Below are 144,179 nucleotides of genomic sequence, written 5' to 3'. Positions count from 1 at the left end.
AATTTAATACTTCGGATTTAGAAGTCTCCATTTTTTTCACATTGTATCCTTTATCAGTATATCTTTGTTGTACAATCTTAGACTGTTCTAGGAACATATGGTTGTCTGTACAGTTCCTTCTGAGCCGGGTAAATTGGCTCTTAGGAATGTTTGAGAGCCAAGGAGGATAATGAGTACTGGAGTACTCGATAGCTGTATTACAGTCTGTGGGCTTAAAATACGTCTTAGTTTTTAGTTTGTTTTGTTCTACATATATAGTTAGATCCAAGAAATTAATAGTGGAATCACTGGATGTGGAAGTAAATTTTAAATTATAATCGTTCTCGTTAACTTGACCCAAAAATAAATCAAGGTCTTCTATAGAACCATCCCAGATGATTAGGACATCATCGATGAAGCGCCGCCACAGGACCAAACCACACCCACCCCGCTCCGCCAACTCGATGTGCCGCCGCTCCCAATGGGACACATACAAGTTGGCGAAACTGGGGGCGAACTTAGTTCCCATGGCGACGCCGCACCGCTGGAGAAAAAACTGACCATTGAACCAGAAGAAGTTTTTGGCGAGTACAAATTGGATACAACTTATCAGAAACTCGATCTGGGCATCCTCTAAAACTTGTGGTGATCTATTCCTCTATTCAGAAAAAATTCACATGGCAATGTCAATCCCACACAATATAAAAAATACCCCACACGAACAACAGGTAGCCATTCTCCCAATCATTCTAGATATTCTAAAAACAATCAGGAAGTTTTTTTAGGCAAGGAGCCAAACCAAAAACCATACACAAACCAATTTTCCATACACACTCAAAACAGATTTCAACACTTAAAATCTCCCACAAAGAAAAGACCACACTTGGAGGTGGAGGAGGAGGACCCTCCACTCCACCTCGCATACAGACAGAATTAGACCAGTTCGAAGGCATTTTTAATCTTTCTGACATATCCCTTTCACCACAAGAACTGTCATTATTAAAGAAAGTACAAATACAAAAAGAGAAGTCCTGCGCTAAAGCAGCAAGGACTACAACACACATCAGCCCCAATATATAGTAAAAACCAAAGAAAAGAAAATGTTACTTGCGCTTTTTCCTTAATCCCTATGTATATTTAGACAAATGGAGGTCATTTAGTTGCTCCAATGGCCATTGGAGGGATGCCCGCCTGCCAACGTCAAGGCAGACCCCCCCTAAGCGGGTCCTAACACTGACCCTTCAGCCTGCTTCCTTGAGCTTCTGGCAAAGATATCTCTAATGAGACAGAAAGGGGTATTTTTTATATACACCCCTTTACTTATTAACCCTTAATAGGGAACACATGGGATGGGTAGCAGCATTGTAACCAGGCTGTGTGATACAAAGTAAATACAAATACAAAAAGAGAAGTCCTGCGCTAAAGCAGCAAGGACTACAACACACATCAGCCCCAATATATAGTAAAAACCAAAGAAAAGAAAATGTTACTTGCGCTTTTTCCTTAATCCCTATGTATATTTAGACAAATGGAGGTCATTTAGTTGCTCCAATGGCCATTGGAGGGATGCCCGCCTGCCAACGTCAAGGCAGACCCCCCCTAAGCGGGTCCTAACACTGACCCTTCAGCCTGCTTCCTTGAGCTTCTGGCAAAGATATCTCTAATGAGACAGAAAGGGGTATTTTTTATATACACCCCTTTACTTATTAACCCTTAATAGGGAACACATGGGATGGGTAGCAGCATTGTAACCAGGCTGTGTGATACAAAGTAAATACAAATACAAAAAGAGAAGTCCTGCGCTAAAGCAGCAAGGACTACAACACACATCAGCCCCAATATATAGTAAAAACCAAAGAAAAGAAAATGTTACTTGCGCTTTTTCCTTAATCCCTATGTATATTTAGACAAATGGAGGTCATTTAGTTGCTCCAATGGCCATTGGAGGGATGCCCGCCTGCCAACGTCAAGGCAGACCCCCCCTAAGCGGGTCCTAACACTGACCCTTCAGCCTGCTTCCTTGAGCTTCTGGCAAAGATATCTCTAATGAGACAGAAAGGGGTATTTTTTATATACACCCCTTTACTTATTAACCCTTAATAGGGAACACATGGGATGGGTAGCAGCATTGTAACCAGGCTGTGTGATACAAAGTAAATACAAATACAAAAAGAGAAGTCCTGCGCTAAAGCAGCAAGGACTACAACACACATCAGCCCCAATATATAGTAAAAACCAAAGAAAAGAAAATGTTACTTGCGCTTTTTCCTTAATCCCTATGTATATTTAGACAAATGGAGGTCATTTAGTTGCTCCAATGGCCATTGGAGGGATGCCCGCCTGCCAACGTCAAGGCAGACCCCCCCTAAGCGGGTCCTAACACTGACCCTTCAGCCTGCTTCCTTGAGCTTCTGGCAAAGATATCTCTAATGAGACAGAAAGGGGTATTTTTTATATACACCCCTTTACTTATTAACCCTTAATAGGGAACACATGGGATGGGTAGCAGCATTGTAACCAGGCTGTGTGATACAAAGTAAATACAAATACAAAAAGAGAAGTCCTGCGCTAAAGCAGCAAGGACTACAACACACATCAGCCCCAATATATAGTAAAAACCAAAGAAAAGAAAATGTTACTTGCGCTTTTTCCTTAATCCCTATGTATATTTAGACAAATGGAGGTCATTTAGTTGCTCCAATGGCCATTGGAGGGATGCCCGCCTGCCAACGTCAAGGCAGACCCCCCCTAAGCGGGTCCTAACACTGACCCTTCAGCCTGCTTCCTTGAGCTTCTGGCAAAGATATCTCTAATGAGACAGAAAGGGGTATTTTTTATATACACCCCTTTACTTATTAACCCTTAATAGGGAACACATGGGATGGGTAGCAGCATTGTAACCAGGCTGTGTGATACAAAGTAAATACAAATACAAAAAGAGAAGTCCTGCGCTAAAGCAGCAAGGACTACAACACACATCAGCCCCAATATATAGTAAAAACCAAAGAAAAGAAAATGTTACTTGCGCTTTTTCCTTAATCCCTATGTATATTTAGACAAATGGAGGTCATTTAGTTGCTCCAATGGCCATTGGAGGGATGCCCGCCTGCCAACGTCAAGGCAGACCCCCCCTAAGCGGGTCCTAACACTGACCCTTCAGCCTGCTTCCTTGAGCTTCTGGCAAAGATATCTCTAATGAGACAGAAAGGGGTATTTTTTATATACACCCCTTTACTTATTAACCCTTAATAGGGAACACATGGGATGGGTAGCAGCATTGTAACCAGGCTGTGTGATACAAAGTAAATACAAATACAAAAAGAGAAGTCCTGCGCTAAAGCAGCAAGGACTACAACACACATCAGCCCCAATATATAGTAAAAACCAAAGAAAAGAAAATGTTACTTGCGCTTTTTCCTTAATCCCTATGTATATTTAGACAAATGGAGGTCATTTAGTTGCTCCAATGGCCATTGGAGGGATGCCCGCCTGCCAACGTCAAGGCAGACCCCCCCTAAGCGGGTCCTAACACTGACCCTTCAGCCTGCTTCCTTGAGCTTCTGGCAAAGATATCTCTAATGAGACAGAAAGGGGTATTTTTTATATACACCCCTTTACTTATTAACCCTTAATAGGGAACACATGGGATGGGTAGCAGCATTGTAACCAGGCTGTGTGATACAAAGTAAATACAAATACAAAAAGAGAAGTCCTGCGCTAAAGCAGCAAGGACTACAACACACATCAGCCCCAATATATAGTAAAAACCAAAGAAAAGAAAATGTTACTTGCGCTTTTTCCTTAATCCCTATGTATATTTAGACAAATGGAGGTCATTTAGTTGCTCCAATGGCCATTGGAGGGATGCCCGCCTGCCAACGTCAAGGCAGACCCCCCCTAAGCGGGTCCTAACACTGACCCTTCAGCCTGCTTCCTTGAGCTTCTGGCAAAGATATCTCTAATGAGACAGAAAGGGGTATTTTTTATATACACCCCTTTACTTATTAACCCTTAATAGGGAACACATGGGATGGGTAGCAGCATTGTAACCAGGCTGTGTGATACAAAGTAAATACAAATACAAAAAGAGAAGTCCTGCGCTAAAGCAGCAAGGACTACAACACACATCAGCCCCAATATATAGTAAAAACCAAAGAAAAGAAAATGTTACTTGCGCTTTTTCCTTAATCCCTATGTATATTTAGACAAATGGAGGTCATTTAGTTGCTCCAATGGCCATTGGAGGGATGCCCGCCTGCCAACGTCAAGGCAGACCCCCCCTAAGCGGGTCCTAACACTGACCCTTCAGCCTGCTTCCTTGAGCTTCTGGCAAAGATATCTCTAATGAGACAGAAAGGGGTATTTTTTATATACACCCCTTTACTTATTAACCCTTAATAGGGAACACATGGGATGGGTAGCAGCATTGTAACCAGGCTGTGTGATACAAAGTAAATACAAATACAAAAAGAGAAGTCCTGCGCTAAAGCAGCAAGGACTACAACACACATCAGCCCCAATATATAGTAAAAACCAAAGAAAAGAAAATGTTACTTGCGCTTTTTCCTTAATCCCTATGTATATTTAGACAAATGGAGGTCATTTAGTTGCTCCAATGGCCATTGGAGGGATGCCCGCCTGCCAACGTCAAGGCAGACCCCGCCTAAGCGGGTCCTAACACTGACCCTTCAGCCTGCTTCCTTGAGCTTCTGGCAAAGATATCTCTAATGAGACAGAAAGGGGTATTTTTTATATACACCCCTTTACTTATTAACCCTTAATAGGGAACACATGGGATGGGTAGCAGCATTGTAACCAGGCTGTGTGATACAAAGTAAATACAAATACAAAAAGAGAAGTCCTGCGCTAAAGCAGCAAGGACTACAACACACATCAGCCCCAATATATAGTAAAAACCAAAGAAAAGAAAATGTTACTTGCGCTTTTTCCTTAATCCCTATGTATATTTAGACAAATGGAGGTCATTTAGTTGCTCCAATGGCCATTGGAGGGATGCCCGCCTGCCAACGTCAAGGCAGACCCCCCCTAAGCGGGTCCTAACACTGACCCTTCAGCCTGCTTCCTTGAGCTTCTGGCAAAGATATCTCTAATGAGACAGAAAGGGGTATTTTTTATATACACCCCTTTACTTATTAACCCTTAATAGGGAACACATGGGATGGGTAGCAGCATTGTAACCAGGCTGTGTGATACAAAGTAAATACAAATACAAAAAGAGAAGTCCTGCGCTAAAGCAGCAAGGACTACAACACACATCAGCCCCAATATATAGTAAAAACCAAAGAAAAGAAAATGTTACTTGCGCTTTTTCCTTAATCCCTATGTATATTTAGACAAATGGAGGTCATTTAGTTGCTCCAATGGCCATTGGAGGGATGCCCGCCTGCCAACGTCAAGGCAGACCCCCCCTAAGCGGGTCCTAACACTGACCCTTCAGCCTGCTTCCTTGAGCTTCTGGCAAAGATATCTCTAATGAGACAGAAAGGGGTATTTTTTATATACACCCCTTTACTTATTAACCCTTAATAGGGAACACATGGGATGGGTAGCAGCATTGTAACCAGGCTGTGTGATACAAAGTAAATACAAATACAAAAAGAGAAGTCCTGCGCTAAAGCAGCAAGGACTACAACACACATCAGCCCCAATATATAGTAAAAACCAAAGAAAAGAAAATGTTACTTGCGCTTTTTCCTTAATCCCTATGTATATTTAGACAAATGGAGGTCATTTAGTTGCTCCAATGGCCATTGGAGGGATGCCCGCCTGCCAACGTCAAGGCAGACCCCCCCTAAGCGGGTCCTAACACTGACCCTTCAGCCTGCTTCCTTGAGCTTCTGGCAAAGATATCTCTAATGAGACAGAAAGGGGTATTTTTTATATACACCCCTTTACTTATTAACCCTTAATAGGGAACACATGGGATGGGTAGCAGCATTGTAACCAGGCTGTGTGATACAAAGTAAATACAAATACAAAAAGAGAAGTCCTGCGCTAAAGCAGCAAGGACTACAACACACATCAGCCCCAATATATAGTAAAAACCAAAGAAAAGAAAATGTTACTTGCGCTTTTTCCTTAATCCCTATGTATATTTAGACAAATGGAGGTCATTTAGTTGCTCCAATGGCCATTGGAGGGATGCCCGCCTGCCAACGTCAAGGCAGACCCCCCCTAAGCGGGTCCTAACACTGACCCTTCAGCCTGCTTCCTTGAGCTTCTGGCAAAGATATCTCTAATGAGACAGAAAGGGGTATTTTTTATATACACCCCTTTACTTATTAACCCTTAATAGGGAACACATGGGATGGGTAGCAGCATTGTAACCAGGCTGTGTGATACAAAGTAAATACAAATACAAAAAGAGAAGTCCTGCGCTAAAGCAGCAAGGACTACAACACACATCAGCCCCAATATATAGTAAAAACCAAAGAAAAGAAAATGTTACTTGCGCTTTTTCCTTAATCCCTATGTATATTTAGACAAATGGAGGTTATTATTAAAGAAAGGCTTGAATTTTGCTCCGTCTTCCAACTGTAATCCTTTTAACCTGTATTTAGATAACCAGAAATTTCTAAGAAAATTAACATTAAAAAGATTCTTCAGAAGTAAGGAAATGAATTTGATAAATTCAGAACCTGGTCCAAGTAATACTCCTTTAGACCCGAATATAGAGAACAGGGCACTCGATATAGAATCAAAAATTTTTCATACCTCTTTAAAACCCAAATCCAATTTTTTCCCATGGGCAGCTAAGGGAAAATTCCTGGAGGTATTCAATGACCTGGTACAGGAAGATTTAAACAAAATGGTGGACAGAAAATTTAAACCTAATCTCACCAAAAAAGAAAAACTAGCTCTTACTACACTTACAGAAAATCACAATTTGGTTATAAAAGAAGCTGACAAGGGAGGAGGGATTGTTATTATGAATAAAACCTATTATTTACAGGAAGCTTATAATATTTTACATGACGTTACCACATACCAAATTTTGGATAAAAATCCTTCTTCTGAATTTTTGGCAGAACTACACACACTACTGTCCACTGGTTTAAATAACAATATCATAAACCAGGATGAGTTTAAATACATTTTTAACCCAAATTGCAAAGTGGCAGTTTTTTATTTTTTGCCAAAAATTCACAAGAACACACAAAAACCACCAGGACGTCCCATCATCAGTGGAATTAATTCCCTGTCATGCAAATTATCAGAATATGTGGATTTATTTTTACAGCCGTATGTTCCATTACATCATACTTTCATTAAAGACACTAGGCATATTTTGCAAGATTTACAATCCATAGAGTGGAAATCTTCATATATCCTAGCAACAGCAGACATAACAGCCCTATATTCCAACATACCCCATGCGAAAGGTATTGCCTGTATCCAAGATACCCTTAGATCACCACAAGTTTTAGAGGATGCCCAGATCGAGTTTCTGATAAGTTGTATCCAATTTGTACTCGCCAAAAACTTCTTCTGGTTCAATGGTCAGTTTTTTCTCCAGCGGTGCGGCGTCGCCATGGGAACTAAGTTCGCCCCCAGTTTCGCCAACTTGTATGTGTCCCATTGGGAGCGGCGGCACATCGAGTTGGCGGAGCGGGGTGGGTGTGGTTTGGTCCTGTGGCGGCGCTTCATCGATGATGTCCTAATCATCTGGGATGGTTCTATAGAAGACCTTGATTTATTTTTGGGTCAAGTTAACGAGAACGATTATAATTTAAAATTTACTTCCACATCCAGTGATTCCACTATTAATTTCTTGGATCTAACTATATATGTAGAACAAAACAAACTAAAAACTAAGACGTATTTTAAGCCCACAGACTGTAATACAGCTATCGAGTACTCCAGTACTCATTATCCTCCTTGGCTCTCAAACATTCCTAAGAGCCAATTTACCCGGCTCAGAAGGAACTGTACAGACAACCATATGTTCCTAGAACAGTCTAAGATTGTACAACAAAGATATACTGATAAAGGATACAATGTGAAAAAAATGGAGACTTCTAAATCCGAAGTATTAAATTCTGATAGATCACTACTATTGACTAACAAAAATGAAGAGGGTCTGGAACTATTAACAGCTGAGCAAAATATAAAAAATAGGTTCAAATGGAAAAACAGAAATAAGGAGATAAGTGACAGTACAGATATAAGAAAAAGTAAAAGTAACAAATATGATACTAAAAGCAAATTTGAATTTGCGTTCATTACACAATACAACTCTCAAGCCAGACAGGTAGAACAAATCCTTAAGAAGCATTGGTACATCTTAAAGAGAGATGAGATCCTAAAAGATATATTACCAAATTTACCCACAGTAATCTACAAAAAATCTAGCAACCTAAAGAACAAATTGGCACCCAGCCTATTACCCACCACTCCTCCCTGTAACCCCTTTCTTAAGACCCAAGTACAAGGGTTTTACAGCTGTGGCCATTGTTCTACCTGTACACATCTCAAAAGAAAAATCCAAGATTTTACTGGCACATACACGAAAAAAACATACAAAATAAAAAATTATATTCATTGTTCCTCCATTTTTGTAATCTATTTACTGCAATGCAGTTGTGGTGCTCAATATGTCGGACGTACTTCCAGGAAGTTACACATCAGAATATTGGAACACTATAACAACATACGCAAAAATAAAACTGACCACAGTGTGCCAAGACACTGCAATTCCTGCCCCTTATTCTCTTGGAATACTCTACAAGTCTATGGAATAGACTCGGTTCAATCAGGATGGAGAGGGGGAGATAAATTACAGGAACTAATCAGGAAGGAAGCCTGGTGGATTTTTAATCTAAAAACCTTGAATATGGGTCTTAACCAAGAAATAGATTTACAGGGTCTCATCTAATCATTTCCTTAAGGGTTCTCTTTGTTGTCCAAATATCTATTACCAGATGTCATCAATTTTCTCTATTTTCGTTATTGATATGTCTATATGTATATATTAGCCTATATGTAAATATATAAAATATACTTTTATATTCTTTAAGTATATTTATTCCTCACTATGAATGAAATAATAACACATTCCTTAATTCACGTATAAAGAAGCTCTTAAACTAATTCAAGCTTCAATCAATTTAATCTATATTTTTTCTTTATATATCAACAATATATGATGGGTATACATGGCCCTTTAATTGAGTTTTACTCTCTATTTTTCACATAATAATTCTATAATAATAATCACATCCAGTATGGTGTATACTAATTAATTCATTATGGGGTTATATGTCCCCCCAAGTAATTTTATATCAATTGGATTTGAATTCAATTTCATGTATTAATTTATATTAATTTATATTTGCATATGGCTGTATACATATATATGTACAATCCATATTATATAATTTATTCTGTGTCTACATGTACATTTGTATACATATACTTTGTTAGGAGAGATATATTCAATATATATAATTAATCTGTATGTTGTAATAATTTCGGTAAACACCTTCACTTCATTAGAAGTTGTAACAATAAGGGTTCGGTTTGGTTCTCAGGCGTTTTTCGCCTTTCTATGCTTTTTGTCCCTCACAGGCAGTGGTCCTTTCAATAGACGCATGCGCGGACATTACGCGCATGCGCACTACTACCCGGAACTGTTGGAGAAGCCTCCTGTATTCGCGCCGGATTTCTGCGTTTCACAGTGAACCGCATGTCCGTAAACAGCTGTACCGGATGAAAACAATGATGTTGAAGGGTACATAAACCCTCAGAAGTGGTTCTATTTTTATCCCTGAAGAAGTCCGTTATTGAATAGGACGAAACGCGTTGGACATCACTACACTTCTCATTTACTTATGTACTATTGTTTTTATTTATTTTATTTGTATGCTGTATCTTCTTCCTGACTCTGGACTGTGGATACTCGATTATCATCACCAGGAGTTCCATATGTTTATGGAGAGATGCCTTTTTTATGCTGAAAATTTGTAAGTGCAATAAATAAATGTGAATTTATATATTTCCAAACATTCTTCACTATTATTGCATTTTTTATATCCACATATACCGTGTTGGAGGACCTTCTGTGCTCATCTTATTACCCCTGAGAGGGTGAAAGGCCTGAATAATCGTTTGTTTGTGAGTGCATTTCTAATCTCACTTTTAACACCATTTATATTTACTTTTTTACGCTATGAAAGTGTTTTTCATTTTCACACAGATCCCATTCTAGGGAATTGGACCCTTATCAGGTTGTCCCTTTGTATTTCATTTATTATACGTATTCTGGGTGGTCTCCACTTTTGTCTTTTTGTAACATATTTCCACAGGTGGTTGTGAAGTTCACCTGGAACTATCTCAGTATACGTGTTTTCTCTTAGTGTATATACTTTATTTTTTCGTTTCATTATTTGGATTATATAGCCTGGTAAAATACTCTAAAATGGGACATGGGCACAGCGTAAAAATTTAAAGTTTGAAAAAAATGGAATGGCTGTGTCCCAAATGTGCCCCTCCGATGTCCACATATACCTGGCAAAGGTACATACGGGGGTATTTTTGTACTCAGCCGACATAGCTGAGCAACATATAAAGTATTATAGAGTGGTGGTACACAAAATGTTTGCAAAATATACTGTGCAAACTCACTTTGTGTGTCAAAAAGGCAGAAAAAACGCTTATTACCACTACACCTGGTACAAGCTAGCGGAAAAATTATCCCACACTAATTTTCAAAATATGCCTTTTGAAATACCCTGGGATGTCTTCTTTAAGAAATGGTATGGCTTTATGGAGTATTTGGATTATATAGCCTGGTAAAATACTCTAAAATGGGACATGGGCACAGCGTAAAAATGTAGTTTGAAAAAAAATGGAATGGCTGTGTCCCAAATGTGCCCCTCCGATGTCCACATATACCTGGCAAAGGTACATACGGGGGTATTTTTGTACTCAGCCGACATAGCTGAGCAACATATAAAGTATTATAGAGTGGTGGTACACATAAGGTTTGCAAAATATACTGTGCAAACTCACTTTGTGTGTCAAAAAGGCAGAAAAAACGCTTATTACCACTACACCTGGTACAAGCTAGCGGAAAAATTATCCCACGCTAAGGTTCAAAATATGCCTTTTGAAATACCCTGGGGTGTCTACTTTAAGAAATGGTAGGCCTTTGTGGGGTAGTTTGAATTTAAAACTTACGAAGATGCTTGGAAATTGCACATAGGTCCAGCGTCAAAATTCAAAGTTCTGTAAAAACTGATATGGCTTGGTCTCCAATATGCCACTGTAGCTTCACAAAATAGTGCCAAAGACATTCATTGGGGATGTCTTTTTACTCAGAAGACTTAGCTGAGCATAATTTGAAGGTTTTGAACTTAGTGGCACATATGAAATATACAAAATGCCCAGCAAAAATGCAATCCGTATGTCAAAAAATGCACAAAATTATTTTTTACCACATACTTTGGCATATATTGGTGAATAAATGGGGGCATGCTAAGGCACAATATGCACCTTATGATATACCCTGGAGTGTCTACTTTTACAAATGGTAGGCCTTTGTGTTTTTTTTTTTGAACAGTCAAACTGTTATAATACCCCAAATGGAAGCATAGGCTCATTAAATCCGTCTCTCAAAATTCTACTGTGAATACTGAAAAGGACAGGTCTCCTGTATGGCACTGTAGCTTCACGAAATAGTGCCATAGACATACAATGGGGGTGTCCTTTTACTCAGAAGACTTAGCTGAGCATAATTTGGGGGTTTGAACTTAGTGGCACATATGAAATATACAAAATGCCCAGCAAAAATGCAATCCGTATGTAAAAAATGCACACAATTATTTTTTACCCCATACTTTGGCATGTAATGGTAAAAAAATGGGGGCATGTTAAGGCACAATATGCACCTTATGAGATACCCTGGAGTGTCTACTTTTACAAATGGTAGGCCTTTGTGGGGGTTTTTGAACAGTCAAACTGTTATAATACCCCAAATGGAAGCATAGGCTCATTAAATCCGTCTCTCAAAATTCTACTGTGAATACTGAAAAGGACAGGTCTCCTGTATGGCACTGTAGCTTCACGAAATAGTGCCATAGACATACAATGGGGGTGTCCTTTTACTCAGAAGACTTAGCTGAGCATAATTTGGGGGGTTTGAACTTAGTGGCACATATGAAATATACAAAATGCCCAGCAAAAATGCAATCCGTATGTAAAAAATGCACACAATTATTTTTTACCACATACTTTGGCATGTAATGGTAAAAAAATGGGGGCATGTTAAGGCACAATATGCACCTTATGAGATACCCTGGAGTGTCTACTTTTACAAATGGTAGGCCTTTGTGGGGGTTTTTGAACAGTCAAACTGTTATAATACCCCAAATGGAAGCATAGGCTCATTATATCCGTCTCTCAAAATTCTACTGTGAATACTGAAAAGGACAGGTCTCCTATATGGCACTGTAGCTTCACAAAATAGTGCCAAAGACATACAATGGGGGTACCGTTGTACTCAGCAGAAGTAACTGAACACATAATAAAACTTTGTACAGGAATAGCACACAACAACTTTACAAAATACACATGAGAAGTTCTTTGTTATACGTTTGTGTGCGAAAACCCCCCAAAAACACAATTTTACTCCAATATTTAGCAGAGGTTGGCGGTAAAATGGCTACGTAGAAAGTGTCAAAACAACCTTAGGTAAATAGCCTGTGATGTCTACTTTATATAAATATATACTTTTGTGTGGCAATTTTGTTTTATTTTATGGCTATTAGGCTTACAAGACAAACATACCAAATTCTAAAATCGCTCCATATTAAAATTTTATTTTACTCCTTGTGCTTTGTGACCTGTAACTACCAAAAAAAACTTAAAATCCCAGACACATTATATATTCTGTAAATCAGAACAAATAAATGAATGTATTTTTAATTACTTTCCTTAACCTGCACTAATTATGCACACATTATGATTGCAAAAACTGTAAAAAAAACCAATATTTTTCATTTTTTTTGCATTTTTCTGTATTTTTTTTATAATAAGTAAGCATTTTTATATATATATGTTATATCAAATTAAAGCCCTTTCTGTCCTTTAAAAAACAGTATATAAAATGTGTCGGTGCAATAAATGAGAGAGATGCAAATTGCAGTTGAACGCAAACAGCAAGAAAATGCAAAAATTGCTTGTGTCATTAAGCGTAAGTCAAGCTTCTGAAGCTCTGTCCTTAAGGGTTAAGACCGCAGCCAAATGTACAAGTTGTGAACAGAACAAAACGTAAACAAAACCTGGCATTTGCGCTATATGTCTGTCCAACCGTAATTCACCTCTTTCATATTAAATGCATCCCCCCTTATTATATATAATTTTATTCAGGGGAAACAGGGCTTTCATTTAACATCAAATATTTAGGTATGGAACATAATTTAATATAAAAAAATATAAAAAAAATGGGAGAAAAAAAGAATTTTTTAATAATTTTTAGTTCTATGTGACATTTTAACTGTGGATGTCAAAATACTGTTTGCTTTTACTGCAATACAATACACATATTTGTATTCAGCGATGTCTCACGTGTAAAACAGTACCCCCTATGTACAGGTTTTATGGTGTTTTGGGAAGTTACAGGGTCAAATATAGCGTGTTACATTTGAAATTGAAATTCGCCAGATTGGTTACGTTGCCTTTGAGACTGTATAGTAGCCCAGGAATTAAATTTACACCCATAATGGCATACCATTTGCAATAGTAGACAACCCAAGGTATTGCAAATGGGGTATGTCCAGTCTTTTTTAGTAGCCATTTGGTCACAAACACTGGCCAAAGTTAGCGTTAGTATTTGTTTGTGTGTGAAAAATGCAAAAAACGCCAATTTTGGCCAGTGTTTGTGACTAAGTGGCTACTAAAAAAGTCTGGACATACCCCATTTGCAATACCTTGGGTTGTCTACTATTGCAAATGGTATGCCATCATAGGGGTAATTTTCATTCTTGGGCTACCATAGGGTCACAAAGGCAACGTACGCAATCTGCCGAATTTTGATGTGAAAAAAATGAAACACAAGCCTTATATTTGACGCTGTAACTTTTGAAAACCCCATAAAACCTGTACATGTGGGGTACTGTTGTACTCGGGAGACTTCGCTCAACACAAATATTTGTATTTCAAAACCGTAAAAAGTATTGCAGCAATAATATCGTCCGTGTAAGTGCTGTTTGTGCGTGAAAAATGCAGAAAACTTCACTTTTACTGGCGATATCATCGTTGTAATACATTTTACTGTTTTGAAACACTAATATCTGTGTTCAGCGAAGTCTCCCGAGTAAAACAGTACCCCCCATGTACAGGTTATATGGTGTCTTGGAAAGTTATAGGGTTAAATATAGTGCTAGCAAATTAAATTCCCTATACTTTCGGCATGGGTTGTCGGCAGGTCCCGCTAATTGTAATTAATTAGGATACCTAATTATGTAAAATTATTACATAAATATATGTGTAGAATTAATATATGTATATATATATACATATGTGTATATATACGTATATATATATAATTTTAAAAAATATTTTTATTTATATATAGGTATATATATAGTGATATATACGTATATATTTATGTATATAGATATATATATTATTTAGTTCTACGTGTATTTTGATATAAATATATATATATAGTAATATCACAATACAGTTAGAACGAAATAACACACATCTATATATTTTTTAATTACCGTATATACTCGAGTATAAGCCGACCCGAATATAAGCCGAGGCCCCTAATTTTACCCCAAAAAACTGGGAAAACTTATTGACTCGAGTATAAGACTATGGTGGGAAATGCAGCAGCTACTGGTAAATTTCTAAATAAAATTAGATCCTTAAAAAATTATATTAATTGAATATTTATTTACAGTGTGTGTATATAATGAATGCAGTGTGTGTATGAGAATGCAGTGTGTGTGTATGAGAATGCAGTGTGTGTGTATGAGAATGCAGAGTGTGTGTATGAGAATGCAGTGTGTATGAGTGCAGTGTGTATATGAGTGCAGTGTGTATATGAATGCAGTGTGTGTGTATGAGAATGCTGTGTGTATGAGTGCAGTGTGTGTGTATGAATGCAGTGTGTGTGTAGAATGCAGTGTGTGTGTGTGTGTATGAGTGCAGTGTGTGTGTATGAATGCAGTGTGTGTGTATGAATGCTGTGTGTGTATGAATGTTGTGTGTATGAGTGCAGTGTGTGTGTATGAGAATGCTGTGTGTATGAGAATGCTGTGTGTGTGTATGAATACAGTGTGTGTGTATGAATGCAGTGTGTGTTCATAAATGCAGTGTGTGTGCATGAATGCAGTGTGTGTGTATGAATGATGTGTGTATGAGTGCAGTGTGTGTGTATGAGAATGCTGTGTGTATGAGTGCAGTGTGTGTGTGTATGAATGCAGTGTGTGTGTGTATGAGTGCAGTGTGTGTGTATGAATGCAGTGTGTGTGTATGAATGCTGTGTGTGTGTATGAATGCTGTGTATGAGTGCAGTGTGTGTGTATGAGAATGCTGTGTGTATGAGTGCTGTGTGTGTGTATGAATGCAGTGTGTGTGCATGAATGCAGTGTGTGTGTGTATGAGTGCAGTGTGTGTGTGTGAATGCAGTGTGTGTTTGTGTGTGTGTAATGCAGAGTGTGATGCAGAGCCTTGGTGGGGGGTGGGCATTTGTATTTTTTAATTATTATTTTAATATTTTTTTTGTTTCATTACATTTTTTTTATTATTGTTATTTTTTTATTTTATTATTATTATTTATTTAATTATTATTTTTTTTTTTATTATTATTATTTTTAATATATATATGCATTTTTTCCGTCCCCCCTCCCTGCTTGCTAGCTGGCCAGGGAGGGGGGCTCTCCTTCCCTGGTGGTCCAGTGGATGGGCACTGTGTAGGAGGGGGCTGTGGGGGCTGCAGAGAGATGTTACTTACCTTTCCTGCAGCTCCTGTCAGCTCTCTCCTCCTCCGCCGGTCCGTTCAGCACCTCGGTCAGCTCCCAGTGTAAATCTCGCGAGAGCCGCGGCAAATGCAAATTGCAAATTGCCATAATACAGACTCTGACTCGAGTATAAGCCGAGTTGGGGTTTTTCAGCACAAAAAATGTGCTGAAAAACTCGGCTTATACTCGAGTATATACGGTATTTATTTTTAAATATTTTTTAAATTTTATTTTTTACGTATTTACATATATATTTTTTTATATTATATATAAATATATATAACAATAATTATATATATATATTTAATCAGTATCAGTCTACGTGTAATTTGATATTAATATATATATATATATATTAATATTTAAATACACTTCGTGTATGTGTAAATGTGTGTGTGTATGTGTATATATATATATATATATATATATATATATATACTTAGATCATATATATATAATATATATGATCTAAGTATATTTTATTTGTAACTGTAATTTTTTTTATTTATTTTTTTAACTAATATTTTATTTTTTTCACAGGACAGGGGGCAGAGACAGTGTCAGCCAGTGATTTCACATCACTGGCTGACACACAGGATCAGTGATCACAGTGACAGCCTGTCACTGTGATCACCTCCTGCAGATTGGGCAATTGACCACAGGGGGGAGTGCCTGGGTGGTACAAGCACTCCCCCCTTCCAATCTGCAGGGGGATCATTGTGCCAGTTACATGTGTCAGCCAATAGGCTGACACATGTAACACTGATCGCAGTGACAGGCTGTCACTGCGATCAGAGCGCTCTGAGATCGCAGTGACAGCCTGTCACTGCGATCTCAGACTTAGCAGATCGCGGTCACTGACCCCAGGGGGACTGCCTGGGGGGCCAGGAAGGTCCCCCAACCGCGATCTGCAGAAGGGGAAAGCCGCCGGCCACATGTGTCAGCCGATTTGAAATCGGCTGACACATGCTGAATACTGATCGCAGTGACAGCCTGTCACTGCGATCAGAGACTGCAGATCGCGGTCACCGGCCACAGGGGGGGTTGCCTGGGGGGCCAGGCATCCCCCCGACCGCGATCTGCAGCGGGCGATTAGCGCCGGCCACGTGGGCGGCCATTATGGCGAGGACGTACTATTACGCCCGCCGGCGTTTAGAGCCGGCTCCTGCAGGGCGTAATAGTACGTCCTCCGGATTTAAAGGGTTAAACATAGTCTGACTCAAGGTGTATGTATATGGCTGAAGGATGCTATCATATACTAAAGGTATACTAAATACTTAATTTGACAAATAATCTATTTCCTTTTAAAACGATGAAAATATCATAATTTTTTTTAAAATAATGTTGAGGGGACACTTCTCCTTTAAGGCATTTTTTAAAAGAAATCTGGCCTTCTTCCCAGCTCCCATTTTCACTATCTCCTTGACGATAGTTTGCTGGCTTCATTGACATCTGTCACTCTATTCTTATATTCCTTTGGCAAAGTGCAGGATATTTACTAATTACATTTTCTGATATTGATTTCTTATCTGAACCTGTGTGTACATTTTAAATGACTACATTAAAATTTCCACCCCACAATTATTTCTAGCACTGAAGAAGTCCGTGCTGAATGTCACATTCGAGACTACCACTGAATCATGGTTCAATTGCAAAGTTGCCTTTGTGCATCTGAGTAGTGCCGAACAGCATTCATATGTGAACAATGATGTCTTGATGCCACCTAGTGTCAGAAAATGAAAATTACTTATCCATGCTACATCATTATTAAAGGAACAAAGCTGTATTCCTAACACTAAAGTGTTCCTCTGCCATTCCTTCCACAACCAGCCCTTGAATTCTTTCACTTTATTCAAGTGCAAAGAGGGTACCTAATGCACATGTACAGCACATCAGGTGACACAACTTCGAATCTGGGGGATTTGAAAATGCTGGAAGTCCTTATGCAAAGCGTGAGGACGTCCAGAGTAATTTCATGGAGTCAAATTCTGTGAAAAAGCAGGAAGCGCCTCTAGTGGCGGTCTGGTAGACTGCTACTAGAGGCAGTCTTAACCCTGCAATGCAAACATTGCAGTCTCTCTAAAACTAGAATGTTCTACATTGCAGGGTTAAGAGGGAAGGAGACAGTGACACTGCACCCAGACCACCTCAATAAGACAATAAAATGAAGTGGTCTGGGTGCCTAAAATGTCCCTTTAAGAATTGCATTAACATGTTTGAAGGTACCATTAAATAAAAACAGTACAAATTGTGACACAATTTTTTTCAATGTTGTGCAAAATTATAGAGCAGAATCTATTGTAGCCTAATAGTGAATGTTTTCTTACATTCTTCTGGGGGTTATATCGTCAATGCTAGCTGCTATGGAAATCGCAAACTCTGTATACACAGCTTAACCCTAATGACGAACATCAGGTCAAGTATGTGGAATTTGCTTTACCCCATACCCTTAAATGGTTAAATCGTAAATTCCTTCTATAATTTGATTATACGTGTCCCATAGCTATTAAATAAACAATTTTTCTGGAAAACAATAACAATTAATTGTTATCATCTGGATCATCTTATCAATCTTATCTCTAGAGGCCTACCTGGCCAATGTGACATGTTTACTTACAGAGCAGCTGTCCGCTATTGTAGGTATTGTTTGTTTGTAGAGATTCAAAAGACTGCCTTCCTCTTTCTTAAAGATTTTGCCTTCTAGCTAAAAAAAAGCAAGATTATTTTTTTAAAATACAACTCTGTCTATGCTTGCCTAAAATTACCAGTTGAGCTTACACTTCAATAGCAATTGCAATGTTGCCAAAACACCCTCTGTACTTTTAATGGACATAGTGTTTTAGATAGAGTTCAGGTCATTTTTCATTTTATCAAGCTAAAATTGTATTAACTATAAAAGACAGAAAAGTAAGTAAAATTAATTTTAAAAAAGTAATACACTGTGTATGACAAATTGTACACTAATCTACTTGTTGCCTTTAACACATGCAAGTGCTACCACATATCCCCTAAGCATTGGCATCCTAAAAAAGTGGAAGGCAAGTGAGAGGTGGATAACGGGGGCAGGCCTGTGATGTGATAGCATTAGTGGGTCCGCTTGAAATGGCCTGCCTTACGTATGTGAGAGCTGTGCAGCCGCACAGGGCGCCATGGCAGCAGGTGTGTCATGCAGCCGACATGTGACAGGCGTGAGGCGGGTTCCCAGATTACCACTGTCCTAAAGGTCGTGCTAAATAGCATGGCTGCTTTGTTGAGGATTTCATTATCATCCATGCAGGTCTAGCTGTGTCGCAGAGCTCATCGGGTAGCAGGGGCGGAGCTAAATGTGCCTTGAACCTGCTGCCTGGTTATTGCTGCTCACTGAGGGGGAGGCAGGAAGGATATTTGCTTCTAAAACAACTAGACACCAGGGACTGCAGTGCCCCTGCTCCCCCTCCAGTGTCCACAGTGGAAAGAGGTAACTGTCTGCCTGTAACTGTGTTTGTGACTGTCTGCCTGTGACAGTGTGTGCCTGTAACTATGCATGACTATCTGCGTATAACTGTGTGTGTGTGACTGTGTCTATATACACGTGGCTGTATTTGTATGTGTATAACTGGATACATCTGACTGTGGGACTGTGTGCATATGACTGTGCAGAAAATACACACCTGCATACACACATGGGCCTACATGAATATATTTTTTTTGTATGTTTTTGCTATTTTATAGAATTTTATAATCTCTTAGGGTACAATACAAGTTTTTGATTCATTCGTACCATTTTACATTTTCATCACATCATATTACTCATAGATGAAAATAATCTCGTTCATGTGTAAAATCCATAATATCCCCAGAGAAATAACAATAAGATATGACCAAAAAGTAAATAAAAGAAAAAAGTAAATAATTAACTAAATGTTGTATTCTAAACTGTATATTAATATCTTGATCATTTCATTCTTCAATTAATCTGATTCTTACTCCTTAACTAACTCGATAGTCAATAATCCTAGTTCATAAATCCCAATGAAATTATAATTATAAATTTTGAGTTCTCCAAACCTTAGTAGGTACACCCACTTCCCTTTCCCCTACTTCCCTTTCCCCGAGTTCCAATAAGTAATTCAAGATTTTCCTAGTCTGAAAATATAGATTTTATTAAAGACAGGAGGTTAGTATTATGCATTAACTTTCTTTACTAAACTCCAGCAGCAAAGAATATTTCAATAAAGTTTAGTGAAACAATATAAGAAAAAACAGTCAAGTCCATTAGCTCCAGACAGCCTCTCAGGGGTGGACCGGGATAACCCCCACCGGTCCGAGGGGGGGGTAACGGAGCTCCTGCCGGGAAGTAGCTGCTCCTGGGCATCCCAGGATCGGGAGATCGGCCGCCTCTCCCGCCCGGTGAGCACCAGGCCACACTTGCAACGCGGAGGTAAGTAAGACTCTGTCGAGTTGCTGACCGCAATGGAATATTCAATAGCCAATCAGCATCCAGCGTAGTTTATATATAGGGAATGACCCCAACCCCCTTCCTCTTTCAAGCTGTGGCTTTAGAGATGTAATCCAATTGAATAAATTCCTAGAACAGGTAAATACTGGAAAAAACTCCAAACTGGTTCAGGCTGAAATACAAATACGAGGGTGGGTTAATGGGAGGGATTATCCTCCTGTCTTTAATAAAATCTATATTTTCTGACGTTAAGACTAGGAAAATCTTGAATTTTATAACAAGACAGGAGGCTCGTATTAGGCATGTTAAAAGCTAAATAATAATAATAACATATAATTTATATCTAAACAAATTACAGAATTACTTTTGAAACATGCATGTTAGGTCTAAAGTAAAACTTTTTAAATGTAGATTCCAAAGACCAATTTGCAGCTTTTTTTAATAAATCTAATAAAGAGCCTCCTGCTTGTAAAACTTTAGCAGACATAGCTCATCTGGAGGAGTGAACTCCAAATATAGAAATATCAATACCTGCCATGGACATGGTTTGTCTTTCCCATCTGGTTAAAGATGTAGAAGTGACAGGGAGAAAAGGTTTTCGAAAAGAGATTAGCAATTGAGATAAATTAGAATGTATTAAGGAAGAGGTTTTAAGTAGAGATGTCCCGAACGGTTCGCTGGCGAATAGTTCCTGGCGAACATAGCTTGTTCGCGTTCGCCACGGATGGCGAACATATGCGATGTTCGGTCCGCCCCCTATTCGTCATCATTGAGTAAACTTTGACCCTGTACCCCACAGTCAGCAGACACATTCCAGCCAATCAGCAGCAGACCCTCCCTCCCAGACCCTCCCACCTCCTGGACAGCATCCATTTTAGATTCATTCGGAAGCTGCATTCTTTTTTTTTTTTTTTTTTTTAGACAGAAGTGTGTTATATTTGAGCATGCTAGGCTGAACGTGCGTATATCATGGCTAGTTGCACTGAGGGTATGAGTATATAGCAGTACATTGTTGTGAAAGATGGCTGTCATGTTTAGGGTTTTGCTTGCACGTTATCAACTGTGTATTTATATCAGCAGCTCCACCACTAGTTATAAATCAAGTGTGAGTCGCCCCATGAGATGAGACTAGTGAATAACATAATACATGAACGGTTAAGGTAAAGGCATGTAAGGAACTACGACAATAAACTCGTTAGGAGGTGAAATAATGACATGTTTAAACGCTTGCTACTTTATGATTAGTTAATGTGCAGAGAGCAGTTCATGTGATCAAAGGCATGGTGTGGAGGATCGGCTATAGTGGGACATGCTTGGCAGGCTGCTGTTTACTGCTTGTGCTCATCCGATCCCTTCTGGCCGCCACGTGCAGACCCTGGGGTCCCTGATACCTGGAACAACAAAGGCAAGTCTCTGGCTAAGTGCCGGGTTCGGCTTGAGGTGGTGGAAGCTGGTTTTGTCGGGTGGTCGGATCTGTCCCGGTGGTGCTTCACGTCTGGTGTGGGATTGTGGTGGCTTAAGGTGGAGGTGAGTGCTTGACATGGGGCAGGCTCTGCATTTCTGTTTGTGCCTCCGGTCCCGTCTTTGACGCCTTTTGCGTTGGTGGATTTTAATGGGGACTGCTTCGCTTAGCTGTGGTGGAGATTGTTGGGGCTGTGGTGGAGCTTGTTGGGGCTTCCTGCTTGTTATTTGCTTCCAAAATTGATTAAAGAGTCTGTCCAGCTTAGACTCAATATCCTGCCATGCTTTGCTGGTACCAGGAGGACACGTGGCTGCCACCATATTGGGAGAGTCGCAGATGAGTATGTCAGCCTGGGCGGCTGTGCTCTGTGCGTCCATTAGCTCCAGACAGCCTCTCAGGGGTGGACCGGGATAACCCCCACCGGTCCGAGGGGAGGTAACGGAGCTCCTGCCGGGAAGTAGCTGCTCCTGGGCATCCCAGGATCGGGAGATCGGCCGCCTCTCCCACCCGGTGAGCACCAGGCCACACTTGCGACGCGGAGGTAAGTAAGACTCTGTTGAGTTGCTGACCGCTATTAAGCATGTCGGGTCGGTCAGGTAGGAGCAACATTGCTGGGTCATCTCCTTCTGGGGTGAAATTCGCTTGTTGATAGCTGCTTAAAGTGAGATATTGAGGGAGCTCACACAAAGTGCGTCTTTCCTCCATGACAGCTAGGCCCCGCCCCCCGGAAGCTGCATTCTTAGTGAGAGGAGGGACAGTGTAGCTGCTGCTGATTTAATAGGGAAATCGATAGGTAGGCTAGTGTATTCAGTGTCCACTACAGTCCTGAAGGACTCATCTGATCTCTGCTGTAAGGACAGCACCCCAAAAAGCCCTTTTTAGGGCTAGAACATCAGTCTACTGTTTTTTTTTTCCTGTGTAATCTAATTGCAGTTGCCTGCCTGCCAGCGTGTGTGTCAGGCTCACAGCGTATACTGTGCCCACTTCCCCAGTGCCACCACTCATATCTGGTGTCACAATAGCTTGCATTTAAAAAAAAAAAAACTTTTTTGACTGCAATATAATATCAGTCAGTTTCCTTCACACGTGTGCGTTTCAGGGCCTGCCAGGGCACAGTGTCACACCAGTGCAACTCATATCTGGTGTAACAGTAGTGTATATTTAAAAAAAAACTCGAAATTTGACTGTGAAATAATAGCAGTCAGTTTCCTTCACACGTGTGCGTTTCAGGGCCTGCCAGGGCACAGTGTCACACCAGTGCCACTCATATCTGGTGTAACAGTAGTGTACATTTAAAAAAAAAAATACAGGGGGCTTGTTGTCACCTTTCGGGGACCCTTGGTGTTGTACGTGGCTGGGTGGAGGAAGAGACCTTCAATGACATCAGTGAGGACAAGGAACGGGACATGGCTAGCTTGGTATCCAACCTTGTGCAAATGGGGAGTTTGCGGTTGTGCAAATGGACTGTTTGCGGTTGTTTGCGGTGCGTTAAACGGGGAGTTTGGTCTGTCACTGTGAAGCGGGCGTAACCTTTACACTACCTGATCGATACAACATCATACCTGATGTTTTAAAGCACGTTATTCCAAACAATTTAGGCGATTTATGCCCTTTATGGATTAAAACCAGACTCTGCATCAACTATGTAATTTTCCATGGGAGTTTTGCCATGGATCCCCCTCCGGCATGCCACAGTCCAGGTGTTAGTCCCCTTGAAACAACTTTTCCATCACTATTGTGGCCAGAAAGAGTCCCTGTGGGTTTTAAAATGTGCCTGCCTATTGAAGTCTATGGCGGTTCGCCCGGTTTGCCCGTTCGCGAACATTTGCGGAAGTACGCGTTCGCCGTTCGCGAACGGAAAATTTTATGTTCGCGACATCTCTAGTAGGCGGTAATGGGTGGGTAAAAAGGGTCAGGAAAGGGATAGCTGACAACCAACTAGCTGTGAAAAAAGCCTGGGAAATGACGTCAGATTAAATCTGAGGTAAATTGAATGTATAAAACAACCGAACAGTAAAACCAGTTTGTGCCACAAATGAGAGGAAAAAAATGCTGAATTGAAACAAACTAAATAAATAGGTTTGAATCGCGAAAAGGGAGTTTGCGAAAAGTAATAGAAGCGCGAATAGCGTTCGCGTTAGAAACGCATGAAAGAAACAAAAAATAACCAAACTGTTTGCAAACAAAAATAATAAGAGTGTAATAGTAATATCATTTACGAGTTTTGCCGTGAATGGCCTCGCAAATTAACTTTGGCCAATAGGAATAACTGAAAAAATATTTACCCCAGAAAATTAGAAAATATAGTTAGAAAAATATCTGAAAATAAATATTTGTGTTTACAATAATGGTATAAATAAAAACAATACAAATTATATGCCAAAACATAGAAAAGAAAGAGGGAGAGGATTGGGGTCATTCCCTATATATAGACTATGCTGGATGCTGATTGGCTATTGTATATTCCATTGCAGTTACTTGACTGTTTTTTGTGGTTTCTTGGTTTCTAGTTACGCCTCTTGTGCAGGGAATATGGACATTAGCATTGAAGGAGAGTTCATCCAATGTCCTAGAATTTATGGCAGTTTTCAAAGCCCTGCAAGCACAAGTCCAAGATCACTTCATATGGACACCTTAGTAGTCGTTTATGTCAACATCAAGGGTAAACTTGCAGTGTAATTGGGCCCAGATATATCTGTCAGCAATTCACCTTTTAGGTCCCTCCAACGTCCAAGTAGATTTCCTCACAAGACACCAAATACAAACAGGAAAATTGTAAGTGGCCAAATGGGCGTTTTTGAAGATGTGGAGTTCCAAACGTAGACATCATCGTCCTTCAAGAACAGATAGGTAGACAGCTTTCTCTCCAGGACTCCTCTCACTCAAGCAGAGGGATAGGATGTTCTTACCTGCTTTTTAATTTTTAAAAGTGGATATGTTTTTCCTCTGATCCCTTTGGTCTTCAGACTGCTCATGAGAATACAGAGGGAACAAGTGGAAGTCTGGCCGAGGAGGCTTTGAGTCTTGCTTTCTCTCGATAGATAGACATCCCATTGCCTCTTCCAGCAAAGGCCTCCTTTTGCATCCAGCTCTCAGGACACTCCAGTTGAAGGCCTGGAGATTGAGAGGTGACAATTGAGGGAGAAAGGATTCTTGAATATGGTCATTACTACCCTGTTACAGGCCAGAAGGGTTGAAATACCTCTGCAGGAGTAGTGCTGCCATTGACCATTACCGTGGAAAGAAAATATTGGCAAGCATGACTACATTTTCCCTTTTTTTTTTTTTTTTTTTTTTTATTAAAGATGTATAGGTTTGTTACAAACAGTAAAAGCCAATGAGAAAAGTCAATTTAACTAAAAACATGTTACAGAAACAGGTATAGCAAGAATAGGCAATTTATACACTTGTATCAACCTAGAACAACTTGAGGTAGGTGGGTTGCCGACTCCTTAAAGTCCGTTAGGTCAGTGTGCCCCTCCTGAAAGGCATGGGTGCTACAGTGGTATGTGTATAGTATTGGTTGAGGATCAGGTGTGCACACCGACACCTCCGACAAGGAGCCTACCGCTGGGCATCAGAAGTGGGCTATGGCATATCAGGGAGCCATGGGTGGAGAGGTGTTGGTCTACAACCCCCATGGGCAGGTCAGTGAGGGCAGCAATGGGAGCCTCTCAGGCAGTAGATTGCAGGAAGTGTAACCAGGGTTCCCAGGTGAGGGTGTAAAGACCGTATGTATGTGATAGGGAATATGTAATTTCATCCATGAGTCTCATAGATTCTACTTTTTGAATCCATTCCCTGAATGAAGGGGCTGTGGACTGCTTCCAACAAAGTGGTATAAGTAAGTTAGCTGTGGTGAGGAGGTGATTGAGTAGGATACGAGGCATAGCAAGAGGCGTAGGATATAAGAGGAATAGCATAGATTTGGGTGTTTTTGGGATGTGTAGGCCTGTGATGGTGTGGATGAGTGATCTGATTCTATCCCAGAACCCCTGCATCATGGAGCAAAGCCATCAGATATGGCCTGTTGTGCCCCTAGAGTAGAAGAATCTCCAGCATGTGCCAGACATTCCAGGGAAGAACCGGTGTAGTTGCGTAGGAGTGTAATGCCATCTCGAGAGTCTTTTGTAGTTTCCTTCATGGGTGCTATTGATTTGAAGAGATTGGAGAAGATTTGCTTTCAATCCATCTCAGTTATGGAGAGGTTGAGTTCTTCCTCCCACAGTAGTGTAATGTTGCTTTGCTTTGTTATAATTATGCTTTATTTGGGTATTTAGTAACAGTTGCATAGTGGATCTCTTGTCCACAAGTTGTTTGTAGATATCAAGATTAGCATTGTGCTCTTGGGCCCTAAGTTCTTGTGTAAGGTAGGTTATCTGCACTTCCCTGAGTTTTTTGTGTTGAGATGATAATGCAATGAGATGTCCCCTGATTACTGCCTTATGCGCTTTCCAGGTTATTGTTGGAGAAGTAAGCGTAATTGAGTTCTCGGTGAAATAATGGCTTAAAGAACTGGACACCTGAGAGATGATCTCTGGTTAGTTGAGTAATAGATCATTAATCTTTCATTGGAAGACCTTGGGTAAGATGGTGGGAATTTGAATGGCAAGAGACAGGGTGCATGGCCGGACCAGGTGATGGATCCATATTCACAAGACTGGATTAGGTGGAGGAACCTGTGCGAGATGAAAAGCATGTCTAATCAGGAGTATGTATTGGTGACTGCTAAAAAGAAGGAATAACCCCTGGAGTGGGGGTGGAGGATTCGCCAACTGTCAAAGAGTTGCAGTGTAGAAAAAAGCTAGGGTCGCACTCAGCCACAATATTTAAATCCAGGGTGCTAATTATACAATTTTGAGTTAAATGGTATATTGATTTGAAAGATCTGTGTATGTATAACTGTTGATGTGGTGCTTTGTAAAACCTGGACTGCTTGTATGTCTTCTGACTATTTTCTTCAGCCATTTACTGATTTATTTCCTACCATGTTTTTATATGTTTGGTATACCAATTTGATATATTGATTGGATTATTTTGAAAACATGCTTTGTAATGAAATGTTCAATCGTTTTATTGATTGTTAAACTGATTGGTTGTGTGTATATAAATGCATTTTCTTCACTGTGGTGTATGCTTGATAAAGACCGAGTTAGGTCGAAACGTTGCAAATAAATCTGCTTGGAAACTTTCACAGTGAATGCCTGAGGCTTTTCTTTTTATAAAGAGTTGCAGTGTGTCTGGGAGTTTGGTCACATGTTGTCTGGCCGATGATTGGTATCTGGTGGAATTGAACTTGGTGTCTAAGTCTGAGCCAAGAGACATATTAAGATCACCCCCCATAATGATGATTCCCTCTGTAAACCTCTCTATGGCCCAAATGGCATTTTCTAAGAGAGTGATGTTGTATTTTATTGGTAAGGTCCAAGTTGGCAAACAGGACAGCAGTTTGGCCAATGTGGCCCTTTACCATCAATAGTCTACCGTTGCCAGGGGCGGACTGAGAGCCTTTGGGGCCCCCGGGCAAAATTAGATCCCAGGCCCTTTGAAGGCCAAATACATGTGCATTAAATAAATGTTAAATATAACTCTCATAATACGGCATTCCTTTGGATGTGTATATTGTGAAGACCTGTGTATCAATGCATGTTTGTATTTGAGTCTGTGTTAGTGCACTTGTGCATGTCTGGATGACTACATGTGCTTTTTTCTATATAGTGTCAGTGTGAATGCATATGTGACAGGTGACAGAGTGTGTGAGGGAGAAGGTGACAGGTGGAAGAGTGTGGGAGGTTGTGACAGGTGGCAGAGTGAGGGGGTACCTGGTGGCAGAGTGAGGGAGGGAGGGGTTGAGTGAGGGGGAGACACAGTGAGGTGGGGGTGACTGGTGACAGAGTGAGGGAGTGGGTGACTAATGACAGAGGGAGGGAGAGGGTTGACTAGTGTCAGAGTGAGGGAATGGGTGACTAGTGACAGAGTGAGGGAGGGAAGAGATGACTAGTGGCAAAGGGAATGGGAGACTAGTGACAGAGTGGGGGTATGACTGGTGACAAAGTGAGGGGATGACTGGTGACAGAGTGAGGGGGTGACTAGTGACAGAGGGAGGGGGTGACTAGTGATAGAGGGAGGGAGGGGTGACATAGTGACAGAGGGAGGTAGTGACTAGTGACAGGGTGACTGTCACTAGTCACCCCATCCCTCTCTCTGTCACTAGTCACCCCCTCCCTCACTAGTCATCCCCTCCCTCTGTCACCTTGTCACCCCCTCCCTCACTCTGTCACTAGAGTGAGAGGGTGACTAGTGACAAAGTGAGGGGGTGACAGAGTGAGGGAAGGGGTGACTAGTGGCAGAGTGAGGGAAGAAAGGGGTGACTAGTGACAGAGTGAGGGGATGACTGGTGACAGAGTGAGGGGATGACTGGTGACAGAGTGAGGGAGGGAGTGGGTGACTAGTGACAGAGGGAGGGGGTGACACAGTGACAGAGCAAGGGGGATGGTGACTAGTGACAGAGTGAGGGAGGCGGTGACTGTCACTAGTCACGCCCTCCCTCCCTCTGTCACTAGTCACCACCTCCCTCCCTTTGTCCCTAGTCACCCCCTTCCTCACTCTGTCACTAGTCACCCCTTCCCTCCCTAACTCTGTCACTAGTCACCCCCTCCCTCACTCTGTCACTAGTCACACCCTCTCTCACTCTGTCACTAGAGTGAGGGGGTGATCTCTGATCTCTCCAGCTGGAGCATGGTTGTGCGGCCGGGCCCCTGACTGTCTCGGGCCCTCGGTCCATGACCGATATGCCCGAGTGGTCAGTCCGCCCCTGACCGTTGCTCTCTGTGTGATGTGATTGGCAGAGATGATGATGGCTACACCTCTCATCTTTGCTCTTTCATAGTTACTAAAGTAGGGTGGGGTATATGTTGCCCCTAAAATGAGTCTCCTTCCTGGAGAAAGGCCATGTCCGCTCGTAACTTGTGTAGCTCATTGAGTTTCAAGGAGCGGTTGGACGGGGAATTAAGGACCTGACATTGAAGGTAATTATCCAGAGGGAAGCCATATGTGTAGGTAAAGTGATACCGTGAGGTGACTTATCTAAATCCCTAGTTTGCCTAGGTGATACAAGGTGATGGTTCAGTCAATGTGTAGTCAGATAAAAAAATAAAAAAACTATTTTAATAACGTAACTATGTAAGAAGTAGCTGAGTGAGGTATTGGGCGATAGAATTACACTGCAGGGGAGGCTATGCTCAGATAAGGGTGGGGGAGAATTTCAAATTACAAAACTTCTTGAACGCAATGTTGTGGTTCAGGTGGCAATCTATATACCATTATATTCGTATATATGAAGGGCACAGGGTAGGGGTCTGCACCCTAGGATGAAAGGAGGAGGGTCCTGTTGTCTGAACATTAGTCCAAACAGTTGGGGACATTATAGAAATATAGCCAGACAGCTGACCCCAATGCTCCGGGGCGTCATGATATTAGAGAATAGGTGTCATCTCACTAAGTTACTTGTACATCTTATTGACATTGTAGTAGATTATTTTATGCTTGCGTCCCTTATGTTAAGGCATATGCATTTACTCATTTATCAGAAGAAGTTAGGGGGTGGAGAGGGAGGGGATGCCCCTTCTGATCCGGCACAGGGGGTAGGGACAACACAGGGATCGCAAACTTTGCAGCATTAAATCGGTGTCATGAAGGTATTGTCCAAGGTAACCTTGTATATAAATTAGTCTGCTTGGCCAGCTTCAACCACCCGCACCCGCACCCGCCCCCCAAAACCCCATTTCCCCCCCATCCTGCTCATCACCATATAGAGAGTGTGCAAGGAACGGTAGTATAGAGGGGGGAGCAGTAAGTAAGGGGAAGGCAAAGTGAGCACGGCAGTACAGAGAGGGCCCACCGGGGAGAGTGAAGGGGAAGGCTGAGTGCATACTGTATCCATCAAATATCGGATCCACCATCTCAGTCAACCCCACACATGTCCCACCCTATATACATGTTAGATCCCGTGATCACCCATAGTCTGGACAGCTGGAGGATTGAGAGAGATGTGGCCCTAAGGCCCTGTCCCTGGCTCATTATCTTCATAGGTATGTGTTAGTACCTTTCCACTGGGAGACAGGGTGCAACAGCCCAGTATTTGCTCCATTAGAGCCAACGTGGCAGTTTGGATCAGCAGCCCTGGCTGTGGAGAGCACCAGGGCATGGGAACAGCTGTCGCAGCTCGTGAAATGGTAGACTCCTCATCTAAGTCTTATGTGGGAGGTGCACTGCACATTAGGCCTGGGATGGTATAAAACTTGGATTTAGCGGTAGTAATCAGCTGGCTTATCCCCAGGTCAGTGATGTAAAGTGGGCTACCTGTCGTTGAGCGCTCTCCATTAGTCAGGTCCCTCTGGTCCTGGTGGCGTCTCTTGGATGGCGTTTGTTCACTTTGTCTCAGAGGTAGGTGGGGTTGTTGAAGGAGCAGCATGAGGCCATACCAAGCTGCCATGTGTATGTCAGGCAGGTCCAGCGCTTGTGTAAAGTCAGCCGCGTCAGCGACTGTAGATAGCGTGTGAGTGAAGCCGTTGTGTGGCTATCAGGGCGAAGGGAAAGTCCCACCTGTATTGGATTTTTCTCGTGCGGAGGAATTAGGTCCTGTAGAGTCATCCAGGACAGGTCGGGATAGATTTGGATCTGCGAGTTGCGGAACAGTAGTGGTTGTGAGGTCTGTCCCAGGGCACTCAGTATGCTCTCTTTAACTGTGAAATAGTGTAGCTGACACACAACATCTCGGGGTGGGTCTGTCGGTGTTCCTCGTGGGCACAGCGCTCTGTGAGCCCTATCAAAGTGTACTGGGTTGTCTACAGGTTTTTCTAGGATGACAATGAACAGTTTTTTGAGGATGGTAGGCAGGTCTTCCTGGTCTCTCACTCGGGGAAACCTTTAATCCTGAGGTTATTTATCCAAGTTGTCCATTGAGCGATGCATCGCTGGGAGGTTAGTTGTTTGGGCCTCTACCACGGATCGGAGTTGTTGTACTTGTGTGTGGATAACATCCCTGTTGTCTTCCAGGCTCATCATCCTGTCCCCAGTGTACTTGATGTCTGAGGCAATATTATCTAATTTAGTTTGGAATGAGACTTCAAGCATGTTTGCCAGGTCGCATTTGGATGGAAGATTTTTAATAGTTTCTCGCAAATCATTTTCGAGCATGAGTGCTGACCTGTCTGAGTCCGCTGGACTGGAGGGGGCCGAGCCGTCCGGCGGTGATTCCGGTGCCATATTGGGGCCTGTGGCCTCCGAAAGTTGATCAGAGTTATTTCGGAAGTACTTCATCAGGGACTCAATTTCCCAGTGGATTGTTTCCTGGCATGTTGCTGCGAGGATAGGGATAGTGTGTCCCATCGTGAAGTAGGTGTCCGATGTTCAAGGATTGCCGCCTGTGTTCTCGGAGCTCATTCAGAGTACATCCATGCAGGTCCGAGGTTGGCCTACATTTTCTCTTTTAAGGTGACAGTCCTTTACCTGGTTGGAATATGAATATGCTTTCAGCAGCTTTAACAGTCACATGTTGTTTCCAGTAGTTGCAGATTTTAGCAGTGGCAAGGACTTTTGGGGCAATCTTTGAAAATAGTGTATAATAAAATACACTGTGCAGTGCAGCGGTAGGAAGCACCTCTAGTTGCCATCTGAGGAATGGCTACTGGAGGTATCCCTAGGCTGTAATGTAAACTCTGCATTTTCTGTATTTTCTGCAGAAAAAAATGAAGGGAATGATTCTACTCACCAGAACAAATAGAATAAGCTGTAGTTGTTTTGATGACTATAGTGCCCCTTTAAATATAGGTAAGTCGGAATAGAAGGTAATAATTACGGATGTAAGGAGCATGAGGACAGGAAAGCTGAAAGGAAATAAAAATAGAATTATATGACAGTGTCATGTTTAGCATATTAATTGTATCAATTTCTCTTTCCCTTTGTATTGATCTTTTGTGTCTTTGAAAGCAGCAATTTGGTACCAAAACAGAAATGTTAAAGTGCAATCAAAGGAAAAATTAGGTGACTATCATTCTTGTCTGGAAACTATTTCTCACTGTCTGTATTTAAAAGTTTAAGAATCAGAGTTGGAAGAAGCAACAAATCTACTGCTATTTAGTTTGGAAGCAAGGAGTGCATTTTCCAACAATCATTGATATTTCCATGATTCATTCATGCATGGTTTAGCTGTATGTAATTAGATCATTGTATGAAAAGTAATAATATACTAATTGAAGTGAGTCAAACATGTTTTATAAAGGCAAATCAACTAAAATATTAGTATCTATCTTTATTGACACAGACATACAATTGTTCTAAGGCAGTGGTTCCCAATCTAGTCCTCAAGTACCTCCTAACAGTACAGAATTTAGGGATCACCCAATTGTGTCTAAGGTGGTTTTAGAAAAAGAAAAAAAACCACTTTAAAAACAACAGTGTAATCCCTAAATCCTGGACTGGTAAGGGGCACTTAAGGACTGGGTTGGGAACCCCTGCTCTAAGGCACATTAGCACATTCAAGGGTAATCTAATGTACCTCCAAACCAGGGGCGGGCTGGGCTGGGGGGCAGGGAGGCAATTGCCCCCCAGGCCGCCCTAAATCCAGGGCCGCCCACATCCAAAAAGAAAATAAATGAGTTCCCCCCAGTGGCTGAACTACCGGGCTCGGCTGCTCTGTAGACCTATGCTGGCAGGACTGGCTCACCTTGCAAAACTGCTATTTAGTAAATTGCTAATTCGGCAATATACTAAATAGCAATTATCCTACCTCACTGACTGGCGATTGGCCAGTAACCTCAGTAAGGGGCAGAGTGGGGTGCAGATGGAGGTCCTGCTGCATTCATTGTTTGTGTGTGCCGTGGAGGCACACCGGAACTCAATGCCTACCCTCACCTCTTCCTGGGTGGAGTTCTGGCAGAGCTGCCTCCATATCCTGCCTGCAGGCCCCTCCCTCTCTTCCCAGGATGCCAGCACTGGGACTGCACAGGGGAGCTCTGAGCAAGCCCAGCATAGCTAAGGCCCCCAGAAAGACCTGTCCCAGCTTGCAGCAGTGGCACACAGCATCAAGGTGAGTGAAATACTCTACCTCACCTCTCCCTGCACACATCCGAGGGTGTCTCTTCCTGGCTCTACTTCTTTCTGTGTGTCTCACTTTCTTTCTGTCTCTCTCTAGTTTTTTAACTGTCCCAGTCTCTCCTTTCCTTGTGTCACTCTCTGTCTCTCTATAGCTTTCTAGCTGTCTCTGGCTCTCCTTTCCTTGTGTCACTCTCTGTCTCTCTAGATTTCTAGCAGTCTCAGTCTCTCCTTTCCTTGTGTCACTATTTGTCTCTCTCTGGCTGTCTCTGGCTCTCCTTTCCTTGTGTCACTCTCTGCCTCTCCATATCTTTACATGTGTAGCTCTGTCTCCCTTTGGCTCTCTGTCTCTCCCTCCCTCTCTGTCTTCTCTGGCACTCTCTATCTCCCTCTCTGTTTCTTTGTCTCCCTCTTAAACAGCCACAAATACAATCACAATCAGCCAGCTCTCACACACCCACACAATCACACTCATCCAACTACACAGATGCATGCAACACTCACTCAGCAACAGTACAATCACACAAAGTAACCCCACACATTTCAACCATGTGTATTGCTTAGTGGGGAGTGACGAGGAGCGAGAATATGCACAAGGTAGAGTGACAAGGGGGCCCTACTTTAATTCTTGCACAGGGGCCCAGCGGTCCCCAGTTACGCCCCTGGTTCCCCCCCACGGGCCCGTGGTGCTGGTACTGTGGTTGCACTGGGGCCCACACATTAAGGGGGACCACCAGGTGGCCCATACACAGCAAGCAGAGCCAGACCCCAACTCCCGAGCACCCTAGCCAGCACACTGGACCTTAGGAAAGTGTTATGTATTGAGGTTTATGCAGTCCACCTTCCAGTAGATGGCAGCATAGTGAAGTTATGCACTTGTTCTGTTGTGTTTAGTCTCTTTGGTGTTATGTCATTATGTGTGTGTACTGAAGTAAAGAGAAGTTCTGTTTTACTACAATGTCTGAGAGCCATTTGTGAATATATAACATGCTAATACACTAAACTGGCGACGAGGATGGGATTTTCAATAAATGGACACTGCAGAATATATATAAAGGAAATGAAATCAGCCTGAGTGAGGAAGTAAAACTTTTTTTTGAATACTTTATTCTACAAATATTTCCAGCATGGCTTCTCTGGGACACATGGAGGAATTTGATCTGGCTAATCCAGCCTCATGGGACTCATATGCTGACAGGTTAGTGTTTTTCCTGGAAGCTAATAAGGTGGTGGATGCTATTCAGAAGAGAGCTGTGTTACTGAGTGTTATTGGATCCAAGACATTTGATATTGTCCGCTCACTGATATCTCCTGCTAAACCACAAGACTACTCATTTGAAGAAATACTGTCACTGTTAAAACATCATTTAGCACCCACCCCATCTGAAACAGTGAGGCGTTTCCATTTCAATAGAAGAAATCAGAAACCAGGTGAAAGCATTGCAGCATACATTGCAGAACTGCGCAGGCTGTCTGAAAATTGCAATTTTGGTGCCAGCTTAGAATCCTTGTTAAGGGACAGGCTTGTGTGTGGGGTGCAAGATGAAGCACTGCAGAGGAGACTGCTTGCAAGACAGAATTTAACTTTTATTATTGCACAAGAGGAAGCGCTCGCAAATGAGGCTGCATATGTCCATTCAAAAGAGATACAATCCTCCTCCAGCAAAGATAACTCACCTGAAATAAATCTAGTGAAGAAGACTGATGTTAAATCAATACACTGTTCACCACACACTGATGTCACAGCTCCATTTAAAGGAACTTGTTATAGTTGCGGTGGAAAACACAGGCGTAATACATGTCGTTTTCGAAATGCAGTTTGCCACACATGTAAACGTACAGGTCACATACAGACAGTTTGCCAAAGTCAAGCCAGTGGAATTCAGACCAAATATAAGAATGTGAATAAAATACAAACCACAGCGCACTCTTTTAATACTCCACAAACCGTTTCAGATAATGAAATGACTGCAGGTGTTTACTCAAATGACTATGTGAATAAAGTGGAAAATTCACCATCAGGACTGAAGGTTTACACTGAAATTGTGCTTCAAGATGTTCCGTGCAAAATGGAAGTAGATTCTGGGTGCGCATATTCTTTGATTTCAGAAGAGACATTTACATTGTTATGGCCTCATAATTCTCCTTCAATAGTACCTTGTGATATTCATCTCGTGGACTACAACAAACAGGCTGTGGATGTTAAAGGGGCTTGTTTTATACCAGTAAAATATGGTAAATTCAGAGGACATTTACGTTTAATAATTACTAAGGGACAAAGAGCAAGTTTGCTAGGTAGAGAGTGGTTTGAACCCTTAGGAATTTCATTAACTGGAGTTAATAATGTATCCACAGATATTCTACAGAATGTGATTGATAAATTTAGTGCAGTTTTTGAAGAAGGTCTTGGCATGTTTAAAGGCCCTCCTGTTTATTTTGTATTAGATTCAAAAGTACCCCCAATTCGTATGAAGCCTCGCAAAATTGCATTAGCTCTCAGACCAAAAATAGATGCTGAGATTACACGTCTTGTGGAACAAGGCATACTTGAACCCATAACACACCCAAAGTGTTGTACACCCATAGTTCCGGTCATGAAACCAAATGGGGATGTCAGAATCTGTGCTGACTACAAATGTACAATAAATAAAGCGTTGCAAGAGCATCCCTATCAAATTCCAGCTGTTAATCAAATTCTTACTACTTTGGCAAAAGGAAAAGTATTTGCCAAGTTGGATATGGCTCAAGCCTACCAGCAGTTACCTGTGGATGATGAGGCTGCTGATGCACAAACGATAATAACACACAAAGGAGCTTTCCGAGCAAGACGTTTGCAGTTTGGAGTTTCCATTGATCCTAGCATATTCCAGAATTTAATGGAGGACCTCTTATCTGGACTTCCAGGTGTAGTGCCTTATTTTGATGACGTTCTTATTGGAGCAGATTCTATACAGTCATTGGCTGCACAGCTGCAACTTGTTTTACAACGTTTTCTTGATGCTGGTCTAAAACTTAAAAAAGAAAAGTGTGTTTTTGGTGTAAGCAGCGTAGATTTCCTTGGTTACCGAGTTGACGCACAGGGCATTCATCCAACTGATTCTAAGGTTGAAGCTATCCATAGAGCTCCGGTTCCAACAAACAAACAAGAACTGCAAGCTTTCCTAGGGTTGCTTAATTTTTACCATTCTTTTCTGCCTGATAAAGCCACTGTTGCTGAACCTCTGCATCGTCTACTAGATAAAGATGCTCCATGGAAGTGGACTGACGTTCATACTACTGCTTTCAGCGCTGCTAAAAAACTGTTGTCTTCTGACAGTTTGCTTGTACACTATGATTTGGAGAAACCGCTCAACCTCACCTGCGATGCTTCTCCGTATGGCATAGGGGCTGTATTAAGCCACACTTTGAGAAATGGGGTTGAGGCTCCTATTGCGTTTTATTCACGGACTTTATCTACTACAGAGAGGAATTACGCCCAAATTGACAAGGAGGCTTTAGCTATTGTGTCCGGTGTAAAAAAGTTTCATGACTATTTGTATGGGCGGAGGTTTACTATTATAACAGATCATAAACCTTTACTGGGTCTGTTCACCAGCAATACTCCCACTCCTCAAATAATTTCACCACGCATGCTCAGGGGGTCCCTTCTGCTGAATGCCTATGATTGTGAGTTCAAGTATCGTCCTGGTAAGGATATCACACATGCTGATGGATTAAGCCGATTACCTTTGCCTTCTCCTGACTTCCTTGTTCCTCCTATGTCTGAGGTCCTCATGTTGGAATCCATTCCAAACCCTCCGTTACATGCAAGTGACATTGCTTGTATGTCTGCCAAGGATCCTTTGCTGTCCCGTGTGCTCAACTGGGTTTGGAGGGGGTGGCCAAAATCAAAAGTGGAAGACAAGTTCAAACCATTTGTAGTGCGCCAACATGAACTATCTGCCTATAAAGGGTGCCTATTATGGGGAAACAGAGTGGTAATTCCAAATGCAGGACAAGCTTGAGTATTGCATGCTCTTCATGAAGGACATCCTGGAATAGTTCGCATGAAAGCTTTAGCCAGAAGTTATGTTTGGTGGCCTAAAATGGATGAAGTTATTGAAAAGTGGGTGAAGAACTGTGTACCATGCCAATCTACTCGTCATGCTCCACCTAAAGCCTCAGTACATCCTTGGGAAGTGACTAGGTCACCTTGGTCCCGTTTACATATAGATTTTGCTGGCCCTTTTCACAGACAGATGTTTTTTTTTAGTTGTTGACTCCTTTTCAAAATGGTTAGAAGTTGTTCCAGTTACATCTGCTACCTCAGTCACAGTCATACAGATTCTAAGGAGGCTGTTTGCTACACATGGGTTGCCAGATACAATTGTGTCTGATAATGGAACACAATTTACCTCATCAGAATTCAAAATGTTCATGGCAAGTAATCTTATTCGACATGTTACTATTGCACCATTTCACCCATCATCAAATGGTCAAGCTGAGCGTATGGTTCAGACTACCAAAGACTCATTAAAGAGAATTATTGAAGGAGATTGGAATCGTAGACTTGCAAATTTCCTTCTGCAACAACATGTGACACCTTGCTCAAGCACCGGTAGTAGTCCAGCAGAGCTCCTTATGAACCGGCGTCTTAAAACTTGTTTGGATCGTTTACATCCTGATTTGACAACAGAGTTACAAGAGAAGCAAGAATTGCAATTCAATAAGAACTATAATGCTTCTACTGTCAGAGTATTTGCACCTGACAGTGATGTCTATGTCAGGAACTATGTTTCTGGGCCTAAATGGATACCTGCAAAAGTACTTATTGCCACAGGACCTTTGTCATACAAAGTACAAATTCCTGATGGTAGAATATTACGAAGGCATGTCGATCAGATTCGGGAACGGAGTGATGAGATTGTGCCTGCTGCCGGTCCCAGTCATACTGGGTTTTCTGTGATACCAGATGATGTGGAACCACTGGATGATACAGGTCTCAGTTCTCCAGGAATTGTTATTGAAGAACCAGTTCTGTGTGGTCCATCTGACAGAGCACAGGAAGAAGGGATGGGCACAACTGAAGGTCCAGGTGAAGCAGTTCCAAACATGGTTTTGGGGTGCCCAAGACGAAATATTAAACCTCCCAGTTATCTCAAAGACTTTGAGGTCTAGGGGGGAGGAGTGTTATGTATTGAGGTTTATGCAGTCCACCTTCCAGTAGATGGCAGCATAGTGAAGTTATGCACTTGTTCTGTTGTGTTTAGTCTATTTGGTGTTATGTCATTATGTGTGTGTACTGAAGTAAAGAGAAGTTCTGTTTTACTACAATGTCTGAGAGCCATTTGTGAATATATAACATGCTAATACACTAAAGAAAGGTACCAGCAAAGGTAGGAAGCTGGCTTTAAAAGTGTAAAGTGTGTGTGTGTATGAGTATGAGTGTGTTAGTATGTCTGTGTGTCAATATGTCTGTGTGTGTGTGTCAGTATGTCTGTCTACGTGTGTGCAAGTATGTCTCTGTGGGTGTGCCAGTTTGTCTGTGTGTGTGTGTGAGCCAGTATTCCGGTATCTTTGTGTGTGTCATTTTGTATGTCTGTGTGAGTCAGTATGCCTGTAACAGTGTGTCTGTCAGTGAGTGTGTGCATGTGCCAGTCAGTGAGTGTGTGTTTATTAGTGTGTGTCAAATCAGCAAGTGTGTGCGCCTGTCAGTGAGTGTGTCTGTTTAGGTGACTGCCCCCCCTTTCAATCACATGGGAAACGTGTTTTTACTCTCCTCTTGGTGCGATGGGCCACTTGACTGGATTTGCCCCCCAGGCCTAACGCTGCCAGCCCTCCCCTGCTCCAAACTGCCTTAAAGGAACACTATAGTGTTAGGAATATACACATGTATTAATAAAACTAGACTTGGACTACCTGTTTAGGTGGCCAATCCCTGCAGAATGGAGCTAAACTGTAGCTTTACTTGCCTTTTCTCCATTTCTGCAGCTTGCCCCTCCTCCATGACAGAGATCAACAAATGGTTTGGGAGGCTATTGAGCAAGCATAGCATAACACTACGCTCCACCAATCAGCACCTCCTGATAGAGATGCATCGAATCAATGCATCTATATGAGGAGTGTTTACTGTTTCCATGAAGAGAGTGGAGATGCTGAATGTAGGTACTGCACTCTGTATATATATAACTGCAACTAAGTAGGATGCTTGCTCTTTAACCCCTTAGTGACCAGACCGCTTTTCAATTTTCTTACTGTTTGGGAACAGGGCTGTTTTCACATTTCTGCGGTGTTTGTGTTTAGCTGTAATTTTCCTCTTACTCATTTACTGTACCCACACATAATATATACCGTTTTTCTCGGCATTAAATGGTCTTTCTAAAGATACCAACCGGTTACCTCCGCTATTTCCCTTCCATCAGCAGTTCAGGAACACTTACAACAAGCAGGCATCCATTCTCCCCCTCAGTAACTGGACGGGGGGGACAAGGGGGGGCACTTGCCCCCCTGCATTTTTCAGCTTGTTCTGCTGATTTTCGGGTGAAATTGAAAATACAGTGCAATACCAGCGCAAGCCAGTAGGTGGATGGAGGTGTATGGAGAGAGACAGGGACAGGAAGCTGCATCTTATCCCTGCTTCTCTCTGACTAAATCCATAGGGGAGCAACACATGCAGCCAGAGACAGCCTACATATTAGGTAAATTAGGGATGGGGGGAGATAGCCTATAGATTAGGGGAGTGAAGCGTATGGGGGGGGAGCAGAGATAGCCTAGAGATTAGAGATCATGGAAGTGAGGCATATGGGGGGGGGGCAAAGATAGCCTAGAGATCAGTGAAGTGAGGCATATGGGGGCAGAGATAGCCTAGAGATCAGTGAAGTGAGGCATATGGGGAGGGGCAGAGATAGCCTAGAGATCAGTGAAGTGAGGCATATGGGGGGGGGCAGAGAGAGCCTAGAGATCAGTGAAGTGAGGCATATGGGGGGGGGGCAGAGAGAGCCTAGAGATCAGTGAAGTGAGGCATATGGGGGGGGGCAGAGAGAACCTAGAGATCAGTGAAGTGAGGCATATGGGGGGGGCAGAGAGAGCCTAGAGATCAGTGAAGTGAGGCATATGGGGGGGGGCAGAGAGAGCCTAGAGATCAGTGAAGTGAGGGATATGGGGGGGGCAGAGATAGCCTAGAGATCAGTGAAGTGAGGCATATGGGGGGGGCAGAGATAGCCTACAAATCAGGGAAGTGAGGGATGGGGGGGGAGACAGACTATAGATCAGGTATGTAAAGGATGGTTGAGGTAAAGTAAGAGAAGGAGCAGAAAAGAGATGGAATAGAAATGAGGAGAAAGGGGCAGCAAGGATCTGGAAGGGACAGCAAAGACCACAACAGGTAAAGGAGGAGAAGGAGCACAAAGGAACACAAATGAGTAGGAAGAGGCAGCGAGGAGCAGGAAGGGTCTGCAAGGAGCACGAAGGGGCAGCAAGGAGAAGGAAGGGTCTGCAAGGAGAAGGAAGGGTCAACAATGAGCAGGAAGGGTCTGCAAGGAGCATGAAGGGTCAGCAAGGAGCTGAAAATAGCAGCAAAGAGTAGGAAGGGACAGAAGGAGCACAAAGGTGAAGTAGGCGAAGGAACAGAAATGAGAAGGAAGGGTCTGCAAGGAGAAGGAAGGGTCTGCAATGGGCAGCAAGGAGTAGAAATGGGTCTGCAAGGAAAAGGAAGGGTCTGCAAAGAGCAGAAAGGGACAGAAGGAGCACAAAGGTAAAGGAGCAGAAAGAATCAGAAGGAGCACAAAGGTAAAGTAGGAGAAGGAGCAGAAAAGGGTAGCAAGGAGCACAAAGGGACAGCAAGGAGCACAAAGGTAAAGTAGGAGAAGGAGCAGAAAGGGTCTGCAAGGAGCAGAAAGATCAGAGAGAGACAGGAGCAGAAGGGGGAGCACAATAAGCAGAAAGTAGCAGAAAGTTAAAGGAGCAGAAGGAGCCAAGGAGGAGAGAAGACAGTGTCAGAAGAAAAAGAAGACTGTGTCAAATGAAGGAAAAGAAAACGAGATTGGAGCAGGAAGGACAAGTGAAGTGAACCCTCCACTTTATTCTGGACACCACATCATAAGGCTTTGGTACCTGGGCCTGGCAGGGAAACTTCTCATCTCCCAAGGTAAAAAAATATCAGTGTTAATGTGTTCACTTTTATTTACTGAGTGTCAGGAAGCACAGAGGGCCGCTGGGGAGGGGTGTCGCCGATTGGCTAGAGCGGTCAGCTGGCACTCTAAGCCAATCAGTAGCTCCCCATTCATAAAAAAGTAAAACATTTTTATGAACCGGGATCTAGCGATTGGCTTAGAGCATCAACTGACCACTCTAGTCAATCTGTAGCACCCATGCCTCACCTCAATCTGCACTTCCTGATACTCTGTTTCAGAAGCTGAATACCACTGAGCGACCTGGAAATCTGGAGCTGGAGGAAGCCTTTGGGGTTAAACCATTTGAGAGCGGGGGCTTCAGGGGTTCCTGACATCATAGCATTTTCATTTACATGAAGTTGTTTTTCATTTACAGAATGTTTCTTTAATTTGCTTAAAGGAACAGTATAGTGTCAGGAATACAAACATGTATTCCTGACACCATAGTTGTGAAAATGCTATTCACCCTGGCTTTATGGGATAATGACTATGCTCCTCCCCTTCATGACACTGTCAAAAAGGGACCAATCATGGATGTCATTACAATTATGCCCCCCCCCCCCTGGAAAAATTCCTGCGGACACCCATGCCTGGAGGTTACAACACTGACTGACTTTGTTTATTTTGTACACATGGTTTTACAGACACAGACCTCTACATGAGGTCTCCAACACAAACAACGGGGGCTTCAATCCCAAGAAGCTGAAGGGGGAGGGAGGAAGGACAATGCATCTAGGTTAAACTGGGCTGACAGTGTCTCTGTGGCAACATCCTGCTGTGACAGGAAGAGGGAGGGGGAGAGACACAGACAGCAATACATTTCACTTCTATATTTTACAGAGCTGCTGCATATTCAGGCACAATACACAAAAGGCATAGAAATACATGGGGAAACACAGAGGGAACACACGATACAAGGGAAAACAGACGAATATGCCGTGGGCATGGTACTTAGTTATGGCAGTCCGTCACATACTATAAGAAAAATTATAAAATATGCTGAAATTTTTTTTTAAATCACACGTTTTCCAACATTGTATACAAACAAGTGCACACAAATGCAATGAGGTGAAAACAGACTCTACACTTAAGTGAACGATTCCCTTAACCTTCACAGTACAATACGTGATAAGAACAAAATATAAGTGGAGCTCTGAAATACCTGAACAGATGAGTATTGTTGATTAAAGCGCTATTACAATAATCTGCAAATAATAAACAATCAAATCATAGTGTAGATAGTTATTATAACCAAAGGTGAATGAAATAATCAAAATTGGCAACTCACAAATATAGAGTCAAAAGACCACCTGGCTCTAGTGAAAACTGCCTTGGGATTTTTTAAGGGACATCCACTGCCCTCCAATTTGCATATAGAGATGAACAGGATAACTCCAGAGATGAGTGAGATGAAATTTATTAAATAAAATAAACAAGAATATAAAAATACTTATTAAAAATCAATTGATAAGAATAAAAAGTCTTCAAATAAGTCCAAAACCCGTTTCGCCATTGATTGGCTTCCTCAGTTGGTATGTTTCTCATGCTGCGTCCTTTTCCTCTTTTATGTGGTCTTGATGATGAAATTGCCGACATCTGTGAAACCGGAAGTTGGTTTCGTGGAACGCACGTGAAGCTGGTTGGAATGCACGTTCGTGCGTCGGTCATGTGACTCGACTTTCTACTTCCTTATTCTTCGTGGAACGCAACGTATGCGTTCCACCTCCGGAGTTCGTACTGATAAATCCTATTAGGCAATCTAATCTTACCCTAATAGTCCAATGACCCTCACAATAAACAGGGGGATAAAAAAATAGGTAAAAAAATAATTAGGCACATAACTTAATATTCAATTCATCACACTGTAAAATATTTTGATTCTCATGTTAAAAACAATATAATTATTTATAAAAAATAGAGGTAAAGAATGTTTTAGAGATATTCTATTGCACACTCAAAGATTGTGTAAAGAGTTAGGAATATATTTTATCAACAAATAGAACTAGTCTCCTACTAGCTAGTATAAATGTAGGGATAACTCACTTCCCCATAAAGTGCAGATAACACAAGCATGAAGTGAGGGTGAAATTGGAGGGGGAGCTGTAAAAATCTATAAAATTACCCCAGATATGAGCATAATAAAAATCTATAAAATTAGTATTACATAAAAATCACATAGTAGAATCGGAGAGAGTGTGGAATTATGATAAAAAACGGCATAACTCAAAATCCAAATTTAATCCATGAGGGACCAAGGTATTAAAGTTAAAAATAAACGTAATTTCTTCAATCCCAATTTTTTTTGTAAAGTCTCCACCCCTCCAATTTTTTTTAACAAGTTTTAGTGCACAAAATGTGAGATCTTGTGGATTTTGATTATGATAATGTTTCAAATGCAGAGAGACACTGTGTGTTTCTACTCCTTTTTTAATGTTTCTCACATGTTCAGAAATTCTGACATGTAAATATCTATTTGTTCTCCCTATATACATCTTGTTGCATGGGCATTTTAGTAGATAAATAATGTTCTTAGAAAAGCATGTGAGTTGATCTCTTATCACAAAATCTTTTTTTGTGATTTCATTAGTATTCTTAATATTCCTTTTTTTACTATTTGTTTCCCTACATGCCAAACACGTTCCACACCCATAGAAACCTTTACTTCCTACAAGAAAATTACCGTTTCCATTAGAGGGATTCTTTAAACTACTATTTACCAGAAGATTTTTAATATTCTTGCACCCCCTATGTACTATTTGTTACGGTTGCCTCCAGGCTGGCTGGAAGTTGGACCGTAGGAAAGGATGCTCCTAGCGCTCACCAAAGGACCATCAGCACCGCAGCCACCATAAGCACTGCAGACTCCACGAACCACCGCTGCTGGGCTGGTATCTCGCCATCTGCTCTGCGCCCTGGACCTACGACCAGGCTCCAGGTTCCAATAGGCGAACCTCTTCCTTCTGTCGAGCGAAGCAGGATCAGGAACAAGAGCTCTTACAAGAGCTCAGTAGCTAAGGGAGTATGAAGAGCATAGCAATCCCTGTAGTGATTATAGCTGTCCCCTACAAACATGAGTCGAGGCTGCAAGTTAGAGGGTCAGAAGAGGTCTGAGGTGCTGGAACACCCAGCCTGGTTTTTATTACCATTTTGAAAATACAGGACCACCCACAGGGCGGGACAAAACAACCAATCATACACGTACATCATTAAAACCACTCCCAGTAATTACACACAAAATCCTCCCCTATGTCTGTGATATAATTATGCTACACAAGGGATTAACATAATTATCACAGACAGTAAAAATACAGTTTTTACACAACATTCATAACTCCCAAAATATACATCACATTCGCATAAAAATACATATTCACAATCAATCCATTCAGGGGAACAACATACTTAAAAATCATACGAATTGGACCAGGGGTTCAGAAGTTAGTACAAATGTGCATTTGACCTTCTGGAAGCATGGTTTTACAGGGCCCTCTATCCTGGAGACAATGGGGGGAAGTAATTCAATTATCCAGGATAGAGGCAGACTCCATTAACCACATGGTTGCAAAACAACATAAAACACTTTAAAATACATAAAGTCACATTTTACACATAACACACAGACATTTCACATATCCCCAGATAGCTGGGATCTGAGCGCACAAAACTACCGAATAGCGCGCAGATCCTATTCACACAGTTCAATTGCCATGGAGCTAAAGTCTTTCCCATAGTCTTTCATTATATGAATAGGCTCCATGGCATAGCCATCTGGGGTATCACCGCTCACACAGGGCCATAGTCATAAGGAAGGAGGCTGGCAAATAGGCTTCTCCACAATCCAGGGAAGCAGGGCAATTTTTCATTTAAAGGGCCAGTTACAAATAGCGATTTGTAACACATCTCCCCTTTTGGAGGGAGACTAACCAGGCACCTGACCTTCTGTTGGTCAGTGCCTAAGTTAGTCTCGCAGCCCACCCACAAATAAACATTGGCAGAGAAGCCCCCCCACAATAAATAGTACTGGCCTGTAGGTCCCAGGTTGTAGGGTAAACATGCAGCACTCACTGCCTTCCTGGTGCAGCTGGGCAAATAGCTGGTAGTACTTGGGGGGCAGAGGCCAGCGGCACTCTGCCCTGGTGCCAGCGCTTCTGCTGGGGGAATTGGGGCATAGTCCTGCCCGGGGGCAAAGGGAACTGTTAACCCTGGGCCCCGGTTAGAAGTTAGCTGAGGAGGGGGGAATTGGCTTACCTCCTCCTCCTGATACTCCTGCGGCCGTTGAGAAGGGAGGTCGATGCTCTCCGCTTCTTGTGGAACATGCTGCGGCTGGGGGGAGAGACCGGTTGTCTCCTCTCCCTGGAAGGCATACTCCGGCTGGGGAGGGTGGTCGATGCTCTCCCCTCCCTGTAGCTGGGTCTGCCGCTGGGGATCTGGGCCGCCTGCCCAGCATCCCTGTAGGGCCGGTAGAGAGACTGCGGTCCCATCTCCACCTGCCTGCTGGGGGTCCTCCCAGGACCATTCTATGAGGCCTGCTGCCTCGGGTATCTCTGGTTGGGGTTGGGGAAGGAGACCGGTTGTCTCTTCCCTCTGCACGGTGCACTGCCGCTGGGGAGGGAGGTCGCTGCTCTCCTCTCCCTGTAACTCAGGCTGCCGCTGGGGAGGGAGGTCGTTGCTCTCCGTTCCCTGTAACTCACCCTGGGGTTGGGGATCTGGGCCGCCTGCCCAGCATCCCTGTAGGGCCGGTAGAGAGACTGCGGTCCCATCTCCACCTGCCTGCTGGGGGTCCTCCCAGGACCAGTCTGTGAGGCCTGCTGCCTCGGGTATCTCTGGTTGGGGTTGGGGAAGGAGACCGGTTGTCTCTTCCTTCTGCACGGTGCACTGCCGCTGGGGAGGGAGGTCGCTGCTCTCCTCTCCCTGTAACTCAGGCTGCCGCTGGGGAGGGAGGTCGTTGCTCTCCGCTCCCTGTAACTCACCCTGGGGTTGGGGATCTGGGCCGCCTGCCCAGCATCCCTGTAGGGCCGGTAGAGAGACTGCGGTCCCATCTCCACCTGCCATCAGAGGTTCCTCCCAGTATACCTCTACGATATCCTGCCAGCTGAAGGGCTCTCGACCTGGCTCTGCTGCTGTGCTCTCCTGGGGTACCTCTGGATGCTGTGGAGAAAGGGGACCGGTTGTCTCTTCCCGGGACCCATTGATGAGGTGCTGGTACTTCCACTCAAGGTCCCATTCGATGGTGACTAGGTACCGCAGATCGGCCTCTAGGTTAATGGTTCTAGGGAGACCCAGCTTGTCTTCCCGGTCATCATACAGGTCCCAAAAACGTGAATCTGTAGCCCTACCAAAGTCATCATCGTCCATATTCTCCCAGAATAGATCAGGGCCATTGTAATCCCCACACTCTGGGAATTCATACTCAGCCATCTCTGGAACAAGCTGAGTCGCGTACCACTGTAGCGCCTGGTATGCGGTGTCGAGCCACAGTTCGTTATATACTAGATACTCTAGTTTAGCTACCCACACTGGAAGGGGTTGTTTGCCCAGGAAGGGCATCCGCTCTGCCATTCGAGCCCGGATTTGCTGCTCTCTGCTGGTACTACGATCCCCTCGCCAATGCTGAACTTCCTGTAGGGCTTCTTCCCACAGCTCAAATCTGGCCTCATGTCTGTACCCACACATCTCCTTTTCTGAGACTTCCCAATCTCTCCAGGATAGGAAGCTCTGCAATCTGTCGAGGAACCTCTCCTCCATTTCAACTGCTGTGCAAGGACTTGCCGGCTCCATGCTGCTATAGGTAGGGACGCTGCGCAGAGGCTAGCGTTGCCCTCAATAACTCTCATACGATACCAGTGCTGTTGGGGTGCTGCTCCTTGCGCTAGGACGCCATCCCACCGCTGCCACCAAATGTTACGGTTGCCTCCAGGCTGGCTGGAAGTTGGACCGTAGGAAAGGATGCTCCTAGCGCTCACCAAAGGACCATCAGCACCGCAGCCACCATAAGCACTGCAGACTCCACGAACCACCGCTGCTGGGCTGGTATCTCGCCATCTGCTCTGCGCCCTGGACCTACGACCAGGCTCCAGGTTCCAATAGGCGAACCTCTTCCTTCTGTCGAGCGAAGCAGGATCAGGAACAAGAGCTCTTACAAGAGCTCAGTAGCTAAGGGAGTATGAAGAGCATAGCAATCCCTGTAGTGATTATAGCTGTCCCCTACAAACATGAGTCGAGGCTGCAAGTTAGAGGGTCAGAAGAGGTCTGAGGTGCTGGAACACCCAGCCTGGTTTTTATTACCATTTTGAAAATACAGGACCACCCACAGGGCGGGACAAAACAACCAATCATACACGTACATCATTAAAACCACTCCCAGTAATTACACACAAAATCCTCCCCTATGTCTGTGATATAATTATGCTACACAAGGGATTAACATAATTATCACAGACAGTAAAAATACAGTTTTTACACAACATTCATAACTCCCAAAATATACATCACATTCGCATAAAAATACATATTCACAATCAATCCATTCAGGGGAACAACATACTTAAAAATCATACGAATTGGACCAGGGGTTCAGAAGTTAGTACAAATGTGCATTTGACCTTCTGGAAGCATGGTTTTACAGGGCCCTCTATCCTGGAGACAATGGGGGGAAGTAATTCAATTATCCAGGATAGAGGCAGACTCCATTAACCACATGGTTGCAAAACAACATAAAACACTTTAAAATACATAAAGTCACATTTTACACATAACACACAGACATTTCACATATCCCCAGATAGCTGGGATCTGAGCGCACAAAACTACCGAATAGCGCGCAGATCCTATTCACACAGTTCAATTGCCATGGAGCTAAAGTCTTTCCCATAGTCTTTCATTATATGAATAGGCTCCATGGCATAGCCATCTGGGGTATCACCGCTCACACAGGGCCATAGTCATAAGGAAGGAGGCTGGCAAATAGGCTTCTCCACAATCCAGGGAAGCAGGGCAATTTTTCATTTAAAGGGCCAGTTACAAATAGCGATTTGTAACACAATTTATTTTATTTTATTTATTATTGCCATTTATATAGCGCCAACAGATTCCGTAGCGCTTTACAATATTATGAGAGGGGGATTTAACTATAAATAGGACAGTTACAAATAAACTTACAGGAACAATAGGTTGAAGAGGACCCTGCTCAAACGAGCTTACATTCTATAGGAGGTGGGGTGTAAAACACATTAGGACAGGAATTTACAATCAAATAAGGTGGGCTGCCCTTTCGGAGAGGGCAAGAGACAGGTATGTGAGGTAAGGGTTAGTCTTGGAGGCCATAAGCTTTCCTAAAGAGATGGGTTTTAAGGCACTTCTTAAAAGATGCAAGACTAGGGGAGAGTCTGATGGCGGTAGGCAGGCTATTCCATAGGAAGGGAGCCGCCCGCGAGAAGTCCTGCAAGCGCGAGTTGGCCGTACGAGTGCGGACAACGGACAGGAGGTGGTCACGGGCAGAACGGAGAGACCGAGAAGGGACATACCTATGGATCTGTGAGGAGATATAAGAGGGGCTAGAGTTGTTCAGTGCTTTATAGGTGTGAGTTAGTACCTTGAATTGACTCCTATAGCATACAGGAAGCCAATGTAAGGACTGGCAGAGGGGTGAGGTGTGAGAGAAACGACTAGAGAGGAAAATCAATCTAGCAGCAGCATTCATTACGGACTGTAAGGGTGCAGTACGGCTATTGGGGAGACCAATCAGGAGAGGGTTACAATAATCCATGCGGGAAATTACTAGAGCATGGACAAGCTCCTTGGTAGTATCTGGTGCAAGAAAGGGGCGGATGCGGGCTATGTTTTTAAGATGGAATCTACAGGATTTGGCAACATGCTGGATGTGAGGCTCAAAGGTGAGACCAGAGTCAAGTATGACGCCAAGACAGCGCGCTTGCAAGGATGGACTGATGTTGGTACCACAAACTTGGAGGGAGAGCGAAAGAGGAGGATCAGTATTAGGAGGAGGAAAGACAAGGAGCTCAGTTATTTGAGGTCTTGCTGGTAGCACTTTTTTCAAGATCGTATCGTCCTGCAACAAATGCCAATATTTATTGATGGCATACCGTACTTTACTGTTTTTAGCAGAGAAATTGCAAATAAAGGGAATATTGAATTTATTATCTTCTCTACTTGTTTTTTTTCTTTTTATAAGTGAGTAGGTTCTTTCTTTCAAATATTTTTGTTTCTTCTATGCTTTTTTGAAGATCGTTCTCCTTATATCCTTTCTCCAAAAACTGTTCTTTAATTATCTGTGTTTGTCTTAAAAAATCTTTTTCTTGTGTGCAGTTTCTTTTTAACCTCATAAATTGGCTCTTAGGTGCGTTTGTAAGCCACGGAGTATGATGGCAACTAGTTAAATCTATATATCCGTTACAATCCACCTCTTTAAAATAATTCTTGGTGTGAATCTCCACATTTTCTATAAAAATAGTCAAATCTAAAAAATTAATTGCTTTTTTACTCTGAGTGGAGGTGAGGTTGATCCCCCAATCATTACAATTTAAAAAGCTTAAAAAGTCTCCAAGACCTAATTCGTCTCCTTTCCAGATAAAAAATATGTCATCGATGTAACGGCGATAGGTGACCAAGTTTGCATAAAAGTGGCTGTGCAAAATAAACTTCTCTTCCCAGTACGCCATAAATAAATTGGCGTAACTGGGTGCGAACTTGGTCCCCATCGCCGTCCCATTGATTTGCAGATAAAAACTGTCTTTGAACCAAAAAAAATTATTGGTCAAAATTAAAAATATACCTTCTTTGATAAAATCTATCTGTTCTTGTTTAAAATTGGATTCCTCTAAAAAACAATATTGCACCGCCTCTATTCCCTTATTATGTGGAATGATGCTATAAAGGGAACTTACATCACAAGTGACCAATATGTAATTCTCTTCCCATTTAATACCACCTAGGATCTGTAAGATATGTATTGTGTCCTTTAAGAATGATGAATTTTTTATTACTACTGGTTGGAGCAGTACATCGATATATTCTGAGACCCTTGATGAGATACTTTCTACTCCGGAAATTATTGGTCTACCTGGTGGATTTGCTAAATGTTTGTGCATTTTCGGTAGGCAGTAAAAAACTGGGATTTTGGGATTTAAAATATTTAAGTACTTGGCTTCTGTGTCTGTTAGAATATTTTTGTCTAATCCTTCATTAATATATCCTTCAAACTTATTTGCAATTTCCCGACTGGGGTTAGACACTAGTTTTTTATATGTTTTAATATCTAATAAAAGTCTCTCGGCTCACCTACATATTTCGCCTTAGATAAAACTACCACTCTTCCTCCTTTGTATGCAGGTTTTATAATTAAATTCTCATTTTTCTGCAGGTTTCTTAAGGCTTTCGTTTCTACTCGTGACAGATTTTTTTGATATTTGTTTGTACTCTTTATTTTACTAACCTCCTTCATTACCATGGTTTCGAAGGTTTGAATCTCACTCGAGTTCATATTCTTTGGAAAAAAAATTGATTTATCTTTAAGGTTACTATGTATATATGGGGAAGGGGTGTCTATTTCCGCAGCTTTTTTATTATGAAAGAACTTTTTCAAACATAGCTGTCTAGTGAAACGATTTAGATCTATAAAAAATTCAAAGGGTTTGAAGTCTGAAGTTGGGGCAAATTTTAATCCTCTTTTTAGAATCCCAAGCTCATCTTTATCCAAAGCCTTATCTGAAAGGTTAAAGATACCCTTACTGTCTACATTCGTCCTCGTTTTTCTCTGTTGTGACTTCTTTCGTCTTCTATTTCAACCTCTTTATACTAGCTCAGTTTTTTAGTTACCTCTATTACCTGGGGTGTTCGCCTATGAGACTTAGGATGCATGCTGTTCAACTTTAGGTTAGAACATTTGTCAGGCAGTCTTTCTTTTTTCTAGTAGACACCTGATTTCTGCATTTGTCTTTGGATGGTTCACCACTATATTTCCTTCTCCCACCTGTCCTATTTTTATTTTGTTTTCCCTTAGGATTATTAAAGGGGAATCCTTTCCCCTCTATTACTCTCCCATTAATTACTTATTTAGTCCTATCAATTTCTTTTTCTTATATTATTCTCGAGGGTTATTCTCCACATAGGGAGAGTTATCTTAGGGCTCTCTGGAACTAATTCATTGGTCGGAATTGCGACCTCTGAATCAGAGCCATTATTGTTCTAACACTGATATCTGTCAGGAATCCCTGAATAACCCTTCACATGTATATATTTTTTAAAAGAAGACAACCTAAAGTATTCAACTTGTGATATTTTGACTCTTTTCATGCAACCATTTTACCACCAATTTATGCCAAATTTAAAAAAACAAAAATAATAATTGCACATAGCAATTTAAGAAAACATGTATTGAGAACTTTAAGGGTTACTAACAAAAAAAACACCCCAATATTGTTCAGCAAAATTCAGCAACATATCACGAGTACAGTGATACCACCCATGTATAGGTGTGTCGGGTTCTCTGGGGGCTAAAATACCTTATTTAGAGGGTGCGCATTCCAGTTTTCCATCTTCGAATCTTCACAGCTGGCCATCATGCACCCCTATCCTATTTGGGAATTTTTTTGAAGCCGACCAATGTAATTTACCCCCATAAAATATATATATATATATATATATATATATATATATATATATATATATATATATTTTAAAGTAGACAAGCCAGTGTATTCAATATGGGGTATGACCAGTCTTTTTTAGTAGCCACTTAGTCACAAACACTGGCCAAAGTTAGCATTTATATTTGTTTGTGTGTTAAAAATGCAAAAAACTATTATGAACACTAACTTTGGCCAGTGTTTGTGACTAAGTGGCTAATAAAAAAGACTGAACATACCCCATTTGCAGTACCTTGGGTTGTCTTCTTTTGCAAATGGTATGCCATCATGGGGGTAATTCTCATTCCTGGGCTACCATACTCTCTCAAAGGCAACATGTCAAGCCTTATATTTGACTCTGTAACTTTCAAAAACACTATAAAACCTGTACATGGGTGGTACTGTTATACTCAGGAGACTTTGCTGAACACAAATATTAGTGTTTCAATACAGTAAAACGTATCATAACAATGATATCATCAGTGAATGTGCTGTTTGTGTGTGAAAAATGCAAAAAACTGACAATATCATCGCTGTGATATGTTTTACTGTTTTGAAACACTAATATTTGTGTTCAGCGAAGTCTACCAAGTAAAACAGTACCTGCCATGTACAGGTTTTACGGTGTCTTGGAAAGTTACAGGGTTAAATATAGTGCTAGCAAATGAAATTCTCTGGACTGTCGGAATGGGTTGTCGGGTCCTCCAAAATGCAATCAATAAAATTATGTAAAAATATTCCATAAATATGCATGGGGGAGCGATCACCCAATTGCCTGGCAGTGGGGGGGGGGGGGGGGAGAGGGGAGGTTTGCAGGATGCCTCGACATCAAGGCAACCCTGCAATAACATCAGAGCGTCTGGAAGCGATCATGATCGCTTCCAGCACTCTAATTCGCTGCAGATATATAAGGTACATCCGAGGTCGTTAACCGTTTTTTGTTGGACATACCGGATATGTCTGACGTCCTTAAGGGGTTAAAGGGAAACAGGTTTATGTAACACCCAATTTTAGTCCACCCACTGTTTAGCTTCATGCTGATTTGTCCTGCTTGAGGACATTTCCACCAAGCAGGGCAAACATCCACCATGACGATAAAACGTTGCCTTCATTGCTAGCTAACATTATGTCAAATAGCAACCCATCTCTCAATTTCTCTGCATTGAATGTATGCTGAGAAATGTATTGACTGATAGGAGAGAAAACCATTTATAAAAAGTTTTCCTCCCAATCCATACATTTGCTAGCATAACATACAGTAGAAATCTGAAACGCTTTTTAAAGAGCTAATGTCACTATGGGAAAGACAGGTTTCCTTTAAATTGCACAGAGCAAAAGACCTTGCTCTAGTAAAATTCGCAATATGGGACAACTCGGCAAGCGAACAGAATATACATTTATATCTATGTATATATATATAATCACATAAAAGAATGTTGGCTTAGCGCAATTCAATTTTTGTGTTTGTTTATTATTTGGAATAGTATGAAGACTTCCAGGATCGCCTGCATTCAGTTCTACACAACTTAGAAGGGCACTGTTCGGTGGAAACGTTCCCACGAGCAAGGTGAACAAGCTCCAGGGTAAGAACTGACCTATCATCTGGTCTAGACGGACCTTATATGAGAAATCTAATAAGATGGAACTCCTTGCTGGAGCCCTCAGGCCAAGACAGAGGCACCCTCACATCACAAAGATCAAGTGCACTTTGTGGTCCTTAAAAACTTCCCCATGTGACATTGCAACTGTATTCACAGATTTCTATTGTGCACACTATAATCACACTCTCCATGACCCAGTTAATAGGGGAGACAACACACCTGCCATACATACCTTCCTCTCTAAACTGGTTTTGCCAAAAGTGCCTTAGTTCAGAACCCATCAAAACCATGATGAGTAGAATCACAGCTGATTAAGTTGATGCCGTGATTACTTCGCTTAAGGGTCACAAAGCCCCTGGACCAGATGGTTATGTTACTAAAAGGTTTTTCATGAGGACCTGGTGCCTCACATGGAATCTTGGTTTAATGACCTCATTGATTGAGACACAACCTTGTAAGGATGACTCACTCCCTGCAAACTTTCAGCCCATCTCGCTAATCAATTACGATGCGAAGATACTCGCCAAGATTCTAGCGGAACGCCTGAACCCCATCTTGCCACGTCTGATTCACATGGATCAAGTGGGCTTTGTTCTGGGCCAACAATTGTTCGAAAACACCAGATGAAACTTTGATATTTTATGGAGACAGGTTGAGACTAGAATTCCTACCTTGATCCTGTCCTTAGCCGCTGAAAAGGCATTTGCCAGGGAACTGTTTTTGGAACTGCTGTCCCATTTAGGCTTCCCAGAACCATTCCTTACGGCTAACAAAGCTATGTACACCAATGTCAAAGCATTAATTAGAATGCCTGGAGCTCCCGCCATGCTCTTTAAACATCGCAACAGTACCATGCAGTGATGCCTACTCTAATCTTTAATTTTCATTATCTCTCTAGAACCCCTTTTGCAAGCTATTTTCGCCCACCCCAAGATGCATGGAGTCACTGCAGACGATGTGTTACTGATGCTAACATCCCCTAAGGAATCTATGGGAGCATTAGCAGTCGTCTTAGATGAATATAGCAAGTTGTCAGGTTATAAAGGTAATTTTAGCAAATCTAGTGCCCTTCCTATAGGCCTCTCAGCGACAGAGAGCATTCATTGGCAACACTGATCATATCCAAATTGCACATCACCATATTAAGTATCTAAATATTAAACTGACAACAGACCCTGCACCAGCAAAATTACATCCCGATGTTTAAGGCATTGATTGATGAAGATGAAATAGATAAATGGGTTGACAAACTGATCTCATGGATCGGAAGAGTACATTCTGTTAAGAGAAATGTCCTAGCTCGAATCTTAGTTTTATTCCAAACCGCCCCAATTCTGATTTCCAAGCCGAATCTAGCCCTTCTGCAACAGAAGATAGGGAGAAATAAACAGCATATCTGGAGAAATAAACAGCATAGGGTGTCCTGCAATGTTTTATATCGCTCTATAGCAGCAGGTGGCCTTGGCTTACCTAACCTGTACTATTATTACTTGGTGGCCCAATTAGCACTATGGTGCTACGACAAAAGAAAGTAGGAAGATTTAGAATCTTTGTTAATGGGAGTGGACCTCCTACAGTTTTACATGTGGGTCCCTAGAGAGTCTAGACCCCTTTTACATATTACTTGCCCATCTATTTTGAACTCCCTCAGGGTCTGGAATGGGAATGCCTTGAAATATGGGCTCACCTCTTCCTCATCTCTAATGATGACGTTCTTTAGGAATAGATCTTTTCAACCGGGAATAAGAGCACGTTATTTCAAGGGGATAGAACGCACGGGGCTAAAGTGGATGTCCCCTATACAGTGGTGGAAATATTATATCCTTTACATGTTTACAGAATAGAGCACCACTGAAGCCCGCAGATTTTTTTTTTTTCCCCCCGCTACCTTTAGATTAAAGACTTGCTCAACAAACACTTGTTCGAGAAACTGCAGGGATACAGGTGACATTTTGTGAGAAGATATGTCCTCATAAGTCCTTTCCCAAGGATCTGATTACCTCTTTGTATGCATAGAATGGGATAGACTACGTTACACTAATCAATGAGAACGGGACTTAGGGGAGACCACAGAGGGCATAGAATGGCAGGAAATTTCAAAGGTAAACAACACCTAAATTTCAAAGGCAAACAACACCTAATCTATGTGTCACTTTGCAGGAGCAGTTTTACAAGACCATGTTTTGTTGGTATACTACACCTGTCAAACTCTTTCACATGCATAAGACTATAGATAACGTATGTCAGCGGAGATAGTCAGAAGGATATGTACATTTACATGTGGTGGAGGTGCCTGGAAAAACAAACATTCTGGGGAAAGTCAGAGACCTATTGTCTGATGTTTTTTACAGGAGGATCATTTAATTTAATCCCTGGGTTTTTACATTATGTAGGTCCCTAGATGACTGGACAAAAACTAAAAAAAATACTCCAACATAAACGGTCCCTTCCCGCTAGACAAGCCCAGATAAAACCAACTTTCCCTGCCATGGAAGCTGTAGTACAGAAGATAATAAATACCTACCTAATGGGCAAATTGAAAGCCCAGGTCAGAGGCACAATGAAAAAGTTTGACAGCATATGGAACCCATGGCTGATCTGCGATATGAGTGGGTAGAACGGTGGGAGTGGCGGGGCTGTGACCATATATATCTTGTGCTTCTCCGCTCCCGCAGGAGGTTGACCGCCGTGTACTCCCTTTCCTATTGGCAGTTCCCAGGCCTCCCAGAATGGATTCCCCACACCGAGAATTAGATCTCCTCCGTTCTCTCTTCACACATCATAGCCACAGGACAGACCTTTTTCCTTCTCTTCCTTTCCCTCTGCTCTACATCAGGATAATGGCACAGCTGAGCACACAGTGCGTGCTGTGTGTGAGAGGTCTAGTTTTTACATTGCAACATATTCTCGAACCAATGTTTCTGCTTACGTACCATTTTATTCTGATATTAAATGTATATAATATATATATATATATATATATATATATATATATATATATATATGCTGATAGCTGGTCCTGTTGTCATTGCAGAATGGAACACTTAATGGGGCACCTTATATGGTTTTCCTGTGATGTTATGTTACTACACACCTGGAAAATGTTTATTGCATTATATATTTTATGTCTTTTGATAGTGTGTGCCTGTCACTGTTTATTTTGTGGATTACGGTCACTGAAAACAGAGAAAAAAATTAAATAAAAAATTGCTGGATGGATTAACCACAAGACAGGAAACCGGTTATAGCTATTTTTCTATCTCCTAGAACAGGGATAGGCAACCTTTGGCACTCCAGATGTTGTGGACTATATCCCCCATAATGCTGGCAAAGCATTATTGGAGGTGTAGTTAAAAAAATTAAACACCTGGAATGCAGATGGTTGCCTATGCCTGTCCTGCAACGTTCCTTACTACCCAAGACCTGCTATTCAGACACACAGTGTCACATAAGAGAGCCCAGATTGATGTAAAGGCTTAGTCATTTAGAAGCACACATGGCTGCTGGTGTTTAGATAGATGTTCATAGGAGATGTTCGTGAAAGAACCTTTTTGGCCAGACTAGAACGATCAATTTTTATTGATTTATTTATTTTTTTAATCCATGTGAATTGGAAATTTAAGGTCAAAATAGCCAGACTCTAAAATTCTCCAAGTCAAGTATGTTTTCAGTGCAGCTACTCTGGCCTTAAATTTTACATTCACCTTGATTTTCCCCTCTTAGTAAATAATCCTGTAAGAGAGCCTTTACATAAGACAAACATTGCGGTATATTCTCCAATGAAATTTGTTGTGCACCTCATACCAGTGATCAGTTCTATTTTCTCTACTTCTGTGTGGTCACCTCTGGGCTAAAGGCATGGTAGGAGTCTCTTTTGCGTATGCCTGCCCATATTCTTTTCTAAAAGGTTCACACAAAGGTTCCTAGCAATGAGCATAATTGGTTAAGTCTTTATGTAATTCAATTCTAATTAATAGATACCATCTTGTCAATCCTTCCACATCATGCACTGCCCCATACACACTGAGATTTGAATGTGCTCAAAATTTCATTAAAACAAGACAGCAAGATTTTCCAAATATTAAACAGTTTAGTAAAACAATCTGATCATAGAAAATTATAATTTTACAACAATTCCAAAAGATATATTGCTTGCAGGAGTGTTTAACTCTTACGGAGCAAAGAAAAGAATAACCGATTTTAAAAAGGGTAATCAAAAAGCAGTCAGAATTATAAAAATAGACCCTCCCTTGTTTCTTTGCACTCTTTATACCAGCAAAATGAGAAAAAAAAATTGGCTGGTCATGGTAACTATTGTAAATCCTTTTGTACTAATCACAGAGGTTTTGTTTGTTATGTTTTTTTTTTTTTTTAAATCAGAGTGCATTGTGGGGCAGATAAGTATTGCTCTATGTACAGAAGCTACTACAGAAAATCAAAAAAAATGTTTTAAAGATTTTGTCCCCCACTTCCTCCCAAAAACATTTTTAAAAAAGCAGGAAAAAAAAATAAATTTGAAAAGTAGTGATTTTTTTTTCTTCCTTATAAGAACGTGCCATAATTACAGCAAGAAAGGAAAGAGTCCAAACCCAATCAGTTATTTTCTTTTCTTCTCACTTTGTACAATAATTGAAATATATAAAAAAAAAAAAAAAAAAAAAACTCAACTACAGCAGCATCATCATCATCACAACCAGATCGCCAAAAATAAATCACGATCAGTTGATCAGGTTGTCATTTGCCATGCATATTTTATAGACCTTAAATTTAGAATACATAATTTTCAGGCTTGAGAACGGACTGTTAAAACGGTCAAAAGGTTCCAAGAGGTATGCATGATTATCCTTGGTATATGTATCCTAAAATAAATTGAGGGAAAATAAAAAACAACAGTATAGGGTCATTATTTGGTTGCATTTAAGGCAACTTGATGAATATTCAGGCACAAAAGAGAAGGAAAATAAAATGTACATATGAACACTGAAAAAGTGACAATAAAACAGGCTTGTAACCCAGCATGACAAGCTTTCAGGAGGTTAGAAGCAGGCTTTTAAATTTGCTATATTTACAACAGATCCTAAAAAGAGGGTGAATTTGCCATATAGCTAACATAACATCAATGGAGCCACTCACCGCACAATATTAAAACTCAGATGGCCACACACACTAGTCTTTGGAGTAAGAGATTCAGTTTGTTCCCTTGAGACAGTGGGGTATCATGCACAGCATGTGCTCTTAACACATGTAGTGGTAATATTCCATATAATAAGTAATATGCAGTACCACTGTTTATTACTTTGTGACTGTCCATTCCACCGATAAAAAAAGGGGATGGCATGTATAGAATAATACATAGATATGCATGTACAAATGGCACATGCATGTTGTACCACGGTGTATTAGTAGTAAAATGTAAGGAATATTGCAGTGTAGATCAAATTCCCCTTTTGGGTATGCCGCAAGTGTGTGCCATTTTTAAAAATACTTTACATATAAAATATATTGCGAATATCCTCTAAAATTGGAAAAAAAAAAAAAAGAGAGAGACAATTAAATCTTTAAAGGATATGAAGAAAAAAAAAAAGTACAAAATTAACATAAAACCTTCCAGACTAAACATGACGTACAGAAGCACAAAAATCTTAAGTCCCATTCTGGAAACCCGTCCAAGAGACCCATTCCTCTGCTCTCTCATTAGTGTGGCATTTACAAGCCGCGTGTACAGTTAACACTGAGCTGGCATGATTGGCACCATTTGTTACAAAAGGAAGAGAAGAGCAAGATCAGTGAGTGGCAACATCAGGGCTTATTTTCTTTCGCCTCTTTTGCAGGAGAGGGTTGGAAGAGTCTTCAATCTTCTTTATCTTGATCTGTTCATAGTCTACTCGCATGGTAGCGAGGGCACTGGTCATCTCCTCCTGCAAGATTGAGAAAGCAAAGAAATGAGAGCATGAAAGAGAGTGAATCAAAGCTTTAAGACAAGGACACCATAGAAGAGAGATTGGAAAAGGGACAAAACTAACCTTAACATCTTCCCACAAATCTTTCTCTTCCTTCAAGACACGGCTGGTGTGAAGAGGAGTAGGTGGCACCTGCATGGACTGCTGAATTTGACAATGAAGAATTAGTAAACCGTTTTCCTTTACTCTAGTAACTTATATTACAAATTCCAATAAATCCAAAACAGTTCAAAACCACCTACAAGCATGGGGTCAATCTTAATTGTTAATGCAATACTTGGAAATGCTTTAAAGGGACACTCTGGGCACAGTAACCTCGTTTAAAGGAGTTGTTCTAGTGCAGGGGTAGGCAACCTTTTAGCAGCACAGTGTCGATTGTGATGTTCCATAGCGTGCCGGTCCTATTTTTTTTTTTTTTATTGAGGTGTTGCCATATTCTGCTCGTGTTATTTATTCTGCAGTTGCTTTGTATCATGCATATATGAGTGGTTATATTGTATATGTTCACAAGTAGTTTGTGGTGTGTATGATACCTATGTATGAGGGTTGCTTGTGGAATTGCGTGTGTTGATGGATGTCATATTGTGTGTATGTGTGGGGCTGTTTGGGATATTGCATGTATGCGGATTGTTGGTGGTGTTGAGTTTGCGAGGATTACATTTTGTGTGTGGGGGGGGGGGGGGAAGAGGGGGGCAGGCGGGGGGCTGTTCGTATTTTGTGTATGAGGGGAGAGTTATTCTGCATTTCTGTGTATATCTAGCAGTGTGGGTGGCTTCCTTGGGTTCCAGTTGGAACCAAGCTGGCCAGGTACAGCTCAAGGACAGGAGCTGCGGGCTGCTCTACTACAGTGTGGATTCCCGTGATCTGAGATCACTTCCTCTATGTGCTGCAATGTATAAATTGAGGATTGTCCTTCATCACCTTGTCGTATTAGCAGATATCTGAAGTTTCACTGGGACTCCTGATAGGCCAGACCCCGTTTGGCTCTGGCAGCCTTGAGTGCCGTGCAAAGACACCTTGAGTGCCGTGCATGGCACATGTGCCCTAGGTTGCCTACCCCTGTTCTAGTGCAATGAGTTCCCAGGCGCAGTTTTACCTGAAGTAGTTAAATTGTTAACACACTGTTTAACTGGAAAGTTTGTAAGGCGGCACCGGATCAAATCTCCCCCTGCACTTCCACTTAATGTCTGTGATTTCCATAATCAACTGATGCTCTCAGTCCATCAGTAGTGCATTATTGAAACAGGAGAGTTAAAAAAAAAAAAAAAAATACAAAAATAAATGATATGTACCTTTTCACTCATGTTATTAAAGGGACACTCCAGGCACCCAGACCACTTCTGCTCATTGGAGTGGTCTGGGTGCCAACTCCCACTACCCTTAACCCTGCAAGTGTAATTATTGCAGTTTTTCATAAACTGCAATAATTACATTGCAGGGTTAACTCCACCTCTAGTGGCTGTCTACTAGACAGCCACTAGAGGTCACTTCCTAGTTTCTAGCACAGGTTTCCTGTGCTAGAGCGTCGCTGGACGTCCTCACGCTGTGTGAGGACCTCCAGCGTCGCTCAAAACCCCATAGGAAAGCATTGAAATGATTTTTCAATGCTTTCCTATGGGGAGACTTAATGCGCATGCGCGGCATTTCCGCGCATGCGCATTAGGTCTCCTCGGCCGGTGGGCGAGATTAGTCTCGCCCACCGGCCGACGTAATCACAAGGAGGAGCGTCGCGGAGGCGGAGGCGGAGACAGCGGCGAGGGACATCGCCGCTGTCCCAGGTAAGTCACTGAAGGGGTTTTTCACCCCTTCAGTAACCGGGGATTGGGGGGTGGGAGGGAGAGGGACCCTCAAGTGCCAGGAAAACGGATCGTTTTTCTGGCACTGGAGTTTCCCTTTAAGTGGGGAGCTACTGATACACTGAGAGCATCAGCTGACTGATCCAGTGGTGGGAAGTGCAAGGCTTATATACTGAATCCCTTGTACACCGAGTGGAAGTGCAGAGCGATCGGTCATGGGCTTAGAGATTTTGGGGTTAAGCTATCTGGATAATACTGTGTCCAGAAACCCCATTCATCATAATTGAATTGCAATTCAAAGAACACTATACAATGTTAGGAATACAAGTAGGTTCCTAAAAAAAAAAAAAAAAAAGTTACCAGTTTACCATTTATTTCTCTGGCTCCACTCCGAAAAAAAAGTGAGCTTTACTTACCTTTTCTCCATCGCAGTGCTAGTTTCACCACGGCTGACTCGATCAAAATATATATATATACACACACACACACACACACATATATACACACACACACACACACACACACACATATATAAATAATGATCGGGTCAGTATATATCTATGAGATTTCAGCTCAGTAGATGTGGAGAAACTACTCAAAATGGAGCTGCTGCAAAATTGAGTTTCATCAAATTGAGTTACGCTAGAATCTCTAGATGCCTTTAGTGCTGAATTCATCCAGGTCAAAAGTCACAAGGAATCCTGGCAGGGTTTTACTTTCTGTGATTCATACAGGTTGAGAACAGAACTTAAGAACAACTACTGCCCACTATCAAACTTTTTTTTTTATAAATACCCCTTTGGAAAATAGTATTTTGTATATTGATAACGGAAAAATGTATCTGCTCCTTGTTGCATAACTTACCATTATCCATGGGTGGTTCATGAATTCTGTGATGCTCATCCTCTGAGTTGGATCAGTCTTCAGGAGATTTCTAATCAGCTGCTTCACTACAGAGGTAAAAAAAAAAAAGTTTAGTAGGTGATGATGCAATATAAAGAAGCTCACTGGTTATAATGCCAGGAGTGGCCATGCAGCATCCCAGTGTAATTTGTCAAACCAGTTTAGAACAGTTTGACATTTCCCGAGGTACTGCTGGATGCGCCCATGGCCACAGCCCCTGGTTTCTACTTGCAGGTTAGCTAGTAAGTTGCACTGGGTTAAGCAGGACCATGCAAGAAGGCGCTCATAGGCCGAAAGAATCCGCTCAGTTTTCTTAGCCAATTAGTGTAGTCCACTATATGGCTATGCCAGCAGAATCGAGTCATCTGGCTTCTTCTACAGATGAAAACTGAATTTATAATAACCACTCTAGAACCATTTAACAGAGTACAAAGAGATCATCAGGGCAATCCTGGTTCCATAAACACTAGAGCAGGCGGTAGTGGTTATGGTGCTTGGAGTGATCCTTTAAACAATGGCAGAGACACAAACAAAGCAGACCTGCAACAGGACATGAAAAACATAGGAAATACCACTGTATATTTAAAAAAAAGAAAATCTTTAAAATTATATTACATGCACCCATCTCTCTCTGCGCAATTCATAAGCATGGTATTCAATAAGGATCTCGACAAGCATGACACTCTCATTCTTCAGCAAGTTAATTACGGCAAACACCTCAAAATTGTGCAAGTACAATATCCTCCATCTTAACCATGCAGGTTTTCTAGGTTTTGGTTTTAGAACATTTCAAGAAAGCCTTAAATGTGTGAAATATTGTCACATACGATACACATAAAGTACCAGTGAAATGTCTCATACAGCTAAAAGTATATATATATATATATATATATATATATACACACACACACACACACACACACACACACATATATATACATATACATATACACACACACACACTACATACAGAGTTTTAAAGTGCCAGTCCTTGCTTTCTCTTTATTCCATTTGGTCATATTTGTGTTTTGGGTTTTTTAACCCAATGACTGAGAAGATGCAAATTATATCAAAAACATGGTTTACATTTTTTGTTTTCTTTTTACAAAACGTAAAGATTGAACTTTTGGGATCACAAGACCAGAGTCAATTGAATCAATGCATAAATAGCTGCACTGCATTAAAGAGAAAACAAAGGCAATGCCTAAAAGCCTCAAAATAACCTTTTTTAGGTTATATGTAGAAATACCGTAATACAATGAAACAATTAATGGGTTATGCGACAGCTGTTTAATTGTGTGGAATATCCAGGTTTACTTTTTGCATTTCTAATAGTTTTCATTTTTTTTTTATAATCTTTTTATTGGGTTTATCACCATAAATCTTTTACAAAAAAGTACATAAAAACATTCATACACAATATATATATAAAAAAAATTCATACACATAGACACAAAGACTTCCCCCCTCCCTCACGAGAGCTCATCATACTTCCAATTTCTATTACTTTTTTCAGATGGTAATCTTATTACCTTTACATTTGTATTAGTTTTTCTTCCCAAGTTGACCATAGGCTCAAATTATCATCCAGAGTCCTGCAGTGATCCTTTTCCATCTTAATTTGATAGATCATCTGTATTATTATCAACTTTATATTAAAGACGGTATTTCCCTTCCAATTTCTAGCTATTATTTTACATGCTATTAAGCAATGAATAATTAAAAATTGATTTATTTTATTTAATTTTGGCCATTGATAATGTAATAACATTGTTTCTGGTTTTAAAGGTATTTCAACACCACAAAGTGTGTGGATGATAAATTGAGCCCACTGCCATACAGCAATCACTTGTCTACAGGACCACCACATATGAATGTAGTCTCCTTTTTCCTCTCTGCACCTCCAACATTTCACATCCTTGGATGTATCAAATTTAACTATTTTGGTTGGCGTCATATACCATTTGTAAACTAGCTTAAAGTGTGTTTCTATTAATACAAAGGAGTGGACAGATTTACTGATTTTTTGTATATTGGATAACCATTCATTTACTTCTATATTTATTTTTAGTTCCATATTCCATTTTTTTTATAACGTTGGGGAGGGCTAAGTCCTCCATTTGTTCCAACATTCTGACACACCTAGAGAACATTTGCTTTATTTTGTTCTGATATAAAATTGGTTTTAAAATATCATACATCTTACCATCTTTTACTATCTCAACTTTCTCCAGAAAGTGTTTTACTCTAAGATAGGTATATACTTCATTAACAGGAACCTTAAACTCTTCTATCAGTATTTTATAGGGTTTAATTTTGCCCTCCTTAATCAGTTCTTTTATTGTATTTATTCCCTTTTCCTTCCATGTTTTTAAGGAGATATTCTCTATACTTGCTTCTATTATGTCTATTCTTTGAAAATCAAATATTTTATTGGTTAAATCAATGTTCTTCCTTATCTTTTGCCAGACTGGAATAATCTGGCCTAGAATATATGATCTAAAAAGTTGTCTTTATTCTTCCAGACTAGGTTTAGGGAGTCGCTTAATTGACTTGATTCTGTTTCTGACCACCACCATATTTCCTCTTTATTTTGAATTATCTGGGTAGTCATAACATGCATTATGATCCCTGCTTCATAATATTTTCTTATGTTTGGATATCCCAAACCTCCCTTCTTTAGTCCTTTTGATAATATTCCATTTTTAATTCTAGGTTTCTTCCCTTGCCATACGAAACTAGAAAAGGAAGTATTGATCATTGTCAGCCATTCATTCGGGATGCTTAAAGGGAGCATTCTAAAAATGTAAATCCATTTTGGCAGGACGTATGATTTCAAGATATTAATTCTTCCTCCCCAAGATACTTCTATTTTTCTCCATTCTTTCAAATTCTTATTAGTTTCTTTTAAGAGGTCCATAAAGTTTGTTCGCATAATATTTTTTGGATTTCTACTTATTTTTATTCCTAAATATGAGAACGTTTTTGCTTTTATAAAGTTATAAGTTTTTTGGTAAAGATCTATTTCTTGACTTGACATATTATTGTATATAGCTATTGATTTTGTTTTATTCAATTTGTAATTTGATACTGAACTATACATTTCAATTTCCGCCATTGCATTTACTATTGATGTTGACGGATTATTTAGAAAAAGAATGGTATCATCAGCATAAAGGTAAATTTTCAATTCTTTCTGTCCTACTGTATATCCCTTGATGTTTTCATTATTTCTGATTCTGTTAGCTAGTACTTCTATTAAATTAAATTTTCAATTCTTTCTGTCCTACTGTATATCCCTTGATGTTTTCATTATTTCTGATTCTGTTAGCTAGTACTTCTATTGTCAATATAAACAATAGGGGAGACCGTGGACAACCTTGTCTGGTTCCGTTGTTCAATTTGAACCAGTCTGCGCATATGCCTGGGCCAATTGTTCTCGCCATTGGATCTTTATATAGCGCCAAGATTGCGTCAAACAACCATCCCTGTATGCCTATTTCTTCTAAAGTAAGCTTCATAAAGTCCCAGCTGACCCTGTCAAAGGCTTTCTCGGCATCTAAAGACAGGATCAGCATGGGACTTTTTTTACGCTTTGATGTATCTAGTGCATCTATCAGACGTCTGATGTTATTGCTTGACATTCTATCTGGGACGAACTCTGTTTGGTCAGGATGAATGATTTGATTTATTACTTCTTTTAATCTACTAGCCAAAATAGAAGAGAATATCTTTACATCTACATTTATTAATGATATTGGTCGATAGCTCTGTACTTTTGTTGGGTCTTTCCCTAATAGTTTTCATAATTCTATAGCTTCAATTTTTTGTGGGTGTACTCCGATCCACTCCGATCGCATAGAAAAGGTGATTTTACTCACCTTTTCTCCAATGCTGTGCCTGTCTTGCCGCTGCTGGCCCTCCAGGCTCCACCTCCGTGGTGGAGATCATCAACCTGGATGATCTCAGCCAATCAAATATAGTTCCCCCGGCTATTGTGCATGTGCTGCAAAATGCAGCGTTGCGCCAATCAGCATCTAATCTCTAGACTAGGAAGCACCTCTAGTGGCCGTCTGAGTCACTAGAGGTGCTTACTAGGGACCAATGTATATACACTGCCTCTTCTCTAAAAATGAAACATTTACATTGAAATGCCTGCAGGGATAGGTTATAGAAAAACAGAACTATTACATTAAGCTGTTGTGGTACTGGTGACAATAGTGTCCCTTTAAAACTAGGCACATACAAGCCAATGTAAAATAAGATCGCCTTTCCAAATTATTTTTCTTCTCTACAGTTCTAGATATTTTTTGAACCAATTCACACTGCATACATATGGGAGTTATATCTGAAAGTCCATCGGTATTAATAAAATTGATTAAACTGACTCCAGTATTTCGGTTAACTCCTCCCTATAATTTTTGTAAAATCAACAGGTTAGTTTGTGGGTAGTATAAGAAATTGATACATTTGATTTTCATTGTGAAGTACTTATGTAAACTTCATTATTTGCATTATAACCTCCTCCAATCTCACCTTCATCGGAGACTTCCGACCACTCTGGGTTTGGAAACTCATACTGCCCCATACGGATCCGCTTTTTCATTCCAGGGGAGATGGCCAATCCATGATTAGAGTAAAAAGGAGGATAACCACAGAGTCTAAGGCAGAGTAAGAAAATGTCACGTTAAAAAACCCAAAAAAACCATCAAGGCTAGATTGTATTGCTCCCTTATATAAATCCCTCAATACCTCACAGCACAGCATACGGACATTTACATATTGGAACTTACAGAATATACATTATGACACCAAGTGACCACATATCACAGGACTTGTCATATTTCTCTGGTCCTAGAACCTCTGGTGCTACAAGATAAAGATAAACACAATGAATTTTAGGTAACGTAGACAGAAAAAACACCGTTAATATAGCTCACATGCAAAACAGGACTCTTTTAAAGAGTCAGGCAAATTAATTGGGGTAGTAATTTTTCAGATATATGTTTGTATTTTAATTCATACTTTTTTCTGTCAAATTTTGCCTACAAAATACATAGGGAGAAATTTACCAAACAGTTTTGTTCTAAAAAGATGGTCTAAAATACTAAAGTGGGGCATTTGACAAAGCAGTGGAAACCAGCAGGTATGTTCTCTTGGGGACTACTTCTAAATTACATTTAGGCTTCACTTTTTAGAACAGAACACATCAATAACTAGTTTGCATGGATTCCATTTCTATGGCTACCTGAAAATGACCGTGCCATCAACTTTTGGAGGACAGGGCCCTTTAATTGTTACAAGACACCTATTTGAGTGCATCAAAATATGTATTTAAACACGAACCTACTAACATTTAGAATGTAAGCTCGATTGAGCAGGGTCCTCTTCAACCTATTGTTCCTGTAAGTTTATTTGTAATTGTCCTATTTATAGTTAAATCCCCTCTCATAATATTGTAAAGCGCTACGGAATCTGTTGGCGCTATATAAATGGCAATAATAATAATAATAATAATAATAATAATAATAATAATAACAACATCAGAAAAAAAATCTCTTAAAAGGCAACATAAAAACAGGCTAGATCTGTACAAAAATCTAAAAAAACATGCAAATACCCATATTCTCCACTTACTCACCCACATAATAAGGTGTGTAACAAGGTGTCGCCAGTGAGTTGTGAGATGTTGTTTCCTTAGCAAAGCCGAAATCAGTGAGCTTTAACACTGCATTTGGTCTTTTTGATGTGTACAGAAGATTTTCTGGCTGCATTACAAAGAACATTATTAGATCACAGCAGTTTCCATGAGAGAAATCTAGTTACTATAATCTGTAGCTCTCCTATTTTCTACACAATATATTTACAAGAAGATTAGCCACAAAATCAGTGGGGTTAAACTGTGTGGTTTTTGCATCCTTGCCACCTTTCTCTATACTCCTTTTCAAAGAGTGGCAGAAGAATCCACAGCAAGTATTGAATAAAAAGCCAGTAAATTATTGGTCTACATTTGTTGTCCTGTGTAGCCTCACTAGTATAAATCCATCATAAACCTTTGCCATTTTAAAGAGCATTTCTATTATAGTAACACATGGGTATCTGCCACAGAAGAGGGACATTCAGAGGGAAGACTTACCGTATATACTCGAGTATAAGCCGACCCGAATATAAGCCGAGGCCCCTAATTTTACCCCAAAAAACTGGGAAAACGTATTGACTCGAGTATAAGACTAGGGTGGGAAATGCAGCAGCTACTGGTAAATTTCTAAATAAAATTAGATCCTAAAAAATTATATTAATTGAATATTTATTTACAGTGTGTGTGTGTGTATGAGTGCAGTGTGTGTATGAATGCAGTGTGCGTATGAGTGCAGTGCGCGGATGAGTGCAGTGCGCGGATGAGTGCAGTGCGCGGATGAGTGCAGTGCGCGGATGAGTGCAGTGCGCGGATGAGTGCAGTGCGCGGATGAGTGCAGTGCGCGGATGAGTGCAGTGCGCGGGTGAGTGCAGTGCGTGAGTGCAGTGCGTGTGTGTATATGAGTGCAGTGCGTGTGTGTATGATTGCAGTGTGTGTGCGTATATATTAATTGAATATTTATTTCCAGTGTGTGTATATAATTAATGCAGTGTGTGTGTATGAGTGCAGTGTGTGTGTGTGTATGAGTGCAGTGTGTGTGTGTGTGTGTATGAGTGCAGTGTGTGTGTGTATGAGTGCAGTGTGTGTGTGTATGAGTGCAGTGTGTGTGTGTGTATGAGTGCAGTGTGTGTGTGTGTATGAGTGCAGTGTGTGTGTGTGTATGAGTGCAGTGTGTGTGTGTGTATGAGTGCAGTGTGTGTGTGTGTATGAGTGCAGTGTGTGTGTGTGTATGAGTGCAGTGTGTGTGTGTGTATGAGTGCAGTGTGTGTGTGTGTATGAGTGCAGTGTGTGTGTGTGTGTGTATGAGTGCAGTGTGTGTGTATGAATGAGTGCAGTGTGTGTGTGTGTATGAGTGCAGTGTGTGTGTGTATGAGTGCAGTGTGTGTGTGTATGAGTGCAGTGTGTGTGTGTATGAGTGCAGTGTGAGTGTGTGATATAGTGTGTGTTTGTGTATGTGTTGGTGGGGGTGGGCATTTGATATATTATTAATTATTATTATTATTATTTTTTTATATTATTATTTTTTTTATTATTATTTATTATTATATATTTTTTTTTTTTAATCAGCTTTTTTTTTCGTCCCCCCTCCCTGCTTGCTAGCTGGCCAGGGAGGGGGGCTCATTCCCTGGTGGTCCAGTGTCATTGGTAGTTCAGTGGGGGGAGAGGGGTGCTGGCAGAGCTGTACTTACCTTTCCTGCAGCTCCTGTCAGCTCTCTCCTCCTCCGCGCCGTCCATTCAGCTCCCTCTGTCAGCTCCCAGTGTAAGTCTCGCGAGAGCCGCGGCTCTCGCGAGACTTACACTGGGAGCTGACCGAGGTGCTGAACGGACGGCGCGGAGGAGGAGAGAGCTGACAGGAGCTGCAGGAAAGGTAAGTACAGCTCTGCCAGCACCCCTCTCCCCCCAGTCTGTATTATGGCAATGCAAATTGCCATAATACAGACTCTGACTCGAGTATAAGCCGAGTTTGGGTTTTTCAGCACAAAAAATGTGCTGAAAAACTCGGCTTATACTCGAGTATATACGGTATTTATATAAATGTATTGTTTTAACCTGCATAATTGCTATAAAGTATTCAAAGATTAGCATGCATGGAATTTTGGTTCCTGGTTTATCTGATAAAGAGAGAACACATGCCCAAATTAAAATAATACTCTCCTAGGGCTCCATGATCCAGAGTGGACATATTCCTCCACAATTTATATACAGACATGACCTGGACATAGGCAGTGTTAAAAGGGCAATTTATTGTCACACAGGTTACATTCTGGCTCACTGAGCCCTTCTTTTAACCCCTTTGTGACAAGACCGTTTTTAAATTTTCTTACCGTTAAGGACCAGAACTGTCTTTACATTTCTGCAGTGTTTAGCTGTAATTTTCCTCTTACTCATTTACTGTACATAAACATTTACTGTTTTTCTCGCCATTAAACGGTCTTCCTAAATATACCATTATTTTCATCATATCATATAAATTACTATATAAAAAAAAATTGTCAATTAAGGTGAAATAAAATAAAACAAAAAACACTTTTTTTCTAACTTTGACCCCCAAAATCTGTTGCGCATCTACAACCGCCAAAAAACACCCATGCTAAATGGTTTCTAAATTGTGTCCTGAGTTTAGAAATACCCAATTATAACATGTTCTTCGCTTTTCTTTTGCAAGTTATAGGGCAAAAAGTACAAGTAGCACTTCGCTATTTCCAAAGCATTTTTATTTTTCCCCCCAACATTAACGAAAGTTACATTGTAACATTGATATTTGCCTGAATAAATATATATATATATATAAATATTTTTTTTTATTATTATTATTTTTAAAGGAGACAACCTAAGTTATTAAACTTGGGATATTTTGACTCTTTTCGTACAACCATTTTACCACTAATCTATGCCAAATTAAAAGAATAAAAATAAGTGATTTTTTTGACACATAGCAATTTAAGAATACATGTACGGAGAACTTTAAAACAACGCAGGGTATTCAAAATGGGGTATGTCCAGTCTTTTTTAGCAGCCACTTAGTCACAAAACCTGGCCAAAATTAGCGTTTATATAAGTGTTTTTTGCATTTTTTTTTTTTTTTACACAAACTGCCATTTCACCGATGATATCAGTAGAATACATTTTACTACTTTAAAACGCTCATATTTGTGTAGAGTAATGTCTCACGAGTAAAACAGTACTCCTCAAGTATAGGTTTTATGGTGATTTGGAAAGTTACAGTCAAACATAATTGACTATGTTGCCTTTGAGATGGTATGGCAGCCCATAAATGAAAATTAACCCTACCATTTAAAAAATTATACAACCCAGGGTATTCAAAATGGAGTATGCCAAGTCTTTTGTAGTAGCCGCTTAGCCACAAACGCTTGCCAAAGTTAACATTCATATTTAGTTTTTTTTTTCTATTGTATTTTTTTTTTACACAAAAACTTTTACTGGTGATTTCATTGTTGTGATAAGTTTTACTGTTTTAAACACTCATATTTGTGTTCTGCAAAGTCTCCAGAGTATAACAAACCCCCCCCCCCCCCCCCCGTACAGGTTTTATGGTGTTTTGGAAAGTTACAGTGTTAAATATAAGGCTTGTGAATTAAGTTCTCTGGACTGTGCCTGGGTTGTCAGGCAGGTCCCTCAAATTATAATTAATAAAATAATTATGTTGCCAGATTGCCCTGGTTCTCCATCATCTGATGTGGACCTCGTTAATCCGGGCGACGTCTGAGCCGGCATGACTCTTGGTTCGTGTGGCTCTCATATTATTGAGGTGGGCAGAGTATGTATCATTAGGTGTCTTGCACGCGCACACACACACTATATACGTTATATATAAAAACACACACTCTTTTTTTCCTATATATGTACAATATATTATAAATTAATTAAAGCATTTAGAACATATTATACATATATAATCCAATTGTACAGCGCTACGGAATTTGCTGGCGCTAAATAAAAAAAAATTATATATATGATTACATTACAAGTGTATTTTGAGATATACGTGTATATACACATCTCAAAGTACACTTATAATGCAATCATACATATTATATGTATAATATATTATAAAATGCCTTAATTATTTTAGAATATTTAATTTATTATTTTAATATTTTTTACTTTTTAGCAGCCTGGGGGACTGTCTGACAGCTCAGGCAGTCTCCCCGCTGGCAGCTCCATAGACTCTTATTGCGGCCATGTGATCATGGTGGTCACATGGCACTGGTGGCCAGAGCTGCTGCAGGGGGACTGCTGGGGTCTCTGGCAGTACCCCTTCGACCGGGGGACATTTTTGCCGCGGAAGTACCAGGTACGTCCGAGGTCGTTAACGACCATTTTTTGTCGGACGTGCCTTGTACATCCGCGGTCGGGAAGGGGTTAGGATTGTTGGTTTACCGGATGACCATACCTTTACATCTCTATGAGCGATATTAATTGAATGTAGATACTGTATGGCCTCTCCGATACTTTTCATAATGTCTGAAGCTTCTGTGGAGACAAAAACAAAAATAGGTCAATACCTCATTGTCATGCCAATCTCACTTTTCAGTCTTTCTAGTAAATCCTACTGGTTAAAAACAAAACCACCACATCAGAGGGGACACTTTAAATAATGTTTCTATTTTATTTATTTATTTATTTTAAATACTTTAGCTTAATGGACGGCAATACAAATAAAACATAAGGAACCATAATGAGAGGACACAATGCCATATACTTTTATTATACATGCCATTGTATCCAAATACAGGCCCACTTCCACGTTTTAGTGTGAAGAATGCAGGCTTCTCCAGTTACAGATAGCCACAAACTGCTAGCCGCACTTGACTTATTTTCAGATGGAATCTTAAATAGGGCTAACAGCGAAGGAGTTAATGGGTACTTTTAAGGTGACTGCTGGTGAAATCTATATACACACCGTGACAGCTTTCCATTAGCCTACCATAAAATGTGAAACTGTCATTTAACCATGATCTTAATATTTGTTACACATGTGCTCATTAGAGGTTTCTTAGCCAAATGCATGAGGTTTTTGTTATTTTTTTGGCATATGTTAAAGGGTTTTGATCTGTGGTTTTTTGTTTTTTTTTGCTAGCTTGTTACATCAGATCTGGAAATGTCTCTCTTGCGTAGAATGGAGTTAAGATTGCTGGGATCCCTTCCAAAGTTATCCTGACAAATTGCAAAGTGGTCTGGATCCAAGCCATCTTCCTGGTTAACAGTGGGAAGACTGCCATCTACACCCTCCAACAGTAGATTTGTTGTTATATTCGTATTAAAATCATATCCAACCTGAAGTAAGCTACTGTGCACTTTGTTAAAGCAAAATGCCCTTGCTGCGCAAATATTTATTTTTTTAAACATAATTTAATAGCAAATAATCTATATAACCATAATACCTAAAAGGCAACAAAAACATTCAGAAGGATTGGGGTTAATTAACCCATTTTGATGCAGATTTCCACAGAACCGACTAACACAGTTTTCCTAGATGAAGCTCCCTTTGCAGACCTAACATCTTCCACTTGTGCTATAAGACCGTACACAGGCATGCTACACCATGCACACAGTCTGCTGCTTAAATGGTTTCGAACAAATAACTTGTTTAAAACCACACAACTGAAAATGCTGATCAAGCTTGCATCGATACAACAGTCACAAACCTGTTAAATAAAACAAGGTCAAGCTATGTGTTCGTGGTCAACAAAGTAGATGTTAAAGTCATTACATAATAGACATACATTACAAAAAGAAAAGAAAAATAATCTTTCCAAATTGCTTCTAACTTGGAAAAAAAAAAAAGTTATATCTTCAAATAACTCATGCAGTGTGCAGAACTCAAATGTTTCAGATAAGAAATCAGTTCATGGATGAAAAAAAAAAAAAATTCTACATCGTTTGAATGCTACGTTCTACAGAGAAGTACATTCATAAACTACTCATCACCATTACCGTTTGCATCCTGCGAGTGTGCGTGCATATCTCTGAAGGACGTCATGTGTTAAAGGGAAACGATGTACTATAACCTCTATAGCTTATTGTAGCGATTATGGTGCAAGAGCGCACTCCTTCGTCAGGGGAGCTTTTGTCGATTTGGAGACAGCCACTGGAGGCAGACTTAAAGCTGCAATGTAAACACAGCATTTTCTCTGGAACTGTAATGTTGAACATTGCAACATTAAATGCAAAAAGGACAGTGCAATCCGACCACTTCAATTAGCTGAAGTGGTCTGGGTGCCTATAGTGTCCCTTAAATGCGGATTCTGCACAGCAGAATCGTAGTAACCCATATAAATATATTGACCAGATAATAAATAAGGAAAACCTCTCTTCTCAAGCAGAATGGACAAATCTTGGGTACTAGAAAGACTCCTGGTTTTCAACAAAACAAGAAAAACCTTTAAACACCATGACAGCATCTATGGACCTTAAAGGACCACTATAGTGCCAGGAAAACATACTAGTTTTCCTGGCACTATAGTGCCCTGAGGGTGCCCCCACCCTCAGGGTCCCCCTCCCGCCCGGCTCTGGAAAGGGGAAAAGGGGTAAAACTTACCTTTTTCCAGCGCTGTGCGGGGAGCTCTCTGCCTCCGATCCTCCTCCGTTCCGCCCCGTCGGCTGAATGCGCACGCGCGGCAAGAGCTGCGCGCGCATTCAGCCGGTCGCATAGGAAAGCATTTACAATGCTTTCCTATGGACGCTTGCATGCTCTCACTGTGATTTTCACAGTGAGAATCACGCAAGCGCCTCTAGCGGCCGTCAATGAGACAGCCACTAGAGGATTTTGGGGAAGGCTTAACCCATTTATAAACATAGCAGTTTCTCTGAAACTGCTATGTTTATAAAAAAAATGGGTTAACCCTAGCTGGCCCTGGCACCCAGACCACTTCATTCAGCTGAAGTGGTCTGGGTGCCTAGAGTGGTCCTTCAAATAGCTGTTCTTTGACTACTATACAAGAGGAGCTTTTCATAACTTACCCATAACATTTCTAATCACGTATTGGCTAAGTTTATTATCGCCATTTATATAGCGCCAACAAATTCCGTAGCGCTTTACAATATTATGAGAAGGGGGATTTAACTATAAATAGGACAATTACAAGAAAACTTACAGGAACGATAGGTTGAAGAGGACCTTGCTCAAACGAGCTTACACTCTATAGTTTAATCATACTTTGCACTCCTGCTCAAAGATAAGATGACCAACTAACAAAAGGCATAGATTTATTTTCTACTCCGCATTCCAAAAAACATTTTACACAAACAGACGTAATAGAATTACACACACACTCTTCAAACTGGAAAAACCAGCAAGCTTCTATGGAAATTCTTCCAAAATCCGAGGTATTTTTGTTTGTTTTTTTAATTCTTTATTTGTAATCGACATGAGTAATATATAATGGGTCGTCAAGGGTTACATACGTGTTATGATACTGATAATACGTTTGTGTACATTAACAGATTACAGTTTTTGGCTCAAACAACATGGTACTACCAAGCACATATGTCTGCTGCGTCAACTGATCGTTAGGTTTAGCAATAGGTGGTTCCCAGGTTCGTTTGATCTTATTGTCTACCGTTCCTGCAATCTATTCTCATTGATCGCCAGTGGGGATGGTTATTGCGTGGTAGATTACTGGGTTCGTGAATCGTGTTATTTGTTCACCCTGTGAGACCGTCCTAGGAAATATCGTGTGCGCGTCGAAGTTTTGTTTTATATAGAACCTGTAGGTTTGGTTCTACTGATAGATGTAGAGATAGAAAAGAGAAGGAGAAAAGGTGGGGGCAGGGGGTGGGGGGTTCGGAGAAGACCTACTATTCAGTTGGACTTTTGAGGTTGTTCATGTTGGGTTGGCCAGGTTGGAGTTTTCCCACGGTTCCCAGATCTTCTGGAAGGTTTTCAAGGTGCCTCTTAGTCTAGCTGTTAAGTTATCCATCAGGTGGACTTCTTTGATCTGCCTTATCACCCCTGACCTAGATGGTATGTTTGGTTTGAGCCATCCTTAGGCTATCGCTCTCCTGGCCACCAGGGTAATTTTGTGAATTAGCTTTTGCTCATGTTTAGACCAACAGTCTATAGTTCTGCTTAGCAGGAATAGCCACAGATCTAGGTCTGGAGCTCTCGAGAAGACCTGAGTTACTAGGTCTTGTATCCGTTTCCAGAATGTGACTATCCGCGGGCATTCCCATCACATATGAACGTACGTTCCACTCTGACCGCAACCCCTCCAGCACGTGTCTGTAGGAGTTTTTTGCATTTGATTCAACTTAACCGGTGTGGTGTACCAGCAAGGCATTGTTTTTATGGATTGTTCTGAGGTATTTTTAAAAACATAGAAAAAGAAATACGACGTGAAATCCTCAAAAAAAAAAAAAAAAAAAACAGAAGTTTGTAAATTATAGGAATCAGTAATAAGGCAATTTGATTTTCTCTCCCACTGGGGTATACTTGTCTCCCCACCCAAAAAAAAAAAAAAACACAATTATAGAAAAATCTGTAACACTTACACTATTAACCCCTTAAGGACACATGACATGTGTGACATGTCAGGATTCCCTTTTATTCCAGAAACTTGGTCCTTAAGGGGTTAAACCAAGCTGGAAGCAAGATCACATTTCTTGAAAAGAAGTAGGTCTCCTCAATTGCACACATCTTTCACAGTGCAAGTTAGTTAAATGCAGCCCTCTTAAATACTATTTGATTAAAAACTCCCATAATCTCCTTTTCAGCCTATAAATGTGCTGCAATGGGGGGGGGACTCAATTTCATTATTATCTATATAGTGACAACTAATTCCGCAGCGCTTTACAATATTATGAAAAGGGATTGGGAATTTACAATAAATTAGACAGTTACACAGGAACAATAAGTAGATGAGGGTCCTGCTAAAACAAGCTTACAGTCTAGAGGAGATGGGGTACAAATACACAACAGCGCAGCAAGGGTGACAGCCACCAAACAAGGTGGAAAAGTAGCATAACTGGAGGAGAAAGTGAACTGTGGCTCTTTAGGAGAGCAAGAGACAGATATGGATAGGTATAGATAAGTTACTCTGGGAGTCCATTAGCATTTCCTTGTTCAATACACTTTCTGTAAGACATATTAATTTTCCCTAGTCTGTGGAATCAATCATTGGGGAGGACAAATCAAAGAAAGCCAGGAAATTCAAGAAAGATATTGCTTAGGAAGTTCCGTTCATTCTCCCGAGCCAAGCCCTACACTGTCTGGCTTATCTCAGACAGAGCTTTAGGCGTGCTGAATATTGTAGTGGAGGCGGGGAGAAGACCCCAGTGAACTGTAGGGCACTCAGGAGAACTAAGGAACGTTCCCGTTTAGGTGCTTGCCGATCTCAGACATTTGTAGTTGAGGCACAGAGAGGCATCTGGAGGACCAAACCTTTTATAAATAATTAAATTACTACTTACAATGCAGGGCGTCAGATAATAGAATTACTACTGCAAGCGGTAGTGGTTATGGTGCATGGAATGTTCCTTTAAAATTATATGTAGTACGTTTTACAAAAACAATAGACAGTGGGCGGGGCCGGGCTGCCGAACCGACTGGACGCCATCTGCTCAGGCTCCAGGTCTGAGCTCGTGGAAAGGGTTCAAAATGAAAAAAACAGACTGCTGCAATGTCGGAGTCCCCACTGCCGCTGTACGGAGTGAGACACTAGCTTCAGCCCAATACCCGCGGGTGGCACATCATGCACCGGGTGAGCAGAAACAGCCGTTCTCAGCCTGCACGTCGCCACTAGCCTGACCTCATGCAACCGCGGTGTGCGGCCAGATACCGGAAATAGCCACATGAACAAAGCCTACAGACGTTGGGAGATACCCCGGCTCGGGGCACGGCCACGGCCCCCACCCCCCTTTGGGCGGCGGGGGTTATCCCGGCATCATGGCGGTGGCCCGCAGACTGGGACCCTACCTGGTCCGCTACCACTACCCATCCCCTCCCGGAGTCCGGTGGGAAACATATGCACCTACAACGGCACAGAGAGCCATACATACTGCATCGGGATACCGCAGGCCTCTTGTGGTGGCGGACCCGCAGATGCCCACCCTCGGGCGACCAGTGTGTTGGCACAGAACCGGCCAGACCCTTTGGACTTGGTGGTGGGCCGGAGGACTTTGCCCCGACATTTAACACTTCTGTTTCTGCGCTAGTTATTATGCACCCTACAAGGCAAGTTATCTAAAGCCTGCATATACATTGCAGGGAAAATTGCCTACATATGGTTAAGAATCGCTACAATACGCAACGTACGTAACCAGCTCTGCATCAGAATGCTCGAAGTGTAAATGACTGATATTATAATGTAAAGCCACATTAGGCCCATATACACTAATCCGTATTTTTCATAATGAGATCCTGCGCAGACAACACCGCATTTAACCTTATTCTTGCTATGTACCTGCCATCATACTACAAACAAAATAAAATAAAAAAACATTTAAAACAAAAACAATAACAATGGACACTGGTGTTTTTTTCCTTTCGCAACATAATTGCAATGATGAGGTTAATACATTTTATTCAGTTCAGAAAGGAAATGTGGAGGGGGCATGGAAAATATCTACAGACAGAGTCTGGTGTTTCCTATCAAATTCCTAAACTGAATGCATACCTCTCTCTGTGAAGGCCTGGTCCCCTCGATCCTGAATTCGACTGAAGAGCTCACCACCATCCAGACTAAAAACAGAGAACACAGGTATTAAGGATAATAAAGGATAAGATGGAAAGTGTTTCACATTAGCTTTTACACTTAACAAATGAAACTCATAGCAACATAAATTACAGTTTTACACACAAGTGTAGGGAGAAACAAATTTGAAACCTAGGTCTAAAGAACACAAATCTTTTAGTCTCAAACACTCCCCACTAATATACTGCAATCCCTTAGGAAAATCATTGGATTGCTGGCACAACTGTATACAATCTGAAAACAACCAGCATCATAGATCCTACACATTGCAATTCCCTTAAAAGAAAAAAAAAAAAAGGGAAAGGAACAGCACTATTGGGTCAGGAACACATGTAGTACCATATAGTGTTAAAAAAACATTTTAGGCAGTGTGACAAAAGCACCTTCGTCACTGGGATTTGGAGAGGCCAGCTTGCCAGCCTGTTGCCCTGTGGTGAACTTTGGGGCTAAAAACCCTGTTCGTGCTTTTTCCCTTCTATGGTGCAGTATATGGAGCTTACCGAATGGATTAGGGTTATGGTGTTCATTTACCGAACAAACAGTCAAACAGCCGGACCACCCGCAAGTGGAGTGTGCAGCCTGTTAACCTCCCAGAAGCGGTGGTTAACCGCAGCTTAATTGACAAACGGCTGAGTGATCGCCGTTCGTATAGTCAAACACGTGGTGGCAGCGGCCATCTTGTTTAATCGAACGCAGTCAGCTGTGTTTTGCCGTCAAGCACGAACAGTCCCATTCGACTATTTGAAGTGCACTTTAATCTTTGGAAATAGACCGGGCGCACAGCCTAATTCTCTGGAACTATTTTGGGCATAAAGCCATGCTTGCGGCGGGTCAAAAAGAGACTTCCATTAAACTTTTGAACCCCTGCTCTGATCTGGGTGATTTTTGGATACGTTTCTCGCCCAGATCAGGGCTATCCGGGGATGTAAGGTTTTGGGGGTGTTATGTTATGTTTTGGGGTACTTTCTAAACTTTGTGAAAATGTGGTTTTTATGCCTGGAGATAATGGAGTTACTTACACGACTTTACTCAATTATCTCCCAAGCAGAGGGGAGGGATTGTGTGCTGTACATGGGCGTGTCACAGTCTATATGTTTGTTCTGATTGGTTTGTGTCCTTTGTGTTCCTGTGCCCCATCAGGTCCAGGGGGTGTTCTTCTGGCCTGGAGAATTGTATAAAAGCCAACTTGAATTATTAAATAGCAGATCATCTTGCACCTTCATGTCTTGTTTGGGGGATTGGATAACTAAACTCTGGGGATTGCTATAATAACTATACTCCCCTGAGTATAATCACTAAGCTCTTTTAAGAGCTGTTCCTGCTACGCTCTCGGGACTAAGAGAGTCCTACCCACTGGAAGCTGGATCCTGGTTTTGGGATTAGGGTGGGTGGAGGACGGCAAGACCCCAACCAAGCTGCGGCGGTTCGTGGGGTTTACGGTGGTTATAGTGCTCCAGTACTAGGAAGCAGCGATTGACGGAGGTACCCGGTCGGGGTTCCAGGCGGTCCGTCACAGGCAGCTTCCCCATCTAAATAGTGTAAAATCTTAAATTTAGTCCAGCAGCACTGGCTTGGCCCCCAATCCACCACTTTCCTATCGGGAAGCATTGGATTGGCTGAGATTAGCAATTCTGATGTCAGCCAAGAAGGTGGGGCAGGGGGCGGAGCCAAATGCCATACTGGCCAATCAGCATCTCCTCATAGAGATTCAGCGAATCAATGCATCCCTATGTGGAATTTTAGAATTTCCATGCAGAGCGTGGAGACGCAGAACGTCAGTGTTGCACCTCTAGTGGCAGTCTGAGTGACTGCCACTGGAGGTGTCTCTAGAGAGCAATGTAAACCCTCTGAAAAGGAATTGTTTACAGCAAAAAGCCTACAAAGACAGAATATGGACACCAGAACAACTACATTAAGCTGTAGTGACTATAGTGTTCCTTTAAATTGACTAGGATTAGTTGTGATTTTTTTGAAGGCCATACAGAGTTTCATAATTTGCCGATTTTGAGAAGAAAAAAACAAAAAAACAACACTTTGAAAAATGTCCCGGGTTGCACCCTCACAGGTATCGGATAGCCAAGTAGGTGCTCTACCTCATTTGCCTTGAGCACTCGCTACAGATGGAAGTGAGGGGTTCTCATATTGTAGAGAAGCACTGTCAGTTCTCTGTGACAATTTGTTCTCATGCGTCCTGCCTCCCAATGCTGTGGAGAATGAATCAAAAACATTTTAAATATAAAAGGTATTTATTTATGATGCTGGAATGTTCCTTCAGGACAAAAATCAATACAGTGCAGAGAAACACTAATGAAGTGGGCTACAGATGTGTAACCCAAGCAGTAAATTTGCATCATTACGGTTGGCTTAAGAAGGATCATAGAGTACCTACCTCCAAGAGCTCTTATAATAAGTTCCCATTCCAGCATGATTTTACATTTTTTTTTTTTAATTTTTATTGATTTTAATAACTTTGCACTCTAATGCAATGCCATTTCACCATTGTTCAAATTACGTCTCATTTCAAACTCAACATTCTAAACGCATACTGTGTGTTGCAAAACTCACCATTCCATGATAATAAGGAGGCATTTGCGTGATTGGTACAGGTTCTCATAAACGTCAATAATTTTTACAATATGGGAGCACTGAGACGCCCTCCAATGCAGTTCCACCTCCCTGCGGGCCTTCGGACAGTCCTGTAACATCTGAGGAGAATAAACAAAGACAAAAAACATAAGAAAGGGTAGCAACTAGCATTACACATTAAACAAATGAAGACAACTTGATAATTGTTGCCATTATCAAATTAAACAGAAAGCTTATATAATCGGACACAAGCGAATGTGATAGCGATGATTCTGCAGAGGGATGTGAGACAATTCCTATAATTCCAATAACCAGTACAAAACAATTTTTGATATTAAAGGTATTATATCAGTACAGGCGCATTTGCATATTTCATAATCAATGACGCCTGCAAGGTTTCTCTATACACATGGAGTTATAGGGGGGGGGGGGAGAAAGGAAGTTGACTTTTCCACCTGCTCCCATCTGTTTCCTAGTATCATAAATATGTGTATATATAGCCCTGGATTCTGCAGAATGCTTGGGAGAAGGTATCCAAGCCCTGACTGCAGGCTTGAAGGTTGTGTCTTTCAGATCAGTTTCAGACTGTCATCTGAATGGCAAACAAGAGTTGGCACACACACATTACTTTAGTAACCGTAACCAAGCTACAAAACAGAGCAAGAACGCCAATTGTCCCACTTGAACCAAGAAAGAGAGAGGAGCATCCTTCTTTCCCCACTTGTCCCAATGAGAGGCCAGCAGCTTGATGCTCTCTGTAGCCCACATTTTTGGGTCAGTACCAAGTCATATAAAATTGAGCTTGAGACCAAGCTTATAGCCATTATTTATAGAAACTTTGCTAGAAGATCCAAACATCCAGCGTACAGTGTGAAAAGCAGGCTGAATTTGTTTGAGAGTAGGAATGGGTGAAATCTCCTAAGGCCTGCCAAAAGGCATGACTTATGTATGTATGTTTATTCAGCAGTCTGTATGTATTCAGTCTCCATAGAATATCTATCTGTTATGATATGTACACACATTGTTTTATACTATACACACACACACACACTAACATTCACAGACATTGTAGAGACACACTTAAAGTATACAGACAAGGACACCTGTTCAGACAACAGTATGATTACACTGTTATACACAGACGACAAACTACTAAACACACACACACACACTCATACAGACCGTACATGTACACACTGCCTCACATTTACAATGCTATACACACAGTCAGACAAAGAACAAACATTGTAAGTAGTTTATTAGTAAATTTGGGAATTTTCTACTTCCAAAAAGTTTTCATTCTTTTATGTAAGTCATGCCTTGTGATGTTTATGCATGTATAAATAATTATGCAAATTAGAATGGGCGATAATTAATTATATATATATATATATATATATATATATATATATATATATATATATATATATATATATATATATATATATATATATAGCAACCCTAGCTAGACAACATTTTTATCTTTCTGACGATATTAATTTGTAAGCTTTTTCAAAAAGACATTTTTTATGAAAAAACAAAAACAAAAAAACAATGCAATCACATAGAGAATGCCTTTGAATGTGGAAAGAAAGTTACTTGACATAAAACAGTACCATAAGTAACTATTGAACAATAGTAACAGCCAATATATAATTTGTTAATAAAGATGCACTACAAAATTAAACCTTTATCCATTCGAATCACAGTTGTGACCATGGTATACCATTAAAAGGGACACTCACAGGATGCATGCTCAAGACATGAAAAACACAAACAGATCACATGGAAGTGCAACTTCCACATTATGATGTAAGTTTAACCACTGGGGTTCTGGAAAATCCAACAGTTTTCTCAATCTGCCTTAAACGGTTTGACGAAAACCAGATAGAAATGTTTAGAAATGGTCCTGAAAGCATTACAGGCGGTCAAGTTAATGTCCCAATTCTCTCTTCTACATAAAAAGTTATTTAATTTTTACAGAAAGTGGTATGTAATGGCCTCTTCAGCACCAGGAGTTGAAGAGGACTCACAGGAAAAAGGTGCGGCGCTCACAAGAGACGGATTCAGGTCAACAGTAGGCCTTTTTTTTTTTTTTTTTTTTAGGTGGTAGAGGATTTTAATGAAAATGAATAGGTATCTTCAGCATCTTTAAAATCACAAGTACAACACGTAATTGGTAATTGGTTACTGTTGGTAACAGGGGGCGACAAACTATTCCGCAATTGGTAATAAATTTGCACCTTTTTGTACCAGGTACTCTTTTCATGGAGCTCACACTTGTGCAGTTCTTAAAAAGCACTCAAGTGATGCAATTCTTTACATGAGTCCTAACTGGCACTAGAAAGACCTTAATGCCACTGAACCTCCATAATATACATTCAGGGTACCCTATATAGTGTTTCATTTGGCTCCTTGTGCATTGGTTTTCTATTCAGGCCCTAAGGAACAATAGCAGTCCAGGTTTTACTAGTATCCCAGTTCAGTTTCCCATTGGAACAGTACTTAGAAACACCTTTATGTCATGTTATGCCATTATGTATGTTTTGTGCCAGATCATCATCTTCTGCTGGTCCAAGAATATTCTCTTGTTTTGACAGGCCTATCCAGTCACTGAGAACCAATTCCCAACATAAAATACATCACATTAGCTCACATACCAACCCAGCCTGTTACGGTATTTCGTTTCCAACCAGTTTTAAAAGCATTTAGTCAGTGCGTGTCTACTACTCACTGCCCATATGTAAATCCTTTGATACAATAAAAAAAAAATTGAAAAAATTAAATATTGAATACTTCCTTGTATATTCTTAGCATCAACAACTAGATAACCAAGTTTTAAAACGCAATACCAATGTACACAGAAACCGCATTTTTAGAAAATTATTCACATTCCACAGCTCCTTACTGCCACCAAGTGGTCAGAATGTTGTCGTCGCTTATCTAATTGATATAAACATAATGGAAAAACAAGAGAAGTAGATCATTTTCTAGAACCTATGGAAAACAGACACCTGGATCTAAAACAGATCCTCTTTAAACTGAAATGTACATGATTGCAAGCCACATTGCATGATGCAAACGTACAGATCCAGTGAACTGGAGAATACTTCTAACAAACTATAAAATGGCCCTGTCTTTTCTCCATCCCCCCTCCCCCTCCCCACTTTTCTAAATCCTATTTAGAAAATAAGTGATAAAGAGGTATGAAAAATGTGATAGCCCCTGCAGCTTCTTAAGTATCAGCCAATATTCCAAAACCATTGTATGTTTTATGTGACACACTTAAATCGCTATAAAAATGGGTCACTAAAGGAACACTATAATCACCGGAACAACTACAGCTTAATGTAGTTGTTCTGGTGAGTACAATAGCTCCCTTCAGGCATTTTCATGTAAACACTGCCTTTTCAGAGAAAAGGCAGTGTTTGCATTGCCCCTAGGGACACCTCCAAGTGGCCACTGGAGGGGCTTCCTGGCTCAGGGCTGCACAGTAAGCAAACCCTGCTGTTCAGCGTCCCCATGGGGATGCTGAATTTTCCTTATAGAGATGCATTGATTCAATGCATATCTATGAGAAGATGCTGATTGGCCAAAACGGCGTTGGGAAGGCATTGGATTGGCTAAAAAGCAGTAGTTTCTATGAGGTCCCCAAGGGGGCTTGGCCAGTGCCAGCAGACCCGTGGAGAGCTCAAAATAAGGAGAGTTTTAACCCATTCTGAGGGGACTAGGGAGGAGGGCAAGCCACCAAAATGGTGGGTATTAACTATAGGTTCAGGAATACTTGTTCGTGTTCCTGACCCTATAGTGATCCTTTAATAAAAGAAGGTCAGCTTCCCTGTGGTCTGAATAAGACGTGGAGGGAATACTCTGCAATACTCCACATTTGTACAAACAAGGAGTCCCCAGCAGTGTGAAATAACTCAAGCCACTGTAACATCTTATGCAGCATATGAGCTGATGTGGAAGGAATGCAACACCTCAACAGTGCTGATGTAATACTAGAGGGCAGGGGAAGAGATTACAATATGTGCATTCCTTTGTAAAGGCAAAGTGACCCTTAAACTATTTCAGGGACAGGGGTTGGGTGTAAGACAGTCCCAAGGGTTAATCCTTACTAGTTCCAGGACAGCCAAATCAAATCTGCTTACCTAATGGATCATATAAAATGCATAGGTTTCGCAAGCTTTGATAAGTGACAGAGGTCATGTTTATCTGAAATAAGTATAGGATTTCCAAAACAAAAATCTATTTTGCCCTGTCATTTATAATTTGAGAACAGAGATGAGGGAACAGGAGGGGTGCACAACAAAACAATGCAGTATTTGTAATATTGTTTTAAATTGTCAAGGAAGGATGCATTTTCATAATTATTTCAAGTAATCTTGTATATAATCCTCAAAATTCCGACAAGGAAAATTTCAACCCATATGAGTGTACCAAAGATCCCCAATAGAAGATCTTCAGTGCAGTTTAAAAAGGAGCAGCTTTTAATTAACAGAAGTAACCCTGCCCTTCCACTTCCTCTTCTCATGGAAGAACAGTGCCTGGTGAGAAATCGGTTGATTTTTTTCCTACTCTTGGAAGGGCACAGGGGATGTATGATTTCCTCCCACCAAACTGCAAGGGTAAAACAACTAGATGAGGTACACTGTAAATTAAACCTCCGCAGAGAGTGTGGAGATCTGCCAGTCAGCCCATCTGGCAGCAGTGTGCAAGGGGTACGTTAAAGGCTGCATGCCTACCAGATAGAGTGTCAATTTTAAAGGGGGAGGGGGGGGGGGGGGGGGAGAAAGATCAAAATGAAGTTCCTGTCTCCTCTTAGAGGTGTATATCCACCCAAAAGCGACTCCTTTCACTTTGTAGGGTTTGCTTTTAAAATGAATCTTTTTTTTGTTTTACATAAAACAACGTAGTAACTACTTCTACTCATGGGGAGCACGATATTTGCACTGGGAAGAGCTTAAGCAAAGTTCCATTTCAGTTTCTAAGCAGATTTAACCCCAATCCATCAGTCAAAAAAAAAAAAAAAAAAAAGGAAAAGAAAAATGCAGATCTCATTGACAGAGAAGAACAAAATGGAGACGCTCAAGTATTGATATCCAGCACAAAGCAGAAGAGACAATAAAAATAAATATAAATGCAAGTGGCAATTTGGGGAGTGTAATCATTAACATGTGATTGGCATCAGCAAAATAAAACTAATTGTAATAATAATTAGTAAAGGAAAGTGTCTCGTCAATGCATTTGTCCACTGACTTTGAAACTTATAGAGTAGTAAAGACTACAAAAATGCAATCCACAGGATCCGATATGTCAGGAATTGTCAGATGTGGAAAGTGACTAATTATGCAGCTGGTTTGCTGTGGTGAATAGTTTTTAGTTTAGCGAGGGCGATGATAATTATGAAATTGACAAATGTTTGAAACAAATATTTGCCTCTCTCAGCAGCAAAGACTAGAAAAATAAGAGGAAAAATAAAATAAGGAAAATTAATAAAGAAGTAAAAAGAAGAAATAAGTCCTGTTTATTTCGGTTCCCCCCACATAAATGTGTATATCCTATTTGCAGATCTAAGGCTTATTTCCCAGACTGGCAGTTCGCAAAGTTATGCTGTGGGGGGAGGGGAGGGGGAGTGATCTGCCTCTTTTTTTTTTTTTTTTTTTTTTTTTTAAACTAGTACAGAAAATTTAAGATCTTTCCAGAATACCCACTGAATCTCATAATGCAGATACTTTTAAAAGATATGAAATACTTTTACTTAAAATAACTTTTGAAGGAGATGCACCATATCCTGCTTTTCTGGTTTTAACTATGCTCATGAGAAAAAAAAAAAATACACGTAAGTAAAAGTACGAAAGCACTTTTGTTTACGTGTGATGTTTATCATGTATTCAACCTTTTAGATTTGTTTTAAACTTTTTGTTCTGATTGAGCTTCTTATAGGAGGTACACAAAGTTCCAAATGTATACTCAACGTGAAAATGCAGCAAACGCACATAAAAAAAAAAAAATTTAAAAAAAAAAATCACCCTTGGCGAGTGTGCCATGGATCCTATAGGCTTGCAATGGAGAGTAAATGTTAATGCCTGGCTAGTAGTGTATGGCATATTTGATATATATAGTGTTATCATTTTAGTATTGGAAATATTTTAGATTATGTATTTGTCCTGGGCTTGAAGGGGAAAAATGGAACAGGTATAAACTACACAGCGCTTGCCATCAAGTTAGTTTTCCCAGAACACATCCATGTACAGAAAAATAAAAAACAAAAAAAATACATTGATGCATTTCGTACTTCAAAAGAAACGATCCATTATAGATAAGAACATTCAATTTCAGAATGTGTAAAATGCTTTTAAATGAGGTTTTTGAAGTGCAAAAACACATTGAGTTTTGTCAATATTTCCTTGATAACTGTATTTCTGGAAAGTAATTTTTAGTAATCTGAAGTTGCACCTACAGACCTGCTTAATGGGGAACGCCATTTATTGTATCCACTCCCATGCTTTTTTTGGTCTTTGTTGTTGAAGACAAAATGGGTCCATTTGGCAGTAGCACGGGCGTGAAAGCACAGTCTGCTGATCAGAGAACATATGACGTTTTTGTTAGGTGAGTGAGGAAGACCTCTCTGATGTCTGGTTTGCATTAATAGGGTTCTAAATAAGGTATCAGATGACACCTTTTAGAGATTGCATTATTTAATAGAAAAAAAACATTTAACTATAATATAATAAAATAAAAAATAAAAAACACAAAACAAACCTCACAATACTCAAATCACAAGTGCTAAAATAGAGAAAAGTTTCAGGAAGCTTGAGTGAACACCAAAATGAATTAATTCAAATAAAAAGCATAGTATTAAGTAGTCTATTATAAATATGATGTTCACAGTTGTGTAGTTCAATATCATACAATCATGACTGCCTCTGTAACAAGAACTTTATGCTATGTAAAAGGAAAAACATGATGCTCAGCCCTTGTGTCGCCAATCTCGCTCTAAGCGTACAGGCATTTGGGAAGGTCACAGAGGACAGTGCACGACTACGTCCCCTGACTATATTTAGATAACTGGAGTCAGGAAAAATTCCACCATTAATCCAAAACGGAGCCTTCAGCTGCAAAGGCTGATCAGGACTTTAGGAAGATCTATTATTTGCACAATAATGCGCAATTAATACCGTATTTTTCGTTCCATAAGACGCACCACACCATAAGATGCACCTAGTTTTTAGAGGAGGAAACCCAGAAAAAAAAATATTTTGAACAAACTATCCCATAGTGTTTTTTACTATGGGAAAGTTTGTTCAGAATATTTTTTTTTCTCCCCTGTCCCATAGTGATCTTTAACCCCCCCCCTTCCCCTCCTCCCAGTGTCCCCCCCCCTTCCCCTCCTCCCATAGTGTTCCCCCCCCCCCTTCCCCTCCTCCCATAGTGTTCCCCCCCCCCCTTCCCCTCCTCCCATAGTGTTCCCCCCCCCCTTCCCCTCCTCCCATAGTGTTCCCCCCCCCTTCCCCTCCTCCCATAGTGTTCCCCCCCCCTTCCCCTCCTCCCATAGTGTTCCCCCCCCCCCCTTCCCCTCCTCCCATAGTGTTCCCCCCCCCCCTTCCCCTCCTCCCATAGTGTTCCCCCCCCCCTTCCCCTCCTCCCATAGTGTCCCCCCCCCCTTCCCCTCCTCCCATAGTGTCCCCCCCCTTCCCCTCCTCCCATAGTGTCCCCCCCCTTCCCCTCCTCCCATAGTGTCCCCCCCCCTTCCCCCCATAGTGTCCCCCCCCTTCCCCTCCTCCCATAGTGTTCCCCCCCCCTTCCCCTCCTCCCATAGTGTTCCCTCCCCCCTTCCCCTCCTCCCATAGTGTTCCCCCCCCCTTCCCCTCCTCCCATAGTGTTCCCCCCCCTTCCCCTCCTCCCATAGTGTTCCCCCCCCCCTTCCCCTCCTCCCATAGTGTTCCCCCCCCTTCCCCTCCTCCCATAGTGTTCCCCCCCCCCTTCCCCTCCTCCCATAGTGTTCCCCCCCCCTTCCCCTCCTCCCATAGTGTTTCCCCCACCCCTTCCCCTCCTCCCATAGTGTTCCCCCCCCCCCCCTTCCCCTCCTCCCATAGTGTTCCCCCCCCCCTTCCCCTCCTCCCATAGTGTTCCCCCCCTTCCCCTCCTCCCATAGTGTTCCCCCCCTTCCCCTCCTCCCATAGTGTTCCCCCCCTTCCCCTCCTCCCATAGTGTTCTCCCCCCTTCCCCTCCCCCCATAGTGTTCCCCACTTCCAGAAAGTGTGAAAATCTTCTGTATTGGAAATCAGGAACCAGGTCACCAGAATAAATCAAAGATGAATTATTTAAACATTTGATATTAGTTATTTGTGCCATATATAAGAATGTTGTTGTACATGCTACAAGATATGCACCTGAGGAAGACCCATTGCACTGGGTCGAAACGCGTTGTGCCTTTTTATCTACTTTATTTTATAATTGTTTAAATACATTTATTCATCTTTGATTTATTCTGGTGACCTGGTTCCTGATTTCCAATACAGAAGATTTTCGCACTTTCTGAGGGACCTTACATCTACATCCGATTGATGTACTCGCTACTATAGTTTAGAGCCAACTCAGAAATGCTCTAAATATTTTGAGTTTTTCCAAGAATTTTCTATTAGTATTTGTGTTAAGATATATTACCCTATGATGGTGTTTTTTTTTTATATACGAAAATATCATCTACTGTGTGCGCAATCACCATATTCCTTTTCTAACGCTTTATAAATGCCAGTAATAAATAAATTTTAGGAGGGGCTAGAGTTGGTTAGAGCTTTATAGGTAAGGGTTAGTATTTTAAATTGACACCTGTAGGGTACATGAAGCCAGTGTAAGGATCGACAGAGGGGTGAGGTGTGAGGAGCGAGAGGAGAGAAAGATCAGCCTGGAAGCAGCATTCATCACAGATTGTAGGGGGGGCAGTATGGCTGTTGGGAAGACTAATTAGGAGAGAAGAACAGTAATTTATGCGTGAGATTACTAAAGCATGAACAAGCTCCTTGGCAGCATCTTGCTTAAGAAAGAGGCGTAGGCGGGCAATGTTTTTAAGCTGCAATCGACAGGTTTTAGCAACAGACTGGACATGAGGCGCAAAGACGAGGCCAGGAAGGCTGTGCTGTATGAATGCAAGGCAAATTTATAGTGTAGAAAGTTTGACAAGGTACGAGACTTCCTCCAGCTGAATGGGAGCATCTCTATAGGTAGCGTGTTGACTGTGTGCCACGGTTGGAGGCGCGCCAACCTTAACGGTGCGTGCTTGGAGCAGGGCTGCAGTATCTAGGACAGATGTGAGGGCAACATTATATGAGGAGATAGCCAGAGAGGGACAGGAGAGGGATGAAAGAGTTTAGAATGGATATCAGAGAGCTGCTGGAGATCAAGAGAATTCAAATTCCTCCCGAGTGTAGAGAGATTAGGTTGAGGAAATTAGGTGTGGGGGCACTCAAGAACAAATTATAGATGTATATAACCCTGGCCCACGGGAAAGCCAAACATTTCAAGTAAAGTACACAATTTTTCAATTTGTCTGACCAAAATAAAAAGTAATTAAATAATTTTACCAGACACCATTATTCTGTTCTAAACAAAGGACCAACATTTGTTCCCATGGCAAGAACCAATAGCATTCAAACGGAAATTGAAAATGATCAACGCACCTAAAGTTGGGCAGAAAAATATAACTAAACATCGGTGGGACCTAGGGACTAGTCTTCTGTTTTTTTCACCAAAGTCGAAGTTGATGTAAAGACTACAAATGCATTGATCAGGTGTTATATCCAGGTTCTACAAGCCGAATCTGAAACAGCGGTTAAACAACCCTGCAGACATGCAATCAATCTCAGCTGAGAAGAATGGGTGGCACTGAAAGACCTAGCTCAAGATCAAAGTATTGTCATACATTCAACAGACAAACTGGGTGCAATACTTACTACACGTACAAATCAGACGTTAACAATACCACCATATATTAAATATATAAAAACACGTGATCCAATCCACAAGTTACAAAACATGATACAAGATTTACTCCAACCAGAATCACAGCTGGGATATTTGGATCTACCTTCTGTGAAATTTCACAATGGAACACTTGAAATATCTGGAACTATACATGACACCCAAAATAAACAAACAAAATCCACCCGGAAGGCGATTGTGTCTAACAGCGACAGACTATTGAAAGAAAATGTTCAGAAATTGCACACTTGTCTGAAAGACACCCAGGACCTCTAAAACAATATTAAAACAAAAAACACATCACAGAGTTATTTGTAACATTAGATGAACAGGGTATGGATGCATTAAAACGGATATTGCCAAAATCAGACAGCTACAGGGGAACATACATAGAGTATTTACTCAAGCTGTGGCTGATTACATTAACATGTAATTGTTTCAAATTAGATTTGATTTACAGGTATCTTGGACAGAGATGGGGAGGGGCTACAATGAAGCCCTCGTATGCCAATACTTACATGTCCTGGTATGAGTCCAAGTACATACTTCCTAGATACGGGCTGTGGTGGAACCAACCCTGCCACTTGTGCCTGGAGAGGACTGCTTGCCAGCCTCTTGCGCGCCCCCCCCTCCCCCCCAATGAAGAAAACCTGCGTAGGCCTAAAAGCGCCATGTGCCTGGAGGAAAAGGACTCTGATCACAGAGGCTTCTCCGGACGGGATTTCTTTGTCACACAACCCATAACTGGTAAGGCAAGGCTTAGCCTTGAAAATTCATCAAATAAAAGCACTATCGGGAAGAGAAAAAGCTAAAGTTTCTCGATTTGGCTTGTATCTCATAGAACACACACAGTTTGATATTGCCATACTTAAAAAATACTGATCGGAAAACTCTCCTTTTAGCCAACAGCTTTCATCCAACACACCGCAAAAATCACACACTGAAAAAACATAAATTTTACTTACCGAAAATTTCTTTTTCCTTAAGATTAGAGGCAGTGCTTACACCATAGGGGATATCCAATCTGGAGGGAAAAACAGGCAGGCAAATCTCCAAACATTTTAACCCCTCCCCTAATTACCTCCTTTCCAATAAGTAGCAGCTCCTCCTGATCATCCCCAGACAATACATAAGCCAAATAGCTGCAAAATTACTTAGTTTATTAGAAAAAGGGGCGGGAATTGTAGCACTGCCTCTAATCTTAAGGAAAAAGAAATTTTCGGTAAGTAAAATTTATGTTTTTCCTTTCAGATTAGAGGCAGTGCTTACACCATAGGGATATAATAAAGCAGATCCTGAGGGCGGGTTTCAGTTCACCACTGCTTGAAGCACCCTGCGCCCAAAAGCTGCATACTCCGAGGCCAGTATGTCCCACTTGTAGTGTCCTGAGAACATATGGAGAGAGGACCAATTAGCAGCTGAACAAATTCGAGACGGAGAAGTAGCTGCACGCAGAGCCCCTGACGGTGAAACAGCTCTAGCAGAATGTTCCCTTATAGGGCCTGCAAATTCCGAGTCACTCTTAGAATAAGATAACAGAATACAATCCTTCAGTCATCTAGCCAGAGAACTCTGCGAAACCAACATACCTTTCTGTGTGCCTAAGAACAAGACAAACAAACCGATATCCTAACGGAAGGATTCCGTAGCTTTAGATATTGCCAAAGACCTATCGTTACGTCTAAGCAGAGAAAATTACATACCAAGGCATTAGACGGATTCCGACACAAGGTCGGCAAAACCACTTCTCGGTTGACATTGGCAACAGAAAAAACTTTAGTGATACCTGAAGGATCGAGCTTCAGAACTTCCTTGTCCTGATGAAAACCAAAAAGGGAAAATACTCCCGAAGCGCTCGGAGCTCACATACTCTTTTAGCTGACGAATAGCCATCAAAGGAAAACGGAATCCAAAGAAAACATCTTCAGGGAACTTCTTCCAATGGTTCAACAGGCGGTACTCAAAGCGCGGAAAGGACCAACTTCAGATCCCAGGGAGGACAGGTTTCCCCAACAAAGGGCACCAAACGTGTCAGAGCTCTGAAGAACCTTGAAATTAGAAAATTCGAGGTGAAACATCTGAGGGAGAAGAAACCGATAGCAGAAACATGTAAACTAAATGAAGCAGGTTTAAGACCTTTGCCAATCTCATCTGAAGGAAGCATAGAATCTTCTGGATGGACGCGGAAACAGGTTTGACTTCAAACCTACAACATCGCTGAAACTTCCAAATCCTAACGTAGAACCTTGAAGTAAATGCCAACAAAAAAATTTTTTTATAACTTCAGGATCCAGACCTTTACACTCTAAATCTGGAGTCCAGAAACCAGGCCGTCAATCGGAATCTCCGAAGGTCCGGAAGAGGCACCATGGCGTCCTCTAGAATTACTCCTGAAAGAGGAAGCTTCCAAAAGGTGGCCCCCGGAAAGTTCAGGAGAACCGAGAACCAACTACCTCTTGGCCACCCTGGACGGATTAGGACAATACTTACATTTCCCAGCCTTACTTTTTTGAAGTATTCTGGGAATAATCACTACTGGCGGGAAGCTATATGCCAGGTTGAACTTCCATGGTAATGACAGGGCATCTATGAAATCCGGCCTGTCTGCTGGAGTTAGGGATGCAAAACGTCTTGTCTTCCTGTTCACTCCGGGTGCCATCAGGTCTAACTCCGGAACACCGAAGCGGACTGTGCTGAACTTGAAAGTTCTGCATGACAGGGACCAAAACTGCTTGTTTCAAATGATGCCTGCTCAGGGCATCTGCCACCACATTGAACTTTCCTAAAATGTGAACTGCAGAGATTGACATCAGGTGCACTTCTGCCCACAGCATGATTATTGAACAAAGGCTTTCTAATCTAGTTGATCTCGTACCTCCCTGTATGTTCAAATATGCCACTGTCGTTCGATTGTCTGAACGAATTCGAATATGTTGAACTTTGATGAGAAACTGAAACGCCAAGAGTGCCATCCATACGGCCTTTAATTCCCTGAAGATCGAGGAACTTCTCATATCCTTCTCTTGCCAGGACCCCTGCTTCTATACGTCTTCCAGATGGGCCCCCCAGCCCAGCGCAGAGGCGTCTGTTGATATGATAGTAAAGGACTTCATCCGGAAAGACAGACCCCCGTGGAGGAATCGAGAAAATGTCCACCACTGCAGACTTTTCAACATTAGATCGTTAAACCTCATCAGCCTATCTAGGCCGAGTTCCTGTCGATACCAGACCTGCAGCATGTAACTTTGTAGAGGTCTCATTCTGGCTATTGCCCAAGCGACTGCCGGGATAGACCCAGCAAGCACCTGGCATCTCTGATTGAAAACATACTTTTTTCTCAGAGATTCCGGATTAACCGCTTGATCTTTTAGTATCTTCCCCTCTGGCAGGAATAACTTCATCGCGATAGAATCCAAAAATAGACCCAAGAACTGGATCCTTTGAACTGGCACTAGTTCCGATATGTTGAAATCTATTAGCCAGCCATGCTTTTCCAGCGAATTGATGGCTGTCCCCAGGTCTAACTGTAGTTGAACTTGGGACTCTGCAAACAACAGCCAGACGTCCACAAATGGAATGACAGCGATGCCCATACTTCTTAGAAAGCTTGAACTACTACTCGAAGCTATGTGAATACTCTGGGCGCTGATGCCAGGCCGAAAGGTAGTGCTCTGAATTGGTAATGTAAAGTTACCAATTGGCAGCACACCGCATCCGTAGAAAACTTTTGCTGGATGCTGCTATGGGTACATGAAGATAGGCATCTTTCAAATCCAGGGAAGCAAACCAATTTTATGGGTGCATAAGCAGAGCAGCCGACTTTACTGTTTCCCTGAGGAATTTCTTTATGATAATCCGCTTTTTTACGGCCTTTAGGTCTAGGATAGGTCCGAACGAACCATCTGGTTTTGGCACCAAGAAAAGTCTTGAATAGGTGCCTTGATGTCTTCCTTTAGAGGAACTTCTTCCACCACTCTTTTAGTAACAGAGTCGATACTTCTTCCTATAATCAAAGGCTCTTTCTGTTGACCTTTGAAATAGTTTCTAAGAGAGGAACTTCTAATGAGGGAAGTGTCTCTGCGTTACGGCTTCTAACTGCTTCCCATATGATACTGGTAAAGCATTCCTTCCTTCCTTCACCTGTTTCAACAACTCATCCAGCTTTGAACCGAAAAGTCTTCCAGGTTCAAAAGATAGTTCACACAGTGAATTATCAGGAGTCGCATCTGCTGACCAATTTCTAAGCCAAAGTGCTCTTCTGGCGACTGTTGAAATACCTATATTCTTGGCCGATAATTTCAGGCTTTCTGCAGAGGCATCCACTAAAAATCAGATGCCATACTGATATTTTATAATAGCTTTAACGGGTCTTCCTTTTCTAGTTCTTCCAACCAAAGAAATATGGGCCTCGGCAACGGATGACCCCGTAATCAAAGCTTTAGCTTGAGCTGCCGAAGAGATGAACAACATCTTTAAGGAGGAGTCCCTGCGTTCAACCATGACCTCCTTGAGGCCGCTTGAAACTCCAATTGGTAATGTAGTTTTCTTACCTATTTGAGCAATAGGAACGCCCACTACAGGGACAGTATCCAGTATACAGTCTTGTACCGCTTCTATGGAAAGAGAGAAATAAAAACGGTCTAGCCAATAAACAGCATGTGACCTGGGAATTTTCCATTCTTTTAAATCAATACCCCAATCTGTGGGTGAAAAAGAAACCTATAGGACTTTTACCCTGTTTCTCCAAGTTCAAATGCAACTGCACATCTTTAATTAATTCCCCAAATGGATTCTACTGGGAATGCAGATTCCTCATTTGATGAGGCACTGCTGAATTATCGCCATACTCAGAACCACTAGTTCCAAACTAGAATCGGAACTTCCCAAGATCTTAGGCTTTTTGTTAGCATGTATTACAAGCTGAGAATCCTGGGCAACCGAAGCCTGGATTGTCTGTAATGCTGCTGACCACATATCCACAACTGTTTGCTGCATACTTTGTTGCAACCAGCTGATAAAGTGGACATAACTGTTCTTTGTGCTTCCTCTGAAGCTTCTTTGAACACACAGAGCAAAGTTTTCTTTTTACAACCATCTGGCATAAGATGGCCACACACAGAGCACATTAAATGCTTGGCTGGATGTACATTTCCCCTTCTCAGCAACTTTATCCAAATTTTCAGGATTATATACTGGGAACAGAAAACAAACAAGGGAAAATAACAAAAAAAATTTCCCTAAAGATTCAGGCTAGAACCATTTAAATAAAAACTTAATCAGTCTTACCTTAAATGGCCCGAGAGTGTGTTGGAGGGCAGGTGAGAAACACACATTGCAAACCGTTCTGAGAGCACCTGGCAAACAGAGGTTGCTGCTGGGGACGCTCCTTTTAAGTCCTGTAACCAAACAAAAACGCCCAGTTCAAATTTGGCGCCTGAATCCAGGTTCGCATTGCGCATGTGCATAGCGCTCTGCGACTCCCTGGTGGAACGCAACGCAACCTGTGTGTGCGTTCCACCGCAGGACCTCCCAGCCGACGCACGCCTGCGTCCTTCGTCAGACCGGCACCTGGCACGGCAAAAGACGGAATAAATTCTGAGGGACCACGCCGTCCGGCGTGTTAAACGCTACTTACCCGAACATCAAGGAAGCAGAGCCTCCCGAGCCTCCCGAGCCTCAGCCCTTCTCACCTGCTTCCTGGAGAACCTTCCTGCATAACCTCCCCTGCCGAAGGCAGGCAAAGAACTGGGGATGATCAGGAGGAGCTGCTACTTATTGGAAAGGAGGTAATTAGGGGAGGGGTTAAAATGTTTGGAGATTTGCCTGCCTGTTTTTCCCTCCAGATTGGATATCCCCTATGGTGTAAGCACTGCCTCTAATCTGAAAGGAAAAATAACAGTATTTATGTTTTCTACGATATAATAGCACAGAGGATAAACCGTGATTCACAAATTAGGAAAAGGGGATGAAGCCCCATACATCAAAAGAGTGTTAAGTAACATGATCCCAAGTCCAAAACTCTGCTAAGGTTGACATTTCACACAGACAATTCCAAAATGTTAGCATCTATCAACACATATTAGGGAACATTTAAGACAATTTGTTACTGATTTCTTATCAAAATAACCTCATGATTTTATACAAACGTGTCACAAATCTTAAAGATCATTTACTATGGTCAGATCAACTACAATGCTATATAGCAAAGACCATGACATCTGAGAAAGGGTGTTTCAGGTGTATTAACCGTGTCACATCTCTCCCATATCAAACCACATCATATTTTATTATCTCTCATTGTAAACTTTCTTTTTTATTTTTTTTTTAAATGATTTTTATTGAGTTTCAATATAACAAGACAGTAAGGAAATTTATCGATGAACAATAAAGTTTCATATTAAGCCACTAACATAAACAAGACATAATAAAGTGCATACATATAATTAGAAAAATGCCCACCCCACACCAAGGCTCTGCATCACACACACACACAGTAAATAAATATTCAATTAAAGGGACACTATAGTCACCTGAACAACTTCAGCTTAATGAGGTTGTTTAGGTGAGTGCTACAGCTACCCGGAGCCTTTTTCTTGTAAGCACTGTATTTTCTGAGAAAATGCAGTGTTTACATTGGAAGCTTGGAACACCTCTTGTTGCAGTCAGACGGCCACCAGAGGGACTTCCGAGTTCAGAGGCCCTAAAAAGGCCTCTCGTCCGATGCATTCTGGGTGAATGCATCAGACGGGCTATCAGCACACAAAGCACTGTGAACGCGCTTTGTGTGCTGACAGCCTGTCAGCACTGCTGTGGGCGTGGCTTCAGCTGACAGCTGAAGCCCGAACCCACAGGGATGCTGTCTGGCCACAAAGGTGGTTGAAGGGGGGGGGGGGACCTACTCTCCTCCCCCCCCCCGGCCCCCACCCCTGAGCGGTTGGTGGGGGCCCTAAAAATAAGGGGGGCACATACTGCCCCCCCGGCCCCCACCCCTGTGCGGCGGGTGGGGGCCCTAAAATTATCAATAAGGGGGGACCTATTGTCCCCCCCGGCCCCCACCCCTGAGCGGCGGGTGGGGGCCCTAAAATTATCAATAAGGGGGGACCTATTGTCCCCCCCCCAGGCCCCTGTGCGGCGGGTGGGGGCCCAAAAATAATAAATAAGGGGGGGGGGACATACTGCCCCCACCCCTGTGCGGCGGGTGGGGGCCCTAAAATTATCAATAAGGGGGGACCTCTTGTCCCCCCCGGCCCCCACCCCTGTGCGGTGGGTGGGGGCCCTAAAATAATAAATAAGGTGGGGGGGGACATACTGCCCCCCCCCCGGCCCCCACCCCTGTGCGGCGGGTGGGGGCCCTAAAATTATCAATAAGGGGGGACCTATTGTCCCCCCCGGCCCCCACCCCTGAGCGGCGGGTGGGGGCCCTAAAATTATCAATAAGGGGGGACCTCTTGTCCCCCCCGGCCCCCACCCCTGTGCGGCGGGTGGGGGCCCTAAAATTATCAATAAGGGGGGACCTATTGTCCCCCCCGGCCCCCACCCCTGAGCGGCGGGTGGGGGCCCTAAAATTATCAATAAGGGGGGACCTATTGTACCCCCCGGCCCCCACCCCTGTGCGGCGGGTGGGGGCCCTAAAATTATCAATAAGGGGGGGACCTATTGTCCCCCCCGGCCCCCACCCCTGAGCGGTGGGTGGGGGGACCCTAGTTAACCCTCCCCCCAAAAAAAAAAAAAAATATCTCCCTACCTACCCCCCTCACCCTAAAAATAATGAGGGGGGACCCTTTAACTAAAAACCTGTAAAGAAAAAAAAATAAGATAAAAACAACTTACCATTCGATGTTTTCTTTCTTCTAAAATCTTCTTTCTTCAGCCCCAAAAAAGGCCAAATAAAAAGCCATAATAACCGACGCAATAAAAAAAAAAAAAAACCCGAGCGCAAAAAAAAAAATCCATCTTCACCCATGGAGGGCTCCGCGCAGACTGAGCTCCGCAATGCGGGGGAAGGCTTATAAAGCCTTGCCCCGCCCTGCAATTAGGCTAAGAACACTCTGATTGGTGGGTTTAAGCCAATCAGAGTGCTCTTTGTCATTTTACAAGCGTGGGAAAGTTCTTTGGAATTTTCCCATGCTTGTAAAATGACAGAGCACTGTGATTGGATGGATTTCAAGCCATCCAATCACAGTGCTCTTTGTCATTTTACAAGCGTGGGAAAGTTCTTTGGAATTTTCCCACGCTTGTAAAATGACAAAGAGCACTCTGATTGGCTTAAACCCACCAATCAGAGTGTTCTTAGCCTAATTGCAGGGCGGGGCAAGGCTTTATAAGCCTTCCCCCGCATTGCGGAGCTCAGTCTGCGCGGAGCCCTCCATGGGTGAAGATGGATTATTTTTTTTGCGCTCGGGTTTTTTTTTTTTTTTTTTTTTTTTTTTTTTTATTGCGTCGGTAATTATGGATTTTTATTTGGCCTTTTTTGGGGCTGAAGAAAGAAGATTTTAGAAGAAAGAAAACATCGAATGGTAAGTTGTTTTTATCTTATTTTTTTTTCTTTACAGGTTTTTAGTTAAAGGGTCCCCACTCATTATTTTTAGGGTGAGGGGGGTAGGTAGGGAAATATTTTTTTTTTTGGGGGGGGGGGGGGGGGGAGAGAGGGTTAACTAGGGTCCCCACCCCCTTTGTATTTAGGGCCCCCACCCACCGCTCAGGGGTGGGGGCCGGGGGGGGACAATAGGTCCCCCCCTATTGATAATTTTAGGGCCCCCACCCACCGCTCAGGGGTGGGGGCCGGGGGGGGGGGCAGTAGGTCCCCCCCCCTTATTGTGAATTTTAGGGCCCCCACCCGCCGCACAGGGGTGGGGGCCGGGGGGGACAGTAGGTCCCCTCCCTATTGTGAATTTTAGGGCCCCCACCCACCGCTCAGGGGTGGGGGCCGGGGGGGGGACAGTAGGTCCCCCCCTTATTTTTTATTTTAGGGCCCCCACCCGCCGCACAGGGGTGGGGGCCGGGGGGGGGGGCAGTAGGTCCCCCCCTATTGTGAATTTTAGGGCCCCCACCCACCGCTCAGGGGTGGGGGCCGGGGGGGGGACAGTAGGTCCCCCCTTATTGATATAGTTTTAGAAAGCGAGCTGAGCTGTCAGTCAGACAGCTCAGCTCGCGAACGCGCATTCCGCGCACATGCGCGGTAAAGCGCTCAGGTTCTTCATAGGGCGACTGTCAATGCCGCTCTATGAAGAACGCGATTGGTGCAGTGCGAAGCCGCGCATGCGCACCACATCGCCCTGACGCTTCTCTCAGAGAAGCGTCCTATTGGGCCCCGCGATTTCGTCATTTTGACGAAAAAGGGGGCGCGGCCTGGCTGGGAGCTCGGCGCTGGAACAGAGGTAAGTTTTTAATATAAAAACACCTCGAATTTTTTTTTAATTAAATGTAAGTTCATATAAAAGCAAGAAGGAAGGCTGGGGGACCTGTCTTTCTTGCTTTTATATGTAGACTATAGAGTCCCTTTAATATAATTTTTGGGGGATATAATTTTATTTAGAAATTTACCAGTAGCTGCTGCATTTCCCACCCTAGTCTTATACTTGAGTCAATAAGTTTTCCCAGTTTTTTGGGGTACAATTAGGGGTCTCGACTTGTACTCGAGTATATACACAATATATATATATATCATAACTTAAAGGCTTACTCTTGGCATATATTATATTTCTCAGGTATTTGCTAAAAAGTGACAAAGAAACAAGATCAGCTCCTGAACCAAGGACTCTCAAAATGTAAGTGCAAAAATGTGCTCTGGCGTTGCACATTCATTTACAAGATTAAAAAAGGAAAATGCCGAAAACAAAAAAGGCATTAATTATTGCAAGGCTATAGACCAAGGTTTTACAAACCACTTTGAATTGACAGTAGGGCAAATTGCAATATCACCAATGTCTGTAGGTTCTGTCTAATAATTATTCAAAAATAAGCACAATGTCAAACATAACTAAGTTCTTTAATAAGCCTATGAAATGAGGTCAAGGGTTAAATCGTTCAGCTGAAAACAGTTTTGGGCATTCAGGTGCAACTCTTACTAGAACAGTTTAAAAATTAAAATAAAAAAGGAACAGTGTCACATGACAGGTAGTGCAATAAACTCATGATTAGTAATTTAAAATATAAATACATTTTTAAAAATCCTGTAAAAATTCAGCTCTTCCTCAATTTATTCATATAGGAAACAGTTGTCCATTTGTGTTTGTGACAGAAAGGTGAACGGAGCCATTCATTCATACAGATTTTACACATCAGCCCTTACTTGTTAAAAAAGAGAAGTGGGTGAAAAGAAGAAAAAAAAAAAAAAAAGAAAAGACAAAACAGCAAGCAAACACAAAAATAAATATGAAGTCAATGGAAGAAAAGGATAGAAGAAAAATAAATAAAGAGCTGCTTAGACACATAAATCAGGCGGATGTAAATTATAACAAGTGACCTGATCAGGAATGCAAGAGCTCACGTGTCCCAGCAACTGTGACAGAGATTTAAGCTACTGATGTCACAGAGACGCACACAGAACTGGCAGTAGGGCTGTTACCTGACCCCAGGGTCAATCAAACACTCATCACAGCATTTACCTCACTGACAGCCTATCCATGAGTGCTCAAACTGCAACTGAAATCCAACTTATTTATCTCAAAGTGCCCAAACTGGGTTCCAAAAACAGAAGCCCGGGCTGTGTGTGTTGGTTATTTCTTTTAACTTAGCTGCATTAACAAAATAACATAGCTAAGCAGGAGAGGGTCCAAACATTTTTCTTGTATTTTTTTGGCGCAGGTGGCTCAGTAGTGGTTAAAAGGACCACTATAGGCACCCAGACCACTTCAGCTTAATGAAGTGATCTGAGTGCCAGGTCCCTCTAGGATTAACCCTTTCTGCTGTAAACATAGCAGTTTCAGAGAAACTGCTATGTTTACATTAGGGTTAATCCAGCCTCTAGTGGCTGTCTCATTGACAGACGCTAGAGGCGCTTCCACGCTTCTCACCGATTTTCACAGTGGGAACACACCAGCGGACATAGGAAAGCATGGAGAATGCTTTCCTATGAGACTGGCTGAAGGCGCGCGCGGCTCTTGCCGCGCATGCGCATTCAGCCGATTACATCAGAAGAGGGAGGAGAGTCCCACCGCCGGCGCTGGAAAAAAAAAAAGGTAAGGGATTAACCTTCAGGGCACTATAGTGGTCCTTTAAGGATTACCTGTTGGCCAATTGGAGTTAATACAATAAAAAAAACAAAAAAAAAAAAAACACAATCCTGGTGGTCCACTGGTCTTAAAGATTCCTTAGTGGTCCAGTGCATTGTCTGCACCTCTGCCTGGTGCAGACCATATTAATTGCTCCTTTTGGGTGGTATCCGTCTTCAAAACAGCTGATCACAGTGATCAAGGCATAAACAGTTCCAAGAGTCTGGGAACACACAGACACAATGTATTCAATCCCAAAGTGACATCGTTATCCTGTACGGTCACGTCACTCAGAAAGCTAAAATTAGTAGTTCCAGGAAAGGCATTACATTTTATTCACTCCTTTAAAGAAATATAAATAACACCTAGTGAGAAGTTAGTGACCATTTTAGCCACAAGATCATGTTTTCACAGTAATGTAGTTAACAGAAAAACAAATTCAAACTTTAGGCAAGAATTTCTATACAATCTCCAACCCCGTTTTAGTCACAGCTTGACCATTTTATCTTAAAATTCTACTACTGTGTTTTCAGTTACCTATAATCTGCTCTTTAGTGAAGAAAACCCATTAAGTATTTACTCGTAGAGCCATTATTAAAGGTACACTCCAATCGTCACAACCTCTACATTGTGCTGTAGCAATTATGGTGCAAGGTGTGCCCTGATGCCCCAACCTTATCAAAAAATACAGATTAAGGAACAGCACACACACAAATATAGTTTGCCCCCCTACATTATAAACAGTCAAACCGTTCTAGAATAGTGTGAATTCTTACCTGGGGTCTGCGAGGCGCCACTCTCTGCTCCCATTACAGACAATACACAGAGTGGAAGTAAGCCTCTCTCGTTGGCTGTGAGCAAAAGTTTCCAGTTCGCCATGGTCAGTAGAGCTAAAATGGTTTAAACTACTTCTAATGGAGAGCAACAGGGCACACTCCTTGCACTACAGCACACGGTAGTGGTTATGGTGATTGGAGTGTTCCTATTTTGGAAATTTAGGTGCTACCGATCTACAAACCAAGTACAGACATTAGGATTCTAATCTCTTTTAAAGCTTTTAAATTCAACATGCGAACCATGAGTCAAAAATTCCACGTTATTTGAAACATAAAATCTGTTGACTGGCAACGCTGCAGATATTGTTTTATAGACAATGCATTGGAAACTAGTACATTTCTAAATATAAAAAGTTGCATTATACTGAACGAACCTTTCTGGTACGTGTTAACCCCTAAAGCTTCAGAATTTTGAAATACATATAGTGCATATAGTCAGTGCACCTCTTTCACACTGTATAAAAAAAAGTGTAAATTTCAAGAGAAATGGTAACATTTTTGGAAGGTGCTATATCGTGTTTGTACTTTTTAAAAAGGAACTATGCTGTCAACCAGCCAGGAGGATGTTCTGCCCAATTGCTTTGTGCCCTAGCACAAACTAAAAAGCAATGTGCATGGGCAGTGCAGCGATTGCAGAGGATGTGCCCTGTCTCCCAGTTTTTCTCCGAGAAGAACTGGATTGGCCGGGAGAACATGAACTAAGGACCCTCTTGACAATGGATTACAAAGAAGTAACATTAAAACAGTGAGAAATCTCAATGTATCCATCCTGGTAAAATACTTTAGAAATAAATACATTTTACAGGTTTGAGGAGAGGGAGTCAGGACTCCAGAATCATAAATATATCAAAACTTTATATACATTAACATAAAAATGGTTTAAATGGAATAGGTTTGTTCATTTACTCACGTGTCGCCTGTAAAATTAGTGTTATTCTATTTACACCATTTGTATATAAAATGCTTTTCAATTGGGAGTATATCTAAAAAAACAGCTTGAGCTCTTGACTGCAGTGTGTGCCAGGGGAAATGTCCAGGCAAAGGCTTTACCTTTCTCAATGCGAAGCCTCAACAAGCTGTAATGCGGTCTGCAAAGTATGGGGGAAGGCAGGCACACTGTACCAAAACGTACCTGCCACTTCATTTTGCGGTCTGATAGCCATGCAGGTATTGTGTGTGTAGTGGCTCTTTAAAAGTGGCATTATATGCTATATTCATTACAGAAGTCTGATGTTGTTACGGTATAATAATCGCCCCTGGTGCATTCCCCTACAGCAAGCTGTCAAAGTGGTTTACTAATGGGGAGACAATCACCTGAATATGTCAGGTGACCTCTTTCTGGTCAGCACAGCTATACGAATGTGAAGTTCATACTTCCCCTATTAACATATTAACTGTGGAAATTATTCATTGCCAGTCCGAGAAGTGTTAGACGATACTCTTAGCTAATGTAGTACCTGCAGTGGCAATATTTCTTACAGTATCCTTCTGAGAGATCAATTATTGCAGAAAAAAAAAAAATTATATATATATATATATATATATATATAATAATCATTTCTGGTAGGGGTGGATTTTGATTATTCAAGCCAAATACTTACATTTAAAAAAAAAAAAAAAAAAAAAAACATTGTGCCCATAGACAAAATATTCAAATGTCCATCAATGCCTGCGTTTCTTTCAGTTATTTTATGATGTTTTTAATATGAAATTTGAAAAGAAACAGGGCTCTGACATTTGCTATGTATTCCATTTTTCATCTACTTTACATGGCAACTGTATCAACTAATTACGAGAAACTGCAACTTTGTACATGGAGCTGCAGTCATTTCCTATGCATGAACACTCTCACCCAACTGAGATGATCAGCAAAAATTAGCTAACAAATGGCCACACCCAGACCGATTACTTGGCTATCAAAAAGAAATAAATCATTTAAGTAACATCACATTCTCCTCACTAACCATTCATGAATCAAAAGTAAAAGGCGTCAAAACAAAAACAAAGAAATAGAGGGGGCGGAGCCTGACTGGACGCATATCAGAGGGGCTCCTGAGAAATAGCCAATCTCCTGCGAAAAACCCCTGATCCAAAGGGGGAACCAATGCCAAACAGTGCTACCCATATCAAGGAGACCCTGGCAAGCATTGTGATACCTTTCCCGGGCACTATCGATACCAGGAGCCCGAGGTGGTTGACTGCCGCCTGCGGGTGCCGGAGATGGGGAGAGGCGGCCGCTCTCCTCTTCTTTGCATCTGCGGAGCGGACCCACTAGCCTCCAACCCCCCTCACCCCCCTGGACCGGTGGGGGTGATCACAGCCGGCTTCTAGCGGGCAACCAAGCAGCGACAGGCGCACGGAATGGTGCAGAGCGAGCAGACGGTGGGCACGGAGCCACACAACATGGCAGATGCCACGCGCTCTTCAGGCTGTTACGGAGAGAGGCCTGACCTCGCGGCCCGGCTTGATAGCATACTCGCCGCCTTCTGGTAAAAACTAGAGCTACGACAAACTATCAGGCAAGAGGCAAATGTTCACCCACCTAAACAATCACCTCCACACCCAGCAAAGACCTGCAGCAGTGAGAGTGAAGAGAGCGGAAGCCTCTCCCACCTGCACAAGCCAGTCCATGGATGAAGAGAGAGGCAGCTGGACCCAGACGGGCTGTACGACCTGTAACCGGCCTCCTTCCTCGGCAAGTGCCAGAGATCACAAAAGGAACAGGGTGGCCCGTGGAAAGAACTCACAAAGTGTTGGAGACACCAGGGGAAACCCCCCCTCACACAATGTGGACACTGCTGAACCTGAAGGCCTGCCACTATACCTCCTAAGGCGAGCCGCAGCTATGAGGGCGACTGGCATAGGTTGACCTGGGTTCCCAAACTCGTGGCCACCGCACCTGACCATCCCATCCTAAATACATGTCAGAATGTTGTGCCCTGTAATATTATTTTGCGTTTCTCACCATTATCTTTCGTTTTAACACCTTGCTCTTCTCCTGTTACTATCTCTCTCGACAGTTACTGAATAGAGCAGCGCAGGCCTATCACCTGCTTAAGCTAAGCAACCAGTTTATGTATAATTGAGCATAGCGACACTAAAGTAAAGCCTAGAGTAAAGCCCCCCCCCCCCCCTCATTGCTCCCCTTCAGCCATTTACCTTTCTCCAGCCACGGGCTCCCTCTGTGCTGGTGACCTCTCCTCCTCCTGCCGACGTCAGCGCCAAATGCGCAGCAAGAGCCGCGCGCGCATTCAAACCGCCCATAAGAAAGCATTACTCAATGCTTTCCTATGGACGTCCAGCGTCTTCTCACTGATTTTCACAGTGAGAATCGTGGAAGCACGTCTAGCAGCTGTCAGTGAGACAGCCACTAGAGGCTGGATTAACCCTCAGTGAAACATAGCAGGCATCTCTGAAACTGCTATGTTTTACGCTGCAGGGTTAAAACTAGAGGGACTGCACCCAGACCACTTAATTGAGCTGAATGACGCCACAACAACTTTATCGCAATGAAGGAATGATTGCACTCAGAGGTTCTGGGCATGGTCTTACCTGAAAGAACTAAACCATTCATGAATGGTTTAACCTTAAAGTGGTCAAGACAGCAAACCTCCTGCAGGCCCTCGTCTCTCTTTTCTCGTGTATTTTTGATACACCACAATATGAACATTCACATTTGAATTTGTGCACATCATTGAAAGCCCAATACACAACCTTCTTTCGGGTTCACACCAACACCTTGAGCATTATTCATCAACTAACCTTTTTGCTGTAACATTAAAATTAAGCCTCAAAGCCTTCCATCCCTCAATTAAAATTGCGATTAATTCCTAATATTTGTCCCAAAATATTTGATGTATTAAATCAGACAGCCAAAAAAAAAAAAAAAAACAAGACAAGCTCCAAGACAGCCACAAGGTTGGGTAATAAACGGCTGCATTTTAAACTAAATGCAAACAGCTTGCGACTAGTTCTTAAACCAATGAGGACCCAATCTACCATCCTCATCTTTTCCAGCTTCAAAAGACAACAAACATAAAATATCCAAGTCATAATTTTTTTTTCTTTAGCATGGCTAAATAAATTATATAACCAAGTGGGTAAAATTTTAACTACACCTTACAGCGTGACTTACCATTTCAAAATTACCCAATGAAAAATAAAAGATAAAAAAAAAAAAAAAAAAAGTATACTTCACACTTTCCTGAAGACTACTGACTATTTGCACTAGCACGCTCACCATCTTCAAAAACACAGCTGCAGAATACATTCTTCATTTAAAATCAGATGCTCCAAAGTGAAATTGAGAATAAAGACTTCTCACCATCATCCACTTGCTGCTCAGGTTAATGCTTCAAATTAAAAACAGTTGAACATTGAACGGAAAGACGGCACTAGTGATCTGCAGACATTAGAACCAGTTCAATGAGATGAAGCACTTATGGTACCTACAGTGTCCCTTTAAAGGAAAAATATAAATACAATTCACGTTTTGGCAAATTAGGCAAAGTGATTAAAAAGGAGCACTCCAAGCAGGAGAGGTTTTGACATATTACAGAGGGATGGCACTAGGGCACTCCCGGCACCATATCCACTACAGTGCTGTTGTGGTAATGGTGCCTGGAATGTCCCTTTAATTAACACTTTCTGGTGAGTAGTCAAAGGGAAGGCTTAACTTTTAATTTCCCCAAGGAGGGAGGGTCTTATTTTTTCATAAAATGTTTTTAAAGAGGGAAGCATTTGTTCATTATGCAACATAAGCCAGTTTTACATTGAAAACACCAGGATGGAATTACTGGATTAAAAAAAAAAAAACAAAAAAAAAAACAGGAAGTTGAAAGGGTAAAAGAAGCCTTGCTAACGATATATGCTTATACCAACACAATTACTTCAAAAGTATTTACCAACTATTCAATAATTGGAGTATCCTGTAGTGTTGAGAGAGCATACGTAATTTCAAGTGCTCCACTTACTCAGAAGGGAAATTGAAAGTGTATATTAATTGAGAAATCTAAAAGGTTATGTTTGTTGGGTGAGGAAGGGGCAGGTATTTATTGCAAAACACCTAAAATGAGAACATACTGCCATAATTGCAAAGAAAAATCTGAAAATTACCTAGAATGTGTGTGTGCGCATGTGTGGCTTCATTCCGGTTTCATGATGGTAGTAAAAATTTAAGCAAAGTGACATAATTCATTTCATTCTTGGCACATGCCAGGCATTTTATGATAAAACATGGAATTTCTTAAAGTGACACTCCAGACCTCTAAATCACTATAGCTTGCTGAAAAGCTTTATGTAAAGAGTGTGTCCTTTTTTCCCCCCCCCATTTTACCAAAAGTGCAAATTTCAATAGAAATGTACACTTTCATAAATTAACCTTGTTACACCCCTGCCTTGCAAAGACGAAAACTATATAGCATGAAAAGGATTACGGTTACTTTGACAAAGTCCCAGTTTTTAGAGGAGACTATAGCTGCCATTATTACAATTAAGATCCAGATAAAGCAAACCGCTATTCACTTACAACATTTTGTAAAAACACTGGAAAAATTAAGTTACAGAATTTTTTTTAATTTTTTTCCTAAAACACCCTTCTTTTGTAGAACGGAACAGCTCGGCTCGACATCAGGAAAGGGTTAATTTACATGCAGTGTCAGGAACACAGGCAGAGCATGCAGATCTGTAAACTGTATGCAAAGTGCAAGCACAGAACTTCTAGAGAAAAATGTCCAAAGGGAGAATACAGTTTACAAAATTTCTCATGGGTTGGTGAATGGTGAAGTTGCCCACAAGGCGGAAGTGCAGCAGAGGCAAGTACAAAGTAAGGCCAGTGGGCCGTATAAGGCAAAATAATCTGGTCTGGCCCTGCCAAGGCAACCCCGTAGGCGAGACTAAAGTCAATAGCCCTAATGACATTTAAATTATTTTTCTCCTTGGAGTGTTAGTGAGTCCAAGGGAATTAAAGAGGAAGGTGCTGGGGACTGGAGCGGCTGCCAGAGCGAGCACTGTAGGGAGAGCGCTTTCTGTGCCTCTCCTGCACTCAATCAGCTGACCTCGCCAACAGCAAAAAGTGGAAACTTTACCTACCAGTGCTCCCACAACATTCAGTGCCAGGTAGGCTTACTCAGCAACACATAACAGTGCGAGCTTGTGTGCCTGCTAGTGAACGAGCTTGTGTGCGTGTGCGTCTGCTAGTGAGTGAGCATCGCAAAGAGTCAACTGCGCTCCAGACTGACCGACATCACATTAGCGGTGAGTTAATTAAATGTTTGGCCATATAATGTTATAACCAACCAAAATGTCCCTTAGCAGAAAGAAAATGGTCCCCCCACCGCTGGTTTAAACTAATAGCACATGTTTAAACTAGGAGCACTTGTGTTCAGCATCTTTTTGTTTGCATATCCAAACTGAGTAATTTATACCAAAATCACAAAAGTCCAAATCTCCATAAACAAATTAGCAATATCCAAGCTGTATATTCATAACAACTTCACGGACAAGAGATTTTAGTTTAGAAAACACTTTTCACCCTCCCCCACCTGCCAGCAGTTAAAAAGATTTGATGCCTCCCAACCTTGGACAAGCAGTTATGACAACTGTGATTGGCTCATGGAATTCTCCATTGCTGACCTTTAACATTTTATCATTATTCATTACAGGCATGTCCTGCAATACTGTGAAAGAGCTTTACCAAAGTTATAAAAAAAAAAAAAAATACACAATAATTAAAAATTATTCATGAAGTGATTTATTAAGACAAAAAAAAAAATGTGACCCACTTGTGCCCAGATCACATGGTAATCATTAGAAATTGCTAAATCTCTATCAGTTTATAGTTATACTACTCCTCTATGAGTAGCAGAGGGATAAAAAGTAAAAAGCTTACCCCCCACCCCTCCTGCGGTCACAGTTTTCCCTTCCTGACCACAGCCTCTCCAAGGGTCTCCTAAGCCACCCAATTTTTATATTCTGCTAGTCCCACCAGGTCTTAATATATTGCAACGTCAGCTTGCAAATTCCCTCATGGTGCTCACCGAAGTCTCCTCCTTTGCCCTCAGTAGGGCATGTGTCATATTACATGCATATCAAGTTAGCTTGTCAGTTAGGGTGTATAGCCTTTGTCATCTGGATTCCACGAGAGTCAACACTGGAATGAGGAGACTATTCAGTTGAAAGCCAATGACAAAAGTTGACAAATGATGCGTAGTTTGACTAAAGCTCCACCTTGTCAACATAGGGGTTTCTACATAAGGAAAAATATTAAAATATTCCCCACCTTTCCTTTTGTAACTTAGAAATTAAGCTTTATTTTACTGAATAAACAAATAAGCTTGTCTGCCCCCCCCCCAAAAAAGGGGGGGGGGCCTCTTTAAAGCGGCACTGTCATGCCGAATTCCGATTTTTTTTTAACCCCCCTCCCGCCTCAACTACATCCAATTGACCCCCTAGTCACCCCCAAATGCCTCTATGCCCCCCACATTACCTATTTTTTATTCTTTATTTTCTGCCCCGATCTATATTCAGGGCGCCGCCATCTTTGTGTGGGTAGGTGAAGTCCCTGTGGGACACGTCATCTACCCACACTAGATAGCCCTGAGATTCCCGCACATGCCCAGTGAAACATCTGGACATGCGAACGGGAATTTCACCTATTCATTCATTCATTCATCAGACAGACGAATGAATGAATAGAAAAATCAGACGAACAAACTAACACTGTGTATCAGTGTTCGTTTGTTTGGTTTATTACAAGGAGGGAGCTACCGGCGTGCAGCTCCCTCCTTGCAATATGTAAAGACAGAAGCGGCAGGGAGCAGTGCTCCCCACCACTTCATAAGCCCCCCAGGTCCCCTCCTCACTCTATGGGGGTCAATATGACCCCCATAATAGCACAAGGGAGATTAAAATCTCCCCAATGCCCCTACTCGCTATATCGCGAGCAGGGGCATGTCCACTAAACAGTGAGCAGCCTGTGGCTGCTCACTGTAAAAAAAAAAAAAAAAAAAAAAAAAAAAAAAGGGTAATAAGGGGGGGGACGGGGGACCTACTGTCCTCCCCCGCCGGCCCCCACCCCTGGACGGCGGGTGGGGGCCATAATGGGAATGAGGGGGGACCTACTGTCCTCCCCTCAGGCCCCCACCCCTGGGCGGCGGGTGGGGGCCATAATAGTAATAAGGGGGGGGGGACCTACTGTCCTCCACCCCCCGGCCCCCACCCCTGGGCGGCGGGTGGGGGCCATAATATTAATAGGTGGGGGGGGGGGGGGGGGACCTACTGTCCTCCCCCCCCCCGCCCCCACCCCTGGGCGGCGGGTGGGGGCCATAATAGTAATAAGGGGGGGGGGACCTACTGTCCTCCCCCCCCGGCCCCCACCCCTGGGCGGCGGGTGGGGGCCATAATAGTAGTAGGGGGGGGGGACCTACTGTCCTCCACCCCCCGGCCCCCACCCCTGGGCGGCGGGTGGGGGCCATAATATTAATAGGTGGGGGGGGGGGGGGACCCACCAATCAGAGTGTTCTTAGGCTAATTGCAGGGCGGGGCAAGGCTTTATAAGCCTTGCCCCGCCCTGCGGAGCTCAGTCTGCGCGGAGCCCTCCATGGGTGAAGATGGATTATCGTCGGGTTTTTTTTTTTTTTTGCGCTCGGGTTTTTTATTTTATTTTTAGTTCGACGGCTATGATGGTTTTTTATTTGGCCTTTTTTGGGGCTGAAAAATGAAGATTTTAGAAAAAAGAAGACGTCGAATGGCAAGTTTAATTTTACTTTACAGGTTAGCAATTTTATTCCCCCCTCACTATTTTTTAGGGTGAGGGGGGTAGGTAGGGGCATTTTTTATTTGGGTGGGGGGTGGGTGACTAGGGGCTTGGGCACCCCTAGTCACCTTGATGGGGGGGGGGAATTTACTTAGTGCCCCCACCCGCCGCCCAGGGGTGGGGGCCGGGGGGGGGGGCAGTAGCCCCCCCCCCCTCCTTATTACTATGATGGCCCCCACCCGCCGCCCAGGGGTGGGGGCCGGGGGGGGGGGGAGGACAGTAGGTCCCCCCCCCCTCTTATTACCATTATGGTCCCCACCCGCCGGCCAGGGGTGGGGGCCGGGGGGGAGGACAGTAGGTCCCCCCCCTACTACTATTATGGCCCCCACCCGCCGCCCAGGGGTGGGGGCCGGGGGGGGGGGAGGACAGTAGGTCCCCCCCCCTCTTATTACCATTATGGCCCCCACCCGCCGGCCAGGGGTGGGGGCCGGGGGGGAGGACAGTAGGTCCCCCCCCCTACTACTATTATGGCCCCCACCCGCCGCCCAGGGGTGGGGGCCGGGGGGGGTAGGACAGTAGGTTCCCCCCCCCCCCTACTACTGTTATGGCCTCCACCCGACCCCCAGGGGTGGGGGCTGGGGGGGGGGGGGAGGACAGTAGGTCCCCCCCCCCCCTCTTATTACCATTATGGCCCCCACCCGCCGCCCAGGGGTGGGGGCCGGGGGGGGGAGGACAGTAGGTCCCCCCCCCCCCTCTTATTACCATTATGGCCCCCACCCGCCGGCCAGGGGTGGGGGCCGGGGGGAGGACAGTAGGACAGTAGGTCCCCCCCCCCTACTACTATTATGGCCCCCACCCGCCGCCCAGGGGTGGGGGCCGGGGGGGGGTAGGACAGTAGGTCCCCCCCCCCCTACTACTGTTATGGCCTCCACCCGACCCCCAGGGGTGGGGGCCGGGGGGGGGAGGACAGTAGGTCCCCCCCCCCTCTTATTACCATTATGGCCCCCACCCGCCGGCCAGGGGTGGGGGCCGGGGAGAGGGGGGGGGACAATAGGTCTCCCTTATTTTACTTTACAGCCCCCACCCGTCGTTTAGGGGTGGGGGGCAATATTTTTTATTTTTTTTTACAGTGGTATAGCGAGTAGGGGCATATTATTTACTATTCATTTTTACTTAGTATTAGTAAAGTTGGCTGAAAGACCAGTTTAGGTCTTTCAGCCTTTTAGTAGATAGCTCCCTGATACCGTGGGAATTAGGGAGTTATCTACTAAGCGGCTGCAAGATGCAGCCACAGCAATGAATAGGATCGGGGTTTCATTCATCAGAATTAAATTCCGATCCGAACAAAGTACCGAATTGCATCCTAACACCAATGGAGAAACAGTGCTCATTCTGTTAGGATGCAATTCGGCAGTTTTGCCGGCGTTCTGTCTAAGTGACAGGACGTTCGGCAATACTGACAGGAAGCATTGTGGGAACTGGGAGGAAAGCTAGGGATCATGGGAAAATTGCTCTGACCAGCGGAAATGAAGCACACTTTGCTCCTCCGCTGGTCAGAGCTGGTCAAGCGGAGGAATCCTCCATAAGACAGAGTCCCTACTTTGTCTTATGATTTTAAAGAAAACTAAAGAAGACAGGAAGAAAAGAATAACAGATCCTGAGAGAGGGGGAGAAGAGGAAGAGATTGAGGAAAGGTAAGTTCGGCATGACAGTGCCGCTTTAATGGCTTTTGGTAATCGCAACACCCGCTATAAAAAAAAAGGATACAGTAACATTATAAATACAAATAAACCTGTATTTAAAATATTAAACGTATTCCAGCTATGGTTCCTACTGGGCCCTAGTGAAGCCAACCACACTGGATATACACAAAGCTGCAAAAGATGCCCCCACATACCAATACAAAGAACAGTATGGAACAGGGTCAGCTCAATCCCCATAAACACAACACCAATCCACATACACGCACACAACTCCACAAGAAGCCTCTCAACATGCCCATGGCACAAGCAGCCCCACACCTCAAAACACACTATGTAACATATACACAATTCCACAAGCAGCCCTCATAGACAGCCTGCATTCATATGCACCCTACAGAATACCACAAACTACTCCTTAAACGTATACAATATATAAAACAGCCCACATATGCACAAATATAAACCTCTAAAGCAACTGCAGCAGCCATATATAAAACACAAACCAAAAATGGAAGAAAAAAAAAAAAAAAAACACACACACACACACACGTATTTTTTTTTTTTTTTTTTTTAAATAGAACCAGCACGCCAAGGGACTTAAAGATCTTGTTTTGGCACAGTACTACTAAAAGGTTGCCTACCCCGGGTTTAGGTTATCGGGTCCCTAAAAAAGTAAATGTTTAACTTCCCTCTAGCAGTATGCCAGTTTTGTCGCTCCTCTTCCTCTTGCTGAAATCTATCAGGGCGATCTCATGAGCATTGAGGACCCAACTGAGCATGTGTCGCAATCACAGCACTGCGCCAATACGATTATCCTTATTTAAAAAAATAAAATTAAAATAAATGTTATCCAACGCTTCCCTATGGGGATATTTAAATGTGTTTGGAGTACTGAAGGTGTCCTTTAGTTGCAGACAATCCAACCAACACATTTAAACATTGCCATTTTTCTTAAACAATGCTATCATTTTGGAGGCAAAAAGAATAGCATCTAGGCATCAAGATTAAGCTGTAGTGAATGTAGTGCAGAGTGTTCCTTTAAGTAATAACAAGTGGTATTTCTTTAAGAAACACAGAATAGGAATGTATGGAACAAGGTCAGCTTTTTAGTCAGAGTCTTTTACTTGTCCTCTGAAAATTAAGTGTGGTGACCAAACAAAAACAAAAAAAATCCTACTGATTTACGTAAACTCTAATACGTAGCAGCTTATTTCTTGGAAGAGACATGACAAAGGAAGTTACCTATAGCTTCCTGTGCTTCAAAAGTGTCTAGGTTCCTTTTAATATAAACTCAAAAAAAACTCAGCTCGCTACAAACTAAAATCTAGGTCATGGTCACTTGAGGCTAGTAAGACATATACGGGAGACATTTACACAAAGTGAGAAGGTCTATATTTAGGTACAAATACACCATAAAAAGCAGATATTGCTCATTATTCCTCAACACCTGCATAATTAGAAAGTCTTAAGCTCTTCTCTCTGCTTTGATTAACCCACAGGTAGTTCAACTGGTTGAATTATGCTAAGAGGTCATGACAGACTGTGAGACTTGCATACACAGGACCCTGGAGTAAAAAAAAGGAAAGGTTCAATATAATAATGTAACAAACAAAAATGGAGAAACGGTTTTTTTTTTTTTGTTTTTTGTTTTTTAAAGGTTCTAAGGAAAAAGTGGTCATTATACACAGGATTTGAAGTAGCTAATGCAAAATTGAGCCACCTTACTGAAATTCCAATATACCAATGAGACAATGTTCTGATTACTTTGACCCATATAAGTTCCAATGTTGGGCTAAGTTTTACAAAGGGTGAAAGAAAGAAAGTTCAAGCATCTTGCCATTTTCCATCAGATGTGGATAGATGCATATTGCAGCTCTGTGCATGTTCTATTGAGTTGTACAATCTTCCATAGATCCTTGTTTTATGCTCTCGTGTATGACATCATAGATTGCATATAGTACAAAACTAGCAAAGAAAAAAAAAATTGTGACAACCAGAAAATACGTAATTCTGTGAAGCAGAAAAAAAAAAAAAAAAAAAAAAAATTATATATATATATATATATATATATATATATATATATATATATATATATATATATATTATTTTTTTTTTTTTTTAATTAAATCTTGCATCTACAAAACAGACTGATTTACAGCAATGATACAGGACCACACAACACCAGAAGTCTTTTTTTGGCTGTACATATATCCAGCAAACCTATTCCAACTCACCCCAGGTGTGATCTGTTGGATTGTACAACTTTATTATCGGACGGACACACACACACACACACGGTGGGATGGATCCAATCATTCATGGGGTTTACATCTACCATCTCTAGGACACAGCAGAAACTTTGAAATATGAATTTGATCCAATTTAATCATCAAGTTGACACACAATAGTATCACATTCCAACGATTATTCAGCTCACTAGTCTTCTGCTATTTTAAGCTAGCCGCTACTTCGTTCACAACGTAGTGTGTTCAGACTTCGGTACTTCAGTACTCTGCATTTCTTGTTTAGTGACTAGCTACATGGCTCAAAAATGTCTATCCTTGATTAGCAAGTGAAAATGTAGCTCTGGCGAACATAAATTGGCTTGCAGTGGTTAGTAACTGTTAAGGCCTTGCTAGTAGCATAGTACTTCACATTTTAAGTCCTGACTAATAAAAAAAAAAATTAAAGTATACAGTGTATGAAAAACCCAAGTGCATCCCAACAATATTTTTCCCTGATAAGGTGTTACGAAAGCATTCTGGGTAGAAGGTTAAAACATATTGCAGTGACACCAGAAAGGCTTCCAGTTTTTTTTTTTTTTTTTTTGGTGGTTATGTAGTTACTAGCTCCCCCACTACCATATATCTGTTAAAATAAAATATATATCTTACCTTGCATCAAACGCCAGGCAAGGGTCTACTCCCTGTCTGACGTCACTCCCTTCCTCTCTGTGGTTCAATCAAATGCTTGATCTGACAGTTTCACCGGCTCAGAGTGCAATATAAATATAATTATTTTGGACATTTCTGTAAATTACTGAACACACACAAAAGTACTACTGAAAGACACTAAGCAACCTTCTTGGGTCCAAAGCATCACATCTATGTCCATCTTTATTTCACTATGGAATTCCACTGCATGAACTTCAACTAGACTTTCTTGCATGCATTGCACTTTTTTTCCCCACACATTTTTTGTGTTTGTATATGTAAACTATTAACTATATACTTTTTCTTCTTTCTGGGTGCAGAAATAAATTCATGAATTTCAGAACAGGTCCTTGCACAAGCATTCTGGAGAGCACTACCCCTTTTAAACAAGGCTACAACTCCATCACACCTGGTTTTGTATATTACTGCTAAAAAAGATTAAGATTATTTTTATTTTTTTTAAATGTAAACAGTTGATACGATTTTGCAAAATGCACAAGATGCCTTTTCCCGCAGATGCTGGGAAGTGAAAAGTTGACAGCGGTAGATCCAGCTTTTCTCAAATATTATAATGCATTAGAATGTTGCAGAAAAACTTAGCATCTTAACATTTACATCTCTGTGTTGTGTTGGTGTCTGGATCCCCTGTACATGTCGTTACAAACCTTCCTGATCGCTGCTGTGGCTAGAAGGGAGTGGACAGGAGGCAGTGGCGTAGGTGGGCAATTTCAGAGTTAATCGTTCAAAGATGCTTTTACCCTGTATGGTAAAATGATGCCCTGGGACTCTAGCTCCCATAATCATTCTATTGAGATGAATAGGCTAAACATGATAGATGCATGTAAGTTGTGGTGGGTGCTGGAGTGTTTCTTTTGAACCTTTCAAAAACTGTTTAACACTGCACAGAGCAAAGGTATCTGTAGTCTGTTAATAATGGGTAAGGTGCCTAGAATGTACCTTTAATTAAGGGATTTTGGAAAAAACAAATGCTGCCCCTGCAGCCTTGCATATTAGAACCATTTCTGATTTCATTTTGTAATATCCTTGCCGCTAGTAACTGTCAGAGCTGCTAGGGTTTTTGAACTATGAAAAATTAAAATCATCTCTTTTACATCCTGCATCAGAAATATGCTGACATTATTATTATTAATATTATTGCCATTTATACATTAGATTCAGAGTGTGCGCCCAATGCTCCTCTGAGTTGTGCATGCGCCATATGTCCTCAACGCTCTGACTGCACAAGTCATCAAGTTTCATGACGCAACAGTAGGAGGATGGGGCTGCAGTGAGTAGTCTGCCTCATTGCGGTTATAGACTGTAAGCTCGTTTGAGCAGGGTCCTCTTCAACCTATCGTTCCTGTAAGTTTTCTTGTAATTGTCGGATTTATACTTAAATCCCTTCTCTCATAATATTGTAAAGCGCTACGGAATCTGTTGGTGCTATATAAATGGCAATAATAAAATTAAATAATAATAATAATAATAAAAAAGTTTAAGGGTGATTTTAAAGTGTTTAGGATTTTTATGAAAAGGGAACCTATTGATCTAAATAAATACACTGACACAGTGGACATGAATTTTGTTTTGATTTTCAAATCATAACCCTTTACAAACGTATATCAGGCCTTCCCTGCTCTTATCCATGACAGGTGTCAGCAGCACTTCCTCCAAGTATAAAGCATGACGTTTGGCTCAGACACCTGCTAAGCATATCCTGTATCTGTCAATACAATAATGGATATGGCAGACTGCCCTTTAGGATCCAGAGAAACCCTTTCATTACCACTTAAGGCACTGTATAAACGCAGATTTCAATCCAATTCTCCAACATAATTGAAAGTCAAGAATTAGGGATTACCAAATACTTATAGTTGTAAACCACTGATTGTAAATCTTTCTGGAGGATTACGTTAAGAATCTGGGCCTCTGATATACCCAATTTTAAAAATGAATCAATAGATCCATAAGATGTCATGGATCTAGGTAAGTGATCAGGAATATTTCTTCTTCGTTTTCTTCACAAAAGGTGATGAAAATGTGAGTCTCCCAAATCACCAAGATGTTTTCTTCACAAAAAAGGTGTACAACACATGATAAGTAAGCACACCCACCAAATCTTTACATTCCTATTTTATATTATGTCGTCAAAAGGTTTAAAACAAACACAGAATTATAAATAAATAAAAATATGGATTTAAGGATTTAAAATAAAACAAACAACACTGGCTGGATATGGAGCTTTTTTAGTGTATCTTGTCTTATTGTGTAGAATGATTTTCACACTGAATTGGGGAAATAAGTGAATCATATTCAATTGCTTATCAACAATTTACAAAACATGTAAAATGGAGGTGAAAAAGCAGGAACATAAATACACCTGTACCTTAAACCAGAAGCATAGATCCAATGCAAGCACCATAGAAAAAGGAGGACAGATTCAAAACAAAGAAACCAAAGCTCTGACAAGGGACTTGCTAATCATTAACCCTTCCCTTATAAAAGGCCGACAGATTGTCTTGAATGTGAGCTATCTGAAAAGGAAACAACTAGCCATCTGCTTCCATATGAATGCCAGTTAACCCAAAGATTAACCCCTTAATCCCAGTTTCTTAAAAAAAAAAGTGTAAAAAATTACCTTCAGAGCAAACTTTTCCCCAGTCTTCTTGCTGAAGATTTCAAGGACTTTCCCATTGATGCCCAATCCCAGCACTTGGTTGGTTACTTTGTAATCATCGGTGATGGCATTCTTCTTGATGGGTAAAGCAGACTTGTACTGTTGCTGCTGAGGTGGAGGTGGTGGCACTGATGGCTGATTAAGCGCTGGGGGGTTGTGGAAGGAAATCCCAGGGTTCATCATCTTGACTCCTAAATCCAAGTAGGTAAAAGAGGAAGAGGAAACTAGAGACCAGTGAGCTCCTTGGGTTCTCGATGGCCCTTTAAATAGTGTGTGCCCAGGGCCTGGGATCTCCTGATTTGTGAATAAATGGGGGTCCCTGTGCTGGTTCCCTATACACACGGGGCGAGGGGCCCCTGTACCTTCAGCTCTTGGAATCCTTTAAAGGAGTGGGGGAGGGGCCCCTGGACCTTGAGTTGTTGTAGGATCCTGGGACAGGAGGTAGAGTGGGGGTTCTGCTGGCTATTGGACCGTCTAGCAGGGACTGGGAGCCAGGGAACCGCCGACTCTCCTGGGTTAACCTGCCAGAGTTCGCTCTCGAACGGTGAAGTAAGAACTGTAACAAAACGTTCCACGGCCAAATCACTTCCACCAATGACATCACAGCCTCGCTTTCAGTTGCAACCGCCGCTCTTAAAGGGGAAACTCGATCTCCAGTTAAAACAGCAATGCAGTGACGAAATTCAACCGCTTCCTGGGGCCAGCTATCGTTATCTGCTTGCTTGTTTGTTTGTTTGTGAATTAATTTAGATAAGGATAGAAGTTGTGTCTGGGTTACAGGGTTTTACTCAGGCTACGTTACAAATTATTCTAGTTTCGTGTCGAATTCTAATGAACCTAAACTCAACTGAGTCTCACTGGGTTAGTTATTAAAGAGAGAATTGTCTCGAATTCACAGGGATATTTACTAAGGTGAGAATTGAAAGTGAATTTCAAATTTAAGGTGAAAATAGTCAAACTGGAACTATTCTCCAAATCAGTCTTCCTGTTTGGCCTTAAAGGAATTCAAAGCTGTATTCCTGGCACTATCGCTCACTCTGCCTCCCCCTTCCCACCACAGTAAATAAAGGTTTAAAAGCCATTTATTTACTCAACTGATCCTGGCGCCGATGTCCCTCAGAGCTGGATCGCGGCTCCACCTCCTCAGACGTCCCGCGACGAGTGGATGATAATGCGCATGCGCAACAAATGCCGCAGGCGCATTAGACCTCCAGATAGGAATGCATTGAATCAATGTTTTTCTATGGGGAAAAATTTGACGCTGGATGTTCTCATGCAGAGTGTGAGGACATCCAGCGTCAGTTTCCCAAAGTCTATTAGCAGCCAGTATGCGCCTCCAGTGGCTGTCTGGGAAACAGCTACCGGAAACAGACTTAGAGCTGCAATGTAAACATTGCAGTTTCTTTGGAGCTGCAATGTTTAACATTGCAGCACTAAGTGCAATAGGGACACAGCACCCAGACCACTTCAATGAGCTGAAGTGGTCTGGGTGCCAATAGTGTCCCTTGAGCTAAAGTTGTTCTGGTGATTATAGTGTCCCTTTAACCCCTTAAGGACACATGACATGTGTGACATGTCATGATTCCCTTTTATTCCAGAAGTTTGGTCCTTAAATTGGAAATTCACTTTGAATTCTCACTTTAGTGAATAACCCTAACCCTGAATTCAAAGTGAATTTAAAGTGGAAGGCAAAAATAGCTGAACTGGAAAAAGTCTCTAGCCTATCTAAAACAAGCAGTGCACAGTTCATATTCCTGTAGTCAAGATACCAGACACAGAGCCGAGTGGAATGCAGGATAGAACACAGACTTTATGACCATCTTGGTACGCCTGGACATGTAAAAACAGCACACCTTCAGGGGTAAAGGACCTGGCATCCCAGTCCAAGGCCCTTACATCAAATACTCGCTTGCAGGATATCAAACGTATTAACATGACAAGTTTGGCAGAGAGCTGTCACAGTGACAGTTCCAAATTGGCTGGCCAGGAGGAACTTTTTAGTAATGGATGTTTCTCTGCAGGATTTCCCTTGAATCCAGCGTGGGCTGAGGATATACCAGAGCGATAGAGGTTCAAAGTCCCATAGGCCTGACTGACATCAAGAGGGAGGACAAAAATTGTAAAACCGACATCACAGGGTTTGAAATGGGGAAGCCCGAGTTTGCCAGGTGGAACTAAAAGATCATTGAGTACCAGGTACCCAAGCTCCTACCAAGAGACATTGAGCTGCTCATGATTGGCCTGGGACGTCCCAGTGGTCTCCAAAATAAGGCAGGCCACAAGGGAGAGACGTGCATCCTGGATAAGGGGATGTGGGCACCCCACCCCTTGAGGCTTGCATCTGACTCAATGGAGATCTCTGGAGTCAAGCTGAAAATTGCCCTGCCTTTCCATGCTCTCACGTTATGAAGCCACCAACATTAAACAAAAAACACCAGATGAAACACAGCAAAATCCAAGTAGGAGAAACCTCTTAGAAGATGGCACATCTTGAGCCATTGGAGAGCCTAAAAAGTTCAGCGGCACCGGAAAGATCGCCTGAATGGCCGAGGTGAGCAGGCCAATGATGTGGGACAATTGCCTGAGGGAAATCCACTGTTGCAGAAGCACCTTCTGAATTTCCTTACTGATCTTCCATATTTTGACCCCCAGCAGGCTGATAGTTGAACCAGAGACAAATGTGACTTCACCCAATTGATGAAAAAGTCTAGACCTTGAAGAAGATCCAATAACCGTCCAAGATACAAACAGAAGGTCTTTGGGTCCTGAGCTAGAAGGAACAGGTTGTCCAGGTAGACTATGAGGCGAACACACCTTGCCATTACTGGCTTCAGCAGCTTGGTGAAACACCAATGAGCTGTCAACAGGCCGAATGGTAGACAAGTAATTCCATACTTTGGTATGCCATATGAATTCAAGGAGGTTCCAAGATGTCTGTGCGATTGGGACTGTGAGGAAGGCGTCTTTGAGGTCCAGTTTCGCCATCCAGTCACCCATTAGTAGCAGATCCCTAGGGAGGTGAATACCTTCCATTATGGAAGGGCCTGTAGCAGACCCATTCATTCATGTTCTGGAGATTTAACTGCCCAGGTCCTCTGTAGATAGGTGGGGTGCGCCCCTAGAGTTAGATCCCAACTCCTCTTGTTAAGGCCTCACACAATCGGCATCAGGTGGCTGAGGGGGCATGGCCTAGTGAGAGCATATGGGATCTACCTAAGGGGAAAGAGCCATGATCGGCTATGACTACAGTGGCATAATATAGAAACTAAAACTGCTTCATTAAACTTAAGCGTACCTTTAAGGCCAAAATTGTAAGATCAAAATGCCATAATTAAGGCTGAGATATAACTGATCTGGAAAACTCCTCCAACTAACCTATTGTGACAAATTGGCTATTTTAGCCTGCATTTAGCCTTTATCATTTAATTTACTACAATTCACACTTTAGTTAATAAACTCCCTTAGCATGTGATTGGTTAGGAATTCACCAGGGAATTGAAAATTTGGGCCAAAACAAATAAGCTGAAATTACCGCTGACATGGGAATTTTTTTTTCAGTTCAGCAATCTAAGCCTAAGATTTTTAATTCCTTGACCAACTTCCAACAGTGTACAGCTAAGTGAATACCTTAACTATTCACTAAACTGTAAATTGTGGTGCACTAAAATCCAAATTCCATACATGGAATGACTGATGGGTGCAGCCTCTGAACTGGCACATGACTTGCATGTGCAGCATGTACAGTTAGTCCGGCAGATATGACAAGCTGTAGACAATAGGCTAGAAAGAGACAATAGCCTAGTAATCTATTAGGTATTTTAACTTGTTCTATGTATGTGAACATAGCAGGGAGTCACAGATAGGTCTGTGATCTACTTAGCAAGCCAGCCATCCTGACAATAAGCTACGACTAAGCAAGTGCATAGTCCCCCCTCTACTCACTTCTTACTGACAGCTCAAGTGTACCTCAAGAAAAGTCCCAAATAACAAATTAACTGTTTGTATATCCAAAGTCACAACCTTCATTATTATGTATATAATAATTATAATAATTTGCAATTTTTATAGCGCTTCTCCCTGTGAGACTCAAAGCACTTTACAAGTATACAAACATAAAGACATAAACATAAAAGTTAGGATTTCTGAAGGATAGCTGAGCAGACTGAATGCCGAAAGAGGTGGGTCTTTAGCTATTTTTAAAAGTCTGTAAGGACAGTGCCTCTCTGATTGCGGACGGTAATGAGTTCCAGAAGGTAGGGGCACCCTAGCTGAGTCTGTCTTTATTCTTGGCACTGACAGGAAGGATTTGCTGGCGGACCGAAGTGAACGGGATGGAATGTAGGGTGTCAGGAGCTCTTTCAGGTACTGTGGGCCTTGATTGTTTCAGGCTTAGAAGGTTAGCAGGCCAGTTTTAAAATATGTTCGCCATTTAATTGGAATCCAATGCAGGGAGTGGAGAACAGGTGTTATGTGGCAGGAGTAAGTTTGATTGGTCAGTAGTCTGGCTGCAGGGCCAGCGCTACCTGTAAGGCGACCTAGGCAGCCGGCAACTTAGCAGGGGACGCCGAAGCCCTGCGCCCGGAATAATCAGTGCGGCTCCTCATGCTGCGCAGTCTGAGCGTTTTAGCAAGCCTCAGGCAGCGCAGCATTGCTGTATGGAGGGCGGCCGGATTTGGGTGACCCGCAGGAGGGAAGCGCAGAGCGCTCCCTCCTGCCGGTCTCTCAATGTAGCGTGGCTGGGCGGCGCGGAACGCGGGACAGGAACTTCTGTTTCCTGTACCCGTCCGCCAGCGGACTGACAGGAAGTGCTCACTCACGCTACATAGGCAGGAGGGTAAGGACCACAGGGAGGGGAGAGTAAGGACCACGGGGGGGGGGGGAGCAAGGACCACAGGGGGAGCAAGGACCACTGAGGGAGGGGGGGTGTAAGGACCACTGGAGGAGGGTGGGTTGGGAGTAAGGACCACTGAGGGGGAGGGTGGGGGGGGGAGTAAGGACCACTAGAGGAGGGTGGGTGAGAAGTAAGGACCACTGAGGGGTAGGGTGGGTGGGAAGTAAGGTCCATTGGGGGAGAGGGGATGGGGAGTAAGGACCACTGAGGGAGGGGGGTAAGGACCACTGAGGGAGGAGGGGGGAAGGTCCACTAAAGAGTTTGGCAGAGGGAGGACCACTAAGGGGGGTAAGAGGGGAAGTACCACCAAAGGGGGGGGGTAAGGAGGGAGGACCACTGAGGGAGGAGGGGGGGGAGGTCCACTAAGGGTTTTGGGAGAGGGAGGACCACTAAGGGGGGGGAGGACCACCAAAGGGGGATAAGGAGGGAGGACCACTAAGGAGAGGGGAGGAGGGTATGGACCACTAAGGGGGGGAAGAGGATAATGGCCACTGAGGGGAGGGAGATTACCACTAAGGGGGTGGGGGGAGGAGGGGGAGGTCCACTAAAGGGTTTGAGAGAGGGAGGACCACTAAGGAGGGGAAGCTTCCTGTTCGCTAATTGTTGTGAGCACTGTTACAAACAGTCTCCAGAGAGCCTCTTCTACACCAGACCTGTGGAGCCAGACTGAGCCGCATCTGGTAGTAAGTAGGCAATCCAATATATTATCAGTGGCAATAATCTCTAATTTACCTCACATTAAATGGATACTATAGTCACCAGAAGCACTACAGCTTAATGTAGTGGTTCTGGTGTCTATAGCCTGTGCCTGTAGGCTTTTTAATGTAAACACACTGTCTTTTCAGATAAAATACACTTTGTGCAGACTGGCGTTGGCCCATATGGCAGAGCATACAGGCGGGGAAGGAAATAAGGGGGGCGGCAATTTTTTTTGGCCTACAGCTGCAAAAGTCCTTTCACCGGCCCTGTCTGGCTGCTGCATTTTGTATAGTCTGAAGGCGATGGAGTTCTTTTTCTGGGAGGCCCAAGTAAAGTACATTGCAGTAATCTAGCTGAGAGGATACAAATGCATGGATTAATGTTGGCATATCATCCGGTGGAATTAAGTCAAATTAAGTCAAATTTTATTACGGAGGAAATCTGCTGTTTAAATGATAGTCCAGAGTCAATTAGCACTCTGAGGTTTCGTACCTTTGATTAACTAATGAGTTCAGAGCCTCCAAGCTTCAGGCCAGTTGGGTAATCATGGGATATATTGTTGCCCAGGGTCCCCTTACCAAGAGTAACTCTGTTTTGTCCGGGTTCACTTTAAGCCAACTAGCATTCATCCATTCTATGAGGTATGACCCTAATGTGCTAAAATGAAGAGTTCATCTTACAGCAACAACTGTCCAGACTGGTAACTGTGGGATCTCAAAATGGGCAAACTGGATAATTGTCAGAGGCAGCTGTGCTTTCAGTTCAGTTACTTTGGCCTTAAAGGGACACTATAGTCACCTGAACAACTTTAGCTTAATGAAGCAGTTTTGGTGTATAGAACATGTCCCTGCAGCCTCACTGTTCAATCCTCTGCCATTTAGGAGTTAAATCCCTTTGTTTATGAACCCTAGTCACACCTCCCTGCATGTGACTTGCACAGCCTTCCATAAACACTTCCTGTAAAGAGAGCCCTATTTAGGCTTTCTTTATTGCAAATTCTGTTTAAATAAGATTTTCTTATCCCCTGCTATGTTAATAGCTTGCTAGGCCCTGCAAGAGCCTCCTGTATGTGATTAAAGTTCAATTTAGAGATTGAGATACAATTATTTAAGGTAAATTACATCTGTTTGAAAGTGAAACCAGTTTTTTTTTTCATGCAGGTTCTGTCAATCATAGCCAGGGGAGGTGTGGCTAAGGATGCATAAACAGAAACAAAGTGATTTAACTCCTAAATGACAGTGAATTGAGCAGTGAAATTGCAGGGGAATGATCTATACACTAAAACTGCTTTATTTAGCGAAAGTAATTTAGGTGACTATAGTGTTCCTTTAAATGGATACTATGGTCACCCAGACCACCACAATTCAATGAAGTTATGAGGGTGCAGTGACCCTGTTATTTTACCCTTGCAATATGACTGTCACTAGAGGAGCTTCCGCTGCACTGACCAAATATAACCCAATCAAAGGGCACTATAGATTTAGGACTACACATTTTTCCAAACGCTCCTATAAATGTGAAATTCACTTTGAATCCTCTCTATAGTAAATAATCCAGTTTGATTTTTCAACAATTCATATTTAAATAACCATATATTGGGATCTATCTATCTATCTATCTATCTATCTATCAAATTTCCAGGTAAGAGCAGAATTAATGCTCAACATTCCATTAGTATTTCGCTACACAGATGCCCATGCTATATTACATAATACAGAGAATTTATGACATCGAAGGATTACCTTAATTAATTTTATTAATGTTTCCGCTCATGGCTATCATCCCATTCATTCTGCAATGCACGTTGAATACATATGTTTAACAGTGTGTATAACAAGCCTGTAAATTATATTTTGTAGTAATTGTGACACATTTTAAAGCCACATGTTCTATGATGTCTAACTTAGTCTACCATGTGACTTGACACATTGTTTATACAGACTTTTTTATGTCTGCAAATACAGCATGTACAGCACATTCCAGCCCTACGATGGCACGTTCAAAACTTATTAAAGGATAAGTGTCACCTCCCAGGATACATAAAATATTTTTGACTTATCCTTATATTTAACATATATGTATTTGTGAGGTGTTAAACATAATATTAAATGTAGAAACCCACAGCTCTTTATCCTGCAACTGGACGGCTCCATCTTATCTCCCTGTCAATCACTGTTATAAGCTATGTTCTTTGCACATAGCAGTCATCAGAGAGAAGGCATAGAGAAAAAAAACAATAAATTAAACAGTGTTTCTACATCTAATCTTCATTAGTAATGTTTTAACTGGATTCACCTTATCTAAACCTGATTATTATGTAACTTGCTAAATACATTTAAAAGAAAACAAAGCATCTCACAAAAAGAGGCGAACACAAGTTATAGGTGATTCTTCAGTGCTTTATTCAATTGTGTAAATTTCAGAGATGTGACAGTACCCCTTTATATCTAGAATAATACACGTAGATTGGAGTTAAAGATTCCTTCTCCTGCTAGTTCGTCTTTTTTTTTTTAATCCCTTATTTGAAAGCATAAATAATATTCCAGAACTGAATTATTATTTTAACTGTTCCTTTATATGTATATTTTTATATTTATTTCTAGATTCTAACCCATAGTTGTCCAAACTTAGTCCTCAAACTATTGTGGGTTTACAGATTATTATATAGACTGTTAGTTAGTCCAAAAAAAACATGGAGGACCAAGGGTGCACAGATGTGTAATATTTACTTGTAATTAAATAGTTAATGCACTTTGAGCTTCCAAGTATTATTTTTTCATTTGGTTTGTTTATCATGCATACACCATTTAAGTAATAACACTAGGGCAATACTTGCCAGGATCCTCCTACTCACCACTAAATGACTAATCAGTAGTTAGTGTAAGCAGTCTGTGATACACTGCGAGACCTTTAGCTGGCTGAGTAGGTTGGGATCACAATTCCTTATTAGCCGGAAAAGAAAATGCCTATCTCTGCCTGCCTCTTTTCTAGACAGAACTTCCTCTGGACAAATTCCTCTGGAATGTTTTCATAAGCACTGGAAACTTTTTTTTAAATCTGGATATTATATTTTAATTGTTATGCTTTCATACTTGATCTGCAAATATTATTTCCTGTTACACTCATTTATTTATCAAAAATATGTATTACTTGGTTATGCGTCTGTAAATGTTGCTACTTATTTTTTTTTTTATTTTTTTTTAATAAGCACAAGGTATTTACAGTGAGGGAAAAAAGTATTTGATCCCCTGCTGATTTTGAACGTTAGCCCACTGACAAAGAAATGATCAGTCTATAATTTTAATGGTAGGTGTATTTTAACAGTGAGAGACAGAATAATGAATTTAAAAAATCCAGAAAAACTCATGTCAAAAAAGTTATAAATTGATTTACATGTCAATGAGCGAAATAAGTATTGGATCAGCAAGATTTCTGGCTCCCAGGTGTCTATTATACAGGTAATGAGCGGAGATTAGGAGCACTCTCTTAAAGGGAGTGCTCCTAATATCAGCTCATTACCTGTATAAAAGACACCTGTCCACAGAAGCAATCAATCAATCAATCAGATTCCAAACTCTCCACCATGGCCAATACCAAAGAGCTGTCCAAAGATGTCAGGGGCAAGATTGTAGTTGTACACAAGGCTGGAATGGGCTACAAGACAACAGTTGGTGTGATTATTCGCAAATGGAAGAAACACAAAATAACTGTCAGTCTCCCTCGATCTGGTGCTCCATGCAAGATCTCACCTCGTGAAGTTTCAATGATCATGAGAACTAGACAGGAGGATCTTGTTAATCATCTCAAGGCAGCTGGGACCATAGTCACCAAGAAAACAATTGGTAACACACTATGCCGTGAAGGACTGAAATCCTGCAGCGCCCGCAAGGTCCCCCTGCTCAAGAAAGGACATGTACAGGCCCGTCTCAAGTTTGCCAATGAACATCTGAATGATTCAGAGGAGAACTGGGTGAAAGTATTGTGGTCAGATGAGACCAAACCAAGCTCTTTGGCATCAACTCCCAGTGTTTGTAGGAGGAGGAATGCTGTCTAAGACCCCAAGAACACCATCCCCACCGTCAAACATGGGGGTGGAAACATTATGCTTTGGGGCTGTTTTTCTGCTAAGGGGACAGGACAACTGCACCGCATCAAAGGGACGATGGACGGGGCCATGTACTGTCAAATCTTGTGTGAGAAACTCCTTCCCTCACCCAGGGCATTGAAAATGGGTCGTGGATGACTATTCCAGCATGACAATGACCCAAAACACACAGCCAAGGCAACAAAGGAGTGGCTCAAGTAGAAGCACATTAAGGTCCTGGAGTGGCCTAGCCAGTCTCCAGAGCTTAATCACATAGAAAATCGGTGGAGGGAGCTGAAGGTTTGAGTTGCCAAACGTCAGTCTCAAAACCTTAATCACTTGGAGAGGATCTGCAAAGAGGAGTGGGACAAAATCCCTCCTGAGATGTGTGCAAACCTGGTGGCCAACTACAACAAACATCTGACCTCTGTGATTGCCAACAAGGGTTTTGTCACTAAGTACTAAGTCGAAGGGGTCAAATACTTATGTTACTCATTGACATGCAAATCAATTTATAACTTTTTTTGATGCATTTTCCTGGAATTTTTTTTATTTTATTCTGACTGTTACTGTTAAAATACATCTACCATTCAAATTGTAGACTGACCATTTCTTTGTCAGTGGGCAAACATTCAAAATCAGCAGGAGATCAAATACTTTTTTCCCTCACTGTATGCTGTGCTAAGTAAAGTTCAGCTGCCATGTATCTATGATAACCATACATGTACACAAAGATGGTTGCCTCACATATAATCAGCTTGAAGATACAGAACAAAGGTGTATTAACCTTGAAGATAAAAAGGTGTATTAACCACATCAATGTGTGCCTAATCAGCAATAGTAATCTAAATGAGATCCATATCCATTGTTTCGGGGAGGGTGGGCTTTGGGGGCCAAAGCCCCGGAAATGGTATTCTTTATCCTTGGATTTCTACAGTTAGTAAAAATCAGAGGATATTAGTGGCTTTTAATTGTTAATATTATACCTGGCAGTTGCTTGTCAAAAAAGATAGTTAGTACAGTTCTCCATCAGGCTACGTAGGAGAAGGAGGTGGTGCCTCCCAGATGAGTGTCGTGAAAGGCTGCTGGGAAATAGAACTTTGGGGTGCTCTCCTGTATTAGTTTGGTAGCATGATGGGATCACATTGAATACCTAGTTGTGCAGCATGTGCTTGTTTCATGCTATGCTTTCTTTGAGATCCTGGAGAGCATCAGCTGCATGCTGTTCTGCGTAGAGAGTATGTGACAGAACATAGAAAGGCATGGATATGTCATACCATATCGCCACCTCTCTGCCAGTATAGGGGTCATCAAGTTTTCCTTTGAATCCTTAGGTGTTTCTGGAACCTAGCAATACCTTTGATGAGGCCTAATAGCAGTTCACTTTTTCATCATTACTTCTACAGTGAAACCATCATTTGTAGATGGAGTTGGTGTTCCTGTACAAGTAACAAAGTAATCTAGCTTGAAAAAAACCTCATCCTAGGCTATTCACTGAGCACTTTTCTTCCTGGCTTCCCCACTTCCTCTCATCTGCACTCCTTCCCTTATACTTAGGGATTTTAATATCCCAATAAACAACCTCAACTGCACTGATGCCTGTCTGCTCTCTGTAACCTCCTCCTTTGGTCTTACACAATGGTCCAATTTAGCAACCCATACAGCGGGAAACACTCTTGATCTTGCCTTCACCAATCTCTCTACCGCCTCTAATCCCTCCAATATTCCTTTTCCTCTATCTGACCACCATCTGCTGACTTTTGACATCGGCATACCCAAGACCCAACATCAATCTCACAGAAACCTCCAATGTCTTGACCTAGAGCCTTTCTCTACTAATCTCCAAACTCTCCTTTTACCTATCTCAAACCTCACCTGTCCTAGCTCTGCAACCTCCTTCTACAATTCCACCCTCTCATCTCAACTAGACATCATGTCACCTCCTAAATTTAAATGCAGTAAGCGCCCCCAACAACAACCTTGGCACACCAAGCTGACTCGATATCTCCAAAAATGCTCCAGAACTGCTGAACACTGTTGGAAAAAGTCTCACTGTGCGTCTGACTTTCACCACTATAAATGTATACTGCGCTCATACAGCTTGGCTCTTTCCTCTGCAAAAGTACATTACTTCATTACCCTCATAACCACACTCTCCTGCGAACCCAAACAACTATTCCACACATTTAACAATCTTCTTCGCCCTATTGTTCCTCCTCCACCTACTAACTTGACCGCTTCAGACTTTGCAACTCACTTCACTGACAAGATCTCTACAATCAGGGAAGAGATCTCTCATCTTTCTTCTTCCCCTTACAATACTTCCCCTGACCTCACTCCCTCTGCTGTTCTATGTTCATTCACACCTGTTACAGCTGAATACGTTTCTGCTCTGCTCCAGTCCTACCGCCCCACCACTTGCTCCCTAGATCCAATTCTCTTGCATCTCATCCATACTCTGTCTTCTTCTCTTTCTCTACCTCTCACTAAAATTGTCAATCTCTCTCTCTCCTCTGGCATATTTCCATTGCCCTTCAAACATGCAACTGTAACCCCAATTCTAAAGAAGCCCAACCTTGACCCTAACTCCCCATCCAACTACCGTTCTATCTGGCTACTGCCTTTTGTGTCCAAGATCCTTGAAAGAGTTGTGTATGCAAGATTGACAGACTTCCTCGAGTCCAACTCTCTGCTAGACCCGCTTCAGTCTGGATTCCATGCTCGTCACTCTATTGAAACAACTGTGAACAAAGTATCTAATGATCTACTCGCTGCAAAATCTCGTGGTCACTACTCTATCCTAATTCTCCTTGACCTTTCTGCGGCTTTTGACACTGTTGATCATCAACAGCTTCATCTCATCCTCCGCAATATCGGTCTACAAGATATTGCTCTCTCCTGGTGCTCCTCCAATCTCTCCCAGCGCTCTTCCAGCGTTTTTTTTCTCTGGCTCTGCTTCTTCTCCCCAACTCCTCTCATTTGGTGTCCCCCAAGGTTCAGTCCTTGGTCCCCTACCAAGGTAAACTCATTAGCTCCTTTGGCTTCCAATATAATTTCTATGTGGATGACACACAAATCTATCTGTCCTCTCCTGATCTCTCCCCGTCCCTCTTGACTAGTGTCTCTGACTGCTTCTCTGCTGTTTCTAACTGGATGGCTGCCCACTTACTGAAACTCAGCTTGACCAAAACAGAAATTCTGGTCTTTCCTCCCTCAAGTGTTGCTACTCCTGTGTCAGTCTACCTCAAAGTCAACGGTGCTACCATCAGCTCCACCATGCAGGCTCTTTGACTCTGACCTCTCCTTCATGCCTCATGTTCAGTCTATTGCCAAATCCTGCCGTTTCCATCTCAAAAACATTGCGCGCATCCGACCCTACTTAACGTTAGATGCGACTAAGGTGCTGGTCCATTCCACTAACCTTTCTCGACTTGACTACTGTCAATCCGCTTCTTAGTGGTCTTATGTGCTCCCAACTTGCGCTGTTGAATGCGAGGCTCATCTTCCTGTCCGCCCGCACTTCCCACGCCTCACCCTTCTGCCAGTCCCTACATTAGCTTCCTGTAAGATATAGAGTTCAATTTAAAATTCTGGTTCTTGCTTTCAAATCTCTACATAATGCTGTTCCCACCTATCTATCCTCCCTAATACACAAGTATGTCCGTCTAGGCCCTTACGCTCTGCTGAAGACTTAAGTCTATCTTCTGTCCGTACTCCCACCTTTGATGCTCGTCTTCAATACTTCTCGAGGGCTGCACCATTCCTGTAGAACTCACTTCCCTCTTCCGTTAGATGCTCATCCAGTCTCCACTCCTTCACAAAATCATAAAAAAATCATAAAAGCATATCAATTAAACTGTTAATAGCTCATGACTGATTCCTATGTTGCAACTGTCATTAGTCTAATACTATCCTTACCTTTTGTGTCACTTTACCCCACTCACTCTAGCATGTAAGCTCATTGAGCAGGGCCTCTCTGTTCCTGTGTGTCCAGCTTGTCTGGTTACAACTACATGTTTGTTCGTCCACCCAGGGCCGGCGCGTCCATAAGGCGGCCCAGGCGGCTACCTTTGGGCGCCCAAGCAGGGGGGGCGCAAAAATCCAAATCCCCAGCCACCGGCTAGGGATTCGGATTTTTATACAGCCGCCCGCAGCCTACCTTGCCCTGCTCTCCTGGCTGCTATCCCTCCACAGATGGTCTGGTCCCGGAGGAGGTGAAGTCTGTGCTGTGCCGCCCAGGCCCGCCCCCTCCTGATGATGTCAGGAGGGGCACGACTTTCACCTCCCCGAGTCCCCTGCGGTCCGATGCTGGCAGGGATGGGCTCCCCCTGCTGGCTGGCTCCAATATAGCGGTGCCCATACAGTGGAGCCCGCCCGGAACACAAGTGAGAGGGAGTGAGTCAGTCAGTGACAACACTGAGGTAAGGGGATGGAGACAGGGAGGAAAGGCAGGCAGACAGGCCCAGCGGATACATGCTAAGGAGAAATAATAGAAAATAGATATACTTGTGAGTCAGGCAGAAACAAGCAAAACTAGTAAAGATAAGCATGTAGGCATGCTGACATGACAAGATAATACTCAGGAGTAAAGGGCCACCAAGCAGTATATATTCTGGGCACAGTGTATGCACCCTGTTTGTTATGTTCCATGGAGGGGGTAGACATGTGGCAGGTTGTGGTGGAGTGTAAGCAGGGTCAGTGACTTTTGGCCAAGGAAACAGCTTGTGTAAGCTCACTGAGCAACTGACTCCGTGAGTGTTGTCTTATCACCCTATGCCTGTAGCGGACAGGCTGGGTTCCACTCTGTACTTGAGAGGATTTGTGCCATCCATGCTGCCATGTCATGCGGCATCATTGCAGCCGCCGGTGGTAGCGTGAACCATTTCTCCAAGTCCATGGGCCCTGCTCACCCATATATCGGGATCCCAGGTGATGGTGTGTGGACTGCGGGCGGGTATATGTCCCTTCTTGGCTCCCCACCTTGAAGGAGGGTGCCAAACCAGTGCTTTGTGTATATGCTGTGTCTTGGGAGTGTGTCTGTCTGGCCTCCAGGCTCCTCCAGAAACGCTGACATATTGCTTCATACGCTGCGTGGAAAGTAGCTTCCCAGCTTCGGATGGTTTCTGTGGCATCCGCCATTATGGAGAGACCACGTTGCAGGTCCCTTAAGAGTAGTCGCCAAGTAGCAATCATGAGGTAAGTGCTTGCTTGGTGGAGACCAGGATGACCCCCGCCGGCCCAGAGGGGGAGGGAAGGGTAACGTGACCTTGGAGTTTCCCCTTGAGGGCGCAGTGTCACCGAGGATGAGGGTTTGGCCGCCTGTATGCATGTATGTCTCTGTATGTATGTGTCTGTATGTATGTATGTATGTGTCTACATGCCTTTACGTCTTTGTATGTATGTTTCTGTATGCCTGTATGCCTCTGCATGCCTGCATGTCTCTGTATCCCTGTATGTCTCTGTATGTGTGCATGTCTCTGCTTGTATATCTCCGTGTGACTGTGTCTGTATGTCTCTGTGTGACTGTTTGTGTATGTCTCTGCCTGTGTGTCTATATGTCTCTGCCTCCATATCTATGTCTACATGGCTTGGAAGAAAATACACACAAAGGGATCTGGAGGTAAGGGACACACAAAACGGACTCAGGGGAGAAATGGCCACTAGTGATGTACCGAACTGTCCGCCGGCGAACAGTTCCCGGCGAACTTAGCGTGTTCGCGTTCGCCGCGGCGGGCGGACACATGCGCAGTTCGATCCGCCCCCTATTCGTCATCATTGGGCAAACTTTGACCCTGTGCCTCTCGGTCAGCAGACACATTCCAGCCAATCAGCAGCACTCCCTCCCTTCCACACCCTCCAACCTCCCTCCCAGCATCCATTTTCGATTCATTCTGAAGCTGCATGCTTAGTGAGAGGAGGGAAAGTTTAGCTGCTGCTGATTAGATAGGGAAATTGATAGCTAGGCTAGGGTATTCAGTGTCCACTACAATCCTGAAGGACTCATCTGATCTCTGCTGTAAGGACAGCACCCCAAAAAGCCCTTTTTAGGGCTATAACATCAGGCTGCTTTTTTTTTTTTTTTCCCTGTGTAATGTAATTGCAGGTGCCTGCCTGCCAGCTTCTGTGTGAGGTTCACATTGGATACTGTGCCTACTTTCCCAGTGCCACCACTCATATCTGTTTTAACAATAGGTTAAGCATTACATTTAAAATAAATATTTTTTTTCACTGTAATAGAAGAGCAGTTGCCTGCCTGCCAGCTTCTGTGTGAGGTTCACATTGGATACTGTGCCCACTTGCCCAGTGCCACCACTCATATCTGTTTTAACAATTGGTTAAGCTTTAGATTTAAAATAAATAATTTGTTTTCACTGTAATAGAAGAGCAGTTGCCTGCCTGCCAGCTTCTGTGTGAGGTTCACATTGGATACTGTGCCTACTTGCCCAGTGCCACCACTCATATCTGTTTTAACAATTGGTTAAGCTTTAGATTTAAAATAAATAATTTTTTTTCACTGTAATAGAAGAGCAGTTGCCTGCCTGACAGCTTCTGTGTCAGGTTGGATGCCTTGCCCATTTGCACAGTCAGTGCCACCACTCATATCTGTTTTAACAATAGCTTAAGCTTTAGATTTTAAAGAAATCATTTTTTTTCACTGTAATAGAAGAGCAGTTGCCTGCCTGCCAGCTTCTGTGTCAGGTTGGATGCCTTGCCCATTTGCACAGTCAGTGCCACCACTCATATCTGTTTTAACAATAGCTTAAGCATTAGATTTTAAAGAAATCATTTTTTTTCACTGTAATAGAAGAGCAGTTGCCTGCCTGCCAGCTTCTTTGTCAGGTTGGATGCCTTGCCCATTTGCACAGTCAGTGCCACCACTCATATCTGTTTTAACAATAGCTTAAGCTTTAGATTTTAAAGAAATCATTTTTTTTCACTGTAATAGAAGATCAGTTAGTTGTCTGCAAGCGTCTGGGTGTCAGGCCTACTTCAGCGTGTGCTCTGCAGACCTGTGCCAGCGTGCTTTGACAGTTGCCAATCATATCTGGTGTCTCTTTAGCGTGCTTTTACAAAGAAAAAAGGTTTCCAGTGTAAGCTAATAGCAGCCAGTCAGTGTCCTTCAAGCGGCTCTGTCAGGCCTTCCTTCAGCGTGTGCCCTGCAGAACCCTGCCAGCGTACTTTGACAGTTGCCACTCATATCTGGTGTCTCTATAGCGTGCTTTTACAACCAAAATTTTGTTTCCACTGTAATAGAAGAGCAGTTGCCTGCCTGCCAGCTTCTGTGTGAGGTTCACATTGGATACTGTGCCTACTTGCCCAGTGCCACCACTCATATCTGTTTTAACAATTGGTTAAGCTTTAGATTTAAAATAAATAATTTGTTTTCACTGTAATAGAAGAGCAGTTGCCTGCCTGCCAGCTTCTGTGTCAGGTTGGATGCCTTGCCCATTTGCACAGTCAGTGCCACCACTCATATCTGTTTTAACAATTGGTTAAGCTTTAGATTTTAAATAAATAATTTGTTTTCATTGTAATAGAAGAGCAGTTGCCTGCCTGCCAGCTTCTGTGTCAGGTTGGATGCCTTGCCCATTTGCACAGTCAGTGCCACCACTCATATCTGTTTTAACAATAGCTTAAGCTTTAGATTTTAAAGAAATAATTTTTTTTCACTGTAATAGAAGATCAGTTAGTTGTCTGCAAGCGTCTGGGTGTCAGGCCTACTTCAGCGTGTGCTCTGCAGACCTGTGCCAGCGTGCTTTGACAGTTGCCAATCATATCTGGTGTCTCTTTAGCGTGCTTTTACAAAGAAAAAAGGTTTCCAGTGTAAGCTAATAGCAGCCAGTCAGTGTCCTTCAAGCGGCTCTGTCAGGCCTTCCTTCAGCGTGTGCCCTGCACAACCCTGCCAGCGTACTTTGACAGTTGCCACTCATATCTGGTGTCTCTATAGCGTGCTTTTCACTGTTATAGATTGAATAGCAGTTACTTGTCTTCAAGCGGCTCTGTCAGTCCTTCCTTCAGCGTGTGCTCTGCAGAACTGTTCCAGTGCACATTGCCAATCATATCTGGTGTCTCTATAGCGTGCTTTTAAAACCAAAATTTATTTTTCACTGTTATAGATTGAATAGCAGTTACTTGTCTTCAAGCGGTGATGCGCAACCATTATTGCTAGAGGATGTAGATAACAGGGATATGTCTCAGGCAGGCAGCATTAAACACATGGAGGTACGGTGTGATGATGATGATGTTGTACCCGCTGCTGCTTCCTTTTGTGAGTTGTCAGATACAAGCGAAGCGGTTGATGATGACGATGCGTCCATGGATGTCACGTGGGTGCCCGCTCGGCAAGAAGAAGAACAGGGCGAAAGTTCAGATGGGGAGACAGAGAGGAGGAGGAGACGAGTTGGAAGCAGGGGGGGTCATCGCAAGGAGCTAGTGGCACAGTCAGACAGCATGCATTGGCACCCGGGGTCAGCCCGACAGCACGCCAATCAACGCATGCTGTGTCCACCACCAGAATTCCGTCATTGCAGAGCTCAGCAGTGTGGCATTTTTTTTGTGTGTCTGCCTCGGACAACAGCGATGCCATTTGCAACCTGTGCCAAAGGAAACTGAGTCGTGGGAGGTCCAACACCCACCTAGGTACAACTGCTTTGCGTAGGCACATGATCTCACATCACAAACGCCTATGGGATCAACACATGAGTACACGCAGCACGCCTACTCTAAGTCGCCATCCTCCTCCTGGTCTAGCATCTTCAGCCACGTCAACCACTGCTGTCCTTCTTGCCCCCTCTCAACCATCCGCCACTCCGTCTCCCGCCTTGAGCAGTTCCCGCTCATCTGCCCACAGTCATGTGTCTGTCAAGGACATGTTTGAGCGTAAGAAGCCAATGTCACCAAGTCACCCCCTTGCCCAGCGTCTGACAGCTGGCTTGTCCGAACTATTAGCCCGCCAGCTTTTACCATACAATCTGGTTGAGTCTGAGGCGTTCAAAAAATTTGTAGCTATTGGGACACCGCAGTGGAAGGTACCCGGCCGGAATTTCTTTTCACAAAAGGCAATCCCCAACTTGTACTCGATTGTGCAAAAGGAAGTCATGGCATGTCTGGCACACAGTGTTGGGGCAAGGGTCCATCTGACCACTGATACCTGGTCTGCAAAGCATGGTCAGGGCAGGTATATCACCTACACTGCGCATTGGGTAAACCTGCTGACGGCTGACAAGCAAGGAATGCGTGGCATTGCAGAGGAGTTGGTGACACCGCCACGAATTGCAGGCAGTCCTGCTGCCACCTCCTCTACTCCTCCTACTCCATCCTCTTCCATAACCTCCTCGGCTGAGTCCTCTTGTGCTGCTGTGTCTTGCTCCACATCAACGGCACCCCCCCAGCTCCCCAGGTACTATTCCACATCCCAGATACGGCAGTGTCACGCCGTCTTGGGTTTGACTTGCTTGAAAGCAGAGAGTCACACCGGACAAGCACTCCTGTCCGCCCTGAACGCACAGGTGGAAAAGTGGCTGACTCCGCAGCAACTGGATATCGGCAAAGTGGTGTGTGACAACGGAAAAAATTTGATAGCGGCATTGAAGTTGGGCAAGTTGACACATGTGCCGTGCATGGCACATGTGTGTAATCTGATCGTACAACGCTTTGTGCATAAGTACACAGGCTTACAGGACGTCCTGAAGCAGGCCAGGAAGGTGTGTGGCCATTTCAGGCGTTCCTACACGGCCATGGCTCACTTTGCCGATATCCAGCGGCGAAACAACATGCCAGTGAGGCGCTTGATTTGCGACAGCCCTACACGTTGGAATTCAACACTCCTAATGTTCGACCGCCTGCTCCAACAAGAAAAAGCTGTTAATGAATATTTGTATGACCGGGGTGCTAGGACAGCCTCTGGGGAGCTTGGAATTTTTTTGCCACGTTACTGGACGCTCATGCGCAATGCCTGTAGGCTCATGCGTCCTTTTTTTTTTTCTTTTTTTTCAACGTATATTAAAATTTTTAGTATACAAATGTAAAAACATATCCCATGCTTTACCCATTTTACAGTACAACTGTACACATGCAACAGAAAAGAAATCACTGAAATTCAACAACACAAAGCTTACATGGGCTTTGAGGTGTTTGCCAAAATGCATGTATTTGTAGCCCAGATATAACAGTGGCTATAATTAACCAATGTAAACTTGTCACATCTGGCACACTTATACATTACTAAACACAGAATAGTAGTGAACTAAAAAACAAATTAAAAAATTCTGGTATTTGAAGAATATATTCAAATCATTCGTTTTCTGCCTACATTTTGTCATTCAGTTTTCAATTCAGTACAAATAGATGTTCAGTGAATAAACAGCTTAATATGGGGTTGTTGCTTGCTAAAACAGACAGTTATGCTTTCTTCAGAAAACAATTATTGAACATTTGAAACTCCCATAGAAAGTATGGCTTTCAACTTACTGAGACAAATTAAAATTTCAGCTTTGATGTTCAACACATTACATGTATTTTTTTCAATATTTCGCTAAAACATAACAGTTAAAAAAAACAAAAAACGTAAATATAACAAAACTACAACATTTATGCAAAAGGTTGTGGTCCTGCAGTAAAATGTTGATCAGATAAGAAGTTAGGTGGTATTATTTGTGAAAGCGGGTAAGAGAAGAGATTGGCTGGGTCAATGGACAATGGATTTACTGCATGAGTAGGGGGCAACATACCATGCCAGCCAGGGTAGGCTGCTTCTGGATACAATGGAAAAGATGGATATGGGAGACCTGCTGGAACAGTATTTGGCACATGGAGAGGTGGCATAATATTAGCACCCTGACTCTCTCCTATAATTACAGAGAATTCTCCTGGGAACTGAAGGCCGCTGCTTAAATTTTGGAGAATATTCATGATCTCAGGCCTGCCAACTTCCTCTCCTGTATCCTCAGAATTCTGATTCCACTGCTCAAAATTTGGGAAACCTGGAGGAGGGAGCCCTTGCTCGGCCATTTGTCTCTCCTCTCGTTCAACATCTGCTAATATGTCAGAGAAAATATCATCTGGGATATCCAAACCTTCTTTATGTTTCTTGGAAGATTTTTTGGGATAAGCTGTCCAGGAAGGATGGCTTGGAAGAAGCAAGATCAGAAGCAGAATAGGATGGTTGTCTTCCAAACCTGGACCTCCCAAAGGACGCAATCTTTGAGGGATGGGTTGGCCGGTAGGTAGAGGCACTAGGAACGCCTCCATGCCATGACTTCTGATGATTGCATATCTCAGCTTCCGATTAAGATAAGAATACAGCCGAGCATATGAAACTGCATCACTTGACATTCTTTGATTCAGTCGGATCACACACATGTCCTTGGTGCACTCTGGCCAGATACGATCCACATATTCCCAAACAGACTCTTGCAAAATGCATCCTTCGGATGTTAACACTTTTGGTAAATCCTGTCAAAGATGACGGCTATAACCAGACTCTGGCGTGGCTGTAACTTTAAACTGCTTTATAGAGAACATGTGAAGGAATCCCTTCCACACACTTGAGTCTGCTTGATCCTGCTGAGAATCCTGAGGCTGCCACACAGAATCAGACAGATCCTCTAGGGTCAAGTTCTGATCGGGCACGGTATCAATTTCAATTAACCCCTTGTGTGTCAGCTTTGTCATCTGAATCTGGTATGGCTGTCTTTCCTCTTTCTCGATTAGTTCCAGTGCATGTTTTCTCTTTTGAATTCTCCAGTTGGCCAGCTCCTGTGCAGCCATTTACGTTGCACTCATTAGAACCAAACACTGTGGGGTGATTTCACCAAGGACCACACGACGGAACAGGATCTGATTTTTAGGGTCCTTCAAATTGAAAAGGAGGATCCGGTATTTATTCTTATATCTGCTGTCAGTACACAGGAAAAGTTTAAATATTTCTTGTTCTACGTTCTCTGCAACTCCACGCACCGACTCATCCAATACGTGAAGATCTGGGGTTTCTCTGACTCTCCTCAGTAGTGTATCAAACAGAGTCTGCACTGTGGTAACACGGACATCTTCAGGACATAACTCAACTGTTTGCAGATAGGCAGTCTGCAGCTTCTCTTTTTCACCTGTTCTCTTCTTTCTCTTATGCGTATTCTTGTCTATATGCAGGTGGTCTCTTGCCTTTCTTTTAACCAATTCGTTCCTTCCATATGGTTTCAAAAGATCTCTGGCATCATTACTTTCAACGCAAATAACGTCATCATAGTTAGTCTCCTCATTATTCACCGGGAAGAGAGTGTTTGCACTGACTACCCACAGCATGCTCTTGCCATTGCCTACTCCACCTTCAACGACAGGGTGCAAGTCCCAAGGAGAAGGATCATTCACTTTATTATCTGTCTTTATTTCACAAGTAGTGCCTGGAACATCCCCATGGGTCACTAGATGTAAATCTGGACTAATGTCAACCCCAGGGTCTGGAAAATCATCAATTTGAAATTTTTCGAATAATCCCAGTGGGCTGCCACATTCTTCCTCCTCTGATGGTATTAAAGTTTGCAGAGATTCACTATGGGTGGTGTCAAGCATTTTGGAGAACAATTAAGCATCTCCATCCCAATACGTTTCAGATGTCCTATCAGCTCTTCCACCCTATGCGATACTATGGGCAGGCTACCCGTGACGTCATTACTGACGGCCCTATTTCACGCGGACACTCTGTGTCAGTGTGTATCATGGTCTCTGTGGACAGGGAACAGTCTCTATTCTGCTCTGTGTCAGTGTGTATCAGGGGTTTTGAGGACAGGTGTCAATCAATATCTGCCAAGTGACCCTATGTAGGGGGAACAGTCCCTATTCTGCTCTGTGTCAGTGTGTATCAGGGGTTTTGAGGACAGGTGTCAATCCATATCTGCCAAGTGACCCTATGTAGGGGGAACAGTCCCTATTCTGCTCTGTGTCAGTGTGTATCAGGGGTTTTGAGGACAGGTGTCAATCCATATCTGCCAAGTGACCCTATGTAGGGGGAACAGTCCCTATTCTGCTCTGTGTCAGTGTGTATCATGGTCTCTGTGGACGGTGAACAGTCTCTATTCTGCTCTGTGTCAGTGTGTATCAGGGCAGGGCTTTGAGGACAGGTGTCAATGTTAGGTGATTTCTGCCCTTTATGGATTAAAAGCAGACTCTGCATCAACTGTGCAATTTTCCATTGGAGTTTTGCCATGGATCCCCCTCCGGCATGCCACAGTCCAGGTGTTAGTCCCCTTGAAACAACTTTTCCATCACTTTTGTGGCCAGAAAGAGTCCCTGTTGGTTTTAAAATTCGCCTGCCCATTGAAGTCAATGGCGGTTTGCGCGGTTCGCCGGTTCGCGAACATTTGCGGAAGTTCGCGTTCGCCGTTCGCGAATCGAAAATTTCGGGTTCGCGACAACACTAATGGCCACATAGAGGGTGGAGAAAAAAACAAAGAAAGGGGCTGGGGGTAAGAGACACAAAAAGGGGCTGGGTGTAAGTAAGAGACATACAAAGGAGGTTCTAAGACACACTAAAGAGGGAATAAAATACATTAAAGCACAAAAGGGGTAATACATTCAAAGAGGGGATATGAAATACTAAAGAGGGTAAGAAAGTAAGACACAGGTGAAGATGCACTTTTTTTGCGGGGGGGGGCTGTCAAAATGCATCTTCGCCTATGTAGCTAAAAATCCTTGCACCGGCCCTGCGTCCACCCACGGTAAAGCGCTGCAGAACTTGTTGGCGCTATATAAATAATAACATAATACAGTAATAATAATCATCTTCAAACATCTGTTTCTGCAGTTGATCCAAAAGAAGGCAAAACATCCTCCTTGATTCCAAAATGGCAATCAGATATCTCATTGTATCAACACTCTATACCTACATTAATTATTACATCTTGTAATATTTACTGTTTTTCCAAAAAAAGGTCTCTACAGAATCTGCTAAAACTACCTTTTAGGCAAATAATTTTACATCCTCATTACTGTGAAGAACACTTTGCTCTGCTGCAGGCAACATTTCCCTTCTCCAATTCTCACATGATAAACTCTTGTCCAATGTAAATTAAAACTGACTGCATATAAAAAATCTTTTTTATTGCAAGAAGTTATTTCCATTATTTTTTGTAAAAGAAAAAAACAACTGTTTAGTTTTGGGCAGGGCTCGACAAATCCCAGGCACCAGGTCGCCATGGCAACTAAGAATTTATCCTGGTGCCTGGGATTTGTCAGTCTGCTGGCGAGGGACAGTGGAGGCGGCCAGCTAAGCGAGGGTGGATCAGGGCCGTGAGGGAGCTGAAATCTTCCATCTCTTATTGCCCTGCTTCCTTGCGCACCCTGCTGTGATGCCGGTTGCCAGGATATGACGTTACTCCAGCCACAGCATCACTAAACACAAAAAGAGGTACAAAATTACAGCAGCCACACTGGATCCCAGGGAAAGGATCCACTCCAGCTCTCCCAAAGGTATATTAAAATAAAAATGTATAATAATTTGTGAGTGTGTGAGAAAATGTGTGTGTGTGTCTGTGTCAGTGAGTGTGTGTGTCTGTCTTTCAGTGACTGTGTAATTTATTTCCAACCATTATTATTTAATCTGTGTTTTTCAACTTAGTCTTTACTGATGTTAAAAATGAACGGAATGGAAAATAAAAATATTCCTGCTGCAATCCAACATTTATCCAGATGTGTTGAAATATTTAACATCTACATCCCACCCCAAATGCACTAACCATGATGTGCTCTGGAATGAAGAGGATGTTTTTAAAATCTAAACTGAAAGGGATAGTTCACAGATTTTACCACCTATGTGATGCCTAATAATATATATATTATATGTATGTAAAGGATACGTAGCTTTGTACCGTGCATTATGGGGAAAAAATTATAATAAACTGTGAAACCATAGGTTGGTTGTACCCAAGATGGCATTGTTTTATCCGAATGCACGGTTTACTGTTATTTATCTTTTTCATTACGTGATTATTTAGATCTTTTATTAAGATTGATCATTATGGCTAAAAAAAATAAATTCTTAGGACATCATTGGACCATAAATGTTTTGGCCTGCGCCAGTTTGAAAGCAGTCCAATTCCCCTATTTGAGGCTGCCTTCATTAATTCTGCCTTTCTGCAGGTTGTTAAAGGAACATTTTTGGTGTTAGGAATACAAAGATGTATTTGAAATACTAAAGGGTTTATCGGTACCTGCGTCGTCCCCACCCATCACTTGCCTAATTCCACCTGGAGCTGTTTCCTCAGTTATTAAACCTCACAGACTTGTCTAACACAGAGCACTAGGTGGCATTGGATGGTGGACAATTGCAAATACATAAGGAATGAAGCATGGGATAAGTGATGTGGGAAAGAATGTAAGAGGCAAGTGGCGAGGGTATGACAGGATGGGGCAAGTTATGTGGAAGGGAAGGAAGCAATGGGGAAAGTAATGTGT

The 144,179-nt window shown here is 42.2% G+C and overlaps 1 protein-coding gene across 2 annotated transcripts; it reads right to left on the bottom strand.

Annotated features, from left to right (window-relative positions):
- Nucleotides 1–58,718: 58,718 nt before the first annotated feature.
- Nucleotides 58,719–119,658, bottom strand: MAPKAPK2 (MAPK activated protein kinase 2). 2 transcript variants are annotated; one of them, XM_063451138.1, is made up of 10 exons: nt 119,020–119,658; nt 80,937–81,076; nt 78,294–78,358; nt 72,071–72,150; nt 67,660–67,786; nt 66,812–66,887; nt 66,555–66,679; nt 61,980–62,065; nt 59,383–59,463; nt 58,719–59,277 (listed from the first exon to the last, which is right to left on the bottom strand). In XM_063451138.1, exons 1-10 carry the CDS (start codon nt 119,239–119,241, stop codon nt 59,143–59,145), a joined length of 1,137 nt encoding a protein of 378 aa, XP_063307208.1. In that variant the 5' UTR covers nt 119,242–119,658; the 3' UTR covers nt 58,719–59,142. The 2 variants fall into 2 exon arrangements, with proteins under 2 accessions (XP_063307208.1, XP_063307218.1); XM_063451148.1 differs by having other exon boundaries at nt 59,383–59,460.
- Nucleotides 119,659–144,179: the final 24,521 nt, after the last annotated feature.

This window comes from Pelobates fuscus, chromosome 1 (genome assembly GCF_036172605.1).
Source record: "Pelobates fuscus isolate aPelFus1 chromosome 1, aPelFus1.pri, whole genome shotgun sequence".
Lineage (NCBI taxonomy): Eukaryota > Metazoa > Chordata > Amphibia > Anura > Pelobatidae > Pelobates > Pelobates fuscus.
The sequence above is the reverse complement of the archived record's forward strand: the minus strand, read 5'-3'. Positions and strand labels throughout refer to the sequence as shown.

Bases quoted from the DNA above. Each gene is read 5' to 3' on its own strand.
- MAPKAPK2 (XM_063451138.1), bottom strand. From the start codon at position 119,241: ATGATGAACCCTGGGATTTCCTTCCACAACCCCCCAGCGCTTAATCAG. The intron at 66,680-66,811 runs GTAAGTTCCAAT...ACTCTGCCTTAG, and splicing joins GGTGTCATAATGTATATTCT to ACTCTGTGGTTATCCTCCTT. The intron at 59,278-59,382 runs GTTAGTTTTGTC...TCAATCTTGCAG, and splicing joins ATTTGTGGGAAGATGTTAAG to GAGGAGATGACCAGTGCCCT.